A 144,179-nucleotide genomic window follows, 5' to 3' on the forward strand; every position below is an offset into this window, starting at 1 on the left:
TTCCACTATTGACTGCTAAAGCTCCTGGAAGAGTACTTTGGTATACTGTGATATGACCCTCCTGATGTTTTTAAAAGTGAGCTTGTAAGCTCTTATAGTTATTGTCTTGACTCATTAATTCTCTGTAAGAGTTACAGTTTTCAGGCTGCACATAAATGTGTGTTTTTCAACGTACACCTAGAGTGTTCTGCACTGAGCACCATATAGATTGGTAAAATGAATTCTGATACATTGCTCTAAGTAATCCTGAGCCCTCAGAAAATGAGTGTTTCACCAAAGAGAGGGTGAAAGGGCAGTGGATCAGACACCATACTTTGCATGAATGGCTGCAGCCTACAGTTTGATTTCAGTGATGCTTCACTGCCACTGTGTACCAGCCGCACACCTTATAGCTCATGCAGCAGTTGTTGAAAAGTCATGTAGCCTCTGGGTGAGAGATTTTAGGCCCTGATTTTTAGCCTTTTCACTGCAAATAAACAATGCATTCCTGACATTTCAAGTACACAAGCAGAATATCCTCAGCTCCATCAGGTTGCTGACAAGTTGTGCAGAGGAAATCTACTACAGCCTCAGGAACTGATGAGTTTCCTACTCATTCTCGACAAATTGACTGGTGCTAAATATATATATCCTGTATTTCAACACAATCTTGGTGAAGAAGGCAACCAGTTTACTCTTTTTTTTTTTTTTAAGGCGGAAAAAAACATAGGGTGAATGTAAAGCAGTAATTCATAAAGGAAAAACTAAATCACATTTGTCTTATGACTCCATGCTTCTATCTCAAAGTTCACTGAACACAACATCAGACTATGCTCAGCAATGCACAGAGAGGGAAAGCTCATTGACACCACGGGGGTGCCTGTGTAGTTAGCAATTTTACAAGGAAAAACTTCCTGGAGACTAAAGCGTGGAAATGTCACATAACTGCTAAAAATGCTGTTTACTTTGGTGTCTTTGTATGTTGCCTTGTGGCATCAACCTTTAAGAGATAGTCAGATATTCTGACAAAAGATGGCTAGACACAGTGAGCTCAGTCCTGCAGCTGGTGGGACTTATACATCCACAGTTCTCTGCAGACAAATAAATAAGTGTCCTGAATATGAGCCTGGGCAGAAAAGCCCCATCAGATTTGCAGCTTGGTATTTGGTGCACATGAGCACCAAATACCTGAGAGTGCTGCTACAGCTATGTCAATCCCTGCAAAGCATATAGATGAGGGATCTGGATACAGGGGTTGTACAAACCATATGTGATGCATACGGGTAAGAGACTTTCACAGGATCATAACACAGCATTTAACCTGTCTGGCTTCTTCCAAACCTTTCCAGTAAGACTGAAGAAACCAAATAGACAGCCTGTTAAAGCTGTCCTCTGGGAAATCCAGCTCCCTGCTTCAGCTTACACCTCACTATCTGTATCCTTTTCCAGCAAGCCACTGTCTCACTATAAGTCTTCTCCCATGAGAGGTATGATATGAGCTTGTAAACTTCTACAAATATTGTTGTAAGTCCTGGGGGCCCAGGAAATTTCAGAAAAAACTTACTTTACTCCCTTTTTAAAATATTCTACCTTAAAAGTTTCAGATTAGACTTTAGGTATTAACTATTCAGATAGGGTTTTTTCTTCCTTATTCTCTCACTTCACATACACACTGACATCTTAACATTTCAGTCCTCCCCACCATCTTTAGAGCAAGAATGTATAAATCTGGTCTAGCTTTTCTTAATTTTTGCTGGGGATAGATGGAGGTGCAAGCAAGCCTGTGATTGGCACTGTCAAAGCAGGAGCTAATCAGCCCCTGGGAACAAATGTTTACTGTTCTGATAGCAAAGCAGTAGGGAAAACTCAAGTTACAGCTGGATTTCTCTCAACTTAGCCCTCTGCAGACAAGGGCATGTTAAAATAAAACTCATTAGAGGAAGCATATGCTAACATTACCTGAGGTTGAAGTAGAAGAGGAAAGCAGACAGGTCTGCCCTCTGAGCCTGGAATCAGCAAAGCTGAACTGGCCATGGCTCCTGCTCTTGTGGTCAGATTGCTTAGTACCTAATAAGTCACAAACTCCATTTGAAGTCTTTTCCCAGAACTGGACTATATACAAAATAAAAAAATGGAAATCTAGTGGACTCAAATGGTTAGTTAACTAAAAAGTTACTGCAGGGGGCAGGAAGGGAGACAGGCAGACAGTGTGATTACATTAGAATGATTTTGTGCCCAGGATCTGCAAGAAACACCAGGGTGATGTTATGCAAAACGTTAAATGCCATACATATCATGCTACAACCATTGAATACTTTTTTTTTTTTCCTTCAGAGAGTCCAGGGAAAACTTGAGAGTTTTCTCTGAAGTTCACTGGATTTTTGCCCTCATGTAAACCTCCTCCCTATGAAGACCATAATCCTGCGAAAAGAACTATGTGAAACTGTCCTCCTTAAACCCAGGAGTATTGCACCTTTGATTTTAATCCAACCAATATTTTGCAAGTTGCTGTCTCTGCAAGATCTCACAAACTGTGCAAAGAAAAATCATCTTTTACTGGTCTCACAGTTTCTGAAGCCCATGGGACGGTATCGGTGGAAAAAAACCAAGGCCAATTAGACAACAATAACCCAGGCTTCTCCCTACAAAACAGCAGTCCCCTCCCAATGCAGCTAAAGGAAGCAACAAGGCAGATGAGGAAGGTAAACTTGGGATCTCAAAGGAAAGAGTCTCTGGTATTTATAAAAGTCAGAGGTTCACACGGAAACTTTGTAACAGCAGTGATCCTCTCCAATCTATTTCAGGACACACAGCCCCTTTTCCGCTATAGTATTTGACTCCTTAGTGCTGTAATATTTCTCCTCTTTCTTTTAACTCTTTAAGTGAAAAACCTTGTACTAATTTGAAACCATATCAGCAGCTAGAACACATGAAGTGAGAGCTGAGCACTAAAATTCATTTCATGAATAAAAACAGAAAAAAAACCAAACCACATCTTTAGCATGTGAACTGTAAGCAACAAAGCCATTTGACCCATCATGGTCTTCTGTGATGAACAAACCACATCATGGAAAAACAGAAAGGGAAATTGCCTGCAGCAGACGACGTGATGAAGCGCAAAGAATGCTGATGCATGCTGCGTTTCAAATGTTAATACCCTCTGAAAGAACAGCATGGACTGTGTTCAGTACCTTCATACAGGATCATGGGGTAATTCAGTTTGGAAGGGACTGCAGAAGGTCTTTGCTCCAGGCTCCTGCTGAAGCAGGGCCAGCTCTGAGATTAGATGAAAGTGCATTTTACCACCCTCTTTGAGTCACTGATGTTAAACACAAGAGTTTCCAAGACAGACACCTGTGGTACTCCACTTGTTACCAGCTTCTAGATGGAACGTGACCCATTAACCCTCATAGCCTGATTATCCAACCAGCTTTTCAGCTATCTAGTTATCCACCCATTCAGATTGCAAAGTCCTAACTAGGGATACAAGAACATTGTGAGCAGCAGCCTCAAAAGCCTCACTGAAAGTTCAAGGCAAATGTACTGCTCTCCCCTCACCTGCAAAGCCAGTTATTTTATCACAGAAGACAGTCAAGTTGATCAGGCATGACTTACCATTCGTAAGTCCGTGCTAACTGATACCATTCACCTTCATTCCCTTGTATGCCCAGAAATATCTTCCAGAAATACTTGTTTCAAAATTTTCCTGGGCATCAAAGTGAGACTGGTCTGCAGTGCCCTGGATTGAATTCCTTTTGGCCTTTTTTTACCGTGTGTGTAGCATTTGCTTTTCTCCAGTCATTAGAGAGAGGCCTCTCCCAACTTTCATAAGGGGGAGGGGAAAATTTGGTTTCAAAATGTTCCTTCAAAAAGGAAAAAAAAATCCTAATGAATATTGCTCTTGACTGTAGGAGTTTTCATATCACAGTTAGTCCAGGCCTCTCTAGTTGTCCAGACCTTTCCTGAGTCTTGTTAATATAAGCCTTTAGCTTTTCTCAACAAATTGGTTTGAACTTTCTAACCTCAAAGGTTAAGCCTGCTACTCAGTGAGTATCTCATATTATCTGCCTTTATAAACTGGAAGAAGGCCTGAGTCATCCCAGCTGTAGATGTTTGCTCCACTCCTGGCAGGATTTTAAAATTGCGGGTTACACCTGTTTATCATCTGGAATGAGAAAAGCAACATGACTCTCTCTGTAGCAGCCCCGTGTTTATCTGACAGCTCAAGCTCAGGATCATGAGATCCTCAGGAGACCACGTTTCAACTTGGTATCCTGATTTGTGGCCTCTAATTGTTTGTTTTGAAAACAGAACTGTCACCAGCATCCCTTGAAGACAGAGCTCTGGGATTTAACTGTGTTGTAGCAGTCACTTGATATTACTGCTAAAATGAGAGAGCATATTGATGTTAATTGAGGTCAGCATCTGACGTGTTTTAATGACTTCTGATTGCTGCCATTTCAACCATTATTACTACTGCTTACTTTACTATAACCTTCTTGCTCATCCATTAGGTAGTATATCAGTTAAACAGGTTTCTTCCAATCATAATGAATGGCAAATGAGGGATAATAAGAAAACTTCTGCTCCTTGAGATTAATGGAAGTGTTATTTCACCAGCATCAAGCTAATTATTATTAGCATCAAGCTAATAATGCTGAAAGACATAGCATTTCCCTTCTTAAAAAAAAAAAAAAAAAAAGAAAAAAAGGAAAAGGAAAAAGATATGATTATGCACATAAATCAGTCATAAAACTTAGAAGCCACAACTCCAAAAAGGAATAAGAGAGAGTGAGACACCTGTCAGCACCATCACCTTGAGTAATCATGGCTTCTGGTCTAATGATAAATACTTTTTTCTGCTTTGACTTTGGGAAGATATCTCAGTTTTTGGATGCCTGAAAATAATAACAGGGCACATAATTTACAAGTACATTCAGCTGTGGTTGTGTCACAGGGAATCTGATATATAAGTAGTGTGATGTGTTGGACAGAAATGCTGGGGAGTGTCATACCATTCTAGGCCACCTCAAACAAGATACTGAGATGGTGAAGGAATGAGCTAGCATGGGCTAACAGGAACCTTCAACAAAGACCTACAAAGAACCAAGATGTCCTGCATCCTGGTGCAGCAACTCCACTCAGCAGCATGGGCTGTGACCAGTTTTATGGAAACAGGGAGACCCGCTGGATGGGAAGTTGAACACAAGCCAGTAGTGAGGAGATGCTGAGGGAGATGGGTTTGTTTATCCAGTGGAAGCAAAGGCTGGGGAGATACAACTGCTCTCTTCAGCTACCTGTTGTAGCATACCTTCTTGGAGGTACAGTGTAAAAGGATAAGAGGAAAGGGTCACAGTTAAGAGCAAGAGGTATTTCAGATGGGTATAAAGAGAAGCTTTTCAGCATAAGCACTGGAGAAGGTTGCTCAGAGAAGCAACTGTGCAGATTTTGCAAATTTGGTGGAGAAAAGGCCCTGAATAATCTGATCTAAGCGAAGTTAGCCCTGGTTTGATCAGAACATGGGCCCGATGACCACCAGAACCCCCTCCAGTCCTAAGTTATTCTATGACTCAAAGTGTTAAGTTGTACTGGAAAAATATTTCAGCAGAAAGCTTTCCATGGAGTAACTCTGCTCTAGTAAAAGTGAAAATATTTCATATGTATTTTTACATGAAACTTGAAAAAAATCTCAGAAACACTTTTTAACAACTCAAAACTGACCTATGATGTATTATTTCAGTTGTTACATTATCTGTATACAATTTTTACTAATCCATACTGTAAATAGATACCTATATGTGTATTTTCTATTGTAACACTGAACTACTGTGAAAAGGAAAGAATTCTATATTATCAAATGACTGTGATAAGGTCTGGTTGATGTTTCCAAAATTATGCCTTTTGGAATACTTTCTGCAAAACTTTACATGCTTATAGTTATTTTCTGATAAAGAAAATTAGACTTTCCTGAAAAGGAGCAGATAGAAATTTTATCATCTATAAATCATATACTAACTATCAGAAGTGATAAAATGTATCACACCGAATACATCCTATTTGTGTGCTGATTCACACAGAAGCTGCCCATCTTCTTGTTCAAGAAAGAAAATTTGCTATGTTATCACTCATTGCTTTCAATTCTGATTTCTGTATCATCTGTGTGATAAAAGGTATGTATCACCAGACTGAGCCAGGGAAGAAGAAAATCATCATTCAGCTTTGCACATCTTTTGATTGAAGTTGTTTTAGGGATTACCTTTCAGAAGGAAAACAATTTTAGCATATAAACCCCTTTGGCCAATGTTTATCTAAGGCAAAGCATGAGGACACAACTTAGGTGTGTATAAACAGTTAATTTCATGGAGAATTAGTCTGTATTTCAGGGACCAACAGGCAGCAAGGTACAATGTGCTTCAAGCTGCCACTGAATCTCAGAGTGCCTATGACAAGAGTTTTAGCAGAATTTGTAATATTATTCAGAGTATTTATCTTTGTAATAATTTTTTCTGCTATGATATTAAGTTTTTACCTTCAACAACACTCAGCAACAGCTGAGGTAACAGTAAAGAATATTTATCCTACTTACTTATGACTTTTAAGGCTAAGATGCTTCTCTGGAGGCTCTGAAGTCAGTCTGTCATATCAGGGCCTATAGCAATATATTTTAAATAGAAATATATTGCACAAAACAAATATAAAAGAATCAAAACAAAGTATAAAATTTACCATATAAGTTTTGCGTTTCAGGCAAATTTAAAATAAAACTAGGAGCTGACTGGCTCTGCTTCTGTGTGATATGGCATCTAACATGAACAAAAAAGTCAACAAGAACATCAGGGTTGTTACTTCCAGGAAGTAATCTATTTTTAATATTATAAATGCTTTCCTGTTTTCTTTTATCCAAGATTTCTTCAGCGTGTATGAAATTCAAGGGTTTAAACATTGTTTTTCCCTTGGCCATGGTATGCAATCACAGAGATCAACATTTGTTATTTATTTTAAGAAAACCTCTGCACTATATCAACTGAGAAGGGTAACATTGATAGGCTTTATGGTTCACATGTGTCAACCTTGTCCTAGGTGAAAAGCTACTGCTGTTAGAAAGCTTGTGCACTGTGTGTGCATCTAGTGTACGTGGGATACATGTTCTGAGACTGAGAGCAGCCAGGATATCAACTGATCTGAAATTAGATTATCCATGTTAGTATTTTTAGTTCTTATTGAATTGGAAGCAAAATGAGCTCAAAAAGAAACCATCAAATGGCTCCAACTGAGATCAGTGATAAACAATGTTTTTTCGCACAGCAAAAAACAGAGTAAACACAGTCCAGGTTTGCTCTGGTGGCCATGCTTGTAATACAGCAAGAACATCCTTTTCAAATTCTTGTCCTGTCTGCTGCTACAAGCAGAGAGCAGTGGGTGTTAGAGAGACTTCTCCAGGCTTTATGCAATCTCTGTGGTGGCTGCAGCACAGTCTGGGGTTGCCAGGGGAGCAAAGAGAAGTATGCATATGCACGTCTGCATGTACAGCAGGTACTCATGTAAGTGGTTGGCCAACTCATGGGGTCCTACAGATTAGGAGGAAAATCCAGTGATGGAGCTGATTGCCTCTGTTGGATAGTGAATATCTATGAGAAAATCACATTCCTTGTTTTATTTTGACAAGAACTTCAGCCAGTAAAGCCAGTCAAGATGCTGGTGTTGGGATGCAGCTTGATAATCCCCTGATTTTACTTTGCAAGGTCCCTTTCTCAGTAATTGGATCATATAACAGTTCCTGAAAGCCATTAACTGGTTTTCCTAAAAATTGCTCAAACCTTGCACAAACCACTTTTATAAATAATCTTCATGTTTGGATTTGTCAGTGTGTTATACTACTTCTGTTCTTTATTGCAAATTCAGAAGCTGTAATGCTGTCCAAATGGGTTTTTGAGTTCACCTCTTCACTGAGTAATGAGATGTCTGGTTTTCAGCCTCAGTCAGAATCCCTCAGACTCCAGATGGTCTTATAAGTTTTGTCTTATGACTACACTGTTTATTATTCTTATGCAATGTGTACTCAGTAGTGAAAAGTCGTTATTTAAATTGTTATTTATGCATCCCGACTCAACCTTAAAGCTGATTTGCCTATACTCAATTGTTTCCCCTTTGCTCATGTCCACTTCAGAGAGTGATCTGTATTTGTGATGCTCCATCCTCTTCTTTATGACCATTTCTTTATTTCTGAAACAGAATTGTTGCCCATTGTAAAATGAGTTTAATTGTTTTCTTGTTCTTCATGCTTTGTCATGAGTCATACCAGAACTGCTGATTCTCAGCAAGACACAGAGCTGGAGTTACACGGCTCATAAAGATCTGCACCCATCTTCCTTGTTAGCACCTGCTTCCTTTTCTAACGCATTAGTACAATACAAAATGTAAGTAATATGGCAAATTCCAAAGCCATTCCCAGTCATCTGGCATCCATCCACTGACCTTGGTCCACAAACTGAAGACCAGGTGAAAGCCTGTGAGTTGGTTCATCGCCAGTTTATCCTGGAAATCCTTGGTAGCTTTCTTATCCACTACGAATACATGACTTCAGTGGTCCTCCATCCATTTCCCTCCCAACCCTAAGCCCCCATGCCTTTGTCTTCATTCTTAGCTGTTTCCCTGTGTTGGTCCTATTGCTGGCTGTCTCCAAGCCACGTTCTGATGGTCTGTACTCAATCCAGGTGGCTCAGACTGTTCTGCAACACTAGGAGGGAAGCACCATTCATGCAAGCGCGTTGATAGGCATTCCTGCTTAAACTTCCAAAGATAACAATGAATAAAGATTAGCAGATTTAACATCTTTGGGAATGGTCTAGATGATGGAACAGAGTGTACACTCAGCAAGTTTGCAGGCAGTACTAATCAGGAGGAGTGGCTGATACACCAGATTGTTGTGGTGCCATGCAGAGGGACCTGGACAGGTCAGAAGAATGAACTGGCAGGATCTTCACGAAGTTCAACAAGGGGACATGCAGAGTCCTGCACATGGGGAAGAGCAACCCCAGGCTGGGGACCGAAGGTCTGGAAATTGATTCTGCAGAGGTGGCCTTGAAAGTCCTGGTGGACACCAAGTTGAACATGAAACATTTCAGCAACTTCCTGGACTGCACCGAGAAGACTGTCTCCAGCAGGCTGAAGAGGGAATCTTTCCTCTCTATTCATTGTTGGTGAGACAGATCTGGAATGCTACGTCAAATTCTGGGCTCACCAGTTTAAAAAGCACATGGACATACTGGAGTGAGTCTGGTAAAGGTAATAAAGAAATAAATAAGGTAATAAAGGACTGGAGCATTTCTCATATACGGAAAGGCTGAGAGAGCTAAGACTATTCATTCAGCCTGGAGAAGTCTCAGTGGGATCTAAACTACATGTATACATACTTGATGGGAAGGAGTGAAGAACAGGGAGTCAGGCTTTTCTCAGCAGCACCCAGCGGGCAGAAAACACAAACTGAAACACAGGAAACTTTTGTATTGTGAGGGTGACTGAGCACTGGCACAGGTTGCCCAGAGAGGCTGTGGGATCTCCATCTTTGGAGACATTCAACACCTGATTGGGAGTGCCTGTGAGCAACATACCCTGAGCAGGGGAGTTAGACTGGGTGATCTCCAGAAGTCTCTCCTATCCTTGCCCCTTCTGTGATTCTGTGAAGTATATGAAGTTATCTTCATATAAGTGATCTTTGAAGTATATGAAGTGGGATGATTATGTCTCTCCCCCTTTCCAGGGTTAGAAACAGACTAAATCCCAGCCATAATAACAATAAAACTGATCTGAGCCTTTATTCTTATGGATGACTTCTACAATATCCTTAAAAACTTCTGGTTTCTTTTGGGAAATATTTGTGTTTATTTCCTAAATCCTTGTAGGAGGTCCTTTCTGCTAGCAAGAGCCAAGTTGGGCAGAGGTTTCCCAGTGCCTCTGTACTTTTAGTCCATGTCAGGCAGGCTGCTGTGCCTGCTTTTCCAAACCATGAGTGTTGCAACTGGGCTTTCCACTTTTCCTAGAGTTCATTGATTTTGTTCCTGATTTAAAAAAGTATCACAGGCAAAATACCTTTCATATGCTATTTTTGTGAAGGCTTAAAATTCTGTTTGAAACTCTGCTAAACAGGTTCTTCTTTAAATGCATAAATCATGGACAAATTTTAAGGTATGTGAGAATCTCTACTATTTGGTCATTCTTGGTTCAGGAGAACCACAAAGTTCTGTTACCTTTCCACAATAAACCAGCCATTTCTTGACACTAGCTCATACTAGCTGAAGCTCCAGGCTTCCCAGGAAGATAAAATCAGGGGATGGAGTCAAGTATCAGATATAATCTCATTTATCAGGTATCAGATATAATCTAATTCTCTCAGAGATACATTGTCCCTTTTCCCTGAATTTTCTGAGTTCAAATAGGAAAGAAATCAGATCTTTTACCTACAAGTCCTTTCTCAACTATATGACTCCACCAGACAACTTAACTGCTTCTGAGGGCAGTGAAATGAAACTTCAGTGTCTACTGTTCTTGTATCTCTATTAGTGGCACATCTCACCTTTCTGCTTCTTTTCTCCCAATATCAGTTCAGACAACCTTTGGCATTGCATGTTTGTCACTTCCTAGGGCAAACAAACACAGGAAGTGAACCACAGAAATAGGTGAATGCTCTGGTTAAAGCCTTCTGTGGACTCCTGTTTTGCTAGTGGCTGCTTTGTCCTGACTGACTAGAGGAGTTCAATGGCTTCTTTATATTTTTCTTCTGTAAAAATAGACAAAATTTAGGGAGATAATCCAACACATAGTAAGGTTTACTTCACTATCATGGACCTGGGTTTGGCAGACTCTGGACTTGGTAACATCCAGATGTCACAAGTAATGCTCTATTCCTCAGACGTCACCTACTTGTATAGTACCTGACAATTCCCATAGAGACTGCACTTTCAAACAAAAAATCACTCATGAATAGATATACAAAGCATTAATGATTAGCACAGATTAACTCCAAACAAAAATACACAGAAATTTCAGTTATTAAGCAATAATATGGACTTTTTTCTCATTTCACCACTCAGAAACTTAGACTGTAGAAGTAACCTAAGGCTCTACCTGATTTCAAACTACTGACCCTGTAACTGTGAAGATGTAGGCACTCACAAGAGCTATTTAATACAAAAAACTGCTCTGCACTGGCATTTGCAAATGAGTTTCCATGGCTGACATTCTCTGCTGTATGTATTAATTTATAATTCCTTCACTTTCATTATCTGCAAGTAGTGATTTTTCCGTTATATTTATAAGAGTACTGCCAAAAACAAAATAAAAAACATGAAACAACAAGTGGCCATTGGACAGGAAATGAATCATTCTGTCTTTGAGTATGCTAACTACAGATACTGCAAATATACAGAACCACTTTGAAAACTTTCCAAGGACAATGCTCTGCTAAAACTATAATGTGTATTCTGATGATCTGGATGTATTATTACACAACTCTTTGAAAACAAAAAAACGAAGCGTAAAAAAAAAATCTGTAGATGTGTTTGGATGAGAACTTTTGTTTCAAATGGGCTGACATCTACTACTCTCAAATAGCACTCTCGAGCCAGATCTCTGTTCTCCTTTCTAGCATGGACTCAGCAGAATGAGAGTAAAGTTAGTTCTTGCAAGAGAACTGTCTTTTTTTCCTGCACATCAGTATCATCCCCAATGGTTACTGCAGTAACATGTTTAAGCATTTTGTCAGAGAATGTGTGACTATTTTTTTCTAAAAGGAGAAGTAAGGGTTTTTTCCGTGCCCTGCTCTGACACTTGGCATTTTTCAGGAAATTTCTCTGGTCATTGGGCGTCATATTGACATTTTACATAATATTTCCAGCTTGATTTGCTTGACAGGATCCCATTTGCTGCAGAGGGCTGAAGATACAGAGTTACGATCAAAGGTTTCTCGGAACCTTTTCAATTTCCTCTACTCCTATGTTGTAATCAGAGCAGAATATTTAAAGAAAAGTAGCAAGCCATGGGCAAAATTCAATGCTAACTCATCCTCATTGATTCAATTTAAGTGATGGGAAACACCAGCAGTTTGGATACGATCCACTACTTCCCAACATTTTACACCATGTCATATGTAGATATTATGTTTATTTCATTATCTTTTCAGGCATGTGCAGAGAAGCATCTAAAAATCAATAATAGGTGACTCAACCAAGGGATAAAAAAACTAATCGAAGTAGAACATCTGTAGTTCATTTTGAAAACATCATAACAAATAATATAAAGTGTGAAAGTTCATGTAGTTTTATTTGTACAGCCAAACTCGGATCAAACTTGCTGTGTTTCTTTTCCCTCAAATTGCAGCATAGAATGAGGTTTGTCACAACCATTTGGCCTTCAGCTAGACCTGCAGCTGGATCAGCTCTCAAATGCAGAGTTGCTGGAGAGTTGTTATTTAAAAAAAAAAAAAAACAAAACACAAGAGAATAAAAAGACAGTAAGTAACAGCTGCTACATACTTGTAAGAAAATTTTAAATTGAGATATTTTGGCCATGTTTTAGATACAAGTATGGCAGCAAGAGTAAGGAGTATGCAGTCTTGGTTGCTATTTCAGACTACCGGAGAGGCTCCCCTCCCCATCCGGTTGCATGTTCCTCCATCACACAGAGTAAGGAGCCCTGTGTACTGTGCAGCCCGGGTGGAGATGGCCCACCCGCCATCACACACACCAGCTCAGGTTCCCAGTCAGATATGTCACCTGTATCCAGCTAGCACTCCTGGCTGCTGTGAAGGATGCAATTGATATGATGCCTCAAGGACCTGCCATGACTCCTTTGTAAACAGCCTGACTTTACTACTCAGCTAGACAGGGTCATTATTTCACTTTAATGATTTGATACATGTATGAGAATCTCAGGTTTCACTGAGGGGTATTTGCATGGAATCTGATACTCAGTACGTGGCCAGTGTGAGGACTGATACACCCATGCAGGTGGGATGTTATATGCCATCTGCCTCTGGGTGCTGCTGGCATGAACCCTCTCACCCACAACATCTTGACATGACCCAGACAAGCAAGGATCTGTCATGCAGCATGTTCACCTCCACTGTTGCTGCATGGCCAGTTCTTCTTCTGAGAGTGCTCCTGCCTCGGCAGTTCCCAGAAGGGTCCAGCATTCATCTGAAGTCAACAAGATGTGGGGAATTCATCTAATAATTGCCCTTGATCAAAGACTGTGATCATTTATATGGTGGCTTTGGCTTCCAGCTGCCAGCTCTTGCTGTGTCTCTGGACCTTAAATTTTTCTTCCTGTCAAAGTAAATTCAGCATAATCAAACCACCTTTCATTTCTCTATTCCTCTTTCACTGCAACCCTCTTCTGTACTTCCTCCTGCAACATCACTAATAAAATGTGAACACATTATCTGCATTGTCTCTGCTTTATACAGAGAAAAATGGTCCTCTGATGCTTCTGCCTTGCATATGCCTTCAGAGTTCGCATTAAATCTCTGTGGTTGCTACAGATCAAGTTTGGGGTTTTTTTGTACAGAATAATTCCTATGGTATTCAAGGGTACTGGACTACCTGACCTCAATGCAGTAAAGCCAGGTCTTTCCTTCATCTTATCTGTTGAGTTCAGTCCATGGAAAAAAGACACTAGCTTCAATCTGATGATGCTGGTTGGAAAATGGACTTGTGCAAAGATTTTAGATATAGGGATTGGGTCTTAAGCTAACTAAAACACTTCCAAAAAGGTAAAACTAAATATAATTTCTCGAAATATAGAAATCTTTCCTGACCCAGAAAGAAGTATTTAGTGCTGTACATAAGACTGTAATGTGATTCTAGGAGTAAAACAGTGGATACTTACTAAGTGATGTAGTCTTCGAGTAACAACAAAGTGGAGGTTATTACTTGAAATCTCATCTCCCAGCAAAGCTTGCCTTGTAGGTGTGCTGAGGTCTGGTGCTCTCAGCAGGGATTTCCCTACTGGTAATACAAAAGGAGAAGGAAGGTGGATAGAAGATGGCAAAGGTACACAAGCAGGTACTAAAGCAGAATTATCTGACACTGAGAGAGGAGACTAAACAAAGCTATATCTCTGCTGTGCTTAAGCCCATGTATACAGTGCTGAACACTCACATATGAATTTGAGTATGTATACTCAAATATACATATTCATATACAAGAAGGAGACTCTGAAGAAGTCATAACAGTCTCATACCATTGCACACATTGATCTCCTGTCTAGCCTTGTGCAAACTCCAGTGCCTTCTGCCCTCTCAGAAACCCCTTCTTCACACAGATTGCTCCGGGGTTTTTATTTCGCATTTCTTCACTCTGATACAAAACATCAAAACTCTTCTTAATTAAGTCATCACTAACAGATATTGCAGAATGCAACAGGTAGTAGGCATAAACCTAAGAGAAACTCTATCTGGATATGGTAACCATAAAGATTTTAAACTTCATAGTCTGAAGAAATGTTTCTTTCTCAACCAGATATCTAAGGAATGCAATGAAAAAACTTTGATTTGTAAATTATAATTAAAAAATAAAATCAGGTACTGCTCAAGGCTATAATTCATATTATTAGCAAACATTTGCATCAGGAACTTTAATGAGCTTCTAAAAAATAAGCTATTTATGCAAACCTGTGTAATTCCTCTTCATAACCTGGATGCGTAGAGATAACAGTAGACAAGCCCCTGAAAAAGAGGAAAATAGAGAATTTATACGATGCACCAAGAGACAGGAAGCCAGTGACAGCTTTCAGAGTGAGATGACAAAGGAAGAATAGCAGAAAAGAAAGATGACCTTCCCTAGCAACAGTGATTTGGATAGATTGATAAAGGTGTAGTTCCAAGAGATCAGTAAAAATACAGAAAGATACCTGAAAAGTGACAAAAATCTAAGGAAGTTTTTAGTAGCTTAATATAGCATGCTAAAATAAGAAGGGCGAACTCTGTGCCAAGTGAAACCAAATCCTTCCAAAACTAAATTACCTTCATGCTAATGCTTTTTCTGAGCACTGATACTTTATAACATAATCTAGAAAGTTCTGACTTCAGTGATCTTCTTCTACCTCTCTGATATAAGTAAAAAACTTACCAAAAAATGGAGTTGCATTGTTTCTTGTTTAAAAATTTTGTATCAAAGCCAGGTTACTAAAGTTTCCGAAACCCAAACTGCAGTCAGATCTTCCAGTGTTCTTGTACCACTCACTGCTTGCTCCTGTAAAACTGATCATGCATGATATTAAATTACTGATTCTTACTAAAATGTTTTGATCTGCTAGTACTGTATGGACTGTGCTATAAGATCCACATGGTCATAAAATCATAGAATGGTTTGGATTGGAAATTACCTTAAAAATCATCTGGTTCCAACCCCCCCCTGCTGTGGGCAGGGGCAGCTTCCACTAGACTAAACTGCCCTGCCCTTGAACACTTCCAGGAATGGGGCATCCACAGCTTCTCTGGGCAACCAGATCCTGATCTCCTACAGCAGGCAGTTCTTTATTCTTCCAATCCCTAATTTCACCTTATGCAGTTTGGGCAATGTGGCTGGTGAAGACTGACAAAAAAAGTCATTAGATGCCTCAGTCCTCTCCCTGTCCTGGTAACCAACTCTGCCATTTCCTTCTGGAGTGGGACCATGTTTTCCCTAGTCTTCCTTTTATTGCCAACATACCTGTAGAATCTTCTCTTGCTGCCCTCAATATCCCTGTATAGATTTAATTCTACCAGTGCTTTAGGTCTTCTAATCTGATTCCTGGGTCCTTGGACAATTTTTCTGTATTCCTCCCAGTCTACCTTCCTTGCTGCCACTCTGTGTAGGCTTCCTTTTTGTGTTTAAGTTTCTCTAGGAGCTGCTTGTTCACCCATGCTGGTCTCCTGGCTTTTTTGCCTGACTTCCACTTCATTGTGATGCATTGCTCCTGAGCTTGGAGGAGGTGGTCCTTGAATATTAACTAGCTTTCTTGGGCCACTCTTCCCTTCAGGGCTTTATCCCATGGTACTCTAGCAAGCAGCTCCCTGAAAAGGCCAAAGTCTGCTCTCCTGAAGTCCAGAGTAGTGAGCTTGCTGTATGTCCTTCTTACTGCCCTGAGGTTCTCAAGCTCCATCATTTCATGGTCACTGCAGCCCAGGCTGCCCTTGAGCTTCACCTTCCCCACCTTCCCCTTCTTGGTGAGAACAAGGTCCAGTATTGCACCTCTCTTCATCGGCTCCTCTGTCACTTAGAGGAGGAAGTTATCGTTAATATATTCCAGGAATCTTCTGGATTTCTTATTCCTTGCTGTGCTGTCTCTCCATCAGATATTGGGGTACTTGAAGTCCCCCGTGAGGACCAGGGCTTGTGAACATGAGAGACACTCCTGTCTGCCTGTAGAGGGCTTTATCCTCTAGGTTGTTGTGGTCAGGTGGTTTGTAGCAGACCCCCACCATAAAATTACCTGTCCCTGTCTTTCCTTTAACCCTCACCTATAGGCTCTCAGTAGGCTCCTCATCCATCCCCAGGCAGAGCTCCATGCACTCCAGCTGGTCATTGACATAAAGGGCAGCATTCCTTGCTTGTCTCCCCTACCTGTCTTTCCTAAAGAGCCTGCATCCCTCCGTTCCAACGGTCCAGTCATAGGAACCACTCCACCATGACTCCGTGATGCCAATAGGATCACAGCCCTGCAGGTGCACACACTTCTCTAACTCCTCTTGTTCATTCCCCGTGCTATACATGTTTTCCTAGAGGCTTTTAACTTGGGCCTCCAATGAAGCTGACTTTCTGTTTGGAGTGGCACTTAAATGCTGTTAAATCTAAGCAGGAGAAGTTGATCACCTGGGGAAAAAATTTAAATAAACAAGAATAAAATGAAAATTGACAATACTTAATGATCAAATTATCTATGGCATATTAAGTCAGTAGTTAAAGACTATTTTCTCATGTATTTTAACTAGTTTCTCATGTATTTTTACTAGTTCAAGTTTATATTGCAGATGAATACTTTTACATACTACATCAACAACATTTAATAAAATATTTAAAGGCTGTTACAAAGCACAAAGCATGTACAATCAAAATACATTTGCATAATTGAATTCCTTAATCTAGAAGAGAAGATCTGCAACTCCTATGTTGCTTCTCTCTATTAAAGGCAGCCTGGAAGCATTCTCACCACCGTTGTGTCCCTTTGCTGATTTTATTTCCCGAAGAAAAAGAAGTGTGTCTGTCAAGGCAAGCTTTCCTCGGGGTTGCAGAGCCATCTAGTGTCGGAAGGACAAGATTCTCCCATACATAATTTCTTTCAATTTACTCTTAATGCCCTAAATGTTTCGTCATTCCATACTTTAAAGACTTTATCACCATTTTTCAGGCTCCTTTTTTTTCCCCTCTGCATTACCTTCTTTTCCTTTTATTTTCAGTCTTTAGAAATTGCGTATGAAAGGACTACCTTATACCTGTACAGAAATGATGGTAGGTCCAACTTTCTGTGTTTGTTTCTTCCTTAGGATAAAAAGGCTGAAGGAACACAAAAGAAGGAAACATAGGGATGGAGCTGAGCCATTGAATCCTCTGCAATACCTCAGGGTCAATTATACCTAGGCTAGCCCTAGTAGATGTTGGTGTGGTCTATTCCCTAAAAACATGCAGAACATCCCTATTCGAAAGGTAGGAATTCCATATTCTCTCTGGCTAGCCTTTCCCCTGTGGTTGCTCATTTTCACTGGGGCAGTTTTCTCTCAAGTCTGGGTTCTTGCAAGTTTAGTCTTTGCCTTGGAAAAAAAAAAAAGATTTAAGTTTAAGACCAGAAAACAGGGTTAAACCACAGACTAGTATCTGTAAAACCCTAATGAAGAGCTGCTTGTAATTCCTGGAAAAGTATATGGGTTACTACAAGAATATAAGCAAAATCAATATGGTTTTTTGCTTCTTATTCTTACCTATTCTTGATGCTGTGACATACATGAGGTAAAGTGTAATTTATCAATATAAAATCTACATTTCTGCACATGGTGTGTAGCATACACACATGGAATCCCATTGCACCTTCTTCAGTTCTCTATTTATAATGTGACCATGTAATGCCATATGTGAGCATTCCCAACTTTCAAAACAGATTACAGAAGGTCTTGCTTCATCTTCCTTGGCACACCTGCTGGGCAAACCAGCGGTTGGGAGACCTCTGCAAGCCAGTAGCACTGCCAGCTCTTGGCTCACTGGTATCGCCCCCATGCTGGTGAAGCTGGAAGCTCTTGTGCTATCCAAACTAGAAGAAGTATTTGGATCAACATATGAAATGTCAGCAGTGGTCGGACAGTATGGGTTATGTTCACTGAATGCTCTGCCCAGCACAGGTGATGCAGGAACTGATGGCACAGCAGATGCCTTTGTAGACCCATTGTTGATCAGTTCCAAATCCGTCTCTACCTCCCATCTTAACAAAGCTCAATTCAGAGTTCTCGGTGGCACTGTCAGTGCCCTTCTCACACTGCTGGAATATGCAGCCACTAATTAAAGACCAATCTTTGATGAATCCTGCTAGTGACTGCCCTGTGGTCTTGTGCTTCCCCCCTCTCAGTAGCCTGTGTTTCATTCCCCTTAAACAACTTGTTCGTCGGGTCACAGTTCTGATACAGCTCCTCTCTTAATTGATGTTTTTGGTATGTCAGATACTTTACTGAAATCATAACAGAGCAAATCTGCTGGGAAAATCATCTGTCTTGTCAAAGGAAAATACTGCATTAGTGTGGCACTACCTGCCTTTCAATGAACCCACACTGCCTTTTCCCTGTTTGCAGCTTACCTTCATGTCTTAAATTACAGTTTTCTTCTACCAAGTGACAGCTCTTAGGAGAGTAAAAATCCTGTACTCAAACCAGGCCAGCATCAGTCATCGCCCCTCTTGTAATGAGTAAGGTTCTTGAGCTGGAACAAATTGTGATATTCCTAGTAATTACTAGCACTTTTGGTCATAAAAAAGAGAGAATTTATCAAGAAGAATCTCCACCAGTATCATAGCCTGATATGCGAGCATTGTTTTTCTATAAAATAGAGGCATGTAGACTAAGAAGTCTTACCGCCACTGCTGGCTGGACTAACCCATCAATTTATGTACAGCAAAGAGGTATGCGTAAACATTTTTCTTTCCAGCAACAGTGGTTAGATGAAGAGCTAAATGAAATTTATTCAGAAATGAATACTAGAGATATCCGTTGAAACATGCTCAGTACGTGGAACAAGACATTGAGATAGTGGTAATATAACCACTGTTCACACTACCCAGTACCACGTTCCTACCTCTGCAAAATGGCAGGTTTTTTGACCTGTTTGCTATCACTACCAGGCAGTAAGAGCCTGGTGTGACCATGGGGGTGTCAGAGTTTCCCGTGAAACACATTTGGTTTCAAGGGAAAACTGCTTGGTCCATTTGAGGTCCTTATTGAACCACCAGCAGCAGCGAGTCAGCTCTGAGGCACATTTCCATTCCAGTATCATACATCTCTGTGCAGAGACCAGAGCCAGTGTAGCCAGGATGGCAATTTGCTCCTCTGGATGTGTCCCAGAGGCAGGGATTGCTCCCTTTTCTCTGCTACTGAAGTTTGGGTCACAGCCATGTGATGCAAGGAAGTCTGATTAGGTCATGTGAGATGTTCAAATGTTGTTTGGCTGATGGAAAAGTCCTGTTTCCCATGAAAAGGAAACAATGAGTGGACTATACAGTCTTTAGTCTTGTGCCCTTGTTCTCTGTGGGGTGGTGTAAGGTTGATAGCAGATCATTGCATTTTTATTAAAAAGCCCAGCACATTGGAAACACCGTGTTTTGTCTTTCAAAAAATGTCTACAGCAATTCAGCAGCCTCAAGCAGTGGGTATTCCCTTCTCCCAATACACTGAAGTGATTGTTTTCTCAATAAGCATATGTAACCAGAACCCTGAGTCTCTCTGAACTAATAAAGAACTATTGACAGTGTGTTTCACTGCCATTCTTCTGTAGCTTTTCAGGTGCCACTCTGCAGCAATGTGATAAACACAAGCCCTTGGAGACTCTTTCAACTTTCCTACATGCTGTAGCATGTTTTGGAGATCTAAAACAGAACTGCCAAAACTGGCAGTGAGGCACTGCCACTGCTTCTTCTACATTGCAAGCTTTTGTTGTTTGTTGAGTTTTGTATTGCCCTTCAGTATTTTTTAAGCAAACAATTCTCAAGCATTTAAGAATGCTTGTAAGAATGTCAGTAAATACAACAGACTAGAAGCTTGGATTTTGAAATGCTTGGGTCAGTAATCAGGTTGTTGTTGTATACAATGGAGAAATAAGAGAGAGATGAGTTTTACCTGACTTTAGGTGCTTCAGAGGCACATCTACATTGTAGCTTGGCAGCTAAGCACCCTTTAGAGTCAGCAGAGTTAGTGAAGTACAGAAAGCAATTACTCTTGCCTAAAGTAGTCAACTAGGTTTGCCCAGATAGATGACGAGATCTCAGTTGACAAAATCTCTGGCAGGATGAGCACCTTGGCACCAAATTCAGGTGCGGGCAGCTGCTTCTGGGGTTGATGCCTAATGTTAGGCAAGATGAACATGGTCCAAATATCTAGTACCTCCTCAAGGTGACCAGGTACAACTATTACAAGAATAGTAAAGAAAATGCTATTAGAAATAATCAAAACAGTGCCAAAGGAAAAGGTTTTCAGAAAGAGACAATTTCTCCATTGCTCACTGATAGGATTAGGAATCAGAGATTGAGAACAACAACAAAACTCCCAGGGGGCTTAAACAGAGAAAGCTAGAAGACTGTCTGAACATTGGAATCCAATTATTTATAACCCACTGAGAAAATATGTCTCTCCAGCAATACTTGTGGCATGCCCTCACTTCAGAGTTTGTGCAGGGTGAGTGACAAATTAGGGCATCTCCCTAAAGCAAAGCCCACTCTGAATTGTAGTGCCATGCTGATGAGACCTATGTTGGTCTGGGACCACATTCCCCAGCTCCCTGGACTTCTGCTGGTCTGTTGCTCCAAGAGGAGGTGACCAGGAGCAGGGAAGGGAAGGGAAAAGCAGATGGCACTTGGGCGGCATCACCTGTGACCTGGGCACAGGGTTATAGATTCCGGGGTGGGATGAAGAAAGTGCTGACCACTAATCACACCAAAGCCCAAAGAGATTATCCAGTGATTGCCCAAAGCACCTGTGTGGCTCCCAGGAGCAGCTGTACTGATGTGCAGAATACTCAAGAACAGTAAAGAGGAATTACGTTTTTCTCTTCATACGGCTGTACATTTCTTAGTTGCTTACTAATTGAAGCTCACCCTTCCTTGCACCTTCCTTTCAAAAGGCTTTCAAACATAAGCAGGAATCTCTGCTGCCCTTTCTCAAGACTCCATTTCTTTTTCTTTCTGTCTCTGTTGATTATGTGACCTGCACAAGACCTGAATTAGAGATGCTCATGGTCACAGGCTAATAACAAAGCTGCTTCTTTGCATCTTTTTTTCTTAGACGTATGTCATTTGTGCTCTGCTTTAAAGAAAACAAACATACAAAACACCAACAAACCACAAGTTGCATATATTTATATGTGTGTGGGTATGTGTATGTGCATGTGTGTTTGTGTATTCTGAATCTGGAAACATTCTTCCTTCATTTCCTCTCCAGAATTTTTTACATGCTAGCAAGAAGTAAAACATTACTAAACTGTTCATGATCATGGAATTCCAATATAATTACTACTGACCTGTACAAAATACAGATCTTTACATACATAACTTCTTTTTGTATATGGCATAAAATGAAAAGTATATCTTAAGCATTATTCTGTTCTGGGCATATTCTGTTTTAAGAAACAAGTGGAATCAGACAGACAGTATTAGCATATTTAGGCTGTTGTTCTAAACAGTATCAAGAGATTTAATTAAGGAAAATCACCCTGGATTGTGAGCAACACTGGAGTATGGACAAACTTAGGCAATTCTTTGATGAATACTGTCTTGTAGGTTACTTATGTCAGATGTATAAATAATGCTACCTCGTGCTCCTTGAAGCCTTGTTTCTCAGCGAGAAACCTCCCTGAGGGAAATGCTAAAGAAAGCAGTTCAAAGATTTACATAGGTCAGAATGTAAATCTTGAGGGAAGTAACAGATTTCTCCAAGCAAAGAAACAAGAAAGGGAAAACAGTGGCTTTCCTTCTTCTGACAGGGAAAAACAGATTAAGAGTCCTGGTGGCTCCTGCCAAGTCCTTGCGCCTGCTGTGCTCTAGACAGTCCTGCCTTTCATGGGCCACAGAGTAGTGCCCATTCATTATTAGAAGAGAATTAACTTCTTTTCCTATTCATTTTTAGCTTTTGAAACTATAAAAACTGTCTTGTGGGACAAGCTAACACTTGGGGTTGCTGTATCCTGCCAATAATGGTCAACCAGCTGCATTTAAAAGCAGCAGCAGTAATACCTTGTCTTGACTGAGCCTTCTCTCACCCTCACAATAGTTATCAGTCTCTGTAGTTTGATAACTGAAGTCAGTGTTCTAGAGACAGAGTGCATTGCCAGCCCAGGAGCCATGGGTCATGGCAGCCAGATCTCCCAAGAAGCCCCTGAGGCCAGTGGGGAAGGAGTGTTGTGACACTGACAGAGTAAGATGTCATGTGTTTCCTGAGAAGCCCTTGCATCTTGATGTCTGGGCACTTTCCCACACAAGACACTTCAGTGGAAAGTTGATTCATATCTGTTTACAACCAAACTTATACCTGTAAGGCAGATGTATATTAAAAGCCAAAAAAGGTTTGGTTGGAGGGGAGGGTTTCTATTGCAATAGCAAAATGTTGACGCTTTGATGGTCTACTTGCTCTGAAATCTTCTGCTAGTGAAATGAGACACAGTGGGTGAAGAAAAGAAGCCCCATTCCTCCCCAGAGAACCAATGTTTTTTGTGATGTCAGGCTGCTGAAACCACTTTTTATCAGTTTCATATCCCCTAGAGATGATCAGGGTTGCTGCCAAAAAACAGACTGAAGTACTCAAAGTAAAGCTTGGTGGGACTTTAATTGCCAGAATGAAAATTATCCCCCAAACCGTGCTCCCCAGTCTGTGTGCAGTTGGATTTGGACTGCACTTCTAAGGCACCTCAGTTTCCCCCCACACACACTAAATGGGTTGGTCAAGGTCTGCAGAGTAAAGTTTGCTGCACGGGGGAGTCTCTGTTGCTTCATTTCTGGAGCAGGCTTGGCTGGTAGCCCTGCAGTGGTCTTGCTTCCCTCTCGTCACCTGTGCACAGACTAACCATTCCTCTGCTCTCCCACAGTCATGCAGAGCCTGAACTCTGTCTTCCAGCTTGTTCTCTCCTGTTTGCTTTCAATGCCATCTGTGTCTCCATCCCTCTCCATACTTGTGAAGTCTGAACCTACTGTGTCTTCATGGCAGACAAAAATGCACTCCATTCCTGAAAGTGTTCAAGGCCAGGGTGGATCAGCCATAAGGAAACTGGTCTAGTGGATGGTGTCCTGTCCTATGGCAGGGGGCCTAGTAACTAGGTGATGCTTAAGGTCCATTAGAGGGCAAGCCTTTCTATGATTTCTGTGATTTCTATGACAGTACAGGGCAGTCCTCTTCAGCTAATAACTGGGAGATGTGCAAACCTTCAGCTCCTCAAAGCACAACGAGCAGTTTCTTAGGTGCTTTCCAGTGTTTTGCTGTAACCTCATAAAAACTGTCCCAGGAGTGTGCTAATGCCCTTGCACATTTCACAGTCTGCAGGCAGGGGGATTTTGCAGAACCTCTTCCATGCAAGCTCTTGCCACAGAGAGGCAGTCTCTGCCAGTAAGACAGAAAGAGGGAGGGGAAAAAAAAAAAAGAAGTCAAGACAATGAATGGGAAAGAGGAGCTTGGCAGGAAGAGTCAGTGAATGGAAAATAGGGACCTTACAGTCGGGATGTGGGGCTGTGCCTGACCTGCTGCCGGTGTGCCCCTGCGCTTTCTGCTGTGGGTGGAGGCAGCAAGCACATAAGGGAGGTGTTTTACATACAGTAGCAAAGTTAAGTTTTCCTGACCTTTGAAGGCAAAAAGTTTTATCTGGCGTGAAATGACAGCGTTGTCTTCGCACCAGCTGGTTCTCAAGATCGTGACGGCAGTGGTACCTATCTTGATGCTTTCTGTGCCCTCTCTGAATGGCTCGGGGGATTCCTGAGCCCACCTTCTGCAACCAAGGGACCTTGCCGCTGAAGACCACCGTGTTCCAGCATAGTGGACAGTCAAATCAGAGCAGGAACAATAATTTACAGCAGATAGGAATTTACTAGAATGGTGAAAATCGTACATAAATATTGTCCATTATATTACAAGACAAAAGGATTTGCTCTTTTTTTCCTAACTAAATATAAGGACCTTTGTTTCTTTCTTTTTTTTTTTTTCTTACTGGGAACTCTGTGATATCAACATTCCTGAAGACTGAAGTCCTTAGCTTTCCACCTGCATGTCAAGGATGTTTTTTTATTAAATTCCTAATTGTATCAATAAGGTTTATTCATTGTTTCAAAGCTACTAGTAACAATTAGCATGCTGATGATCTCTGATTAAGAAAAGAAGGGGGTTTTTTTCCCCCTAAGGTAAATAAATCAACTTAAAAATTATCCCTTTCTGCAAACAACAGCTGCACAGGAAAAGGAAGACTGTTAGCCATCTTTCACTGATGCACTAGGCTGATCCAGTAGATGCGTTTCAAGTACTCTGCGGCTGCAAGTTAATATATCCTACACTCCACAGGAAAGAACCATGCAGGAAAACAAAAAAAAAGGCAGAACAATTGTGTGAACCAAGAGCCCCATCTTATTCTGAAAACATCTGTGCCTCTGAACGTTTCATTCATTCATTTGGTTTATTTGGTGCAAAAGCTGCCCGAGCATTAGCAGCCTGTCTCTGTAATAATAGAAAAAGCAAATGTTGATGTAGAAGTCCTTTGCCTTTTATTTGGTAGGACACAAACTCAGAAAACAGGAACTGCTCAGAAGCTGAGGCTATACACTATATGATGAGATTTGGTATGGGGGAGGATGGCTGGGCTAGCTTTATGGAACGGATAAAGAATGCCAGTAGTTTTGACAATACTGGTTTATGGAGAGCCTTTGTTCAGTACAAAGTACAGGAATGCTGGAGAAACAGACTGCAGGGGTGAAAGAAATAAATGGAGGATGAAATGCAGACTCACAAAGTATGGGATGATTTTGGCACAAAGCTTCCAAAAAGCCAGGATTTTACCAGTCTACATACCATAGTTTCCAATTTCTGACATGCTCAGCACAGGACTTCTGCTTCGGTGCTGAGGAGTATTCTGTAAAGGGTTAATGGTAAAGAGCAACTGCTTCATTTTATGTAGATAACACAACAAAGCCTGGAAATGCAAATGCGTTCAGAAAAAGCCTTTGAACAGGTTTTTTTTTCCTCTGAAAGTTGTTATGTTATGGAGATTTAAGAAAAGTCCTCACTGTTTATTACTCCAGACATCAGGAATGGCTGACAAGTTTATATAAAAAATTCCGGATCTTAACATTTTCCCAGTTGTTACTTTTCCTTTCCTGCTGCTTCATCTTTGCAGAAGAATCGGATTAAAGTGATGTATTTTGTCGCACTTTTTCCTGCAGTGAATTAACCCTTGGCCAACAAAGACATGGAAGACAGCGCAGCTCTATGGAAATTAACTTGACAGTCCATAAATATGAGAGCTTGTTTTTCACTGGATTTCATTTTAATAGGCATTAACAGGGGTTTTGGGTTAAGTAAGCAAATGGAACTAGCCCTAAAACTATAATTTTATTTCATAGCCCTTCTCACAGGGATTAGCAATCAGTTTGAAAGGCCTGTGAGGCTTCATCTAGCTTTTTAATTCAAAATGTACTGAATCCATCACAATTCCCTTTTGCTCCTAAAATGCTACAAACAAGTAAACAATATCCATTGTGGATGCTAATATATCTTGGTACGTGACAGATTTTTAATGAGAAATCTGAGGTTGGAATGGTGCAAATCTGCACTGTTCTACCAAGGGTAGAGGATGCTTTTTCCCAGAACTTAGAGAGAATCTATTCTGCAATGCTAATTTTACTTTAAAAAATGTCCAAAATACACACAAGAGTTTAAGGAACAGCTAAACCTGTTTCCCCTTCTCGCAAATTTTAGGCATAGTTTGTTCCTGGGCTGAACTTGAATTGGCTACAAGCTCTCCAAGTTGGGGCACCAAGCTTGTGTCACTCTGCAAGTTAATCAAAACCAAAGTGACATCTCACTACTGACCTTGATGCTATCATTCAACTCATCCTCCTGCTCATTTACCTTACCACCCCAGATGTAACACAACTAACAGCTGGGTATGAACATGAGCATTCCGTGCACGCTTTATCTGGGGGTCAAAGAGCACAGAGTAACCACGGTGCTGAAGAATCAACATAAGTGGTTTTAATAATCATTTCTGACTGAGACCAGCATATGGAAAATTAAAATAATACTTTTTATATGTGCTCTGACAGAAGTCTTCCAGACCAGAGTAAACATAGAGCTTCCTAATAGGACAGTCAGGACCTCCCTGCAGGAGTTCCCATTGGGCCCACAACTGGTGATGGTGGTACCATGCTGCACGACCCCAGCTCTGCACAGAGGCACCAAACATTGAACACTTTGATTCTGAGCAGCTTAATGGAGTTGTACCACACAGTGCCTAGCATACCAGAGAGCAACCCCTTACTTCAAGACAGCCCTGTTAGGGCGAGGTTCACACTGTAAGTGGCACAGTGACTGCATCCTCCCGTAACCAGGGAACAACTGAGACTGGCTGGTTATGGTCAGAAGTCAGTCAGTGCTAATACCTGGTGTAGGACTGTACTGGAGGTTGCTTATAGTGTGCTGCACAGATACTGCTGAATCAGGCTGAAGAATGGTGGTCAGAGCGTGCTGATACCAGAGCACGTGACAGGAGGATAAGCCATGTAGCACTACCATGTCCATTGATACACAGTCCTCAAAGTATTGAGTGGAAGCAATTGGGTAATTGACAGAAAATTGTTTTCCCAAGGATTTACAATTCCTTTTCATCTACCTTCATACAACTGTTTGTATAGAAATTTGTGAAGAGTCTTCTATTTATATGAGTAAGTATTATTAATAGACAAGTGAATGTATTGACACCAACAAACGGGTTCCCAGAAGCATAAGCATGCTCTCTCTGGAAGTGACTCTGTGCACCATATACATACCCATTTACTTGATAAGAATGTGATTAGAGAAGCAAGATGTAAACATACAGGCTGGCAAATGATTGTCATTTATGTGTCCTGGTCAGGAAGGAAACCAGCTATTTTTAAAACAGGAATTTATGAATAAAGCCAAATGTAAGGCACGCTCTAAAGAGGAGGAGGAGGAATCAAAGATACACAGTAGCTTTCCTGCAACACACAGCTTATTCACCACCCCGGTTATAGGCCCAGATCCAAGTAGAGCAGAGCCTTTCTAACATCCATTTAATGTGTCCTCTGCTCTTTTAGCTAATAGCATCAGCACATCAGAAAAAGTCTACAGGACAGGGCTTAGCATTTCTCTGTGGCTGTGTTGCAGATTTCTGACTCATGATCAGCAGAAGGGTGGAGAAAGGATTTATCTGTGTTTCTGTCTCACGCTTTCTTTGATAGATTTGATAGACTTTGATAGACTCCCCCTGTCTTGTGACACACATGAACCTGAGTGTAATTTTTCACATGTTGAGCCAAGATAGCAATTCTTCACTTTCTTTCTTCTTTTCAAGAATTCAAAAAGATCCAAAGGAGTTAAATTGTCCTAGCAAAATCCCAGTGCAAACACCTGTGCCTTATGGCTCATTCAACACTCTCAAGTCTCCATCTATACACACTTGGAGGATCCTGCCCTGCAATCCCTGTAAGAAGGATGTCCTCTGGGAATGTACATACACAGGATCCTTGGGTGGGCATGTTGTCTGAGAATCGGGAAGCAGAGAAGCTCAGTGTCTAGAAAAGTTTGTGCTTCTGTGCTAAAGAATAGGAATGTGAATTGTGTATTAAGCTGTTGTATTTAAGATCTGAGATCTCAGCAGAGGGGAGAAAGAGGAGGAGGAGGTTGTCATGAAGAAAACAATACTTACTACCTGAAGGTTTCTATTTCAAAGATTTTTCAAAAATGTTTTATGTGTTATTTGCAAAGTTGTATACTGTGTAAACATGAACTGAAATATTTATTAAGACACTGCATCTCCCTCTTGGCTTCCTCTCTCAATCTGCTTGGAACTGTTATATCAGCTTTGTGGGGTTTGTGTACAACAAACAGCCCAGAGGCGTAATTTTGTGCAGCACTTCTCAAAAAGCTATGACCACAAGCTGTGCTTCAGCAGACTGTGAGGTTGGAATGTAACAAGATATTGCTGGTTTCATGTTCCTATCACATGGGTATATAAAGCATGGGGGCTAAACAGTAGCTAGTTATTAAAAATCAATTTACTCCAGAATTTTACTGGATTCTAAAGTGCAAATATCTACCATCATAAGTAATATTAAAAATATTTAATTTTATTGTAAATCTCCTCATACATGGACTACCTTTTTTTAATTTATTTTTCCTTGGAGCTGCAGTTCCTGGAAAAAAAAGAAGACTTGGGAATATATTGTGGAACTATTAAAACATTTCTGGACTGATAAAAAGGACACAGATTTGTATTCTTAATTTCCTGCTTCGAAACCATTTTTATGATTTCACAGCTTTTATTAGTGAATTCACTTATTAGTGCATTTTTAGGTTTTCCATTTCCGCCTGCATTGACTACATGTCAAAATTACCAATTAACAGGATACTTATGTTTCAAGGTAATTTTTTTCCACTCTTCCAAAATTTGAAGTCTTGATTTTATTCTCTGAATTAGTTATAGCCAATAGTATAAGGTTTTACTGGGGCTTTTCAATGATTGTATTTTTAATATCTGTTTTCAGTAGCTTAAAAGACCATTGAATTTCAGTGAGTTTGGAGATGTTATTTTCCAGTGTGGAAACCACCTTCTCTGAACAAATTCTGAGACAGTCTGGGAGAAGAGAGGAAATATTTGCACGCCTTACTGAAAAGAGATGATGTCCCTGAAGAAAACCCATTGCCTTCATGCTTTGAAACAATGGCTTACTTTCACACATACAACCCTGCTATCTTTAAATGGCATTATTAAGATGGCAAACTCATGCAAGTGAAAGGTCAAAAATGCCAGAATTATATCAACATATGTTCTGGAAGGTATCTTTGTGTGTTTTGATGTTGACCCTATGAATAGGATCATGTGCTAGCTCTCTGTAGATGCTACATCTTATCTATCAAGTTGCTTTCACATGACTCAAATACATCTGATTTAGTGATAAATACCAAAATAGAGGAAGTAAATCTTCTCTCTTTTCTTCTGCAGTGCATTGGACATCCATTTTCATTATTCTTATAAATATCCAGTAGTGTTAGACCTTCATGTGTCTCCACTTATTGTGAAATCATCGTTGTCTATTTAACACCAATAGTGACATTTGGTATTATAAGAGCTGGATTATTCCAAGGTAAGTAAAATTTCTTTCAAAGCTATTCTAGTTTCACATTGGTGATAGTTCAGGGAGAGGTGAGCCTTGGCTATAGGCTCCTTCAAGGTATTTCTACAGCCTCAAAGGTCCTTTGACTCGTGCCCTCCACAATTGTCTCCTTTAGACAAGGAGCAGGCACCGCAGCCAGTGGTGAGATATTCTTCCCCTTCCTCTGCGCTCCCAACACATCACCAACCTAGCAGCTGAGCAAAAACTGCTGCTGCACAGGAGGGGTTCAATGGTCCTATGCCTGTTTTTTTCTCCAAAAGCAGTCTCAGTCTGATCACCAGTCTGAAAAGAAAACTCAAAGCATCTTAATGTAGAAATGGCAGGAACTTCATTCAGAGCCAGTCTGAAATGCAGTAAGCCCCCGCCTCCAGGTTGTGAGGACTATTCCTCTGTGTGTGCACACAGGTTTTAACTGTACTTCTTCACAGAGGACATTTTGCTTACCTTAGTTAAATGGAAAACAAATGCCAAACAAAAGATTCTTGCAGAACATATCAAAAAATTCTACTTTCCAAATGCCTTTTGATTAGGACAAGAAATAGCAGCAAAGGACACTGAGGTTAAACTTTATTCCTTACATTCTACCCATGCAATGAAGTGCTGCAGTACTAATGAGGGAGGCTGTGGAAACACCATCCTGAAGCCCTCAACCTCTGGCACTGCCTGGAGTTGTTGTGAGCCAAATGCAGGACCCAACACTTGGTCTTGTTGAATCTCATACCACTGGCCTTGGCTCATGGATCCAGCCTGTCCAGATCCCTCTGCAGAGTGTTCTTGCCCTCCAGCAGAGTCAATACTCCCACACAACACTTCCACCTCTCACTGGTTAGTTGTCTTCTTCATTGCCTGTGCATCTGTGACTATCATGTGGCACACTTCGAGCCAATTACACCGTGTTCTTTTGTGTTCAAGTGCATTCAGCATCCACTACTCTACACTGATGTGACTGAGTCATCACTATTGGAAACACAGTTTGGAAGAGCCAGAGAAGTCCATCTCACTTTGCTGAAAACCGGACTGATAATCTTCCATAAGAAGAAAAAACATAACTCCCTTTCAGGAACTGAATTTCAACCTTTCTTCCATCACACCCCATCATTCCCATGGCCACTGTGACACCTGGTAGTGTAAGGAGGCATAAAAGCCTTAGTTTAACTACTGCACTGTGCAAACAAAAGACACTAGTGAAAAAAGAATAGCTAACAGGTTTTCTAACTCTTTTAAGATCTCATTTTAAGATTTCACATCTCAACAGAAAAAACAGTGAGAATGTGGCTCACACCGTCTTGAGGGGACAAATGAGCTTAGACAACTTGGCAGCCAATGAGCAGAAGACAGGGAGTTACCGAGCAGGACAGCTTGATGCCAAGAGCAAGCGGGGAGCTGATGTGCCACCAGCTTCATCTGAATATTCAGGAAAGTAAGTTAAATGGTGACACCTTGTCCTGGCACATGTCCTATCCTCTCCTGTAAAACAAACCCTGGCACACAGCACATGTCGTGTCACTTGCCTTTTTCTCTTTTGGAGGAAGAGCAAAAAAATTCTGCACATTTGTGAGACATCTGCACTCAAAGCCACAATAGCAGGGTATGTAGATGACTCTACCCTTTGAAAAATAAATCCTGGGACATATTTTTATGGAGTGGTTTGTGCCCTGCCCTTGCTAGACCATGAAGACTTAAGACTAGAGTCTCAAGGATTAAGGAAGAAGCATTGCACAGACTGAAGGTATCTGCCAGACTAGGCAAAGATTTCTAAATTGAGTAAAATCCAATGGTGAGATTTCAGAGATTTAATAATGCTCCTAAAATTGCCTATGTGAATTTCAGGGCTGTTCATGCCCTGGAGGAAATGCTTTTGAGGACCAAGGTGGTGTGTATGAATCAGCATTTCACACCTACCAGAGAATTTGAGGGGGGAACCGTGTAAAAGTGGGATGCATTTGGGAAGTTGCGGAGCGAGGTGGGAGACATCAAGAACAGATGGAGGAGTGGCTGGGCAGCTCAGAGGAAGGCTAGCAGAGTAGCCTGGCTCCTTTTTGGAAATAACTCTGAGGTGTAGGTCTTGGTGGGGCAAAACAACTTCTTTGTTCGTGCAAAGTGAGGGCTGTGGGGAGGGTGGCAGCTTTAGAGGAGTTCACCTAGACCTAAGTCCCCTTTCCCCCAACCCACTACTTTCTCTTGCAGATCTGGAAAGCGCTTGGCAGTGCTGTGTTGCCTCTCATCCGGCTCACCTGGGAGAAGTCCAGTCAGCAGCCACTGAAACACCTCCTGTAAATCCTCCCTAACACCCTCTGTGCCCACGTACACCCATCAGTGCACCTCAGGCTGCCCAGTTGGCTTGTGTAGTGGCTTGACCCTGTCCAGGACAGGCAGTCACTGGAGCCTGCCAGCTGCACAGCAGCAGCTGCCAAGCCAGTGTGGCCACCATTAGCAAAGTAGACTGAACTCAAGAGCAAAGAGCATGTTTCCAAGGAGGTTATTTGGCACTTAGTAGTTTGCCTCTCATGTGACAGTGTTGGTCATGGTAGCAGACTATGCATTAGCCAACATAAAACACAATGTTCCACGTGCAAGTTACAGATGAAACCAGAACAGATGATCAGAAAGAAAGACTCCTCAAAACTCAAAGGTCATGTCTCTAGCTTGATGGAGAAGTAGGGTTTTCTCTAGTGGTCGGTAAATATTTTTCTGTGATGTATAGATTTTGTGAAACATCATGAAACACTGGGTTCAGGCTTCCCCTAGAAATTTATCCCTCTGGCTCTTTATCCAGGCCAAATCCAGGCTGAGGAAGTGCCCATGTTAATCCATTTAAGAGGGAGGATCACAGCAAACATCTCATGACAGCAGCTGACCTTACAAGAATGCCTCCCTCACTATGGCAGAGACTTGATATAGATCCTTGAACTTGCAAAACATTTGTCATTTTGAAATGCTGCACGGGGACAAGAGTTCACAGCATCCTTGGGATTCTCAAGCCTTGTTCTCTCATTGCTCTTCAACCTGAAATCCCATCTGTTCAGAAGAATTCAAGTGAATGTTTTGCAGTATTTATTTTCAAATATTTGAGCTGACTTGGAGAAAGCCGGATCTTTTCATTTCTATGGTAGACATTTCTCAATGGAAATAGAAGGGAGTTACTGTTAAGGTAAAGAAATAATTGTTTTCAGTGGGTTAATAATGAAAAGAAATTGCATTCAAGAGTTTGCATTACCAAATCCTTCAATTAAGTATATAGAGAGAAGTGTTATAGAGCATGGCTCCAGATTGGGACAGTGATATAGCATTATCCCTATTCCCTCTCTATTACAGCTTTTAAAATGATCTGCAGACTGCACCTCAAGACAGCTTAAGACAAAGGGTCTCACAGAGCCAGAGATAAGCACCATGTTTTATCACTGCAAATTCCTTCTGTCCCCTGCCTGACTCAACTAGATGTAATATAGACTGGAGGCCTAATGTTCGTGTACCTTCTGATATATTTCTGACTGTATAAAGGGACTGCAAATGGGGCATAAGTGTAATATATACATATTATAACCTCACTTTTCATTGCCCCAGTGGCGACTTGCTAACTTTGAAACTCGGGCCCAGAAAGTTCACATTAATTCATGCATTTGTTGTGTCTTGAAAGTGTAAAATGGCAATTGTACGGCTGAAAATACCAGTGGCAGCACTGTAGCTTCATAAGAAGAGACAAATAAAGAATTCAGTGTTCAGAAAATACCGCAAGGGCCAGTCTCGGTGAATCTGCTGATCACCATAGCGTCTGTCAAGCAAAGTCTTCTCAGAGGAAAAACATCTGTGTTTGAGACTTCTCATATATCTGACAGCTCAGGAGGTGACTCACACACTGGAGGGGCTGATGTAGAATTAAGCTGGCCAACTTTGGTCAAAACCAACTCTGAGAGCAGACACACAAGTGGGAAGAAAGAAAAATGGCCCCATTGTTACACTCGTGCCCAGGCTGGTGCCAAGGCAGCAGGAAGGCTTCTTCCACTTTCTTTACTTCCCCCAAGAAAACCTGGGTTCCATATGTTTTGATTTCCTTAATTGTGGACCAGCCAGTGCCATGGGGCTCCATGAACATCTGAGTCTGCACAGCCTAGGAATCAGTGGTGGGCAAAGGCAGATGGTAACCGCTTACACCCCACAACTGCTCTAGCAGTGATGTCCCAGGGACCATAGCACTTGGTGATTTGGCGTCAGTAGAGCTAGGGCGTGTTTGCATTTGCTGTACCCCAGCCTGTGTTACCTGAAGCAGAGAGGAGAAGGTCCGTGATGAAAGGATACCCAAGTGGTCAGCATAGAGGAGCCTTCTGAGGTCTGATACTGCTCCCCTTAGAGCATCCATCTCTCCCTCCTTAGTCCTCTGCACCAGAAATGTTCATAATTAAAAAGTGATTCTTAAAGGCATGCAGGCTAGTTCTGCTGTAGTAGCAACACATAGATAACTTCTATTTATCTTCTTAATCTTGCATTAATCCAGGAAAGTGTGTTTACATTTAGGATTTTTAAGTATCATGCTTCTCATGTGAGCCTGATTTTTAATTATATCCTGAATAATTCATTCTAAAAGCCTCTTTATTTTCTTCTCTCCAGTTTAATTAACCTCTTGGTGCAGTCAGTGGGATTTTACCATAAAAGCATAATGCATTTTACATTAGTGCATAACTTATGCTGGAAGAACACAAGTCCAGCCACCAAAGAGTTAATAGCAGGTTCTGACTTAATGTCATTTTATTATGGATGATTAATAATAACAGATCATTTTCTTTATATGCAAGAGCACTACCTCAGGTTACCAAGGAAAGAGTAGTCGTCCTGCCCAGCACCTTGGCACGTCTGCCATCTCATATTGAGGCAAGGGTGGTATCCTGCATTAGTTTTCGATGGAGTTCTCCCTACCCTCGCCAAAAGGCTGAAAAAGGCTCCCAAATTTATGCTGATCCTCTGCCAGAGCTTCAGGTGATAAATGTTGGGGGTGGTACAATTACAATGTCAGGAGGCTCTTGACTGATATATGTCTTTGGGTTCCCAGGTAGTGCTATTTTGAATTCCTACCTATGTACCTCATTGACCATCCCATCCAAAGACCTGGACTTTATCAACAGAAAAGATAATTTCTCCTTTGTGCTGTAAGTTGGCATTGATTATCAATAACTATGCGAGCTAAAGCTCTTTGTTCAAGGAACCAGACTGCTTTCTGCAATGAGAAATCTTTTTTACTTTGCAAATAGAAGTTGCTATAGCATGGTAGTGGACATGAATGCCCATGTATGAGATATCTTCTTATTTCCATCATGTCTTCTGTTCCAGGGTTTCTAACTGCCCTGTGTCTTCCTGCAAACTCATCTGCTTAATTTTTATTCTTTCTCTTGTAGAGGTTAAGAAATGTGATATAACAGTGAACAAGGAAGTTAATAAAATTGTCCCCAGTTCTGTCACCTGGCTGGGGACACCAAAGAGAATTGTTGCTTGCTCACCCCACCATGATACTTTAACTGCAAAGCCAGGTTTTCTGCAAAATGTCCTCTGTGCTCATATATGCTCTTAGCAGGTACAGGGGCAGCTCTTGTCTGCAGCTATTTCAGGGGGAGAAGACCCTCCTGATGCCATTTATCCCATCTCTGGGCAAGTTTTTGTATCTTTTTCTCGGTAGAGAATTATACTTGACCAAGTCATGCTTGGGTACCTTTAGCACAATATATTCAAAATGGACCAACCAAGCATCACTTTGGTCCTGTGGTGAGGGATGACGCAGGGGCACATCAGGCTGTGCTGGGCCAGGACCCAGAAGATGTGCAAAATGTCACAAAAGCAATGACCTCTGTTTTTACCTGGGCTTGTGAAAGATAGGCCATTGTTAGATAAAAGTCCATGCCCGCAGATTAGAGATTGAGCCTTTTAAATAGGCAAATGATTAAGTTCTTGCTGGTTTGGTCTGGATTAATTGAGGCTGAGTCTTTGTCTGCGGAAAGTGACATTTGATTTACACCAGCCGTACAGCGTTTCAGGAAACAGAGTCTCTCATGCTGCTTTATTTTTCCCCCAACTATGGTCCAGGTTCAGATTGTCAAAACACCCAGTGGCAGTTTTTTGCTGTTAATTATTTGATCCTTTCTTAAGATCCTCTTATGCAACTGCTTCATTATGCAACTGAACAGCAGCAGGTTGCCACACACCCGGGGGTGCGAGGAAGCCGGCCGCACCTTAGATAAGTGGTAGGGGTTGGTGCAGCAGTGGGGCCGGGGGCCAGGGGCGCTGGGCCTGGGTGAGGGGGGCAGTGCTTCCTATGCACAAGCCACACCAGTACTTCAGCTTCCTGAGCATCTGCAGCTCACGGGACAGGCAGGCCTCATGGCTTTCCCAGTAAGGGCCTTTTGCTTCCTTTCCACCCAGACGAAAAAATAATAAACCATCTGCATCTTGCAATGGGGCTAAACTGAAACCACCGGGGTCAAGGGGTTTCTCTTCTCCCTCTCTCCTTGTGTACATGCACACAAATACACTCAAAAGAGTACAGCGTAGCGATGATGTTCTCTGGTAGTATATAATTTTAAGAAGAGACAGTTCAGTTTCTACACTGTGTTTCTCAGTTTGAAATCTTTTGTAAGTCTCTTTACCAGATTTCTTAGACTTCTTTATTCAGTGCACAATGCAGCTCAAGCTGTAACCAGAGGGGCAACTGCTGCCTTTATGAGAGAAGCAATTACTCTAAATTATTTTGATCCCAATGGTTTCTGAAGACTTTTGATGGTTTTGCATCCTGGATTTTTCTGAGTGTGGATGAAAAGCCAATGCTTTTGGAGTCTTTGATATTGCAGATTGCAAAATGTCCCCCATACAACCACAGGGACTCAGAAAGGAACAGAAATTGCACTCTAGTGGCTCCATTCCCTGTGATTTAAGGGAGCTCAGAGAACGGATAGCAGAAGCCGAAGCTGAGTTGCCTTTTGCTGCTCAGGCTCTCAACATAGGGCTCTTTCACCTTGCCCTGGAAAGCAGCTGGCGGTGACACCTCAGCTAGAAATGGGGAAATCCTCACTGCTTGCTGTCAGGTGCGCTGTCCTGGCATGTAAAGCCTGGTTTGCAGCTTATTTAAGGAGAAGTTTGAGGGATAGATTTTATCTGTGAAACCTGATGTGGTCCCCAGGCACTAGCTCCTGCCTCGATGCCCATAGGAGACCGTGGCCAGCCTAAGCACTCCCGCAGGGAAGCAAGTGTTTTATGGGGAAGGAACCAGTAGATGGCGTCTTTAATAGTCCCTGGCACTTATCATGCTAATCTGCCCAAACCTGAATTTGCGCCTCTCAGCCCCCGGTCTCCTGTGGGGAGAAGAGAGCCTAGGGGACAGGGGCGATGTTTTTAGCCATGGGCATTTGTCCAAGTATGTAATGCCAGGGTTTAGTTTGCTAGATTACCTATATGCTTAAAAAGGCATTTTATTTTATATCTTTTAATACTTACCTAAATACTTACAGTTCCTAAGATTTCTCCAAAGACTAACTTAAAACTTTTTTGCATTGTATAGGAAGGTTATCATACAGTTCCACAGAAGGGAACATACTCATGAGGATGTTATGATAAGCTGTCTCTTGGTGTGCCTCAAATTATTTTTGGTAAGACCTTTTATACTGATGCACATTAGCTCAAAAAACTAGTGTCCTGTATCCGGAGCTTCAAGTTAAGAAAGTATTCAAAGACTATTTGCCTCTGAGAGTTTCAGTATGGTCCCAAGAAACAGTTCTCTGAGAAAATAAATCAGAAGTTTGTATTTCTAACATTTTAAGTAATTTTAAAATTTAAGGAAGTGCAAAATTTAAGGGACAAACTCATTGATTCAGACCCATTAAAAGCTGAACTGTGATACACACATATATAAAGAAATACATATTTCTTTAATTTTTTTTCCCTGTGTAATCAAGTAAACATTGTGCAGCCGTAATTCAGTCTGGTTGTGGTTTTGTGTTGTAATAAGGTGCTATTCTTTTCCACAACATCGTAGCGTTAGAAACATATACCAAAAGTATTGCTTAAATGCTAGCCAATCTAGATTGCTTGTTCTTGTTTGTTCCAAAGCTTCATTCTCAGCCGAGAAAGCTAGATTTCTGTGTCCCAGTAGATTATTATTATTATTTTTATTATTGTCAAACTTATTGGTGTTGAATGAGAAAATATAGGAAATGCAAATAGCTTGTGGGCTTTACAGATTGCTATGGAGGAAATTCAGTGTACAATCTGTCCAGCTGTAACTTGCTATGTGCTGATACCTTTATATGCTAAACATATGGTATATGGTTTAAGTCTCCTCATGCTATGGATAGCACATCTTTGAAGGTGTGACTTTAAAATGTTCCTTTACTTGGGAGATTTACCAGTGTGCAGCAGCACTTTTTGGGCTGATGGTCACTGCTGGTCTTTATCAGCAAACGGACTGGGGAGGGGGACAGGCTCAAGCCCTGCATTAGGGGTGGTTTACATGGTGCAGGGAAAAGCCTATAGCCTGCGGACTGTCTTATAGGAAACCTCAAAAGCTGAGCAGAGCTATTGTTTACATACCAAAAATGTGAATTTTCAAGGGAAAAAAAGACACTCAGAAAGTTTTTATTGCTGAAAGGCAAGTTTTCCTTACTGACGCATTTGTGCCAGCATAAACACTGCCGTGTTGTGTATTCAGAGGTTTTCCAGATCACCCCAACATGAACCTGCTTGCTGAATTTTCTAGCTGTGGATCAGCTTTTCAAACTCTCTAACTACTCCATGCATCTCTTTATGGGATAGTGTTGCAATGTTACAAGAAATGTCATCTAAAGAGAATAGTGTAATCCTCCACCATAAATTATGTTAGTCAGTATTCTGGAAAGCTGAATTGCCAAGGGCAAAACATCACCTCTCTGTATCTGTCAAACTGGAGTACTAATAATACTTACCTATATCACAAGGGTGCATTTAGGATTAATTACCCCTCCTCATGCCAAGGATGAATTTATCCCGTGGTGGTTGGTACTGCCACCCATTAGTGGTAATTTGTATAACTAATTATTGTGATGCCTGTCTGCCAATGTTTTCACACACACACGCACACACACACACACACACACACACACACACTCGAAAGCAACTTCCTTCTAGTAGACTTTTTGGCACTAGTAGAAGTTCTGAGCAGATCTTTTCCAGCTAGGTCTTGCTCATGTTTTCTTTATCTTTAAAGCAATCTTGACTGATGAGTTCCCAAGCAGTCTGGGCTGTTTGTCCATAAGGCACAAATATTTCCTGCTGACATTTTAGGACACACTTTCAACTATCTTTTAGAAAAGGAAGAACAGTAGGATCTAGAGAGATCAGAGAGACAAGGCTGTGAAATTTTCTTCTAGGTGGTGACATCAGGTTATAACATGCAGCTCAGTGAGAAGACTGTATTGCTTGGTTGTGTCAGGGCTGAGGTAACTCATTTCCCAAAATTAATTGGAATAATAATTTCCATTTCCAAAAGTCATTTACAAACTGACTGAAACGTTAATGTTTAAGGGATTCACCTCCCACAGCTTCAGCAGTATAAATGTCACCTTTGTAAACTTGAGTGATTCCTCCCATCACAGGGTAAGCATCCAAGGCAGGTGAAAGAGTCCCTCTGTTGACTGAAAAATAAACTGGGGCAGGAGCTTGGCTAGGATGCCTAACATTCAGACAGCTGAAATTAACTGAAATTAAGACACTTTTGAAGATGAGAATTAGTCTGTAAAGTCACTGCAGCCCAGAACATCAAAGGTCAGTGAGCACCTCACTTGGGCTCTTTTCCCAGCTCTGAAAATGTTTTCTCTGCATCACATGAAACTCTGGTCTCAGAGAAAAATGGTTGCCTGATTGTGTATCTGAACTTATGAATACTATGTCCTGTATATAGCACAGCACACTATACTGTTTGCATTAATTAAATCCTTTTCCACTGGAAAATTGGCTCTCTGGCTTCGGACATGCATGACACAGAGGAAGGATGTCTGTAATCACTTACACAAACGTCCATATCCTTCTGTTCTTCCTGCTCCTTCTTTGCTGTCTCTTATGCCCAACCAAACTGCATCTTAAACTGGGAAATGACAAGCCATGAAGTATTTTCAATCAGTTAGAATTACGTCTGGGTCTTGAGTATCATAAAAGCCAGAAAAACTGCATTTACTGAAACCTTTTTCTCTGAAAATGTATTAATAATGTATGATCATACTTTGTAGATAATGCAGTAATTGCTTGCTTGATTATGTAGCCAAAATACTCATTTTCAGAGATGCTTGATTTTTGCCTGGTGACTGCATTTTGTAACATTTTCAGGGCAACAGATGCTCAGCTATTTGTTCTGGTTCAAAAAACAGCCCTAAATTGAAAGTGAATTACTGTAAGCCTTCCACAGACATCTAATTTTACTTTAAAAATACATGCAGCCTAAATGGCTCTTATACTCAGGAGGGGAAAATCCACACACAAAGCCCATGTTCAAAGAACTCAGCACACTACAATTAGCATCACACCCTGCTAAAACAGGCGAATTACACACCCAGAGAGTACGTATTCACACACACACACACACATGCAACAACACGTACTGTCTTTCCAATCTGGTTTTTAAATGTTGATTCTTCTTCTGTGCTCCTACGTGACAGTATTTTATGTATGTTTTTTAAGTATGTGCCTATTTCATTAAATAAATAAAGGTAAATAAATAAATAGACACATAAATAAAAGTAAGTAAATAACTAAATAAAAGTTAACAAATAAAAGTTGTGATCTTGGATAGGCTGAAATGCATTTGGAAACCTGTTTGGGTAATGATTTGGAAAGTAACAGACTATGCAAAACCTGACCTCTAAAATGAAACCAATCCAAACATACATCTAGGGATAACAAAACAGTAAAAAAAGTTTTAAAAGCAAAAATAGAGAAGAAAAGGAAACTTTGAACTGACTGTTTCCACCGCTTGGGTTGAAAAAGACCTTTAAGAACATCCAGTCCAACCATAAACCTAACACTGCCAAGACCATCTCCAAAACATGACTCTGAGTGTCATATCAAGTCTGCTTTGCTCATGACAGTAGTTGTTAAGCAATCATCCTGTCTTTATCTCAATCGATAAGATTTTCCATCTTATTTTGTTGCCATTTGTCAGTACCAACATGACCAAGGCTTGGTGAAGGTCTCAGTTTACAACTTTGTCCAGACCAGCTTTCTTTCTAAGTGCGTAGATGTGTATTTGCTGCTCAAAGTCATCTCTGTAGATGGATCTTTCCCACCCTGGTCTGGTGCTGTGCAGCAAGAGCACCATGGAGAGCACACTGCTTGTGGGCAAAGCTCAAATAGAGAGGGCATCCACTGTCATGCTGAAGTGCAGCACAGCTGTATGTCACCCGGTGAAGCTGAGCCTCCCACTGCGGCATGGTTGCCCCAGGAAGAAGGAGGCTATTTGCAAATCTATTCACACTATGGGCTGTTGATTTTTTTACTGAATTCTGAAAACTTCTGCTCTTGGTTTTGCCAGCTACTTTTTATTAAACAACAAAGTGTTTTAATTTTTACATAGATACGGGTATATTGTTTTCTATTTATCTTCTCACTTGCTCAAGTGTATTTTCACCATGTCAGGCCTGCGGTAGGAGGCAATTTAGTGCTTGGGAAGAGAGTTGTGACCAGATGTAGCCAGCAGTGTAAATGGACTCCCTTCTACTCAATCCCACTTATCAGATCCTCATTCAGGGTGTTGCAATTAGATGAAGTAATGTCTGAGACTAAAAGAGGGAGAATGATCTTTTCTAAGCATAGTTTTGTAAATAAGACATATACATGAATACAAGGCAATGTTGCCCTGAAGAGGAAAATAGAAGAAAGAAGTGGCGAATCTGGTTAGTGAGAGACTACTTAAAATCAGTTTCTAAACAGGAACGTGGGGTGGAAAAGGGGAAGAAAACATCCCAAAGGTATTATTGGTCATGGCATGCAGACTAAAGATAAGCATCAAAAAGAGAATCTATGCTCAGCAGATGGAAGAGGTTGGTGTTCAGAAATTACCTCATACATTTCGGGTGGGAGGTAAGGAAGAGACATTCTCACCCCTGCTCCTACAGGCATCTGTCCCAGCCTGGTTGCATTGTGGTGCCTCCTTCTTGTGCTGTCCACTGCGGACATCAGAAAGATCTCAATAAAAATGCTAAATCCTGGGAGACAAAGTTAAATAAAATAAGAAAATGTAGAAGCAATCTACGTGTTTATCAACCACTCGATTTAAGGGGTAATTCTGTAGTCACTGTGTACCTGATTTCAAATGTTAGAATATAATTAATATGGTTAAAAAATATTCCTTGAATGATCTGCCTCCAATCACAGCCACAGGTCGCTGTTCCATGAACAACACGCAAATGTAGGTTAGGAAGCAAACCAGGAGACAAGAACTATGATACTTCTTGATTTCAGCTTGTTCTTCATACCATGCAGCACAAAATCCTACCTGCTCAAGGACCAGATGTTGGTTTGTGTGCTGTCTAAGCATGAACTGAAACCTTCTTTAAACAAAACATAACAGGAAGTACCTCTGTTTCAATAAGGCCCTTAATGGAATAGCGCAGACAGTGGTATTAGACCTGTTTTTATTTAATATATTTCATTATTCATGATCTAGAATTTTACAAAGTAGTCAATTAATTGTAGCTGCAGAACAAACAAAACTGGAAGGTACTTACTATGTTGCTGCCAGTAGTTAAACTGTTTCTCTGCCAGGAATATTTTTTTCCTTCCAGCCAAAATTAGCTATGCAGTTATCCCAAACTGCTCTGTCTCCTTGACCCCAGAGTAATTCCTTCAGGCAGTGGAGCTGGGTGCCATCCCCATGGAGTACCTCTCAAGGGAGCTGTATGTCTGCTGGTGGTGCCAGTGCCAGACTGTCTCAGGAGCTATGTGACTGTGCCTCTAGCTGTCTTGTTCAAACTGCACAGACAAAATAACACAGAATCCATGCCTTCCAAGCCCTTAGCACATCTAGCCTATCTACTTTTATCCGTTCTTTATACTTCCTCCCACATACTTCTGTGGTAGGGCATGGAGGAGAAGAGCAGATGTGCAAAGACTACAGGTGGATGCTGGAAAGCACTGGTAAGGACGAAAGGAAGAAGATGCTTTGGCAGTAGCTATCCTAGTAACAGTGAGCATCCTCAAAAGCAACCAGTTAGTTTAGCAAGTTGCATCTGTGGGCAGCTGGTAAAACAGTTTTCTTGATAGAATTCTCAAAAATAATCAGATCTTTTTTCATGACGAAAGGCCTCTTGACATTAAGACTAAAAATGCTTCACAAAGGATAGGTGAAAGAATAATGTGAATTCTAAAGTATTTTTTCATCTTGTAGAGTCTCCACAGTTAGTCTGTCATGCATAGTCATGTCATAATATGCATAATATGCATAAGTCATAATGCATAGATGTAGAGCTGGCTGCCACAGCAGCCCTGTAGAGCCCACCTTCTACACTTGGGTTAAAATGCTAAAATCTATTGCAAAAGAATTATATTAAGTCTGTCTGCTTGGAAGTGATAGACTTTCTGAAGCTATACTGATGTTCAGGAATGGTCTTTTCAAGTTCAGTATATAGATAGTCAGGAGAGAGGTTTTGGACATTACGAGATAACATGAACCATATTCATATGGTGTTTATAAAATACATTTGGTTGTTATTTCCCACTGCAGCAGATAGCACCCAAAATAAGAAATGACCTGGAACCTCGTTACCAACTGCATCAAGACTGTACAAAACTGCTCAGGGAAGTAGGAAAATATTTGACTAATTTTCTTTTGAAGAAGGCTTTGTTTACTTTTGGGCTCTTAAAGAGAAATATAGTGGAAGAGATTCACCACAAATATCCATCGTGATACTGGGGAGTGTGGAAAGTTAGAAGAAATATCCAACCTCATGGTGAAGGGTACCAAACATCAGTCCCTGCCTTGGGTTAAGAGGACACATGCCCGCCACGAGGCAGCTATTCCCAAGGTGCAGGTGATGAGTGACTTGTTTCCATCCTCCTCTGACGCAACTGGGGCTGTTGTCCAAGAATGCAATGGTGAATACTAGAATTCACTTTCCAGGGAAACAGCTGGAGTTTCAATAGATGATCAGCTTTGAGGCTGGATCTGCTCACGATTTGGGTCTTTGTTGGGTGTTTGACACCACAGATCCCACTGTCAGTATGGCCCTTACAAATCAGCTTTATTGCAGGGTTCCTTCACTCCTGCAAACTGTTACTGTGTTGGCTTTCCCCTTCATGTGAGTTTGCAAAAAAGTCTGTCCTGGCCTCCCCACTGAAGGAATGACCTCCAGCTACACCAGAATTCATGAGAGGTACAACTGCCCCACGAGAGGTTCAGCCCAGCCCAAGCCTGTCGGCTCTGACATAGTAAAGTTTGGCTTTCCTCCTTCCACTCCTTCCCACTTCTTGATTCATTGAGTAGTTCCATATTTTGGAATTTGAATCTAGACAAATGTGTGCCAGTTCACATCTAATCTTTCACCAGAAAAATTACTCTTTTTAATTTAAAATAACCATCTATTTGATGGTTGAGCTCTTTAGTAGTTTAGTAGTTTAGCTGGAAGAAGAACCATCCCAGAGAATAATAATAATGCTTCAGTGTAGGAAAGCTGATTTTAGCTTGTTTTCTAAAATTTCCACTGAGCCCCAGAGGCTGGTTTTTTGTCATGGTGGAGAAACAAAACAGTTTTTGTTCAAGTTCCTTGTGCAAAGGAGCAGATACATTTTCTTCTCCAGCTGATATGCTGTAGATCAGCTTTAACCATATTTGTAGGTATTGCTGTGGTTATGCTGGTATGTAACCACAGATTAGAGTTTGGGTGCCAAACAACCTAGATAGCTCATCATATGACTGTAGTGATCTCATGGCATAGTACACATGGGGTCCATGTGTCTCTGTGCCACTTTGTTTGCTCTAGAACTGCCTGCACACAAGTATAAAACTGCAACTTTTTCATATCTGTTCTTGCACTGGAAGGAGAAGGCTTGGGTGGGCAGGCAGGGTGCACTGATACTTGTCCATAGCTCTAATTTGGCTTATGTGTATATCGGGCTCTGCTTCAGAGAGGCTTTTGGTATCAGAAGAAGAAACCTTGAAAAGACGATGAGTCTGCATGGACTCTCTGGGGTGGCAACACGAGCCATATGTTGCTCTACAAGACTTGCAGGCATCAGGCCAGAAAACATCCTTGGTGATGTTATTTCTGAAAATATTTCTCTTGTCATATAAGTGATGCCTTGGACTGTCCAGATACTAGACGGTAAATAAAAGCATTGAAATTCTTACTTTCCAATTGGCTAACAGATATTCTTTTCATCATTTGTAACAGCCCTGCACTGTATAATGCAAAATACTTTGATGTTCAATCAAGACCCTCATTTTTCTCTAACTCTGAACTAAGGGCAAAGTATGAGGAAGCAGATGTGTTGTTTTCAGTCTGAATTATTTTCTGCCATGAAAAACATGACAAAACATGGCTCTCCTTCCAGCCTTCCCATTCCCTCCCCTCCTTCCCTTCAAGGGGAAGGAGAAATGCTCCTTGCTTTCAACAAATGACAAGAGTAGGTCCAAGTCACTGTCACATGGTCCTTCACACAGGCAGTGCTCAGGGCAGAGCTGACAGCACCACTCTGATCCCAAGGAGGTAGATCCATCTACTACTTGTGATTAGAAAAGTGCCGGGGTGGTGATCGGCACACATGACCATCATACGGCCTGGGGATCCTACGTAATTGCAACAATAGCTTACAAAGATGATTAAAAGGAGATTTGTTCCTAAAACCGTTTAAAGAAGAGGCCAGAGGGGCTTGGGATAAACTGCTCTGCCTGCCCTGGCAGCGCATTTGCCTGCAGGACAGTGCTTACTGCAGCTGTCCTACACCAACGCACACACACAAACACACATATTACAGAGAGGGAGCCAGAGCCTCCCTGCTGCTAGAGAGAGGCCTTAAGCAGTTTGCCCAAAACCAGAATCTTCACCAATGTTGTACTGCTTCATAGAAAAATCAAAAATATTGAACATGGTAAAAGCTGAGGCTGGCACGGCAACTTTATTAAGGAGCAATTAAAAAAAAAAATGAAGAGGGATTAACATATTTTTTCATCCCAGTTGGGACAGAGACTGTAAGGCAGGTAATATGCTTCCTGTTGAGATTAACCAGCAGAGTAACAGAGGCCATCTGAGAAGCAAATCCTCTGGATTAACTCCTATCACTCCAGGAGAAATTCCTGTCCCCTGTCAAGTGCTGGTGGCTTCTTTGCAAGGGGCCAATGTGATACAGTGCAGATGTTCTTCTGTACCCTAGAAGTGCCATATGTGGCCCCAAAGAGAAGCTGGTGGGTGAGTACTGCTGGGGATGCCCATCCCTGTGGTGGGACCCCAGCAGTCTTGCTGCCTGGGGTCCTACTGGTGCATCCCACAGGGGACCACACAGCAGAGTGCAGGCAATGCAATACTACCTGCAGTAACAGGAGGGATCTATTTTTATGGTTAAAAAGATTGTTTTGTTTTTCCACTTCAGTGCCCAAAATCAGCTTGGTTCTTTTTCCTGCAACCTTACATGTGAAACCTAAACAACTGCTGCCACTTGAAGGAGCCTGAGAAATTCTAGGAAATCTCTATGGAGATAACAGTTAATGGCCAGAAGTGATGCAGCAAAGCTTTGGTCAGCCATGTCCTCTGGGCTCCTGCTGGGGCTGCCTCCCTCCAACCCAGGGCTCTACTTGTGAAGAGCAACTCCCCACTACCAGATTCAGGTAATGCCCCAGGCCTCTGAATTCTCCAGCAGCTTAACCATGAACTTTTGAAAACTAATCATAAACCTTGGGGGTTTGACATTTCATGGAGGAGGGAGGGTTACCAGTACTGCTCATATTTTTATATATTTTTCCATGCCCCAAAATGCCAGAAGCTCTAAAAGAAAAGAATAAACCTTCAAAAATTAGATAACTAATTGTAGTGAAGTGATTTGATTTTATCCTACTTAATTAATTTCATCAATATAGTTCCAAGTATTCTGACAAACATGCTCTACAAACATTTGTTTTCATTGTTAAAAGAGGGGTAATTTGTACTACACACTGATGAGTACCGATCTATAAGGAAAGCTACATGCTGTGGCGACTTGATGGTTGGATAGTGTTAAACCCGCCACACAAACCCCTTATCTGATATTGTGACATTGCTTAGCAAGGAGTGCATCCTTAAAGCCCAGCAGGCTCTTTGGGGTCTGCTGGTTTCTACTGCCTGTCACAACCTAGCTAAAATGATTTCCAGAGCATGAACAGAAAAATTAAATGACTGGACCTATCACTACTAGTAAATAATCTCTGCTGCCTGGTTGGCAGCTGACAGATAATAATTCTTACCAAGAAGAATGACCAATAATCAATTTATGAAATATGGACAATCTTTCAGAAAACAGCCTCAGAGCAACTTTTGGACACAAAATTACTAGTTATAGCACAATCTTTTAAGAAATTAGTGCTCAGGAAACATAGCAATTGAAAGTCATCTGTAACCATTACTCACAGTTATGGAAGTTTCTGGAAACCACAACTGAACTGCAGAGTAGGTTATCACATTTTTATTACAACTTTAGCTCTAAACCAGAGGCTAAAGTCTATGCAACTGCTCCTTCTCCTGTGTTGAGACTTAGACATCCCCACAGGACAAGTAGGAAGTTTCCTAATCCATGTTCAGGAAGACGAAAACGTTTCACTCTCTTGGTTTCAGCCTACAATACAGTAGAATTAACAATGCTGTTGTCCAAATTCTCTGGTGATCACTATGAACATTTTTGTCCGGGGTGTGACTGGTCATTCCCTGGTGACTTAGCCCAGGAACATCATGTCTCCATTTACATCCCCAAAGGCCCATATGGCATACAGATGTGAAAAAGAACCAGAAACAAAGAAATCTGGTGGTGGTGATGCATATGATACTGGTCACTAATTCCACGTATACCCTAGTGTTTCCATGATCTTTTTTCTTTTCTCCCACAGAGTCTACAGGTATTTGCTTCTCTACTTAGTAAAGAGGACAAAAGACAAGTCACTCCCTAGTGTTCAGCATAAGGTGAGGATTTTCTTTTCTACTTCTGGCTAAAGTGCATGTTACAGTCAAGATTCTCCAAAGGGCCCTAGCTGATTGCAAAATCACTGAAGAGTTGATGTTGTAAGCCAGGTCATCTGGCCCAACTCCCCTGCTCAAGCAGGGACACCTACAGCCCATTGCCCAGGACTATTTCCACATGGTTTTTTAGTATCTCCAAGAATAGAGACTCCATAACCACTGGGACAATCTGTTCTAGTTCTTGGTCACCCTCACAATAAAAAAAAGGTGTTTACTGATGTTGAGAGGGAACCATTTGTGCCGACTGCCTCTGGTCCTGTCAACTGCGCACTGAAATCAGTGACAATGATTTCAGTGTCACTGAAAAAGAAAAGAGCCTGAATCAGTCTTCTTTGAACCTTCCCTTTGGATACTTGATCCATGATGGTCCATGCTAGTAACAAGGTGCTGGTTGCTTTTTATATCTGGGCACAATAATGCTTTGAAGGACAGATAAAATACATAGTAAATGTCCTGATGTGCTTTTCCATGTAAGCTATTGCTTAGAACTGGCACAATAAAATAATTTGGGGGAAATGGGCTGTGTGATCATGAGCAGGGATAGAGGCAGTAACCATTGTGAATATTGTAACAAGAAAATAGAGTAAGATTCTTTCAGAAAGCGGAGATGCCATATCCTAGGGTGTTTCAGAAGGGGAAACATTTCAGGAAAATAAAATTAATGATGCGCTAACCAAATAAATACATAAAATAGCTCCTCTGGCTATGCTAAATGAGAACTCACAGATTATTTGTACAATTCAGCTACTGGAATCCCTCAGTATGAACTAAACTCTGCTTGAATGGGGGGGTGGACAAGACAGGGAAAAAAATGAGTCCAAATCAGACACAATCTTGGTATCTTCTGAAGCATTGCTAGAAACAATGACAGTGCTAATTGGGACAAAACCTGCACCTCCTGGTTCCTGGCAAAATTAGGTTTTAATTTCCTTAACTAGTTTTAACAAAGAGAGTGAAGACCTAGGTGGAAGAAAAAAAAAGGGAAAAAAGGAAGCTGTTTAACAAAGGAAACTAAAGGAGGAGAGCTTTTCAAGGAGGTCTGCTGACAAAAATGTTTAAGGACCAAAACAGCTGAGGTCAGTCTCTCCTGTGAAATAGCAGGGGTTTTGGTATCTAGAAACTTATGCTTTTATGCTCTATATCTACTATTAAACCATGCACCAACCAGGCCTATGAAAACTCTTATGCAGCACATGAACAAGCGTGAGTAGGGCACTCACAGATTTCAAACCTGGAGTAACTAAAGCAGGGGGTCTCCCACTAAGACACAAGGTACCTGCTCAGCAAGGGAAGCATCCCATTTTCTCTTTATGACCTCCCCTCCAAAGGGGGGTCTGAAGCAGCACCAGTTATTTCCTGCTGCCTCCCCTGCAGTGCTGCACTTGGCCAGCCCAGTGTGAGCTTAGTGCCAGCATGCAGGAGGGGACAAGAGCATGTACATGTGTTTAAGGAAGGGGGAATATTCATTATCACTGCAGCCTTTGAGTGCCTCCAACTGTCTCTGCAACCAAACTCTTAATAACACTGAGATATCTTTGTTTTAAATACTGTTCATGACACATAGACTGCATCAACAGATGACAGGATCGATCTTCTAATTGCAATTCTTTCCAGAATAAAGCTGCATCCAAGTATTTGTCCCATATATTCACAGGTAAAGAACTTACATAACAAATACACAGTAAGGTTGTCTGGCATATATTTGCAAAAATGTTTCAGAATGCCAAACTTGACCTGTGTGTGGCCAGACACTGAGATTTTACTTCACCCCAAGAATTTATTAAGACTTACATGAAAATAGTCCATCTTAACATAGGTAAACATCAGTAGCATTTGAATATGTATTTACAGATTTATTTGAACTTTTCTGAACTGCAATTCTACAACTGAGCAACATATCCATAAGTGTTTCATAAACTTTCAAACACATTTTTATACATATAGTTTTTGCATATATATATATATATATAAAAATATTTTTGAGACTCAAGGACTGAGAATAGTCAAAAGGACATTATTGCTACATTTCCATATTTACAAAAACAATGCATAAACCCACTCAAAACACCAAGCCATTGCAAAATAAGTTTCAAAAACCCCAAAATTATAAAAATATAAATTTCAATAACGAAAAAAACCCAAACCTCTTTCAGCTAAGTGTCTGTAAAGTACCGAGACATCTATAACAACTACTTTGTCTACAATTGCTCTGAAAGCCAACATGTTACAAAAGAGCTTTTATAGCATTAAACTGAAAATGCTCAACAAGTATGCACAAGAGTGCATCCAAACAAATGGCTAACTTTGGAAAGGTGCAACAGCCTAAGTTCAGTGCAAATGGCTAATTTTTGACTAAACTCTTAAAGACAGATTTCTGTAACAATAAACCAAATGCACAGTCATAGGAGGAGCATGGTATTTAATGTAACCCAAAATATACCACCAGTGTGTGTATTTACAATTACCTTGTATTTGGGCAGTTAGTTATACTTTGAATTGCATGTAAACTCAACCAAAATCCTGGTAAAGTAAAAGTTACAGAGTGCTTAAGTGCATTGTAAATAAAGAGGTACTCAACTAGTACTCTGCCTCTGATGAATGCTTCTCTCAATGCCATTACATATTTCTAGGGGTCAGAAACAAAGGAAGAAAAGAACTAGCAGTGCTCCTGATGAGAATAAAAGGGGTTAGAAAATACTTGAGCCCAACCCTAGGCTCAACAGATGCTGATCCCAAAGCCTCCTGTGTGTCAAGGAAAACTGAAGGGATTCTTTCGTTTATCCCATTTATAAATTCAGCACTCCCCAGTTAGACTCTTCCTTATTACCCTCTCTGGACTACCACGGAAAGATCAAACAACTCAGGGTGGGGAAAATAGCCCTTTCCAGTTAGCACCATCCAAGACTGCCTGTGGGAAGAATTCACCTCAGTAGGACAAGATAAAGAAAGGGCCCCCAGGAGAGAAATTTTTGGCTCTGCTCTGACTTAGATAAGATGACTCGTTAAACGGCCTCTCCTCCAAACACACAGTTTATTGGAAGCAGCCCTCCTCCTCTATTTTGACCAATCTGGCAGGGCCACTAATCTTTGGTGAACATTTTAGACATTACTATTAGCAAAACAAACATCAAAGCCCTTGGGCTCTCAAGACAGGAGGGCACAGGAATGGTTCAGGCTCCATAGTGGAGTTTTATCCTGGGCAGCTTTATCCTGGCAGGGAATGCGCCAGTGGGAAGTAGTGCATATGTCCGTGGAAATCTTGCAACTAGTTTGCAAGGCTGACAGTGCAGGTGGGAAATAAAGATGAAGATCCACACTCTTTTTCCCTTCTCCTCTGGTTCAAACCCCAGAGCTCCCAGGAGGGTTTCCAGCTGTGCAGATAAGCTTTGGAAGGGTCTTGGTCCATTCACCCCTCTTTCCCAGGTACATACAGTGCCCTCACCGGCCTCCAACCTATGATACCTGCCAGGGAAAGCTTCTCGGGCTTGACTGGATGTGGAAAGGGGTTTGCAAAGCCATTAACTTCAAATTTGTTTATTTCTTAAATTCAGCAAAACAAGATTAACTAGAAAATGACTGTACGCATTCCAGGCACAGATCCAGAGAAGGATCACTGCAATTTTGGTTTGATCTACATCCATCTCATTCCATATCCTGGCTCAGGAATTCTTTTGTTGGTTGGTTTTTTCTTCACATCTGGCTCTCTACTGCAAATACACACAACACAGCAAAATATATACAGCTTCAGTTAACACTGTAATGATGCCTGTAACCGTGCTCAGCAGATTAAGTTTATGTGTAACAGTGCATGGTAAAGGACAGTATTACAACAATGTTTCAGCTACACAGTGGTAGTAGTGAGTAAAAGTAAGAGAAAATATTGAAGTCATTCCTCTCTCACCCCCTGCACAATACAAACAGCTCTGAGCTCCTCTTCTTTAGAGAAGCCACTCAAACTTCTTCGCGTACCAGGAGAGGCTGAGTAGATGAAGCACTGCTACCCACTGAGTTAATCCTCACTGAGTGATCTGGAGCATTTCCTTGACTGGAAGGTGGGGTTGAGAAGTTGGCATAAACCTGCAGAAGCCAAAGACTGGTGTCAGTACTCTGCAGACTGCTCCCTTCATGCATTCTTGGAGAGCTCTCCTTTCCTAGCCTTTTCACACTACACACCGTCATGGAAGGGTTCCAGCTCAGGCATTTCAAATTAAAATAGTTTCAAAAGGTCTTGGGCTTAACTGCTCCTTTAAAGAAACAAGAATCTTAATCTCGACAACACCACAGCTTCAAACTGCATGCCAAATTTCAACTGAGCTCGAAAACACACAGCTCGGGTTATTACTAAACTCCCCCAGAAACCTCACTAATACTTCCTTCACATTCTTGCTTTTGTTTTAGTAATGTCTGCACCTGCCAAAAATACGCTACAGGATGCAATTGAACACCAGCAGCTTTCAGTTTCCTCTTTTCTCAAATTGTCAGGAAGCCATGTCCTCTGTGCCTAAACAAGGCATCCAGAAGGTAAAGAGAAGCTTTATTTTTAAACCAGGTTTTAAAACATACTTTTTCAAACCCCAATAACACACAAAGTAATGGAGAGAGAAAATCCAAGTTTTTCATGTGCCTCCAATTTTTCTTTAGACTGTTTTGTCCAGTTAAGCCACTCAGAATAGGCTTTTACTCAGGAACGGTCAAAAGAGCAGCAAATAGTTTGTCATGACATACCTCCAAGGTCATATAAATAGAACTAAGGGAAGCAAGTGAGAAGATGCAGAGGCGCACCAAAAGCTCCACCCTTTCATCCAGAAAACATTTCTAATAAAGTTAAATATACTTCACTTCTGTTTCCCAGATTAATAGAATTTTTCATAGTTCGAGATAGTTACATAGTTGTAAATGTATGTACATACATACAACATGTATGTAGTTACATGTTGTAACATCAAAATTGTTGTGACAGGTCTATTTTGAGTGAGAAACATCAATCATGCAAAGAGTCTCCTTCAGCTGGTACATTTTTGGTGTGGGCTTAGACAACTACTGCCTAATGACACAGCTAAGCAGAAGTGAATAGCCCAGATATCATTCCTACAACTCAAACTGACACTGCAAAGCTATATAAATAACACTGGAAATAAGTGCCTGGGCTCTCTGCTCTAGTATAACATCTTGCTTGAAACTGCTTGATCCATAACTTACCCGGGGGGCATTATCTGAAAGCTGCTGCTCTATCATCTGTACAATTTGTTTAAATGTGGGTCTTTGTAAAGGATCAGCATCCCAGCAGCTCTTCATTATATCATACCTGTAAAGATACTGAAATTAAGTACTGCTCATGGGGAAGTCCTTAGAGCTTTTATCCTGCCTCCATTATTATTTTAAAGAAAAGTGTGACCCAGTCCCATCTTCTTTAAACAACTTCTAAGAACAGGAATGGTGTTGCTAACACCTGTGCTCGTGACAAGGGAAGACTAAGTACTAATAGGAGGCTCTGGACACAGTTTTCTTTGACACCTTGCTAAATGCCAATCCATTTACAAAACAGTGAATTAGGGGTAGCTAATAAAGAAGATCAGTAGCCAGTCCTCTTGCCTGTCCTTCTTGTCAGGAAGTACAGCACAAATGCAGATACTGTACAGTCTGGTGATACATCTCACTGACTTCTTTATCTGAAGTAAAAATGTTTAATTATGTACTGTGATCTGTCAGTACTTTATTGACACAGAGCAGATGCCATGAAAAAGTGATCAGATGGCACAAGGCATGAGTGTATTTCATTGCTTGTAACACATGCATGTATTCTGCTAGTTAGAGTACATTAATTACTTAAAACATGAAAAGAACTTAAAAAAAGATAATGGGGCAGTGCAATGAGCCTTAATGCAAGAATGCATCATTACTGATGTTTAGATGATTAGAGGTGCTGGTTGCTTGCTTACATTTCAGGTGGTGCACACTCAGGGCTAAACATCCTGTATCCCTCCTTGATCATTTTATAGAACTTGGAGTCCACAGGTATCCCTGGATAAGGGCTGCTTCCTGTTGAGAAAGCAGATGAGCAACATGATTTCTGCATCTCCAGTAAACCCCAAAATGAAATAGATATGAAGTACAGATCTTCAAGGACCTTACCTAAAGAAAAGAGCTCCCAAAGCAATATCCCATAAGACCACACGTCACTCTCAAAGGTGTAGACGCAATTGAAAATACTTTCGGGTGCCATCCACTTCACAGGAAGACGAGCCTTTCCAGGGAAAAGGGAATGAATTAAGACAATGGACATAAGGCAGACAGAATTAAAAAGATAAAATTAACCTTTTCTACTTTTTATGTGTTTTAAATGCTTGTAAAATAAAGAAGTAGAAATACTCAACAAAAATGAAAATCTTAACAATGTAGATTCTCCAAGTGCTGCATCACTACTGATCTACCTTTCTGTGGGTCTACCAAACAAATGTAGTTGCTTGCACTCTGATTTCTTGGACACTGTTGGATTCCCTCTGTCTAGTTAATAAAGGGTATCAGGAAGTCAGAGGAAAATAATATAAATGACTGTGACATGGTTCTTCAATCAAACATGCGAGTCTGCTTTCGTGGACTAGCTGCGATAGGCACATAGATGAGATTCACATAGTCGAGACACTTTGAGGCTTTAATCAACAATCAACAGATCTGCTTTAGCTCCTCAGTCTATGAGTAGACAAATTAGAATTCATATATATATTAACATGTATATTTGGGCCAGGAATGTTGATCAGCTGGAGAGCAGGAGGGCTCTGCAGAGGGATCTGGACAGGCTGGATTGATGGGCTTAGTCCAGCTGTATGAGGTTCAACAAGATCAAGTGTTGGGTCCTGTACTTGGGTCACCACAAGCCCAAGCAGTGCTACAGGGCTGGGGAAGAGTGACTGGAAAGCTGCCCAGCAAAAAAGGACCTGAGGGTGTTGGTCGACTGCCGTCTGAACATGAGCCAGCGGTGGGCCCAGGTGGTCAAGAAGGCCAATGGCACCATGGCCTGTATCCAAAATAGTGTGGACAGCAGGACCAGGGCAGTGATCATCCCCCTGTACTCAGTGCTGGTGAGGTCACATTCAGGTGCTGGAGTGTTTCCAGAGAAGGGTAATAAAGTTGGTGAAGGGTCTGGAAAATAAATCTTACAAGGATTTTAGTGCTCTCTGCAACTACCTGAAAGGAGGCCATAGCAAGGTGGGGAACAGTCTCTTCTACACTGTAACAAGTGACAGGGCCACAGAAAATGGCCTTAGCTTGAGCCAGGGGAGGTTTGGATTGCATATTAGGAAAAAAGTGCTTTACTAAAAGGATTGTCAAACATTGGAACAGGCTGCCTGTGGAAGTGGTGGAGTCACCATCCTTGGACATATTTCAAAGATGTGTAGATGTGCGGCTTAGAGACATAGTTTAGTGGTGGACTTGGCAGTGCTGGGTTAACGGTTGGACTCAATGACATTAAAGGTCTTTTACAACCTAAACAATTCTATGATTCTGTGATTTTTCCTAAGTTTGTGTGGGGATAGACACATCCCTCATGAATGCCAACTGGAGCAGAAGAAAGGACACAGAAAGCCTTTGCATTTGCTTTCACCTTCCTCTCCTTGCTTTGCTCTTTCCTTGTCTGACTGTAGAAGCCAGTCCTAAACTGTCCTAAACATTTCATCAATTCACAAAATCACAGAATATTCTGAGTTGGAAGGGACCCACAAGGATCATTGAGTCCAGCTGTTAAGTGAATGGCCCATACAGGGATCAAACCTCCAACCCTGGTGTTATTAACAACATGCTCTAACCAATTAAGCTAATCTCACTTGTTCTGCTTTAGAAGAAACCAGACCTCTTCATTTCAAATGGTCTTGCAACAATGTGTCCAAAGATACATTTCAACTATGCCACAGAGAATAGCCTTGATGTCTTGTAAGGAAAGGAGACCAAACAGGAAACGAGGAAAATGGAGAGGAAAGGAAGCAAAGTGGAGGAAAGGCACCATGTGCCAAGGGATGGCTCACCAGAGAGTGAACCAGAGCTGTTTATTTCCAGCTAAAACGTTTCTTTGCCAAGAACTCAGCTGCTGTCAGCAGCACTGCTCCCCAAGCAGTGCCCACAGCTAATGATGCCACAGCCCCAATCTGCTTTAAGATCATACCGATGCAACTAGATGCCTCCTGCAGCCACTGCTTCCTCCCTCCCCAGGCAGTTGCAGCATGTCCTCCTCTCACCCTTTCTGGCTATGTAAAATCCTGTTCTCAGGCAACTCTTTGATAAGTTTTGTCAAAGCAAACTGAGCCTTCTAATAAATATTTTGCATGACTCATCAGTTCTGGGATTCCCAGTGCAAGAATGACTGTGGCCATGGTAGAGCAAGTCCAGAGGAGGGCCATGAAAATGATCAGAGGGCTTGAAGACATCTCCTATGAAGAAAGTTTGAAAGAGCTGGTAGTGTTCAGTCTGGAGAAGAGAAGGCTCCAAGGAGACCTCACTGCAGCCTTTAATTATATAAAGGGGGCTTATAAGGAAGATGGAGAGGGACTTTTTACCAGGGCTTGTAGTAACAGGACAAGTTTTCAACTGAAAGAGCATTAATTTAGACTAGAAACAAGGAAAAAAAAATTACAATGGGGGTGGTGAGACACTGGAACACGTAGCCCAGAAATGTGGTGGATACCTCATCACTGCAAATGGTCAATGTCAAGTTGGATGCGACTTTAAGCAATCTGGTGTAGTGAAAGATGTCCCTGCCCATGGCAGGGGGGTTGGATGATCTTTGAAGGTCCTTCTATGATTCTGTAATTCTGTGAACTCAGGAAACTTAAAGGATAGCCTAGACAAAAAAAAATTAATTACCTATAGCACATTTCCCTCCTGAGCTGCTAGTCTGAACTTCCTACTACCAGAAGCCTTTGCTGAAGAAGCTCCTGACCTGACCCTTGAGTCTGAAAGCAGCTTTCTTACACTAAATGCTATCCAGTATTTCATCAGGGCAGCCATTCCTGAATTATTTCAGCTCCTATTGTTCCCTCATCCCAACTTCTAAGCAACTAGTGGCTGCTGCCAACATTGTTTTGAAGAAAACTAATAGACCCGTCTCTTCCATAGCTGAAAATAAGGGCCTGAGACATAAAGGCCTGCTGGGTGACAGCACAAGAGCAGATATCTCAAACACCTGAGGTGCCACGGACTGACTCAAGTGGAATGTGGCACACCCCTTCGGTGATAGATGCTCAGGTGTGGGATTTTCTCTCTTTATCAGCTTGCCCAAAGCCAGGCCACATAAGCTTCAGTTCCTTTGTTGTCACATCCCTAACTAATGACCAGCTGCTGAACACAGAGCCCTCAGCTGGGCTGAGGAGGAGAGTTGCCTTGCTGGATCTTCTCTCCTTTGAAAAACAGTGCAAGTGAAAGCATGTGTAGTCTGAAGGCAGTGGCTGGCTGCACCCATATGACACAGACGAAGAACAGTAATCCAAGCAGCATAAATCAGTTTGAGATGCAAAACACCTACACTTCACATGCACTTCTCCAGCTTAACCACAGAAAAGCTCAACTTTCTTTTGCAGTAGGGTTCTTTTTACTGCACTAGCACTTTAAAGAGGACTTCAAGTGCTGCCAAGGTAATCTGCATCACTTCAAAGTGTCTTTGTACCCCTCTAGAGGTTTTATCAGTACTCATGAGATTGGTACTCTTCTACATGGGAAGTTTTAAACTTTTCTCATCAAAATATAGTGTCTTGTTCCAATCCTGTTACAGAGATTGAACTATAGCTACAAGTTAAAGATGTATTTACACATATGAGGTTAAGATCTCTGTATGGAATCAGAGAAAAACCAAGGTCTTTTTGCCTCCCTAATTTATGCCCTAATTAATACATTCACACTTCAAAATTCACTTTCTATTGTCTGAGTGATCTCTAACAGAAAAGAATGGGCTGCAAACCCCTGATTATTTAGATATTTTTAAAATATACTCAGTAATGGACAAATAGAGCAATGCTCAGAGAAAAAGTTTTCAAATAATTACATTTAGGATTGGGCTACCAGAATATTCCTATGACAAAACTTGCAATTATTCACAGAGCTGTAACTTTTAGTCCATTCAAATACAATAGAAAGATTAGACATTATATTAGTGCAGCAAAAACATCTCTTCCACTACAACATATATTCAGATACCAGTACATGTTTGCCGGTATAATGACATTCATATACCCAGGGTTTTGTCAGCACATTATGTCAGAAATTGCCCCTCCTAACCTTCCTGACCAACACAGATATATGCCACAACTGGGAAATCCAGATTTCCATTTAACTAAGAAACACTTTTCTTTGTCTGTCAAGATAACAGGAACTCCTTTAACTTAAAACAAGTGGATAAAGTATAATATATACTTACATTTCCTTTGACCACATAATTTGAGTCATTCCTTATATCTCTTGCCAGGCCAAAATCACAGATTTTTGTAATTCGACCATGAGTTAGAAGAATATTTCTTGCGGCCAGATCCCTATGAATGCACTAAATAACAAACAGACAAACAAACAAAGCTATTTTATAATATCTTTAAATGGCTGTTCCTTGGTTACATGTTTATTTAGCTATATAAGTTACTGCATTATGCATTTTATGGCAAGCTGAAAGCCATGTGCTAATAAGCTTACTCAAATGATTAAACATTCTGGTGTACTATCTTTACGATCATGACATTGATCCATGTCGTTGAGGCTGTCTATGCATTTATTTTAGAAAAGACCACTTGCAGTCACTTTGAATTTTTCAGTGTTCCACATTTTCAGCTAAAATATAATGTATTTTCCCCTCTTTTTTATCAAAATCATCATTGGCTTACTTCCTAATAAAGGAGAAATAGGAGAAAAATGTGGTTTGTTCCCAAAATAATTCCAATAGTCTATTAAGTAACTATTGTGGTTGAGGGGAAAATCCTGCAAAGCTGAAAATAGGGAAAATTATGGTAACAACTTCAAAGCACGCAAACATTAAACTGAATTCCATTTCAGAAATACTTCTTTGGAAAACCTGAATTACTAAATACCTAGGAGAACTTTATAAGCAGACCTAAATATTTGAAAATATTGGAAATTTTCACATTCCAATGTCTTTCAGTGGACAGTCATGCATTCTGTGACCTAGCTAGCTTATATTCCAGCTTTCACTTGAGAAGTGGGCATGTGTTGATAACTCCAGCTACAGAAGACTGCCTGAGTTTCCCAGAAGCTGTATTTCTTTGTATGCAACTGGGGAGTCCCTGTGTGTTTGTTAGAGAATGGACATGGTTCTCTAACAAAATGATTTCTTTCTCCGTCTGGAAAGGAGAGTATTAAGCTTCTGCTTTACTAATGGCATATAGTACACAGATGACATCTATCTAAAAAACAATTGAAGATAGTTCAATTTTTCTTTTTTCCTTGAAATACAAAGCTTTCAGAATTCCCTACCAAAAATGACTTAAAATATCAAGAGTTACACAAATCAAGCTCAGAAAATAACTGCAGATTGCATAAGCAACCTGCAGTCACTTTAGCATGCTTACACAAGGAACTATTTTTAATGACAACTACTGTCTCAGAGGACTCTTGTTCAGCTCCTTATGCAACATATTCTGCACTTTGCATATGTAAGGCTGAGAACATAACTGCTCTGAAGCAGGATGGCGATGAAATGGCCAAGCACCAGTATGACTCTGCCTTGCTTCTCCAGAATCAGTGCAGTTTGCATTGAATAAAGACTTTGTCCAACAGAGGAAGCCCTGTCTTGTGATTAAGGCACCATGTGCTTAAGACAATTACCCTCCCAGAATAAGCTCCTACACCGACTCCTGCATAGCCTTGATAGGCAAGCAAATTGCAGAAGTGCAGCTGGGTACTCTGCACTGCTGGTCTGCTTGGACCCTCCTTTCTCGAGGACTTGAGGCGATCTGAGGCACCTTGTCCATCAGCCCATGCTACTCTGCATTACCTAGCTGGAGCCAAATGCATGTACATACACAACGACTGAAGAGGACCAAGCAGACTAACATGTTAGCACGCTGCAACTTAATTCTTGATATCATTGTTACTTCTGCACTGCCAAAGTGATACTGCACATTATTTCCCAATCTCAAGGTGAAGTGAGGTGATGTTACATTCATTATTGCCTTTGCTACTCAACACCACCGTGTCTGTTTGTGAAAATAGAAAGACTATAAAGAAAAAGTCTTCTGGGAATGATATATAGTGAATCCTGGGGCTACTTTATAGGAAAAAAGAAGAAATACAGAATATGTGTGCTCAGCACCGGATGTTCTGAATAGTGAAGGATGCAGGAGCATGGTGAACACCATTAAAATCTGTAACATAATACGTTTGCATGTCAGTTCTGTTTTGAACCTGTTGATAGATGAAAAATAAACTAAAGAGAAGTTTATGGTTTGGTTTGGAAGAAGGAACAGTGGGAGAAAAAAAACAAGTGCAAAAGCAAGTTTTACTGTGCACTTTCCTTGCAGCAGAATTTGAGATGCGTTTCCCAGTAGTAACACAGGACTCCAGGATTACCTTTCTTTCCTTGAATTGCCTAAATTTGGTTTTGTATTTTATCCAAGGTGCACCTGTAGTATCCTGCGCCTACATTAGTTACAGTGTTTACATGTTAAATGGCATTTTTCCAATACGATGTGAGAATAACCATTGGAAAATCCTAATTATGCTGTACTTAAGACTTCTATTCTTTATAAATCCCTTTCTGTTATGCAATACCTCTCCTAAGAAACCCAGAGAAATGTCTATTATGCTCAGTGTAGCCAAAAAAAATTAAAAAGATTCTTTCCAGAAAATTAAACATCAAGACGTCTCCTGTGAATTAAGCCATACTTACAAAAAAAGCACATAATGTGATAGCTCCCCTGTTTATGGCAGTATTCTACATGAGAGAAGTAGCAGGTGCAGCATTGTTTAAAACTCATGCAAATAGATAGTTTTGCACTGCTTCTACTAGCCTGAACTGTGGATATACAATAGCACTGCTTCACACTGACAACTGTGCACCCTATATTCTGTTTTATGGGATATGAAACATCACTTTTGGCCAATAAGCACAGTATGGAACTCCACCCTTAGGCAAGCTTCAGGTATGAGAGGGAGTGTACCAGTTTGCAGTGTTTGTTGAAAAGAACATAGAAATATTCGGCATTTAAACACATGGATCACATTAGAACACTGAAAGTGACGCTAAAAAAAATAAAAAAATATGTTGGTTCTGTCCAGCCCTGAAAAATTCTTAACTTACATTTTTGGAGGCAAGGAAGCTCATGCCCTTTGCCACCTGGTAAGAAAAGCTTAGCAGATCTTCAACATCCAGAGCAAGTTCATCATCTTCTGGCATAGAAAGGGTAACATCCTGATCAGTGTAGGATCCTACGGAATATAAACAAAAACAGCTTCTGAGTTGAGCAAGTGCAATCATGTAGAAACATGAGTTGTGTTAACGTTAAACACAACAGTTATTTGAGTAAGTACCAGTCTAGAGTCACATAAATAGCCCATCACCAAAATGCAAAAAACAATCCTGATACTCCATTTAAGTGTGGAGAAATACAACATACTGTAATTTAGCATATTGTTCTTTTTCAAACCTTCTCATACCAATTACTGAGTTTTAATTGTCCCCATTCATGAGACACAAGTATGATAAACCTGAAAAAATCTCTGAAGCCCCTCTTTCTGCACTCCCATCAGCAAACAGAATTCTTTGTCACTGAACTCACCGGACTTCACAGGTCGTTTTTTATCAGCCTTTGGTGGGACTGCATATGACACTCCTGGTTTCATGTCCATGTACTCATTGGCAGCATCACTGTAGAGGCAGCAGATCAAATGAAACATAGTTTAATAAAAAAGGTCTCAACAGCCATCCAAACAAAAAGCCAAGGTCACGCCAACCTTCTGAATATACTGCTTTACAAATCATCAGTAGATTGGAAACTAATGGATGGATGGGTGAAAAAGATGAGGAAATGCCTGTACAGAAAGAGAGGTTTGACAATACAGTTTATGATACATCTCAAAGTTTGGAGTTTGGCTCAGGTGAGCAAACAAAACCTTTCACATGAATACTGTTTATACAGATTTCACTCTCTATAAAGTAACATCCAGATGTTTCACAGGATCTGCTAATGCTTCCTTCTTCTGCTTAGGCCAAGTTCTACCGAACATTTCAGCAGCTCAATTGGCAATTGAAATGCGGAATAAAAACAGTAAAAAATGTTAAATGCAAAAATTCCCAAGTTCCATAGGGGATTCATATGTATTTCAAAAAATCAGTTGAGGCTTGGGATAGCCATCTACTACATTCTTTTAAGTCTAAATTTTCTTACTGCCCTGTATAATTCGAATGTACAGATTTTCATACTATATGATTTATAAATAAGTAGTTAGGCACCTTTAGAAATGATGGATGTACTTTGGCATTTTTCACTTCATTGTCATTAGAACTCATATACTTCCTTAGCCTGACATATGTGTTTAGTTTATGTCCAATAAATGCAGCCAGAGAGCTAACATGGAAAGGAGCAATGAGATCACCAACAGTTTTAGTTACCATCAGAAACATCTATGATACACTATTCAGCAGGTACAACTTTACAGTAAATACAAATATGAGAATTTGGTAAATAATCTGCTGTTAATAACTCAATTTATAAAATGTGCTCAAACAGCAAGATTCCTTCACTGAAGAGGGCACACCTCCAATGGCAAATCACAGTTTTGTGTTCATCACCTCTGGGGACTCAACCCCTATGGGGCATCCCCTGCTATCCATCTATTGCCATGGCACAAACAGTACTACGTTACTGGGAAAAAGGACTTTACCGTGTCCTATAGCTCTGCCTGGTTCTTTTGTGTCTGCCAACAAAGTAATGGGCCCACTGTGGCAATAAATAGACTAAGAATGGGCAGCTACTGTAACAGACCCTAGGTTTTGGTAAGTTATTTCTCCCTCACTTTGCAAAGGGAAGGAAGTCTGCTTGGAAACGCACTTGGAACAACCCTGGGATGCTGCATCTAAACTGCAGCAGTTAAAAATATACAGATGAAGTAACTGGAAAAAAAAAAAGTACAAGAGCAATCTCAGAATTGTGACAACGGGTTGTTTCATCTCAAAATGTAGTAAGCTGTCAGTAGTAGCCCGCCTCAGACACTGTAAGGCACTGGTTTGATTTTGTAAAAGCAATTTCTGAAGGCAGAAACTTGGTAGTGCTCAGAGTACTAATATCCCAACACTGGAGGAATTGTAATTCATGCTGCTAAATGAGCACTGGCAGTGTTAAATGGGAACAGCAAACACAAATATATACGAAGGTTGGAACCAAGGAAGTGCATAAAATAACCGCAGAAAATTTGATAAAGAAGTAAAACATAGAGTGTATACAATCCATTGCACTCTGTTAGAATAAACCACCCGCTGTACAAATTATCTCTTAATTGAATTGCTTCCTTGTGCAGCAAAGAATATTCAAAGCCTGTTTCATGAAAGGTTTCTCCACACCTCTTATCTCTAACAAACTTTGATATCTCCTCCTTCCCAATCTTCTAAAAACACAAGTACATTTCAGCAGGTCGTACTTACGCTGCAGGCTCTGCCTGATGCAAAAGGTTCTCATAAACTGCTGTATCTGCATGTTCTTCATGTTTTGGGCAAATAAATGAATCTCGCTTCCGTCTAAGAAAATTTAAAAGATCACCATAGCAGCAATATTCTGTAATGACCAGAGTGGGACCTGTAGATGCATGTAAGGTTTATAAAGCTGGTGAATATTGTTTTCAAAGCAGTAAACCCTACATAAAGATAGCATTCACTGAAGCACACAGGCTGGACTATTAAAAAGAAATCACACTGCCTAGCACTGTCTAGACTTGAAAAGTTATAGAAATGTAACCCAGCATCTTCCCTTTCACAAATGAACAACTATGGTCCAGCTAAAGCTGTGTCCCAATTAATTTTCTGCCCCTCAATAGCATTACACTGTACAAAAATTAAACAAATAAGTCTTTTTCTGTTTCTTTGTGTGATAATGTTTCTGGCCAGACACATCTGTTTGATTTTGCTCACTTCCTGAAGGAAGTTATTTGTTCCAAATGTTAAGAGTAATTCAAGCTTCAAACATTAATCCTTTTGATTCACTTGTGTTTACAGTAGAGCTTCACACTCCTTCAGTAATGTTTTGGAAATGATGTAGAGTGTTATATTCTGCAGTATAATAGGAAAAATCATTCAAACAGAACAGCCCGCTGCGACAGAGAACTACATTGCACAAGGTCTTAGAATATTAAAATGAAATCAGAAAAGAGAATCAAGTCGTCTTCAGCACGGATGTTTATAGATCAAATATGTGTCTTCTGAGATCCAGCTATGGATCTTGAATATGTAATTGCACTGTGTGTTATTTCATCTCTAAGTTTATTCTGTGCCATTGTTTCCTAACCTCACTAGTTTATTTCCATTCTTTTGCAGTTAAAAACTATAGCTTTCACAATAGCAAAAACAGTGTTACTGGCAGGATGTTCTTACAGACACCACATTTTTTCAGCTGAGACACATGCACTTAGGCCAGTGAGTCTACTTTGTTGACTGCTTGAACAAAATTGTTTCATTCTATTTTTAAATCATTAAATGTGAGAAATGTTTTGCCTTTGTCTAAAACTATGAATTTTTACAAGCTCCTTTTCTTTGAAAAATTAAGCAGAAACTTAAAGAACATATATTTGAATAAGAAGCAACACCACCTTTCATATTAAAATGCACAGCTATTAAAAGTACAGGTCTCTATCATTCTGTATTAACACTTCAGATGTTTTGTAGCTTTTATTATGTATGAAAACAAACTTATGAAGTTAATATTAAATGTGAAACATTGTTGTGCAATATTTTATTCGGAAAATTATTTTTCTCAACTTTCTGCTGCTTAGAATTTGTAACTTTAGTGGTGCCTTAGCAGACACATTTGCAGATTAAACAGAAGACTGGAAGACTATACAAGAGAGGCCTGTTGACTTCAGCTTGGATACCAACAAGACACCAGTTCTCACTAATGAGAAAGAGCATGTGAGATTAAAAATTTATACCGTACACTTTGTCATATCTCAAGAAGAAAGCACACAATGGTTCATATGAAAGAGAATAAAAGCAACCTTCTTGTTTAGCTGCAACTACAGCGCTCTTACTACTGGCTTTAGGATGAAGCTAAAATCTGGATTCACTAAATCACAGGTGATAGTCATGATGATCTGCAACCTGTCTAAGCATGGAATGTATTTAAGATTTCTATACTTATAGCAGCACCTTGGATTCTTCTTCACAAGGTTCATCCTCCAGGCAATAAAAAAGGAAGAGAAATAATCAATACTGTGTTGATAACCCCACCTCCAATAGTGCAAGCTCCAAGTAGATTCACAATATTAATGTGGTTTCCAAGGTAACTCAGCACTTTAAGCTCTGACATCAAGGCTTCTCTTTCTGTTAAATGGGCACTTGCTGCAAGGCAAAGCACAATGTTCAGTACGTAACACACCGACCAGAAAGAAGAGAGAAAAAATTGGTGAGTATACTACAGTAACTTACTTTTCAACATCTTTACTGCTACTGTCATAGCAGCATCAGATTTAAATAAACCATAAGCAGTGGCTTCAACAACTTTTCCAAAAGCTCCAGCACCAAGGGTTTTACCTAATAAAGCAAACAAAATACTCTGTAATGACTTGGAGTACTTCCTCCTGAAGGGCTCGACATTTTATTTTTTGATATAAAGAAGCTATTGCAGGCGCGCCTGCTTGCTTTTTGTCCCAAGGTAAGAATGAGCAATTATCACTATCTGCATTATTGCACAACATCTTTTTGACAAAACCCTGCTGTGTTTGACCAAAGTCTCCTATGAGACCTGAAGGTTTCACCTTGCAGATGAAGTTAAATAAACCTAAACTAACCAAAACTCAAACGGTTTCTTGGAAATTCCCACTTGTGATCGTAAGGAAGTTGTGTTGGGTCTATGTAAACATAGTTGTTTCCATTTATTTCCTCAACAACTTTCCACTGAACTTCGTACTTGGGTTTCTGGAAAAGAAAGAGATTGGTTGTCACTACAGAAGTCTCCACAGGCAGCTCACACACTTTTCTAACTCAGGCAGAAGGGCTTCAGAATTTACCTGCAAATATACATACACCAGGATCATGACTATGATACACATCAGTCCTGCAGCGACTCCAAATGCAGTTAGTAAAGGGGTAAAAAGGGTATGGGTACGGATTTTCTCTGGAAAGAAACACAAAATTCTGCTTAAATACTGAACAAGAAAAACTATATTAAAAAGATGCAGGTGAAAACCTTTCCTTAGTTCTTTTTTGTGAAACACACTTTAGGGTTTTGACTTTCCCAGATGTGCTTCAGGTATATCAGAATGTCTTTTCTGAATGAGCTGTGGGAGACGGAGTTGGCACAGAAACCATCCAGTCTGATGCCTTGGGAGTCTCAGCTTCATCAATTCGGGAGGTGTGACACCAAGATCACTTAATGCAAGGGGTCTGCATGATCTCAGTCAAATTAAGTTAAAGAGAGAAGCTTTTTTTCTGAAGTCCTAATTTCTTCTCTTCCCCTGCACCCTCCCCCGCAAGTATAATTTCTACAGCACAGTCTTTACAAGTAGAGGTTGTGCCGAGTAGCGAAGGAATATCATTCCAGTACAACCCATCTGCCCCAAATCTGGCGTTTTTGTTTGTATGTTGTATCTGGGTGTAAGAGAGTAAAAACGAAGCAGAACATTTGGTTTCACAAAGAAGAGTACAGTTTTACACACACATTTCAAATCATCTAGGTTCAAGTGCTTTCCCCCACAAACCCACAAATACTGCTAAAAAAACTCATAAGCCTTTTTGCAGTATGTTGTTGTTACTTCTTTACAACAGCAGGACCCTTGAGCTCCAGGCAAGTTTGGGACTGCATTTTCCCGAGACATTGCAAAAACCTAAAATAAAATGCAATCTTTCCTTGAAAAAAAAAAAAAGTGATGGCCTAAATAGTCAAAACAGACAATGACAAGAAAGGGGAGAGAGAGAAGGAAAGACAGGGTAATGCTGTATGTGGTTTGCCCCTGTGCTGCATAGACAGAATAAAACCAGCTACCTACTGCACTGCAGATCTGGAGCCATAATAGGATGGTACCACAATACTAATTGAAAAATTAAAGCAATGCTTTGACAGCCAGAGCATGTAACATAGTGTGTTATCATACACTCAGCCGCAGTACCGTCAGCTTTCTTATGGTAAAGGTAAACCACTTAAAATCCTTTTACAGAAAGAGCTGCAGGACACCCTTGTTTTATGGTCTCATTCACTCCAGCCATTACCTTTAATAGCAAAGTTGAAGAAAGCAGAGCTCCTGTCCCCATTGCTGGAGGCCTCGCAGCACACAGTGCCGGTGCTCCTGAACATGCTGGTGTTAATTGTGCTTTCAACCCGGATTCGTTCAAATGATGGCACTGATGAATTTGTGTAACCACTTTTGATAAGCATGGGAGATATTGTCGGTGAATCAAAACACCTGGGAGAAACAATACTGACAGTTACCTGCCATGGATTGCTATCTGGAATGCCAGACCAACAGGTAACTAAACAACACTGCTCTACAAAGGGATTCATCTGAAGCTCTTATCCTCCAAACAGCCTACTCATGATGTCACATTGTCTTTAATGCAGTGGGAGAAACTTATACATAAACCCAGCCTGACCCAGCTGGAGACCATGATGTCTTTGCATTTGCTTTTGGTTAGAAATACCTATAGGTCTGAAACTTCACTATGGGTTTTATACTATTCAACCTGCACCTCCAACTTCAGCTTCAAGCAGTTATGGTCTATTACCTACTCCTGAAAACTTTCCCCAAGCATCATCTTATTACAGAAAAAAAAAAAAGTCCATGATGTACATAAAACACCATCAAGCTTATATGCAGTCAAAAATTAGCCAGCTCTTTTCTTTTAAGATGCTGCTTCTCCTTCATATATCATGTATTGATAAATGAAGCACACATTGATATATGAGCACACATTTAAGATTTTTAAAAAGGTACTGTTTAAAACAATTAATGAAATAACAATTATTTCAGACATAAAACAAATTACACAGGTAGGAGGGAGACCCATGACTTGCTAGTACGAGACCTACAGCTATGGTGGAAGTAAACCAGAACCTTAAAATTTGCTTCACAAATGCTCACTTCACAGTGAAACTCTACAATCTTTTTAAAAATGCGATGACTAAACATTAGATTTTATTCATAACAACTCTGGACGTGTATACTTGTCATATGTTTCATGTGAATGGAAATCTAATTACATTATGTCTTGAAAAATTACTCCATTACACGATAAAACAAATTATAACAACCTTATTCACAAGTGATTCCATGACTGGCATTCAGTGAAATTGCAAAGAGAACATGTGTCATTTGAGGCCAAACTGATACAAACCATAGCTAGCTTGCAGCAGAAAGTGTTGGTTATTCTCCTTTCAAGGACAGAATGCAAAGGAGGAAAATGAAATGTATCCCTGCCTTCTCACAAACCATTGCAAACAATGTGATACAAAGAATGATGAAAACAGTGATGCAACGTTTGAACATAACTATTACCAAGTCATTTTATGTTCCTAATTTTTAATTAGAAATTGAGTGTGTTGCACCTTTGGAGACTCCTGTTTACTTAACTCACCTCTGCTCAGTTCCTGGGCTAAAATACCAGTATATGGTAGGGGCTGGGAATCCAGCTGCTACGCACTGAAGAACACCATTGCCAAGTATATCCAGAGTGAGAATTTCCGGTTTTGCTGCAATAAACAAAAACAAGAGTCATCCATTAGGAGAACACAGAATTTGCACTACCATTTGCTCTTCACCCCAGCAACCTGTGTGCATCATCATCCATGGAATCGCCCAGGTGAGTAAGAGCTCCTCATGCTCAAGGATGTCCAGGCCTGAACTGGTGTCCTACAAAAACTGAACATTTGTGAAAATATTAGCTCTTACACTGAATGTTTTGGCTGGATGCCAGAAGAATACTTTATCTCCCCTGAGTATTTGGTTTGATGAAAGATCCTAAACCAGCAAAGCTCAGAGATTAAACAACCCAAAGAATTGTGTGCTTGGAACAACAGTGCAGTTCCCGTTTCTGCATGGCATGACTTTACCCGCCTGTAAAAAAGGACAGTTTCTCCACCGTTATAATTGTACTAAATCTGTCAAACCACATCCCTCTTACATCTGCCCTGTGTATTAAATATCACCACCGCAGCCAGAAAAGGAACTACAGAGCATGGCAACCAGTGCAGACCCCATCCCACAGAGGACAGACATCCTCTAAGATATTGCTAATGAAATGCCCAACTGCCTGATTCTCTGAAACACTGCATGTAGAGGAAACTAGTATTTGGCAGAATGTATCAGCTTTCCAAATGAGAATTTGTGATTGCTCTGGCAGTTCAGAAAGCAATCCATTCAGCCGATGCCTTCTGCCACATCCTGAACAGGACTTATTCCTGCAGTTGGTTCAGGAGCTGCTGTTTCAAGTATGGGAGGAAACCAGAGCAGTCAGGTGGACTTCAGAGTCATTAATCCAATGTCACAGGCTTCAGCCAAGGGCACCATCAATAGAGCAAGATGTTTTTCCTGGTGAAACTCGAATTAGAGGTTTTATTTCCCATAACTACCTTAGCTTCCTTGCAAAATCACCCAAACAGAAGCTAATGAAAAAAACTATAAGCAATGATGCTGCTAACCTGATAGGTACAAGTTAAGAGTCCATTATCAGCTAATACAGCTTTATAGAAATGTAAGATGAACTTCTAATTCTAGAAAGTAGTGAAACTGTATAGACTGCAGTGGGAAAACACATATTTATTTCAGGAAAAATCCATGTACAAAGACTGTATGGTGTTCATTTTTAATGAATATTCTACTCACTGATTAAATTAAAAGCAATAAAGCACACGTATATTCTCAATCACATACCATCTCCTTGTTACAGGAACCAAATGTTCTTTCATTTCTAAATCCACATGTGTTTTATGCAAACCACCAAGAACAAAACATTGTTGTAAAATGTTGAGATTGATTTTCAGCATTATTCATTTGGTGAGGAATTTTCTGAGAGCACAGAGCATCTCATCCAGCCTCAGTGGTCACAGAATACATGTAATTCACATTTCTGAAACTCCAATCAAAATGGCTGGATTGTGAAATTGTAATTAGCTAAACTATTACCCGTGTGCTATTTGTTTACGCATATGCTATGTTTTAGGCAACATTATAGCACAACATAACTCAAGAAATGAGAGACATGACAAGTCAAATATAAGAGGAGTGTGAGCATTAAGCCCTGGTAAAAATATTGTGCAAGAGTTGGTCTGCATCTAACATCTTCTGACTTTGAGTGAGGGAAACAAAAATGCCCTTATTACTCAGGCTCTTTCCACTGTAAAAACCTAGTGCAATAAAAGCCTGTCCACATGGCCACAATCTCATGTGGACTTATCCTGCAGCAATGGAGGGAAACAAGAGGCTGCGCAGAGTTAACGCCTCCAGAAGCCCAGGCAGAGTGGTCCAGCCTTGGTGGTATGGGAAGCTGAGCTGCAGCAGCCTCCAAGAACAGTTGACCTAAGAGCAGTTCTACCTGTCACGCACCTGGTGAAGCACTTTGGTGTGGCAATTAGCATGATCAGCCTCTCTCCACCAGCACTGAGGGCTCCCAAGCTTCCCTGGCTCAAAGAAATTAAGGGATGCATTTCATTTGAGGCAGCAAAGAGCCCCCTAATCCAGTACCCAAGAGGACTGAGACGGTTGCTACTGCTGTCCTCCAGGCTGTGCCTTTGCCGGCTCAGGCCACATATGTGTCTCAGCACCTGCACCCCGTTCTAGCAGCCAGAGCATCTTCCTCAACCACCAATGTAGGTGCTCCAGGGGATGCTGGAGCAAAGATCGACTAGCTTTTGCAAACAGATGCCAAGCTGTCACCAAGCATCTTCTTTTTAAAAGGGATTTTACTTTGCTAGATTTTATGACTTTCACTGCCTTATTACCCCTGCTGTCAGACAGACTCTTAATGACTAGACTTTGGTTATTGTTTTGGCTTTAACCCTTTAAATATTTAACCCTTCATTACATCGCTCAGCATATATGCTTATTGCCTTCTGTAATTGGTCATTAAAAGTCTTAAACTTCTAATTTCACTAGGTTTATTAACTGCTTTTCAGCTTTTATTGATTGTATTGATTAAATGACCCTAAATGTAATGAAGATGACTTATAAGAGGTCACTCATATTTTAATTCAATGTACTGTATCATGAATTTTGCATTTAATTTCTTTTTATTGTCAATTTCCCTTTCTTCATTCTTAACAAAGTGAATGTCTAAAAAGCAACACTTAATAGGTAATGTCAGTCAGCCCAGACAAAGAGAGAGTGCTTTCCTCCTGGATCTACAATTTCTGGATTGGAACAAATCTTTTTCCAATATCATGGAGACTCCTCATTTTTTCACTGCTTAGTTCAACAAGAGGAAAACAGCTGAACTTGGCTTCATGTGATCTATAATACCATGACCAGTTTTCTCTTTGCAGCATGAGCCCCAACTGCGTAGATAATATTTTGTTGACTATAATTAAGCTCAGATATTATTTTGCACTAAACTCAGTTACTACTTGGAAGGTTCCTCTGCTAATTGCTAGATGCACCATACCTTGCCACTCTGGAGATTTCTACAATATCTTAATTGTAACTGAGTACAGTATGCTGCATATCAAGCTGTAATTTTCTTTTTGATTCCTAATTTCAGAGCTCCTTACTTACTTACTTTATGTCACATTTACTATGAATTACTATACTACTTCTTAAAGCAATTTAGTATTATTTCAGACTAGCATATGCAATTGCTAAATACGTTTAAATCCAAGAAAAGTATTTCTGCACTGGGTTTTTCATGTCTTTCAGCAAATGCTTTGGCATCAACTTTTGTTTATGCGAAGACATTCTCTGCTGATTATGTATCCTGTTTTACCTGTTTGATTACTTTCTGCTGATTACTTGCCCAAGCCAGACGTGTAAACATCACGATCTACATCCAAGCAATTTATGCAAAATCCCTGACAACGATGCCAGGTCAGGACGCACCATAAGATCAGGATACAACCAACCCACACATAACTTACCTTTGGCAATTACTCTGCTATGTCAAAGAATAGAGTATGTTGTCATGCAGTTTGTGTCTCATACCTAAATGATGAGCATTTTACAAGCCAGTGAAAACAGGTTATTTTTGTTAAAAACAAACCCCTAGAAAGACCAATCTATTTATCTCTTCAAGATGAAAAAAATGTTTGCAGAAGCTTAGTCAAAATGCCATAAGAAACTCTTTTTTAGTCAAGTGCCTCAAATCCATCTGTTTCAGCAATGGCTGCAGTCCGCCCAGGGCCACAGCACATGGTAACGTGCTCCATGGGACTGCTTAAATGTCCTCAGGGCATCCCAAGACTGATCTTCCTACTTACAAGACCAGTAGTTGAAGCAAGAAGGAAACAGACTTGCTGGTTGTACGGACAAGCCATTCAGAAGAACTAAACTGTCTATGTTTCCTCTTGCCTTGTCCATCTTGCTTCACCATCTTCTTCCTAGTCTGGTTTTCTAACCATGATCTACAGGGATTTTCAGCACATACCTCAGAAGCAGCAACATGGAGATCTGCATTGAGAACTGACACCTGATGATGACAAAACTGGTTTTTTTAGGTTATTTTTGGCTAGGTTTTTTTGAGTTCTTGTGCCCAGACTATGTCCAAGCAGCCTGCAGAGCCTGGGAGAGCTGGGAGAACCATGAACAGCCTCTTGCTCCAAGTACATGTATGACATTGTGAGTTGGAAAACACTATCCAACTTCATGTGAACTAACAGTTCCACAGGTAATCTGGAATTTCTCCCATTCCTTCAAAGAAATTAAACTTCTGGCTCAACAATTTGCTCCATTAATCTGTTAAATACTAGAATTATCCCTCATGACTGTAATCCACACTCATGCACTGAGACAAAAGACATCTGAGGTCACCAGTGCCCTCATCTCAGAAATCACAGCTAGGAAACAGAAAAGGTACAATAGAAATGACAACATTCAGAAAGGAAAGAAGAAATACCACGTTCTGAAAGGAGCTCAAGTGACATTTCTGACCCGAACTATGTCACTGCATAGAGATGCTACAAATGTTGATCTTCAGTGATAAATGAGAAGAATTCAGAAATTAATATATAGGACTTGATGCATTTGTGGAAGTCTTGATAGTCTTCTTCATAAAGCTATGCCTGGAAAAGGACACACTGCTGCTAAAGCATAGCAGCAACACAAAACTGCATTTACAGCACATTCATTTACTTTCTATACAGTTTCTCCTGCTGGGCTCAAAGGCATCATTGCCTACCTCGCCCTAGTTTCTCCAGTTTGCCTGCAGTCTCCTCTTGGTTTAATTTTCCTTAAGCCTAGCCTTTAGCAGCTGCCAATATCTGTCTGCTGAGAGCATGAAATGCTCTAAGTGGATGCTTCTGCTAAGGACAGGGCTTTCTGAAGGTTTCATTGATTTACTTTTGAAGTTTAGCCTTTGTCTTGAAGAATGCTATTTGGAACTGAAGCCAATGCTCTTTCTTAATAAGCACATCCCAAAGATGACAGCACACATATTTGTAAAGCTATGCAGATTTCTCTAAAGCAATGGTGATTTATATTATTATACAGAAGTATTTAGATGCCAAAAGGCATTTAAATGTTAGTAATTCCCCTGACAAGCATTCAAATTCAAGTCAAACAAATTAAGAACAATTAATATCTTTACTTGGTTGACAAAAACGCAAATTATAATGCCTGTATATCCTGCTCCACCTCAAATTATAAAAGGTTTATCTTACATACTTATTTTTGAGATCATGTTTCCAGGTGCTACTGTTCTTTTTTTTCTGTATAAACTACCTAGCTGCTCTCTGGTAATCTCTGGAATATGTTTGCTAGAATGTAAGGTCATGCTGGATACTACCTGGATTTGTGTAAATACTCTGCACTTTTATATCTTGACATTTAGTTTTCCAGCATGTGCTTCACTTCAGAAAGCCTCTCATATACTGAACCACACTGTGACATCTTGTGCATATATTATGCTGTATAAAATACAATGATTGTGATAATGAAATATTTCAGACTGTTCACTTTACTTACTTTTCACATAGACATTAAATGTTACAGAGGAGCTGGCATCAGAATTGGACACAAAAAATGTGTAAATGCCTCCTTCTGTTCCTTTTAATCGTGTAAGGTGAAGTTCACTTGTATAACTGTAAAGAAAAAAATTAAGCATTACTAAGGCACACAGCTTGCTGCACAGAAGCTGAGGAGGGAATTAATAGCGTGTCATTTTCTGCAGACACAGTCCATGCAAACACTCTTATTGTGCATTACAACAGCCCTTGCACTTCTAATACCCACAAGTTTTGTGACTTCCAACATCCAGATGTGTGCCTGGTGACAGCTCAGCACCAGGCTCAGACCTCAAGCAGGAACCACCACCTATTCCTCTTCTCACTGAGGAGGGAACCCAGATTTACAATCTAGACCACATGTGCTAGGTGCTTCACTGGATTTTTGGAGGACCAGTGATCAGGGAAGAACAGTGCACAGCAGAAATAAAAGTATAAGCTTTTATCTAGAGCACTGGGGTCTGCTGAAGCAGCAGAGGGAGTTTCTGCACACAAACAACTCTAAATTCTCACTGTTGCTCATTGGACAGGAATGTAGGTGAGTCGTGAGCATACAGCATGTTGGTCCTCAGATGGTGTGGTTAGTTCAATGCTATTCCACATCCAGGTTAGCAGTCTTTGCACCAGTTACTGTGGCAAGCCACATGTACTAAAAGATCTTCTATAGTAACAATTTTCTCACCATCTCCACTTTCCTCTTTCCAGAACAGACTCTAGTTTGCTGTTCCAAAGCGAAATCAATAGCACTTACAGTCATGCATATTACCTGTTATTACCCACGCTCCTGAACTTGACATTATGGTCTGAGGAATTCTGTAATGTTTCATTCATGAACATCCAGACTTCTTCCTTCGGTTTGGGATATGCATCATATTCAACTGTTAAGTTTCCATTTTGTCCTGCATTTATATCTACTGTGGTATTCATTGTTGCAAACAAACGGACAAATCCTTTAGCTGATGGTCATAAGAGGAGAAGAAAAACAATTTCAAGGCCATTTAGAAGATTGACAGAACTCTAACCACGCTTAGAGTACTTCAAGATCAGTCATCAAATATCCAACTGTGAAACAGAAAACCTTATCTGCAAAGCAGAACTTGAACCCTCACCTGCCAAAACCAAGGCCAATAGCTATATATGTAGCAGTGAGACACAGGACTTAAAGCAGCCTTAGTGCCTTAACATCCATAATTCCATCTTCTGCTGACAAATATCCTCTATTTGCTTTTGGAAAAATGCCAGGACATGTTTGATTCTACTCAAGTATTTATATTTTTCCAAAAATCAGAGTTGCTAACTGTCTGGTAAAAAAGAACTAAGAAAAAAGCAAGATAAAATCATTTATGACAATATACTAAAGTATCTAATGTTTCTTTGTCAAGTGTAATTAAGAACAACATTACAAATGAAGCTATTAAAAGCTGTAATTAGAGAAAAATGTGCTAAGTCCATAGGCCTGGATACCAATCGTCTTAAACTAAGGCATTTCTGTACATCTGCTGCTGGGTCTTAATCTTTTATTTGGCAGATACCATGTACCATTGTGCAGTTCCGTTCCAAAATATCATGTCTAACAACATCCTTGCTGTAGCAGTTTTAACTTCATTAATAAAGTCATCAGCTTCAGGATTTACTTTGAAAAGACAAATTTTTCTGTCCTATTACACAAATTCATAAGGGAATTATCAGTTTGATGGGCAGATTGCAATTAAAAGGAAACACATTTACTGAGAGCTTGAATTTAGACCTAAAATCAATCTCAGATCCCTGCTTCTTCCCACTCTTTAGTAATCAAAATGCTGGGGCCAGCTGGGCACCCGAGCTCAGGAAAACCAGAGCCAGTGGGGCTTGGTGAAAGCATATGGAGCTGCCAGAGCACTTGACAGGTGCTTTGGAGAAGAAAGGATGAAGTAAATTCACAGCAGGCAGGTATGCTCTAAAATGCTCTCCTTCACTAAAAAAGAGAAAAAGGTTTCAAATCTGGAAACTGAAGATTTGTAGTTCCTTTACAGAGCTTTTTTCTGTTATCTGTATAAACACAGGATCCTCTATGCAACCTACATTCAAAATCAGACACAAGAGCTTTCACATAAAACTTTATTATGATGCTACTGGTCCCTGGAATGCAGTTCTAGTAACTGTCTACAGTTAGATAAATTAACTGCTAGAAGAAGTAATTAGGAAATTTACCAAAAAATACACATTATTTCTTGTAAATCTTTTGGTTAATGTTAAAGCCACAGTGATTTAGGATTTGATGCAATCCCAGGATCTCTCCAGTACACACCATATACCACTTCCCAGGACCCTGGGACCTTCACAGCTCAGGTAAATATAATCAGTCTGAATGAATGGTGAAAGGTATCCAGAAGTTGGAGCTTAAAAATTTTAAGTCAAATTTGAGAGTGTGGGGGGAGAAAAGTATCTCAAAAAGAAAAGATTCCACCTTTTCTCTGGCATTTTGTTATTAAGTACAAAGTTACTAAATAAAAACTTGCTACTTTATTTTCTACTTTTTATAATACCATCCTTTATTTTAAACCCCAGACTTTTCAAAGTCAATCCTTTTTAAAGCCACATTTGCATACGTAGTAGTACTAAGAATTTCTGCAGTCAAGAACTTCCCTCTTCTTATAATAGAAGCTTTCACATTGATTCCCTTGGGGAAAAGATTTTCTTTCATACTTCACACTGTTTCACTCTTTTACATATGAATGTAGTCTCTTCTGTAAAAAAATGAGGAAAACATCCCTGTAGTTCTGAGCCCTACCCCCTCCAACGGCAGAGCAAGGTAAAGGGCACTTAAAACCTCTGCGGCTTTGCTGAAGATCTGACCCACATAAGTCAAACACTTCTGTTTTCTTTATGTTACCAGGGAAAGCAAAACAAGCATTGTTGCAGGAGTGTGTGTCTGTGAAACAGAAAAACGGATTTGAAAGAAAAACAGGATCCAAGGCTACACTTCCCTCAGTTACTACACCTTTGAATGGTACGGAACTGAAACAGTTGTAGCCAATTACACAGACCAGAATGATACTATTAACATACCAAGATGTCCTTAATTGTACTTAATTTATCAAATGAGCAGCTTTAAAATTCAAAAGGCACTGTGTGTCATCCAAGTTAATATATAGCAGACTCCAAATGCACCTGTTATTAAACAAGAGGAGGAAGGGAGTTTTCTCACTGTTTAAGGTCATGATCCAAAACATGTAGATGTGATGGATAGTGGGTTTAATAGGGGGGTGACCTCTGGAACAATTTCATGCCGTCTATGCACATCACAATGTTCCTCAAAGCATCATTTTAAACAGAGGTACAAATATAGCTTTTACGTAAAAACATTGACACACTGTCAGTGAAACTTCCCATTCTTGGAAGGCAGGTATTAAAGACGCGTCTTGTGCTTGTGCTGCCAAATTACTTAGGCACAGGGACAGCACTAGGTAAAAGTAAATCACTTGTTTTGTCAAAACTGGATTAAATTTTAAATTAAACCAGGAAGGATGAGACAAACCAGAGAGATGGAAACACTGTTGAGTGGTTGTTCTAACATCACTTTCCTAACATGCAAACATCTAACATGCAAAGGGTTACAGAAATCAAAGTAGTCATACACACCACAACACTTCCTGAGCCATCCCATATGGTACCAGTCAGCAATAACCTTTTAAGAAAAGCAACTTTACTCACTGAGGTTTGGGGAAAAGGAGAAAGAAGGGAGGGAAGACTCCCTATTGTTCCCACTCTTCATCTCCTGCTCTTAGAAACGTTAAGATTTCTACAAGAAGCATTTACCTAGTGCTTTCAAGGTTACTGTGGCATTGGTTTTTCCGAAAGGGTTTTCTGCTTGGCATATGAATTCTCCAGAATCATTAACTCCCACTGAACGGATGTTCAATGTTAATTTCCTTTCGTATCCATAATCACCCAAATTTCTGCTTTTGCTTGTAACAATCTGTCGGTAAAAAACAATTAACAACTAAAACACTGTGTATGCATCATCTTTCCTAGATAAATTAAAAATAGAAGTAATTATAACTTTGCTATATTAATATTCATAACTTTAAACTGGAATAATAAGCCAGCATGACAAACCTGTCACTAGAATCTCTCCATGCAAAACAAGTGTGTGATCAGCTGCCTTTGGGAGATAATGTTCTCTCTCCTAAGTCCTATCCCCTCCTCCTATTGTTCTTTTTTTTTTTCTCCTCAAGCTCCTCTGTAAGGCCAGAATGTGGGGTGGGGTGAGTGTGGGGCTGTGCTCACCTGCCTCAAGAAAGCCAAAGGCGGGGAGACCAGCCCAAGCCAAGAAACTAAAACTCTAACTTCTTCAAATGTTTCCATTACATGATGACAAGGGTGTTGTGCCCAAGGTCAGGCCCAGCTTATTCTGGATATATTTCTGATATTGATGAAGGCGAGGAACCGACAGAAGGTTTTATTTACACTAACAGTGCTTCTAGCTGTAGGGCTTAATGTAACATGACCACCAGGTGCTGATTTTTCTAATGCTCAGAAAGTGCAGTTCTTATATGAAGTTATTGCAACTCTGAAGTGTGGTTCACCACTTAAGTGGTGCCTGAAGTTCACTGACTGCTCAAATGGTTGCAATGATTATGTAATTTTGTGAATTACATAAGAGAATTTAAGGTCCTGGGGCTTCATTTTAAACCGTGTTGTTCTATGTCCCAAGGCCACAGCATCTTCTGATTGCAGGCATGCTGCAGAGCCCTGCTGGCAGCAGGCTTTACACAGCATCCTTCCTCTGGTACCCACTCTGACACTTGGTCCTTAGCAATATATACTTACTACTCTTAAACGCAATTGGAAACTTCATTCTCTTAAGTACAACATGACCCTATGAATACGCATAGAAAAAATTAATACTTTGATGTGTTGACTTTAGTTTCTGTGAGAATGTTTGGTATGGTTGGAAAGACCGATAAAATTTACACTGATTAATCCAAATGCAGACCTGGACTTATTATGGTTTTCCAATTGAATTATTTCAATTCTTGGAGGCTCCAAGAGCTCCTAGACAAATTAAAGCTTCTCAATGCAATTTTGATTCCTCATGAGCTATAATAATCACAAGAGACGTTTATTTAGTATGGATGTGCTTGCTTATAACAATTCTACTAATTTTCAAAAGTGGCAATAACTTCAGTCATACACAGAAAAAGCGTTTTTTTCCTCTCATCTATTCAGGACAAAATGTAATTCTGAATCTACTTAAATATGAAATTTATGTGTACTCTCTCAATACAAAATTAATTTGATAGTCAGTATTTAAAAGACAGCATCTCCTGCTATTTACTAGAAAAGGCAGAAAGGTCAAACTTATTTGGTCAAAAATACTTTTCTTGTAGCTTTCACTCATAAAGCGAAAAATGATAAAGCAGAAAAACTGAAGGGAAGGCCTCAATTTCATCACATATAACAAAGCAAAGGGAAGGGAATGAGAGAAGAAATGAAGCTCTCAGATGAAAGGCTTGCAGCTGACCTTGGCACAGGACCAAAAATGGATCTGCATGTCCCATGCCGCCTTCATGTCACTTAGACCTTCTCAACCTTCAGAGCTGTGAGATGGGATTTCTGGACCAGAGAGCACTTAGCAAGAACAGCTTTGCCAAAGCTGGTGGATTAGCTAAGCATGGCATTCCCAGCCCCTGGGAATGGGACTCCTGTTCATTATGTGCCCAAGGCGATGGGATTTATCCAAATATCACATAAGTCTTTTCTTCCATACACATGGACTGAGAATTACGTATTCTGCTCACTACCATTAGCAGTAAACGACCAGCCAATTAGCATGGTGGGAGTTACTGAAAGGTCTTCACAAGGGCTTTTAATTTATTTAAATTTCAGAGTATACCCAGAAGACCTAGAAGCATTCTCAAAAACACCCCAGTGCCTGCTGGTCATTTCAAAGACAGAGCTGGCAGCATGCTGGCTTATCCCAGAAGGGGATCTCTCTGCTCCTCTTCCGCAGAATTGTGCTGCTGGTAACTAACTCTCCTGGAGCACCTAGACTGTCAATAATTTGGTGATGACAGTCAGTAACCTCATCTATCTCTGGCAGACAGAAGCCCATTCACTGGTTCATTTTTCAGAACTTTTCCAGTTAGTGAGGCACACCATGTAATTCAAATGAATTAATCATTCCTGTGAATGCTTACTACTATTCCTGTCACACACAACCCCATGCTAATTAGCAGGTATTTTACTGTTAATGATAACAACTAGAATATGTAATTTGCAGTCCATGTGCTGATATTTGCAGCTCCCATTGATTGCAATGTGATGTGTAGGCACTCCATGCTTCCATATTTAGGAGGCCCCATAGAGGTCACCTAAAATTCACATTGAAGAGCCTAATTTTAATTTCTGTTTGGGAAGAGAAGCCTGTGCAGATGCTTTTCCTCCCAGCTGTCCTCGTGGGCATAGGACTGTTGTTGCTCCCTCATCAGTCTGTGGGATGCTGGATCTTTGTAAATGCAACAAATCCAAACTGACATAGCATCAAGTAGCCAAGACAAATGTGAATGTCTACTTAGAGGGTCTGTGAACTGTGCTGAAGTATACATGATAGAATTAAAGGAACTTACCCCACTTTTGTGAGAAATCCAACTAGCTTGTACACTGCTATCCACATCCGTGATTATGCATGTAACTTCAAATTCTTCCCCTTCTTTGAGAAGCTCATAGCTTTTTGATAAGGTGATGACAGGAAGAGTTTTGTGAACTGGAAAACAATTTAGAAGCATATTATTTTTCATTAGTTCCAGTGCTTCCAAGGGGGGATAAAAATCAACAGTCATTAACTTTCCAATAAAATCAAGGCTCTGATATGTATTCAAATTTTTCTAACATATTACACAATTGTTCCTTTACAACAAGCACATTTCTGCTTCAACCTCCCTTCAAACTACACTTAAAAGTTAGATAGTATTTGTTAGAGCATAGTAACTTGCATGAAGAAACTTGAACGATATTGAACCATCAATGAGATGATTCACTCCATGACAGTGATTAAAAGGTAGCACTATGGAACCGAAAACATGGTGAGGATCAGTCACTGAATAATAGCGGCCTAGCACTAACTGCAAATTTTAATTACAAAACATTACAGCCAACAGAAAGTACTGTCTGACAGGTCCCTGAAAAGCTCCTGATGGACAGCCCAGGAAGGACAGGTAAAGCTCAAGGACTTCTGCACACCTGCCTCTGAAAGCACTACAACCTCTGCTTATGGTGATGGTTCAGAGTTTGTCACCCAAGGAGTAGGTGGTTACAAGTAGCTGTGGACTAGCTGTACCCCTGTTCTGCTACTGGGTGTCTTTTGTCAACAGTGAAGTATATCTGAGGACTGTGTGTTTCTTGTCTCCACAAAGCTCTTCAGCTCTTCCCCTGTTCCCTTCATGCTTTGTTTTTCTGTTTTCTTCATACTTTCTTCAAATTTTCTTATTTTATTAGACTCCAGTGAACTTCCCACTAGGGCTTTTACACAGGATGACTCACTTTCAAACTGTGAATGCAACATATATCAGATATGGTCATCCAGACTCTTTTCCTGCCTCTGACACAGGTTTTGTAGTTGTCTTAGGTAAATTGTACGAAACTTAGGAAAACACCAGGCTTTTCAGGTATTAGTACTTTAATGTTTTCCTCATGTTGCTGTAAGTGGCTACAGAAGAGAAGAAACATGTTGCTCTCTTCAGATATAAAGGCTCACACAAAAATGCACACCAGCATTCAGCAGTACCCAAGAGACAGGAGGAAGCTGGTGCAGAAGGCATTCTGTGTTCTCGTCTGTCAGAAACATCTATGGACATCCAAAAAAACAAGCCCTAAGTCCATAAAGCCCCTCATTGTTTTGAGAAGGGCTGGACATAAACTCTACCTGTGCTGTTGTAGTTGGTGTGAGTCTGAGTGCACCTGCACAGCTCCCTGTTTCATGGATGCCTGTCTTTCTGCACCAGAAACTCAGATCTGGAGGTCTGAGTGCCACAGTTGTAGCTACAAAAACATTACCCAACAAAGGGTCTCCAATGCATTTAAATGTTGAGAGAAGGAGAAAGTGGGAGTTTTACCTTTTTTACCTTTTAACTCAATAAGGACTGAACACTACCACACGGTAATTACAAGACAGTAATAATGCTGTTGATGGATTTCAGCAGATGTTTCCACTTACTGCAGGCTTCCTCCCTGACAGAAAACGTGGGCAGAGTGCCGAAGTGCCCCCAGCCACCTACGGCTGCCCACCATCAATAGGCTGCTGGCAATGGTGCCAGCTCAGCACTCTTCCATGTGAAGTCACCACTGTATTGAGCAAGTACAAGCTTTTATCCATTAAAAAAATGAAAAAGTCCAATACTACAACTTGCACCCTCCTTTGTCAGAGAAACATCAGTTATGTCAAACAGCTGGTTTCTTTCTTTGGACACCACTGAAGAAACAGATGAAAAAAACACTTGTTACAGAACAAACAGCAGAGACAGCAAGAATGGACTTGATTTTCGTTTGTCGAAGGCAAATGCCAGAGATGCCTGCACTGACTCAACTTTTGTTATCTTCTCATTAATTGAAATTTTATAACTCCTTAAAATTCACTACATCAGAATTTCCAAATTACCAAGAAAAAAAGACTTTCTAAATTTGCCACAGCAAACTCCACACTTGAGAAGGTCCCCACTGCTCAAGTCCTTGCCCCACCACCAAGGAGCATGTCACTGGGCAGGTCACAGAGCCCCAGGCAGGTCACAGAGCCCCCGCCACGAAGCAAACAACAACATGTGCCCTCATTACACCATGGGGCAGCCCTCTTTCTCCAGAACTCCATGCTGCTGATGGCCTGGCCTCAGCTCCCAACACCCGGCACAGTGCAGGCAACAAGGGAGATGCACACCAGCTCGCTGGCCCAGCCCTCCTTTGGCAGCAGCCTTGGCAGCACCACTGGGATAGCATCGCTGACAGATGGATGCTATAGGAAGCACAAAGCCAACCAGCATAGCCCCCATGTGCTGCTCTCCTTTCAATAACAAAAACCCAACCAGACACCTGAGCAGAAATGCCCTTGCAGCCAAGGCAATCTCCTAGTGCACAGCCTACGAGTGTGCCCAGACAGGGGATGCCCTCTCCCCAGACCCCACTGCAGCCCCCACATCACACACATGCCTTAGCAGAGACACGCTCTCAGCTGTGGTGAGGAGTGGCTTCATTCCAAGGGCCCAGAGCTACACAGACAACAAACTCATTTACTTGCCCCTTAGGAAACACTGAGCCAGCCTGGCTTGATGAACTGCTCCCTCCACTTTCCTCCTGGAGGTATTTAGACAGCCAGATAATGACACACAGGGTAAGTGCATGCTCCAAACTACCCAGACAAAACCAGCCTGTAAATTACTGCAGACAGGCATTGGGCTTCTCCTCCTTCCCAAACCCACCAAAGCACCCAACCCTAGGGCACAAGAGTGTGTGAAGGTCAAGTGTAGGCTATCACCAACAGGTTTGCCAAGCTCACTGGTGCATGTAGCAACTCAGCCACAACACATTCCTCATCATGATCTGAGCACACAAATGCTGTTCTGATCATCTTCACTCCCAGATATGGAAACAAGGACCTTCTCCTTCCCCAAATTCTGCTTCTCCACCAAATCCCTCTTCTTCAGTGCCATCAATCAGTTCCTCCTCCTGTCACTTGTGGGCGACAGACATGTGAGTCAGGCACTGAAATCTCCATCTTGCTTGCACAAACCTGTCCAAACCTCAAGGCACAGTTTTGTCCTCAGAGTTCAACAGCACAACCCACATTTCTCATAATGATGAAAAAACCTCCTGGAAATCACCAGGAACAGAAAACAAAACTGATCATGGCCAAACCTTCTCAGCACATCTGCAAGCTAAATGTCACGAGATCAATCTGTGCCCCAACACAATTTGCCCAGAACAAGCTTTCTAAGCTCATCACTTTCCTTTGAACAGTGGTGAGGTTTCACAGCCCCTTCCATCAGCTTCTGGAAGGTGAAGAGTAAAACCAGGTGCTCTACACAAAGGCAAAAATCCCACATTACCTGGTCTCACATTCAGGTAAATGTTCTCCGATATCTTCTCAACTCCATTGTGCTTGGCCAAGCACTGGTAGCAGCCTTTAAATGACCTCTGGACGTTCTTTATAATGATGCCTTTCTGGGGATTGGGAATGAATGTCATGTTTTTTGGGAGACGTTTGCTGTCACACTTTTTCAGTGTGAAATTCGTAATATTTGGATCTGTTAGCGGGCACACTAGCAGGATGTCACTGTCTTCTTTTCCATAGATCAGAGAATCAACGAGGAAGAGCACATTTGGATCTGTGAAGAAACACAAAGATCTGTCAGAGAAGCTGGCATTGCACAGGGAACTTCTGATGACCCTAGAACTCTGCAATTGGGCACTTATATCAAAGAAAGTTTTACTTTCAGACAGTAAAACTGAGTATTGCCCAATTCATGTTTACCAAGAGACATTAAATTTAGTCCTAAAAGAGCAGCATGAGAGGAGATATGCAGTGGCATTCAATACTAGACACACTAAAGAATCATGTGCACTAAAAATAATCTTACTGGTTTTATATTTGGAGATGGAGGGGTTTTTTGCCTTGTTTAGCTCCAAAATATCCCCACAACAGTAAACAGATTTTCACAGACCATTAAAAGTAATTTGCTTTTAGCTAGTGGTAGGGCTGTAAGGTTTCATGCCCACAGGAGGATTTGGAAGACATTTATGAGCAAATGGAAGTTGAAAAGCACCTAGATTATGGTTTTCACTTCTGTAAAATATATAATCTAAATGAACACACACTGCTACCAGAGGAAGCATCAAACAACTTCTCTCTTTCTCTCCCCTCCTTGAAAGCAGGGATTATTTTTAGCCTCCTTAGAAGAAAAACTGGGCATACAAACAGCATATCTGACTGAAAAATCATCATGCAATCTTTCACAAGGTAACTTTTCTAAAGCATTTCATCTTAGCCAACCACAGCACACAAACATATAGTACTTTAAAAACTTTTACAACCAAAGTTGGAGCCTGTGATAGGTCATGACCTTGAAATGCAAAGAACTTGGCAAACACAAAAATAAAAGAATGTGTGATGACAAACTCTCTGTAAAAGCTTATTTCAGATTCCATCTGCCCTCCCTACAGAGTAGAATGAATTAGAAACACAAAAACAGAGGGAAAAGTTTTCTTTCTTTTTTGCAAACATGCTTACAACTTGAATGATTAGAGATCAACAAACCATGACTTAACAAGGAAGACTAAGAGAATTTGGTTTTAAGATTTTGGACAAGAAGTAGCAGGCTGAAAATGAAGCATGGGATTTCACGTAAGCAACCTGCTAAGCCGAATGCTGCTCTTCACCGAACAGAGAAGTTACTGGCTGGTTTCTAGCTTAGAGTGAGGGTGTAGCTTCAACCTCATTTTATGCTACCACCCAAGATGCCCCCACAAACTACAAGTTTTGAAGCATCAGTCAAGAACTAAAGTAAAGCATGTCTGAACAGAAAATGTGACCTTTTGCACACAGAGATACTTAGATAAATGCTATGACTAGATGTCACTCCTGAGCTGGAACAGGATGGATTAGAAAAGCTCATCTAAATGTCCCTGCTAACAGAGACTTAACTGGTCGGTTTCCACTCAGTCCACTTTTTCTCCAATATGGACAGAGCCAAGATATCTTCATTATGCAGAAAGTACGGCTCCCCAGGAGAAAGAAAAATGACATTTTTTGAAAACAGAAGAAAGAAACAAAGACCTGTTTCGCTAACAGCTGAAATTGTGGGGAAGGCCTTGACTGGGGCAAGCAGAATTGTTGAGGTTCTCCTCTTGCATCTTCAATCCCCCTCTAGAAGGGACATATCACAGTGAAAAGACATGAAAAGATTTCCTTTATGGAATCCATGCACAAACAAAGCTGCTCATGGTCACGTTCCTCCTTTCACGGATTTCCACCCCATGTACATCTTGGGTTTTACTTGCTTTCTGTGCATACCACAAGTTTCCAACACAAGATATGGTGGAGCTAATCATTGCTTGCATCTGAAAATACCTGAGATCAAAATTAAAAGATTTTTCTCTCTTATGTAGGTGTCTGAACTAACTTCATCTTCACTAGACTTGCTTGGATCAGAACATAAACTGCTTCTATAGACACAACACAGGCCCTTTCAGCCAAAACAGAAAGGTGAAACAGGTAAGCACCCATGGTTTGTCAACACTGTGTCACTCTTGGTCACAGAAACATAGGAAATTTAGGTTTAGTAGATCCAGAAGAATGTGAGGTATAAACAGATGCCATCATTTCATGTGTCACTTGGGACTGTGCAGGATCAAGGTTCTTGGTCCTGTTCTTTCTTCACTTTCAGCTTTACAAGCAGAAGGTGTATGGGGTGCTTGTGGCAATGCCACAAGCAGCAGAGCACATGGCAGCATCTTACAGGTTATGTAAGATGTCATTAAGCCAGAACCTATTGCAAAATGATAGCCAACCTCACAAACATACTTATTTCACTGTCAGAAACTTGTCAAAGTGAAGCTTGCACAGTTTTCAAACAAGGGACACAAAAAAATTAACAATGTATTGCATGAAGGCCACACAACTTCCCTGATGCTTTGGTGGACGACTGCCTGGTGTCCTGAGATGAAGGAGTCACTCTTGTAACGGCAGGCAAAAACTTCTCTATGATCACAGCTGTCTGAGATAATTACCATGACCTTCAGGAAAACAATCATGGTAGATAAAGTCAACATTGTTTGTCACATATAGGTAAAATACATGTCAGATTTCTTTTAGTCGTAGTCTCAGAGAAACATGCATGGCTATTTGGACAACTCACGAGTGGTTAAAAGAGCATTCGTTGTTAAAAGAGCATTTGTGTGGCCACTATGCCAGATATTTTCCCTTGGGAAAATATGCTTTGCTGTGTTGCCATCTCCCTGTCTTGGAGAACAACCTTGCAGTAATTTACAAAGGACTGGCAGGGTTCAGAAGAGGCTCTTCGAGACACCCCCATTGGACACAGAATGCTGTCTCCAAGAAAGTGGATGCTGTAGGACTTTTTTCCATCAACAGCGAAGGAAGACCACTAGAGCTATGTGAAGAAGAAGCGAAATAACCACTTTCCTTGGAAAGTAAAAGGGAATGCCAGGCATAATAAACTGTCAGCTTGAGGGCAGTTGATGAAGCCACAAATTAGGAGCCAAAACCAGAAGAAATATGAAGAAAACACTGCAAAAAGAAGAGTAATAAAAGACTGAAAAAATGTGTCAGAGCAGAAGCACTTTTTTTTCCTGTCTGAGACGTTTCTGATCAGTCACAAGGTATATCAGAAGCTGGAGGCAGAGGAATCATTTCTGTTTGCTGGCTGAGGCCCGAAGCACGGCCTCAAAAAAAACTAAATCCTTTAGGCTAACTGCCTCACTAAATCAAAAGCTTGGGACCAAACCTTATATGACTCTATACTGATGGATGGCGTGTAATTAAAAAGACATTTCTACATATTGCTTGCTTCCTCACAGTACAACTGACTCATATAACAGACTCAGGTCACCTGGCTAGAGTCTAGAAAGAAAGCTTTGGTATACTTCACAACAAAATAACGGGGATGTACAGAGGCACTCATCCAGAACTTTGCTCTGGTGCAAGCAAAGCCAAGAGTGAGGTTTATTCCTACTGGACAGGGAAGAAGACTTCTTCTATCACAGTGCGTTCTCCCTCTGTACTTCAAATTCATTCCCTCCTCCAACATTTACTGTCCTATTATTTTAGGAATGGGAAAGGGAGTGGGGAGGAAGCAAAAATAATGCCTTCATTGATATTTACCTTTAACAAAAACATAAAAAGAAGTGACAATACTCCCTTTGCTTCTGCATATGTATCTGCCTATGTCTCTGACTGTTGCATTTTTGGTGTACCACTCTTTCTCATTAGAACTCCTTGCTTTTGCCGATGGGTCTGAGTTCTGGAAATTCCAAGTCACGGGTCCCTCCTCATTGCACCTCAGCCTTAATTCCTCCCCTTTATTCACAACCACTGAAGACTCTTCATGGGGCAGTGAACCACCTGGGAAAAAAAAAAAAAAGCACAAAACAATGCCTGTCAATACAACAGTCTATAACACTCCATTTTTTCTGCAGCAAAGTTATCATATATATAGTCGCATATATGCAGTTAATATTTTAGGAGTTATTTCTTAAAAAATACTAAGCTGCAATGGCACTGTGCAAATCTACAAACACCTTTTGGTTAGTAAGACCTTTGGTACACAGAGAAAATAACCACTGCAGGTGGAAACCAGCCTCTAAAACACCTTTTGAAACTAAAGTTTCAGATGCACCACTTTCTGCAATGTTTTGGCTTCTGAATGACAACAGACCCAAGCTATTTAAAAATTATATTCAAGAACATATGAGCCTGATTCTACATGGCAGCACTTTTAATCATTCTTTGTCATTTACTCAGTATGTTGCCAAGAACTATAGTCTCCTTACTCAACAGTGATCTTTTTATAACTGCTTTCTCACGTATTCAGAAGCTCCACTCACACTTAGGTTAGCAGTATCCAGTTTAATGAAGGCATCAGTACACGCTTTCCATACTTGCTTATTTCTTTACCTGAAGTTCCAATTCATCATTTCTTACGTTAAAAAAAAAAAAAAAATTCATGCAAAATATTTAAGCTTCCATCCCAATGCTACAAAATTAGTTTCACTGCAGCATCAATCTCCCAGTCACAAAAGCTGCTCTAAATGACCGTTTAGCTTCTTTTTCACTGAACATGCCATAACACAAAGTTTTAAAAGTTCTCACGAAATAAAGCTCTGTAAAATTAGTAGCTCTAATTCACCATTCCCAACCACTTCCCAACTGACCACAGGGAGAAAGGAGGACATTCAGGGTTCTCTCACTCCACTGTCAAGACAAACCAAGAGGGGGTTGCTGAGTTAGCACACCCGTGATGTGAAAATATTAGTGAACCTTCAAAATGGAGTTCACACCAAAAAAACAGATAAATTCTTACTTTTATGGACCTACTTGTACACCAGAAGAACATATGTAAATGTAGAGGTGATCTTGCAGGAACAAATCCTTCCCCTTTCAGAGTAGCTCTTTAGTCCTACAAGTAATCCTTAGCCTGCAGTACCTATGCTGCTAACTCATGTCACCCAGTTGTACAAGACTGTACAACATGTGTGTAGTAGTAGTCATGCCAATGAAAATACTACTTGCATGCAAAAACACACTCTGCAGCTCCATTCAGAGGTTGAATTTCCCTACCCACACAGATAACAACAGACGTTCAAGAAAAACAATCGGATAATTAGTTGGGATGAGGTTATACTCTCCAGACTTAATTCACTCATCTCACAGCTTTACTGGTTCTTAAGGTATATACTGGATTAAGATCAGGTCAGGTAACTGCTCCTCATTCTGACAAATCCATGACAGAGTAGGAAGTAAAGGATGGTAGACCACCTGTGGAGTCTAATAACTTTGTTTGTGGTCTGGAAGGAGCCTTCATTTTCTACCCATCTCCTTCAAATTAGAATTTATTTATCAGTGCTAAACTCAACTGGCAGTCATTTTTCCAGTGTCACCAGAAATTTTCCACATGAGTTTCACTAACCCTGCATATATGCTTCAATGACTGAATACATAAACAACCACCCTAGAAATAAAAATTGCCAGAAAAAAACAAGTTTTAATTTCAAATCTTGTCCCTCAAAGTGGAGGTGTGAGCCTGAGCTGTAATACAGCAGCTCAAATGAGAAGAGTGAAAGTCCAAAGTCTCAGAAGCACAGGTCCCAGCCAACAGTGGCTGGGCAGGAACAAAAGCTGGAAAAAATCCTTTGCTCTGGACGAAGAGGTGCCTGACAGCAGGGTAGAGGCAAGAAGACCTCTGATATGCAAACCCCTCAGATCAGAGCCAGGAACTTTGGCACCTGAGAAGGCAGAGGGCAAAGACCTCTAAGAAGGTCTTATATATGACCATGCAGGCTCTTCACGGGGATGTCTATGGAAAACTTCTCTGCTGCTTCCCACAGACCATAGAGCACTTCCAAGAGAAAAATCACATGAGCTACATAAAACAGAAGTGCAATATGGTGTATATCTAATCTGGCAGTAGCTTCACAGACAAGTCAGGGAAGGTTGAGAAAGGAGAAGATCTGGATAACCTTCAAGGGCACCACTCCACGCCTGCAGCCAGCAAGGCCTCAGCCTGGGGCCTGCCAGGGAGGTGCACATGTGGCTGGACTGGGTTGGCCCCACTGCCCACCCCCTCGAGGAGCACAGTCCTGAGAAGGTCATACAGCCCCCACCATGCAGCAAACACCAAAGTAGCCCCTCATCACACCATGGGGCAGCCCTCCTTCACCAGAACTAGGGGCCATGCTGCTGATGGCCTGGCCTCAGCTCCCAACACCTGGTATGACGCAGACAGATGTTCTCAGCTGTGGTGAGGAGTGGCTTCATTCCAAGGGCCCAGAGCTACACAGACAACAAACTCATTTACTTGACCCTTAGGAAATACCGAGCCAGCCTGGCTTGATGAACTGCTCCCTCCACTTTCCTCCTGGAGGTATTTAGACAGCCAGATAATGACACACAGGGTAAGTGTACACTCCAAACTACCCAGACAAAACCAGCCTGTAAATTACTGCAGACAGGCACTGGACTTCTCCTCCTTCCCAAACCCACCGAAGCACCCAACCCTAGGGCACAAGAGTGTGTGAAGGTCAAGTGTAGGCTATCACCAACAGGTTTGCAGAGTAAAAGGGACCCACTGGAGGTTGCAGTGCAAAGATTAATACAACTGACCTACTACATGAGGATGGATCTGTCCAACCATACACATCACTGTGTTGTGTGTAAATGCTGACAGGTTCTGCAGCCACAATCTCTTCCCCCCATGAATGTTGGCTCAATAGTCCTATAAATACAGATCGCTTCATGTCCCTCTGATGCACAGCACAGTATTGCACAGCTGGACTGGACATGTAATAGCCATGCTTGAGCTGGGGGGGAATATTTTTCAAAAACCAACACCACTTGCATGCAAAAACACTCTGGAGCTCCATTCAGAAGTTGAATTTCCCTACCCACACAGATAACAACAGACGTTCAAGAAAAACAATCGGATAATTAGTTGGGATGAGGTTATACTCTCCAGACTTAATTCACTCATCTCACAGCTTTAGTTGTTCTTAAGGTATATACTGGATTAAGAGCAGGTCAGGTAACTGCTCCTCTTCCTGTCAAATCCACCACAAAGTAGGAAGCAAAGGATGGTAGACCACCTGTGGAGTCTAATAACTTTGTTTGTGGTCTGGGTTTTGAAGGGAGCCCTTGGTTCTCTCCCCATCTCCCTCAGATGAAGATTTATCAATGCTAAATCCAATAGACCAATCCAATCCACCAGCGCCTGTTTTTCCAGCACGATCAGAGATTTTCCACATGTGGTCCACTAATCCTCTGCACAAACTCACATGACTGAACATACAAACAAGCAATACAATACAAACAAAAAATAACTGCCAGAAGGATTAGAAAAACAGAATTTCACATTTTTGTGGAACGTTTATGACTCTTACCTACTCTTTCCCCTAGCTCTCATCCTACCCATTCAGGTTAGGAGTTCAAAATTTTGCAACACTTATTATAAGGACTATCTAGCAAGTTGTTGGAAAGTTTTTAAAGGTGGTAAACAATGCAGCAGGGCATGACTTCCTCCAGAAGCACAAGAAATATGTTATGTACCGGAGCTGGGGAAAAAATGGAGAAGAGGGAACAAGCACACTGTGGTGAACTATCACTCATCTTTCAACATGACTGTGCTACGGTTCCTTGTACACAGCCTATGAATTCTCAGGAGAATAATTTACAAATGGAATTAATGCCTTCTGCAAAGAATTGCCACAATGTAAAGGGCTTTTTTTCCTCTTGCCTTCTACACTGCCAAGAAAACTATGGTAGTGTAAGGACAACAGGTTGTAAATGCAATGACTACTATATTTGCTTTGTATTATGCACCTAAATAGCAGTCTGTCTTCAAAAAAAGAATTAAAATGGTGTTTACAAAGATGAGAATGACTTTGTACCTTCTTTTTGGAGGAATAATTAAGCGACAGAAATCTGAGAGTTTAAGCAACAACTCGTAATCCAGTGCACTAATCCCCACAGCATGTGTCCATCTGCTCTCTCTTCATCTTTTCTCAGACTCACATCTGACACTGCTCCATTTGTACGGCTCTTCCAGGCCCACTGTTGCTCTTGGGCACTCCAGTGACATCAACCATGTAATCATAACCATGACACTAACACTAGTAATTCGGGAATCGGTTGTGTTGGCAGGCTACATGCCTGGGATAGTAAGAGATCTCAAAGTGCCAAACCCCATGGGATACAGTGTCTGCTGTCTCCTACCAGGGCTCTATGTTCAGCCCAGGCAGGACCATGACTTTACCAGTCACTAGTGGGACTGTAAACTTTCTGAGCAATGGGATGGAGGAACACACTGCTATGTCTCCCCTGAAGTTTTCCAGGTGTGGATGTGAATCCTTACTCTGTTACCTGACCCATACATGGGCATGCCTCCACCACCTCTCTATCTCCTTACAACTTGGAAAAGGAGGTGGACTGCTACTTCAATATTCATCTGAGTGTCCCCATCTCAGTGAGGGGGACACCTGACCACAGGAACAACTCAGGACGAGGAGAAGAGAGGAAACCCATCTTCTGCCCACATGGTTTCTGTGGACTCAAGTGGGTTCTGTGATCCCACTGTCAATCACAGACTGTGGATCCCACTGCAAAACATCCAACATTCCCCATACACTGCATAGCCAGAGTACCACACTGGGGCTCTAGAGGACCCACTAGAGTTGTCCTCAAGGGCAACTTGCAGGTGTAGTTATTATATGCTAACAAAAATAAGCTGAAAAAGGAAAATATTTCATAATTAACAATTAAAAAAAAAAATCACACAAATTGCCAAGCTCAGAGTTGGACAGCCCAAGATCCATTTTGGATGTATTAATTTTGTGTCCTACTGCTGAAAAGATTCACTTCCACCACTCTAGCTTCTCCCTGTAACATAACAAATTTGAGTTAAAAACTACAATGCTGGGATCACTTGTGAACAAGGCTGTGTAATCAAAAAAAAGAATATATGAATATATTACAAGCAGCTCCCTGAGCCCTAAAAATGAAGGGAAAGGGAGGAAAGAGAGGGATTACAGCAGTTGTAACTTCTGCATGCAGAAGGAACATCTGGAAAACCAGACTCAAGGAATTAGAAAATCAAACAGCTCTATATAATACTGATAGGAAATGCAGGTCAAATTGCAGGGATATGATTAAGGACAGCAGAATGTTCCTGTAACAATTAAGGGATGTGCAAACAAAAAAAGCTCTGACTAAGGAGTGCACCATCCTGGGGAAAAAATATGGTTTATGCTGGAGCTTTTCAGCCTCAGCACAACACTGCCGTAGCACGGAAAAGCACATCAAGTGCAAGTCCACATCACACTCACAAGCAACTAGAAACCATCTCCAGCTGCCAAGCAAACAAAGGATGTGGGACTGCCATGGAATAAGATGAAGAGTCGAGCACTGTGGATTTTATTCCCAGCTCTGCCACAGATTTCCTGCACAACCTTAAGCCAATAGGTTAGTCCCTCTGTGGCAGCTTCCTCTTTCAACTCTTATCTAAACATTAAAAGGAACAAGAAGTTTGTGGTAGCTCTACAACACAAGCTTCCAGAGAAAAATAAAACAAAACAAAAACCCCTGTGCCTTATCCCACCCCCATCCACATTAAACTCATCTCAAATATCTCCCAAGACAGAGGCACAGCACAGCTTCACAGTACAGCCACAAACTGCTCACATCCTGTACCAGCCTCTCTGCCAAGCCTATGGGACTGGCAGCGCCCTGACAACAGGTTCATTGCTGCTCAGCGAGAGCAAATCCTTTGCCCTGCCTCCCCCAGGGCTGGGACACATTGTGAGGGCACGGCAGTCTCTTCTGAGCTTCTGCCTTTTCTCCTTGCAGTTTCCATAACCCCCATAGTCATCATCATGTAAGCTGTACAAACACCGCACAAGGAAAGCTATGACCTGGCTGTGACCTGATCCTGACCATGATTTCTAAAGCAGTTAATGTTTTTCTATGATAAACGCACAGAGGAGCTAAACTTCAAGTGACAAAATGTCCGCAACTTTTGTGTAAGATTGTGGGGATTAGATACAATTGGAGAGTGCCTATGCATTCTGAGCACTGGGTTCATTTCAAAGGCTATCACACAGACCTCCCTCACCGCGGTTTCTCATCTACAACAACATAAGAGAGCAGAAACAAGAGATATGCATTATCAGTTAAAGTAGTAGCACTGTTGTAGATGCAAGGGTCCGGGGATATCAGCAAGACATGGCTTGCAGGGAGGTAATATTCCCTTTCAGCATACCCAAACCTCTTAAAAAAAATGAACATATTTTCAGACACACAAGTCCCCTGCAGGTCTGAAAGAAGAGGAGAAGCAAAAACATCTCTTTTACACAAGTGCAGAGGTTCTAGCCAGAAGCCTGCTCATTCTTCTCTATAGTATTTATATACGAGTCTAATTGAAGACTATCGCCCTTCCAACTCTGCCTCTTATTTGTTAAAGCCACTAAGACACTCGACATATGCTATGATGGACATGAATGTAAAACCCTTTCAATTATATTTTCTTCGTCCTGTCATTTCATGCCCCAAGGAAAAAAATAAAGCGTCAACTTGCATGTTAATTGCACTGAAACAACTTGAATTTAGTCTGATGTATAAAATCTCCCAGATTTTTCAAAGCAGAGATGCTATCATATGCTTACTTGTTTTGTTCCACTTCACTAAACAGACACTCTCCCTTATGCTAGATGAAAAGTTTAGCAATGGCAAATGTCAATTTTAAATGATTTGATCTGAAAGCTACATCAGAACCCATTTCAGCCAGGCTGCGGGGGAAAAGGTAGATAGCAGTACAGGCTCTTACTTCATAAAAGAAACCATCCATGCCAACGCCCATGTTAGTGTCTTCCTCAAAGACATAGTCCAAAAAAAACCAAAGACATGATTGTCCCTACAAGCGTCACAGACTCTCAGAATATATGAATGACACAAATCCTTGCTGACAAAATGCTGACCATCTCCTCTGCCCCAGCTTCATTTCAGAGACCAAAAAATAACTGTCACCAGACACATATTTAAGGGTCTAAGCTGATTAGGCTTCCCTGCAGAACCGAGCAGTTTGTTTCTAACCCATCTAACAGGGCCAGTGCTATCTGCTTACCAACAGACTCTTCAATGTTGTCTTTCCCAAGCAGAAACACCAAGCTCATGAGCTTGTGCTTGCTCTGAGGTTTTGTATTCTCGGTGCTTATATGTTACTAAGCAGAAAACCAGGGGAGAGGATTAATGGGGGCTTTGATTTTTAACCAGCTGCATGAGGGCAACCCCTGTCTTCTCATCCAGCCTCGCCTGCCCCCTCACTCTGAAAGGAAAGGGGGCAGAGGAAAGGCACTGTAGAGGGCAGAAGGCAGGAGCTCACCAGCCCAGCACTCAAAGGCACAGCCAATCTCACTCTATCTGCAAGCAGCATCAAGGCAAAACAGGGATCTCCCAACATAAAGAGCAAGTGTGGAACCAGCCAGCTGATTCCAATCCACGGCAAACCTGAGAGAGGAAGTGGCAGGAGGCTAGAACAATAGTTGTCTTTATCATCTGTGGAGGCATGAGCATGGAGAACCGGAGGCAGCCAGACCATGGCTGTGGCTGTGAGACGCCCCCCTTTGCAGTGATGCCCCACAGTAAGCTTTCAGCTCCCTAGTCTGGGATTGCTCCTACAGGGACCTCCCACAAGAAACAATTATGCCCTGGGAGGGCACTCCACAGACCAAGTAAAAGGCACTTGGTGCTTACCCCTTGCAGAGAAAACAGCTCAGGTGACTGAGCAGACACCCAGCTACACCTGAATAGAAGTTATGCAGCCCTCTGAATGAGATATGGTGAATCAGAAAGAGCCAGCATCAGAGACAGGTGGCACGAAGACAAATCCAGCCAGCTCTCCAGCCCCCGCACATCTCACTCTCCAAGAGAGACATTCACAGGATCTTCAGGCAGGATAAGCATGGGCACTTGGGCTGATCCTTTGCTTGTGGGTAGAAGCCAGCACATCCTCCTGCAGGGCATCTTGCCACAGCAATTAGTGATGTAGCTAGGAGTACTTTGCTTCTGTACTTTGGAAGCAGGCTTAGCAGAGCAGATTCTGCACATGACTTCCAAAACCACGTGAGAGCTGCCCTGTCCATGTAAGTGCAACACCACCAAGGCAGGGGCTGGGGAAAAGCAACTGCACCTTCCAGAGACAGAGATGTACCTTCCTTTTCCCCACTCGTTTTGTTTTCCCTTGCTGGCATGAGGAAACTCCAGCCATGGAAACAGGCTACTGTTCGTGCCTGCCGAGCAGGTTGCCCTTTCTGACAGGCATTCCTCACTCTGCTAATAGAGGAATTCGTAAAAGGCAGACACAGAATACAATATAATTCGAGTTTAGCACAATACTGAATGGCCACAGCAGGAACAAACACCATCCTCCTTTCCAAGGCTGAGTATGATACTTTCCTGAATCCTCTTTTTCTGAGAAGTCGTGGCTTTGGGGCTTTTTCTGTTGTTTTGAGGCTTGTTTTTTGAAGGAGCACCATATGCACCACAGCAGTTCAGTCTCTTATCTTGAAGTCATGAGCTACAACCTATTCTATATGATTAATTTTGTTATACCCCATTGATGCACTATGGTCTCTCATACCTAAACTTCCCACCACTGAAGGAATCTACAGGCAATGTACTAATGAACAAAACCGAATCCAAAGCATGACTGACCCATGTTTTTTTTTAACTTGAATGGCCTATGCTTAAAACAACTACCTGATAATTCTTATTCAAAGAGAAATACGGGACAGCTAAATATACAGAAGTAGGATTTGCAAAAAAAAAAGAGCAATTGTTTTCCACAACACTTGTCAATATTGAGATTTATACATTTAGACTGATCTCTACTTCTACTGAATTATTGCCTTCCTTTAATTTCCAAAATTACTTATTAACCAGCTGTTCCCACAGTTAGTTTTGTCAGCTGCTAGACACATAAATAAACGAATTATAAAATAAGTGTGGAGAAGGACTAGAAGGAACGAAGAAGCACGCTAATGCACAGCGTATTCATATTCAGCTGTCGTGCGCCCCATCTATTCCTTGAACGGCTCTTTCTTCTCACTTCTCTTTGCTGACATTTTCATTAAAAGGTGCAGTATCTTTCAACCTCCATTTTGAACGAATGTTCCTTGTAATGAGCAACAGGGGCTCAAAAGCATGTTTTCTGAAAAGCAGTGAAAGGTAGTTTTAATGAAGAGAAATGAGAAAACTGGAGAACAGTGAATCGTTTTGCAATCTGAATTAATGCCTATTTGGAAAAGGCTCAACTGAGGAAGGAGATGTAAGACTTCTGGCAAGGCAAATTCTAATTATTTCAAGTCTTGGCAGCATTTTTATTGAATTGTAGCAATTTCATTAAAAGGTGCACTGCTAATCATCTACATAAGGCCTCCAGAGGGGAAAATATACCAATAATTGCATAATTATATTATCATTGCTTGTATGATGGACCACATTAAATACCACACAGAGGAGCACTGCTTTTTACTTTCTCTAGATATTTAGTTCTGTACATTTTCCTAGAAGATTACAGAATAAAAATGAATGCCAGATTAACAAACACGTTCACCAAATTTTGTAGAAAAGACACAGCTACCTTATAGTCATAATACTTTGTATTCTCTTTTCACTGAAAAAGAATGACAAATTAATGGAAAAAAATATTGGGTTTAGTAATAAGATGCAGTATTTATATAGTTCCATTACTGAAATACAAGTCATTGCATCACATGTCATACAGCCACATGTGACTATTTAGGAAGCAGGTTTTAGAATATTTCCATATTTTCCCATATAAATTAAGTGTATCTATCCAGAGATTTCCAATAAGCCTGCAATAAGTTAGATTTCCTTTGTCTGACTAATGCACAAACTTTCCCACTAACTAAGGTGTTGGTAAAAAATTCTTGTAAAAGTGTTGTTTTACAGACAACACATACCAAAATAAACAAACATTTTTTTAATGAGGTACCCAGTATTAGAGAAGCATCTTTGTACGTGCCTTCTGAAACTGTGACTAGGACATCTTCTGGAGGAATCTTTGGCATGTTCTTCAAAACCTCCTCGGGTGAAAAATCTCACCTCAGACACCACACTAACACCCAGAAACATCTGTCACTGATTTTGTCTTAGAAATGTCTTAAATACCGAGACTTGGGTATATTTCTGACAATCCATTTCATTTCCCCAGTCTTCTGGCAAGGAGATGTAGAACTCAGCTGTTGAACTTCATCTCCAACGTCAGCAGAATTCCAACTTGTATTTTTTGCTTTTAAATTGTATTTTAAATTGTATTTAGTTTCTATTATTTCTTTTTTATAAGCCCTATCACAAACTGCATATACATGGCATATATATAGCTAGCTGCTTATTGAAAAGTGGTCCTCCCTCCTATTCCAGGAGAGACACGCAGAGGACGTTGCACTGGGTGCAGCCTGAGTACCTGCCTAAGCAGGGAATCCCATTTCAGCATCACTTCTGAATGTATCTAGATTATGGAAGGAGACCAGAAATACCGGGTTTACTTCTGCTCCTTCCATTTGTCCTCTTTTATTGTGCTGCATACCTCAAATCCCAGGGATGATAATATTAGCACTACTGCAAAGTCAGCAATTTTATGTATAATACCTGGAAGTTAGACATACTATGGAATAGGAAACTTCAACAGCTTGTGTTATAATGAACACTATTGGGACAAAGCTTTTATTTTGTAGAAGATAACATAATTTCTTTTCAAAGTTAAAAAGTTATGCTCATCCAGGCATAAAAATCACTTCCATGTCATACAAAATAGCAAACAAAGAGGCAGCAAAAATAGAGAATCCATCAGTCACTGAGCAGCAGAAAATAAATGCCTCAGTATCAGGTCCTAGCGCAGAATTGCATACAAATCCTACAAACAGAACCACTTTGGGTAAAAACACACTATTAAACCACATATTTAATTTAATATTACATTAAAAGTAAAAATACAGCATTTTTTATAATGCACATTTTCCTTTTAAAAGGGAAAAATATTCAACAGTGATTCTGAAAATACAATTACATAAATTTAAACTTACAGCTCCTCTTATCATTTAAAAAAATAAAAGAGAAAATTATTCAAGTTATACTTGCTGCCAACATTTTAAAGATAATCAAACTACTGGATTCATGGAATTCAGTCACTGAGCACCTATAGGGAGTGATAAACCAGCCTTTGGCATCTGGAGTTTCCTATCAGGTGCAGAGAAAATATTTTCTTTATTTCAGTTCATTCAGTACCACTTAATTAAGCAACTAGACCACTTAAAGGGGAGCTACTGATCAGGAGTTAAGAAAACCTCATGAATGTTTCCTTCCACTACCATTCTAAGAATAAAAAGAGGATGAGATGGACTATTTCTAAAATTTTTGTAGCATAGTGATTCAAAACCACCAGTTTTGACTACAGATAGGCCTTTCAGATGTTAATTCTTTATTTCAAAACATTTCTCAATGAGTTTTTTCTTCTGAATTGGCTGGCTTCTGTGTGGTACTATTTATCTAACGGAAGAACATTTCAGAATTCTTGTTTCCTTCATTGTAATCGATGCATATCATCAGTAAAAATCAATTATCTAATACAAGAAATGTCAATACTTTCTATTTTCATACTAAAACATACACATGAAGAATGAGTGTATATATAACAAGCTACATAATTGCTTAAATACAGGCACATTGATTAATCAAAGCGTAACTAACTGCAAAGGCTATATTTAATTAAAACTATCTCAATGGTAATAAAGGAGGTTAAAGCTTTCTTTACAAAATGATTAAGTACAAATGCAAAACAGTTAAAACGAGGCTTACTGTTGGCTGATTTAAATCATGATTAAAATCAGATTTACAATGCTTTGAATCAAATTGGAGCATGTAGTACGGGGGAGGTAACTTTTATTGAAGTGGTAACTATATTTCTCATGTGCAGTCAGATATCAATTTTACACATTGTATCTGGAGGAAATGAAAACCAGTCGGAGAGGGCTAACAAGAAGAGGACGAGGAGTTACTAAAGATACACTAAAAGAAAAGGCTAGAAAAGGTTTATCACAGAAAAGTGAAGTCAACACTGTTACATAGTCAATGTGTAAAATATTATTATAAATAGCACAGTGATCAGAAGCTCATTCTATCCAATAGACAGGGGGGGAAAAAAAGGATGCACTTAAGCAACCAGCAAGGGAGATAAGGTTAGGTATTGGAAGAAGCTTTTGACCTTTAACAACTATGTGCTGGAAAAAACACGTGGTAGACTCTGCACCACAAGTCTGCCTTACAGCAGGTTAGACATAGTCTACATGTTCTGTTTTACTACAGGGAAGAGCAGGGGATAGACCAGATTTCTGCAGGTATCCTCCAGCATTACTCCTACAGTTCTGTGGGAGCTTCCCAAGACTTGCCGTGTCTCATAGAAACCTGGTTGCAGGAGGCAGGTGAATGCATGATAAAGCCAGATTTCATTCAGAAAAGAGTGAGGTTTCCAGTCCTGAGGGCTGTGGACAAAACCTTCGACATGTGACATAACTGCTGCCATTAAGCCCTGAACAAAAAACAGATTAAGAGAGCCAAGAGCAAGTTTTAAATCTCGTGATACCCTTCAGCAGAAATCTAGTCGGTTCTGAACAGTCTAGGTATGTGAACATCCAAAATATTTCTATTACCCAGCTCACTGAGATGTTTCCTCCCCCTTCAAAGCATGCAAGCTCTGAATGACAGGTTACAACCAAAAAGCTTGATTTCTTTCTCCTGTGTGACTTTTGCACAAAGCCTTTCTGTAAAAGAAGTCCACTCCATGTCATAGAATCATAGATTGGTTTGGGTTAGAAGGGACCTTAAAGATCATCTAGTTCCAACCCCTTGCTGTGGGGGCAGGAACACCTTCCATTAGACTGCATTACCCAAAGATCCATCCAACCTGGCCTTGAACACTTCCAGTGATGGGGCATCCACAACTTCTCTGGGTATCCTGGTCCCGCATCTCACCACACTCACAGTAAAGAATTTCTTCATAACACCTAATCTAAACCTCCCCCCTTTCAGTTTAAAGCCATTACCCCCTGTCGTACCACTATGTGCCTTTGTAAAAAGTCCCCCTCCAGCTTTCTTGTAGGGGCCCCTTTTGGTAGTGGAAGCCGTCTCTTCTCCAGGCTGAACAACCCCAACTCCCTCAGCCTGTCTTCATAGGAGAGGTGCTTCAGTTCTCTGATCCCTCATGAGGAATATGTTCACCCAGCATAAGCAGAGGAACACTGCTTAGCTTAAAACAATTACTGATGGGAAAAGAAAGGAGATGCAAGACTAACCTGGTATTTGCCAGGTTCCCAAAGAACATGTAAGAGATGCATCTCTCTGATTTTCACATTTCCCTGCCAGTTTTCATCTCTTATTAACTTAAATCAGACTGTGCATCCTCTTTATCACTTAGATTTTCAACCGTCAGTGCCTAGTTGACCAGAGAATTCTTTTCCGTATCAAATATTTAATGATCATGTTATGTGATCACAGATTCAACTGTCAAGATGGCATTTAAAATTATAGACATTTAATGTGGTCAGCACACCCCCCACGCTCCCCACCCCCAGTGACACAAAAACCTGTAGCTCATGTTATCAGTGATGCTTCATTCTAGTTTAATTTCCAGGATCCACATGGAGCATCCCAGGAGTTGCATAGCATAATAGCAACATTAGAAACTTTTCTGTTATTTACATGCCTGTTTGCTGTTAAAGCCAAGAGCTGTGCTGTTAAAAAAAAAAATAAATAAAAATTCTTTGGACATGAAAAATTGTCATGGGTTTACTCTGGCTCAATTTTTCAAACCCCCACAAAACTATCATTAAAAATCCATTAAATCTGAAAACTTATGTTTTCAGAATAAATCAATATAACCCCCTAGAGTAAATCCACTGGGAGAATAACATTTACTGTGCTTTCTAATTGGTATACCCTAGAAAAGAGGAGTCACATTCTCCCTTCAAACACAGATATTTACACTCTCCTTACGCTTTTATCACTAACGGCAGCAATCTTGGCCAGTGGACAAACAATACACTTCAGTTGTCATTAGGTTTGGCAACCAGCCAAGGAGACTGCTAACACACATAAAATTACGTTCATTTATGACTGTTTGTAGGATTCATTGTCAAAGAGGGTCCTGTTGGAAAAAACCTTTCTGGTTTCCTAAGAGTCACTGAAAAAGCCAAGCACAATGCTTCTGCAGTAAAATAATATAGAAGAATAGTAGTAATTTTAAAATTCCTTTCATTTCAAGGTCTAGTAATTTCTATGTGCATTCTCTTCAGATTTTTTTAATAAATGTGCAAAATATGTAACACACTGAAATCTAGTGTGAAATCCACCACTTTTACTAGATGTCTTTACCATCAGCTCTTCTCTCCTGCCAAAGGTTACAATGAACACCTTAAGCCCTGTTATGGCTGAGAAGTCTGAACCAGGGAAGATAAGTTTCTAAAGGACACAAACGTCAGCAAGGGGAGTGGGGAGTAGTCAGAAAGACATTCAGAAATTTTTAAAACCCAAAGTTTTATACTTAAAGTGAGAGGGTGTTTACAGTAAATATAATGCATTAGGATATCAGACCTCATTTCCTCTAGCCATTCTCTGAACAGCTGAAAGAGACTTAAGGAAATGAGTCAAAATCCTGGAAGATGTTTGTACTAGTTGAAAAAGAAAACAACATCTGTAAAATCATGTGTCACAACCATACAGCAAGACAATGTGCAACACTTGATCTCTGCAAAGGCATTCATCTTTGTGGACAGAGAAAAAAAGTTGAGAAGTGGCTTAACCTTGAGCAATTACTGCCTCTCTTCTACAAAACTGATGAGATTATATCAGTCGTTGTGTATTGTAGATAAACATGTATGTTGTTGAAACTCTTTGATGCTGTGTCATTCTCTTTTTATCCAGAATTTGTAATTCCTTACCTTCAGAATACACCAGGGTGTTTACTGTTCGGTCTAGAAAGCAGCTTTCCTTCAAACTACAAATGTCTAGTATTTGGTATTTAGTTTGACATCTCCAGATATGCCTTAAAAATCTTTCTGATAGCTCACACAATCCAAATTATAGTTCAGACTGAAATCAAAAGACTATAAACGTATCATTAGAGTCTCTCAGAACGGACCAGAGAATGAAAAGGACAAATTACACTACAAAGACCTCCTACTGACTTGAATATGACTCAGATGTTCCTCCCAAGACCTGTCCTAGCTTGTGTTTACATGTGCTAAAGACATATCCCTTCCAATTCCACCTGTGCCCTGGTGCAGCATATCCCTTCTAGAGGTGACACAGGATCCTGTGATTAATTCAGGCACCTGCAAAGAAGCATTACTGTTTGGACAATCAGTGATAGATTTCTGGGAGAGCTGAAGCAGGATGGAAAACCCACAGAGAGCCAGTAAAACTTAACAGTACTACAGCTGCTGTCATCTGTTGACAAGAGGCTCTCTCTGGCAAAATAAGCACATGGAAATGCCTCCAGTCTCTATGAATGGTATTTAAACAGGATGCAAATGGGAGTCTCACTTCTTGCCAAATTTGTCACATTCTTTATTATAAAGCCTGAACAAAAATCACTTACGCACTTGCTGGCAGAGGGTTCCCGGTTGTAACGCAGGAAAAAGAGTTGAATATTGAGCAATCTTCGACATTCCCATTCCTCTCCTGGCAGTGGCCTTGGGCCACATTTCTGTACAGGAGAATCTGCACTTCCATGAGGGAGGGTGGAAAAGGAGAAGAGGAGAGCAGAAATGGAAACAAGGGAGTAGGGAGGGCAGGATACTCAGATGGCTTGAGGGGGGTCAAGGCAATGACTGAGTGAAAGCAATCAGAATCCTCATCAGATTCAATCTTCCTCCTTCAAGCCTCCTCTCTCGTGGCTGACAGGTAGCAGGAAGCATCATGAAAACATTCTTCCCTCTGGGCACAGGGAGAGTCTCCTATTACTCTGTAGCTGACTGAAAAAAAAAAGGTTGCACTGATGGATGCTGAAAGGAACCAGGCCCGGTCTTCCATGACCAAAGGATGGAAATGCCAGAGACTCTGTTAAGAGTACTGGGCAGTGGGGGACAGGGCAAACCCTGAGAGAGGACAGAAGAGGCAGACAAAAGATCATTCCAGAATATTGGATCAAAATGAGGATTAGGCAATTCCCAAATGGAAGGAAGTGTGGAAGCATATGTTAGGATGCAAGAAAAACAAAAAGTAGAAAGGGGCTATGGACAGAAGAGATGAATGGTTTACCCTTTGAGAAGCTATGTTAAGCTCTGTTTTCTACATCCTTCTTCCCTGTTTGCAACCAAAGGAAGAAGCTCTTGACCAACAGCCAAAGAAAAATACTTAATATAAATGTGTATACTGATAAACAGGATAGGTCTCAATAGGGAATGTGGGAGATTATCCTGGCCAAGTGTCTGCACTGAGGCAAACCCAAAAGTAACCCAGGATCATGCCAGCTCCAGAGCAATCCAGAACAGCAAATTAGCTCTGTCCTGCCTGTCACTTCTGATGTTCCCTAGGCAGTTGCAAGGACAGGAGCCATCACTCTGATACCTCCTCCAACACCACAAAACTAGCCCGGAATACTCATACACTCACACATCTGTGTGATACGCAGATGAGACGCATACATACCCAAAGACAGTTGTCTTTTGCAGCAGCAAGTAATTTCTGCCTACAACACGGTGTGTTTTTGTTTACACAAGTTTGTCTGATGTACCCCTGAGGTGAAGTCTCCCACAGGTTAAGTGTATGAATCCAGAACAACAGGAAGGATCATGACAAAGGCTCCCTCCTTACCTCTCCAGTACTCTGGAACTTGCATCTCTGTCTTCTGGGAGATGCTGCCAGTGTGACCTGTTCCCCAAGCTCTCTTTAAGGACAGTCTAACCATACGATGAAGGATAACCTTCAAGTGCAGGTAAGAAATAAATGAAGTAAAGAAAGTTGGCAGGTATTGATCATTTCAATATTTTTTAAATTTCTTTCTAGGAATAGCTCATTGGTAGGTGACTTTCCCATCCCTGTGGCCACAGCATTTTGCAGCCCTATGTGGATATTTCTTAATAGGAAAGTCCAAATTTTCAGATACCACACTCTCATTCAGATTATCAATGAACAAAAGGGAGCAAACACAAAAAGTTACCTTAACAAAACTACAAACAAAAATATTCATAAATTAGTGAGTGACTCCCTCACATCCCTAAGTAAACTGCTTACAAAAGGAAATATAAATTGTCACCACAGTTAGTTACCGATGTTTTAGTTGTATTTGCTCCCAGCAGCATGGGCAGAGGCTGGCGGAGCCCTCCCAGACTGTCTCACACAGGGTGCTCTGCAAGGCTCCTCTCTGCTGGTGGCAGCAGACGTTAAACACCTAACGCCGTGAATCGCTTCCCTAGATCCTCAGTTTGCTCTGAGGTAAGTAGTAAAATAACCTTTCACGTTATCTGCTTTCAGACTTATATGCCCAGGGCCAAATTCCTCCACGGGTCTAGCACCGACCTCCTTACAGCACCTTGCTCTGGACACTGCCAAACTCCTCGTAAGCCTAGAAACCAGGCAAGGAGTTGCACGGCGACTCCGAAAGCCATGTGCAAAGTTGCCCAGCGCTACAGCTAGATGCAGTATTTAAAAATCACTAGCCCTGTGCGCCAGGGCTGTCAGGTCAGGCAGGTAAACCCCCTTTTTAGCAAGGAGTGGAAGGGAACCTCCGACACACCAAAGTTTTACCACCGGCTGACATCCCGAAGGCCTGAGCGGCACCGCTCACCCTCCCCTTCACCGCGACAGTCCGTCAGTGCCAGAGCATACCGGATCCGATGCCCCGTCCCGCGGCGAGCGCCACACCTCGGGGAACGGCGCCCATCAGCCCGCCGGGGAGGCTTCACCCCGCCGGGGCGCGCTGGACACCTGACGGAGGACGCTCGTTCCTGCCCATTGTTCAACGAGCACTGAACCGCGGGGACATTTTGTACCGATCACCAGATAGTTTATTGTCAAAACAGCCCGGCGGAGGAGATGGGGCGGGGGAAGGGGGTGGAGGGGTCCCTGCCTGCGCCTCTCCTAGCCCCAGATACCCGCGCACAGCAAACAAAGGACTTTATTTTCCCCCGGCGGGGCGTCCAGCAAGGGCAGCGCGGGGCGATGCTGGACACACCGTGGGCTGCCGCTCGACCTCCGCTGGAAGGGGCCGCCAGAGCTGAAGTTTTCCCCGCCGCCGCCCGCGCCGGCCCCGGCCCCGCCGGGCTCCGCGCCCCCCGCGCCCGCGGCTCCCACCTGCGGGGAAGAGGCTCAGCAGCAGCAACGCGGCGTGCGCCAGCTCCCGGACGAGGTTCGCGCCCTCCATGCCGCCGCCTCCACCTCCACCACCACCCCCCGCTCCCGGTGCGGCTGCCGCTCGCACCGCCCGGCGCGCAGAGATGCCCGAGCCCCCGCGGGAGGGTGCCGAGTACAGCCGGCCCCGCCCCGCTGCCCGCCCCGCGCCCCCGCCCGCACCGCGGGGATGGGCGCAGGTGAGCGGCTACCCCCGCCCCCCGGTGTAAGGGGAGCGCCCCGGTTTGCTTCGTTTGGGCACGACATAGAGATACCTGAACAAAATGATTTAAGAAAGGAAGACCCCAGTGGCCACCACACAGTGCTGTGGTGAGGGAGAGCTTGCCCTCCTCGTGGGGCAGCATTCTGCACCGCCGAGCAACCCCGAGGGATCGGGGCCGTGGGGCTGGGGAAACCCAGGTGGTAGTGTGGTCCGGAGGAAAGTGGCAGGAAGCGGCCAAGCTGGGGCCTGGAAGCGGAGGGAGCACCCCTTAAAGGGCAGGTACAAAGCCATTTGCCTAGCTCTAAAATCCTCACTGAGAGTTCCTGGAGATGTTAACAGCAGATTCCGTGGGCACCGAAGCTATCGCTTCCAACGTGGCTCGCACTGCTGAGATCAGCTGAGCCCGCTCTGGGCTGCCGCCTATTAAGGGTCAAAGCACCTAGAGTGAGACTTAAAAGTATATGCTGTGACACAAAGGGAAGATTTGAAAGAACTGACTGATTTGGTATGGAAAAGAGAAAGCTGACAGGGAACTTAAACATGGAAAAGGTTCTTACAAAAAAGATTGTGAGCAATTGTTTTTCATGTCCCTCAAGGGCAAGATAAAAAGTAATCCAGTTAGTTCTCAGAAAAAAAATCACTTAAGTGTAAGGAAGGCACTTGCAAAGAGAAAAGAGAATTTAGTCTACAAATGCATTGCGGAGAAGAGGTTGTGGAATCCCACAGAGGGAGTTTTTCAAGCACCAATGAGACGACTGACAAGGAGGATCTGGGAGCACTCGCTTCTGTAGCTGCAGAATTGGAGTGGAGCTGCTCTTCAGGCAGAAATAACACAAACTACAGAAACGTCTGGCTTTAACACTGCTTTTTCAGTCAGTGTCACACACTGCTGAGGTGAAAGAAAGGTATGTGGGTGACCCAGGCAAAGAAGTAGTCCATGCATTGGCCAGCTATGCTCTGCCCAGGTATCCACAGACAGCACTTGAGCAGGCAAGTGGGCGAAGGACACACGGACTGTCAAAAAACCCGTATCAACACTTCTGGATGTACAGAAATACGTAGGGAACACATGGCAAAACCTTCACCCACGGAAAAGCATAAATGTAGACTTCTTGAAACATGTCAGTACAGATCAGAAAAGTTATTGAAGGTAAATTATTCCTTTTTTTTCTTCATCTTTTTTCCTTTTTCACTCTTGTCAGTTTTTTTCCCAAGGTTAACAGCACTGTCCCACATGGTCCAGCATGAGATGAAAGTCTTGTCTTATATGTTTAAAATGGCTCTCTCCATTTCTTTACTCTCTTTCATCTCTGACAGCCAGTCTCCTTTGATGGTGAATCCTTCCTCTGCTGCAAAATGGAATACTTTTTTGTTAGCGCACCAACAGCTGAAAACTCAAATAGTGTTCTAAAATCATATTTCTTACTGGGTGCTAGTCTCATCAAATTAATTCTAGGGAGGAGAAAAATAATACTGAAATACTTAATTTTTTAGTGAACTACAGATTTTCCAGTTGTCTTTGGTTTCTGCTTCTGTAGGAAAAAAAATAAGCTAGAAATTTTTTATATATATACTTGGAAGATTTACAGTTTAATTTCTTAAAGATGCAAAGGCAACACAGAGTATGCTATGAGAGGTTTTCACTGAAGCATTATCAAGGAACATGTGATGTTGTTATTGTGACAGGTTTCTCCCTGTTCTCCTTGATTAGTGCTCTTTCAGTTGGTGGCCTGCCTTTAGGTCCTGCACATCCCTGATCACATGAAGCCAAACTCCGCGTGGCCCTGCATCATGTGCCTTATTTTCACAAGCATTAGCTAAATGTTAGATCTCAAAATCAAAGTGGCAACAATATTCCATGTGCTTTGCCTGGCTATAAATAGCTGCAGTAAGTGGGAAACAAAGGTGAATTGGTTTGAACCTTGCCACTTCATTTACTTTTAATAATCATAGTGATAAATGGAGTTGCCCTTTCAAATGTATTACATTGAATGCTTTAAGTTCTTTTGTCTATATTCTGTTTGGATTATAGAAGAAAAAGAAAATTTCTTAAGCAGCAGAGTTTTCTCTTAGGTCTTTTTTCTATCTTTGTCCAAAAAGTGTAAGTTTAAACCAGAAAGGTTCTTCTCTGGCTTTGCAGCCAGCCCACATGTTCCTCTCTTTGGTTCTCACTGTGGTACTGTTGGCAGTATGTTAGGACAGGTAATGCTGTCTCCCCTCATCGTCTGCTGGAGCCAACTTGCACTAGGCTGATATTTGGGGAGGTGTGGAACAAAAGGAGAGAGAGATCTACAGACTTTGGAGACAATGCATATAGATTTGGAGATAAGAATGATAAGCTTGGAGAAATATGTGAAAATATATTTGAAAAGTTCACTTCATCTTGAAATCCTGAAAGTGATTTAACATTTATGGACCAGCTCCTTTGAACAGTCAATTCGAAAGATTGCTTTTAAACATCCATGGGACTGCTTACTGAAGTAAGCATTGAATAGATCAATAATATTGGTAAGATTCAGCTAATGTCATCGAACAACTGGTGCCCTAATGAAGGACTTGTTATTTGTGTATCTGAATGGAAATGCATTTGGAAATTGGCTAGTTTAGTGGTTTCAAACAATTTATTTCTCAGAGCTATGAAAACCTTTTTTATTCTAAATCTTTACAGCATAAATAATCCGTAGAATCTATTCTATATAAGACACAACATTTCTAATGAGAAGAGAGAAAAATACACTTCTGATACAGCGAGTCAATGCCAGCTAAAATCCCTCTTGATAACCCTGTGATAACAATGAGGTTGTACCTTCCTTTTTTTAAATTGCAGATTAATAGATCCTAGGCTGGAGCACAGCTCTTTCATATAAACTGGCAGCCCCAGCAAGCCAGACAGCTCCAGAATTAACTCCTCTGTGATTCCTGAAGGCTTTGAGAAATTATGAGAGTTTGAAACATATATCGATTTACCAGTGTTGCTGTAAAACCTATCTAATCATTGGCAAAAAAGTTCGTTAAGCTTTTTAAATGTGAAAAGTAGTTAAATTTCTGCTTTGTGCAATCATCTAAAACAGCAATTCTGAAGAGTGGCTGTTAGGAATGTTGTATGACCACTGTGCAGAACTACATAGTCAGCATCTGCTGTATCTTGATTTTAATCGAGAAAACAGTAGCTGTGAATTTTCTGAGCCTCTTGTTTTATTAATTAAAAAAAAAAAAGTGAAATCTACTGGTCTAAACTATTGGTACAGTTGAACCTATTTTCTAGAAAGCTTGACATTTTGGGACATCCCATTGCGTTTATTTTATTAATCTACAGTTTTCTACATCCTCACACTGACATTTTAGGGTGGGTAAGCGGAGAAAACTGGTAGTATTTGATAGGCATATGTCTTAAGACTTCATCTGTAGATGGCAGGATTATGATGTCTTACATGCAATTTAAGTGAAGAAACTTCTGCTATTTTTAGCAGGGATGACACTAAAATAAATGCAAATAAAGTGGACACCTTTATCTCAGTCCACCTGGAATATGAAATCTTCAAACTGAATCTACTCAGTCTTACTAAAGTGATAGGTATCTCTTATTCCCTTTTAATCCAATTGTGCAGAATATTCACTAAATCCCATTGTGCCAGTGATCTTAAATCGGCATTGCCATCCTAGTTAATTAAAGATTTCCAGCATTGAATGTCAAGAGCCTAGATAGAGTTGTCATTGAAGCTTGAAATATATGCTGGTTTTAAAGACATCTTGTATTATCACATGTATAGCACACTATTGTAAAAACTGTTTTATCAGTATAAGCTTAAGTGGAAAATAAAGGCTCTAATCTTCTTGATAGCATTTTTTTTGTTAGTTTATAGCCTGCAATCTTACTAAGAAAAGAGATTTGTCTTTATGAACTGCCAAGTATGGTTCTTGCCTTTATCACTTGCAGCTTTGTTTGCACAGGCCACTGTTGAAAATTTACTCCATGCAGTAACTTAGATATTTTCAAGTGTTGTTTTGTCTTCATTTTGTTGCTGGTTTTTTGTTGGTTTTTTCTGCCTTTTTGTTTGTTTTAAAGGAGTTCAACATATGAAAATAATTGTGGAGAAACAGCTGATGTGGCTTCCTCAAATGCATTCTCTCTTTCCAACTTGCTGTCCTACCCATTCTTTCCTGGCTTTTGCACGCATGGCAGCTTTGGTCTGCAGACCCAGAGAGCCTTGTCCTTGCCCTCTCTGCCTGCTTCCAGCAGGATATTAATGCCTTAGTTGCTGAAAGCATATCCAGGCTCTTCATCTTGTGACAAGAACTAACTTTGCTTTGCAGTTCATAAAGAGTCCTTCTGTGTTTTCTCACAGTGCTTCTCCATATCTGAAATCTAAATAAATGGCTAGAGAGGAGCTTGTCAGGCATTTTTCTTCTGAGGTGATTAAAGCCACATGAGTTCCAGTTGACTCCTCTGGCATTTTCTGTTAACTGTGCTATTTTGGGTATAAATTTAGGGATCAAATAAGAAGAAAACTAAAACAAAAGCAAAGGAACTCCCTTGATTGAGATGATTTATGTCAAAAGTGTTATTTGGAGAACAGTGTGTTTCTCTTGCCTCTGTTTTCTGAGTAGATAAACTGAAAAGCTTGGGTTTTTTATCAGGTCCTGTTTGTCACAATGCCTCTCAAAGTATTTTTCTTTAGCTTATTTTAATTTAGCATTCTTTAGGTGTATCATAAATTGCATGGCTGCCTTTTTGCTTTGCAAGGTATCTTCAAAGTTCTTTAGGTACCGTTTTGTTTCTATCTTTGTGCAGTTTGCAGAAATCTGTTGGTTCCCCCTTTTCATCTTTATGACTTGTTACTAACCTGGGTTGTATTTTATGGACAAGTGGTCTTTTTTGACTCATTCTGGCACCGCTTCTCTCACATGCCTGTCCTGGAGCCCTCAGCCTTTGTCAGGGGAGCATCATATGAGCCTCTCACTCTCTCATAGAGTCCCATCTGCAGTGCCTGCTCTGCATGTCTCCTTGTACAAAGCAAGGTGGATTTGTCACAACCTTGCCACCTTGTCTGGAACAAGGATATCAGTGTTTGGCCTTAAAAGCGGATGTTATTTATTTCAGAGAAGACAGTTCTTAAAATAGTAAACAGGCTGCACATGTGACCCATTTACTATTTTTCATAGAAAACCCCAGAAGTCTGGTCTTCCTAATTGCTTCTCCACAAAGCTTGTCTCAGTTTCTGCTCAGTTTAGTTTAATTCCCAGGATGGCCATGGGCAGCTGAACTTACTAGAGAGCCAGACACCTTTCAGTGTCTGTGAACGGGTAACTTCCATAATTGGCAAAATCAGGCTTGCAGTTTGCTGCAAATGGCTGAAATAACCACAGAGGTAACAGCTTCTCCATTGCCTCTCACTTCTGCCCCTGCAACCTTTTCAAGTAACCGCTACTAAATTAAAATGTAGATGCTGTTGCCCCTCTCTATAGGGTAGGTAACCCTTACCAAGGCAATGTTGCAGTGTCTTAGGGGACCGCACAGCAGGTATGTATGTATTTAGGCTTTCATTACTATCTGACTTCACAGTTCTTGGTAACCAAAAGTCTCTAAGAGATTATTTTCCTGGCAGCTATCTTGTACTGCCAGAGGCTTGGGGGCTTTTTTTTTTCAGCTCTGTATATTTGCAAATGCAGTGTATGTTATAATCCCCAAGCCCACAGTGCTGGTAGACATACATACCACTGGAAGAGTCAAGGGTCATCAAAGGTGCCTCCCCTTTAGGAAGGTCGTGCCCATCACATTTATTATCCAAACCTCAATTTTTTTTCACCTGTAGAAGTTTCTTTTTCAGTCTTTTTGTTAAGAGTTTTCAGACTGAGATGGTGCGATGAGATGGAAATTTCAGTGTGTAGCATGTTACGTAGCGTAAATGAACTTTTCCTCTGTGATAAATGCTCGCTGCCTGGCCCCCTGGGAAGGCCTGGGATTGCACCTTGATAAATTTGCATTTTGATGACTTAGTTTGTCCAGGCTGGATAACCAGTAAGAAAAAAACAGTTAGTGAAGATGCCCAGTAGTAAAAACGATAATATTCCCTATGAGACAATATTATAAAGCCTGCTGATATTAATGAAATCATCTAGATTTAGAAGGCTTGTGAATTTGGACCTTAAGAGGTGATGTTATATTAAATAAGATGGATACTCCTCTATTTTTCTCCTCCTATTCTAAGTTTAAGCATATTTAGTAGGGCCATATCAGTTCAGTATGCCCAAATTCAGACAAATTATTTTCAGGATAGGTTTTCTGAGATCCTTTTCCTATTTTATCCTCATTCTTTTAGGGAACTGATGTTGAAATTATGCTTACTCAGGTATGCAATTTATCTAGGTGTTTCTGAACATTCTTCTCTATATATCTGTCTGATATGCAATATAAACTCCTTCGGTGTAAAAAAAAAAATTCCAAAGACCATATCTCTTTTTGTCCTCTTGTGTTAAGGTTCCTCTTGTGTGTTGTTTCTGCTCTCAAATTCAAGAGCACTGCTGGAAAACCCCTAGTCCTAGCTGTGGACCATGCCAGGCTCTAGCTTGTGTACAAGTTCCCAAGCTCAGATGACCCTGCTATTAGGAGGTGGCCTCCAGCGGCTGCACCAAGTTGCATTTCAGAGCTCACCAGCACTTTGCACCTGCAGTGGAAAAGCCCTGATATAAATCTTACACACATTTATATCTCAAAGTAAGGGTCCTTAATTAACAGCATATGGAGCCATCCCCTGCTGTGAAAGGCAGCTGCCTTGGAGGAGAGAGCTGTTGTCACTGGCAGCACACAGGACTCATTTAGAACCCAAAAGTGACCAACTAAAATAGAGATTTTGGATTCTTTGGGGTTCAGATAGAAATTACAGAGCATCTCTTTGCCATCTGCTCCGTGTTGGAAATAATGCAAATGTAAATGTCAACTTTGCGTCCTATGAGCTCATTACCCCTCTAGGCCTACAGCCTGTCTTGCTGAGGGGAGGTGCATCCACTGGGACACGGCTTTCACAGCTGATAGCATGGTTTCTGTCTGCCTTCATCCTGAACTACTGCTGTGTTATTCAGGCCTGCGTTTGTCACATGGGTTTGTGAGACACTGGCTGTGAAATAGGCTTAGGAAGTTCCTGACTCTTCTCTCCCTGATTCTGTCCCCTTCTGAGGCACTTTAACTTGCTAGCTCTTTGTTTTGCTGCCACAGATATTTTGAGCAACCACGGAAAAGGCTAATTTTCACCCCTAATCTAGTTTGTGATCTGTTTTATTGTGTGACTTTGCAAACAGATCTACTGCCAAACTGAGGGAGGAAAAGCAATGAGAACGAGCAGTGAGAAGGAACTTACACTGGCTTGCTGCTAAAGCCAGCATCTCTCACAAGTAGACAATTATATTTTACAGGAGCCAAAATATAAAGTAAATGCTATGATGCCTCTATCTGAAGCCAGGTGTGAAGGTACTTACAGGTGATTTCCCCATTGTAGATGGACTCTGTAAACAGCCAAGGTGGTTAAAACAATGGAAGGTAGCAGCCAGCTCCTCCTATAAGTGGATATCTTAGATTATCTTGGAGCTGTTTCCCCTACCTCAGGTCATCTGGCTGATAGTTCTGTGCCCAGTTTGGGCTGCTCTTGCTCTGCCTTTATTTATCCTTATATTAAATGTAATACAAGATGTTGGTTATAGGTACAATCTGTTAAATGCATGATCTCGGATGTGTTACCAGCTCTCTCTGTACAGTCCACATATGGCCCATTGTTAACACAGATGTCAGCCCAGGAACAGCTTGCTTATCTTGCTACACCTCAGAGAGCGGGCAGCTCTTCCCTCCCAGATTTTGCTTGCGTTCCTGCGTCAGAAGTCGATCCTTTGTTTTGGGACTTTGGGGATGAAATTAGTATAGCAATTAGGATGTGGCTGTGGCAAATGTCCACTCAATAGTCTATTGCAATATGCACGTGATTTATGACAGTGACAAGAAACCAAAATAACACAGCAGAGTAGCTCTTTTCAAAAGCAAATTTAAGAGATGCTGTTTGCTGAATCTGAGTCAGTCTCAACCTGGGGTTAAATCTTAGGACATTTTTATCCATAGAACTTTGATGCCATGTTAATAATCCTCACTGCACAGCCACTGTACAGCTGATAAGCAGAAACATGAACAAAATTTTGTAAATAATACTTAGAATTTTTCTTTCATCTACTTTCACGGGTGACTTTTCAGTTTCTCTAACACAATCATATGATCAAGCATATGTCATTTTGACCCTTGAAAGCCTGGAAGAACATGAGCATGTCAAGTTTCTTTCCAAACACTTCAGAAATCCTGCAAACAAACACCAGAGATGTCCAGAACTAGCAACACATCACAGTCCTTGGGTTAGTTTGGCTGATACTATCAGCCACTGATAAAACAGAAAACTGCAGCCTATGTTCAAAGCAATAGCAGGGTCCTGGATCAGCACATCAAATGTCCATTCATTCTGTATTCATGTCGTACTGCTGTGTGATCAACTACAATGGATGAAATGTTATTGACTGACAGCCCATTGAGTTTGGCATCTCTTAGTTCTTTGATGAAGACAGGATCTCTATTGAAATGAGCCAGCTGAGGTTAAAATTCACTTGGTTCTAAGCTAGACAACTAGCTGCTTTCTATATCCAGTACAGAAACACAGGCACCTCTGGAGTGACAGTCACCCGGTTGCAGATGGGATGAACTGTCTTCTGGAGATGTCTGCCTCCTCCTCAGAGGGAATCTAGAAAACTCATTTAGACAGATATCTCACTTTTTTGTGGCTGAAGTTACATGAAAGTTGCATATGCTGTTTAGTCTCAAAGATTAACAGGCATTTCCTGTTAACAACAATAAGGTGGACAAATAAAATCAATGAGTTTCCTCTGTAAATAAATTCAAAGCAAAAGTAACAAAATATTTGAACATGCAGACTCAGTACAAACACACATCTGTCTAGATCTTTATCACTACCAGCTATGTTTCATATCCCTTTGCTGTTTTCAGCTGTGACTGGCACAGTCTTAAACAGGTCTGCAAGTTTCCTTGCTCAATGGAAAAAAAAGGAACCTGCAAGTGCTGTATGGCACTGGCATTTAGAAGCCCCCATTGCACTACCCACTGAAGAAATTTGGTGAAGTTTCTCTGTGCCACAGTGTCTCCAGGTATGAAGTGCACTGCCTTTCTTTGTGTTCTGTGGCTAGCAAGGGCAATGTAAGAGCTAGGTATTAGCCTTCCAAAACAGTCACTGAGCATTTCCAGTGTGTGCTAAATTCATTTCCAGTATGTCTTGTGGCATTTCAAGTGGGTCTTGTCAGCTGAATGATACAGACTCCTCCCTGAAGCTCCCCTCCTTTCTTTGCATCAAAACCAACATAGCACAAAGGCTGCGGGTTGTAGATGCCCTCTCACTGAGCTTCCCACTGAAACCTCCCACTGTGCCTTGCCTGAACAGTCATCCTTCCATTAACAATGATGTGGAGTGAAGACTATGTCCTGATGGAGGCAGCAAGCCCAGCAACTGTATTTGTAAGTGAATTCCTCCCCTAATACACACTGCCACACTTAATTCTCTAGGAGTGATTGTAACCCAGTGAGACAGGGTGTAGCTGGGTGTTGGTAAGCTTGATCAGCAGCAGCAGTAGGCACCAGTCTGAGGCCTTCCACATCCCTCCATTTCTGTCATGCCCCACCACTACCTATTCTCAAAGCGGTTGTGCTGCCCTGTCTTTAACTCATGCTTGGCTCTCTCCCCTCCATTGTGCTAGGCACAGGTGTGTGTGGACTCACTGTGGGGCCAGGCCAGGAACTAGCCAGGCTGAAGTATTACTGTAATACAAAAAAGGAAGGTGGAGAACAGGGTTGCTTAAATTTTTACCACTGTCAGTGAGGAGCATTGTGGACTGCAGGCTCTGCAGTTGTTTTCTAGGCCTTTGTTGTCTCTTAGAGCTGACAACTTCTGGCCACTGCTTCTGTTTTCAGTTCCTTCAGCTAGGTTGTGGTTTCACATAAATTTTTTAATTTCCTTCTACCAAAGATGTTTGAGATAACTTGCATCTCCTTTTTCACAGACATACTAAAGGAGACCCAGGGAATATTCTTGTCAGTTCATCTGCACTGAATCTACACTGAATGTCGGCAGGTGCTGAACATTGTCAAGCAGTCTGCACTTTGGGGCAGGACAAGGTGATGAAGATGGCTCCCCAAGCAGTCAAAGATAGTATGAAATTACCTTTCCTACAGCTGCAGCAAGGGTCTGACCTCAGGAAGCTCTGCACCATTAGGCATTTCAAAAAGGGATTTCCTCCTGGAACTGGCTCTTGAGTGCTCTCCAACTTACATCCAAAGCTCTCACATCTGTGTCAGCTCACTGGTGGGCTGGGAGCAGAGCCTTAGGGCTACTTATGCATTGTCTGTGTGATCCCCTTTGCAGGCAGTACTAATGAAAAAGCTGTTACCCCTGCTTTGCAACATAAATGTTACATCACTGATGTCACTACATTAAACATCATCATAGTAAATGTACATGTCTTGAAAGGACCATGGAAACAAACTATTTGTGCACAAATTGGTGGTAGACGAGTACATTCTCACGTATAATGTTTCTGAAAATGTTCAATTTACACGTTAAACTTCCCACAGACAACTTTAATTCATATTCATTCATAGCCTTCTTGAGCTATTTGATTGACTGCAGCTGGTTAAAAAGGAAAATGTTTGCTAACTCCTTTTTAGACAAGTATACAACAGTATCTCAGTTTTAACAGCAACATATCTTTAGAGGGCATCTTGTTGTTAAGCAAATTATTATAGATTTTGCCCGATCTGTAAAAGAGTACTTTCAGTGTTCTTCTGATTCTCTTTTAAATTTATGATAATCTGAACATTTATAAGACAAGACATTGTTTAGATGTTCAAAATAAAATAGTATTTTTGGACCATGACATCAGTTTTTATGCCATTTCACTCTATTTTGAGCTACAATTAAAAGTTCTTTTTTAAACAAACTGTATCTAATTTCTGTGCTAAATCAAGCCAAGCAGTAAGGAATGTTTTTACTTTTAACTAGAATGTCATTAGAGTCAAAACATGCAAATACAATGCCGGATTGTAAGATGTTGCTGCAAAAAAAAAAAAAAAAAATCAACTGCAAAGTCTTTGTCTACACTAGAAGAGGTTTTTTACTGTAAAGAAATTTTGATAAACCCTCACGAAGAATCACGGCTTGCATGATTTCCCACTAGAGCTTGTTCCAGTTTTTGAACAGAAGCAGCAATACCAAGAACAATTTTGCCAGCCCAGCAGCAATTGCAAGCACAACTGTTTCTGAGAGTTGTGTTATCGACTCCTCTTTCACATTGTTATTTCAACAAAAACTTTGGACCTAGCTAATGCTGTGATTAGGTGCATAAACCAACAGAACAAGCTCAGAAGTGACATTCAGTTTTACATATGGAAATAGTATGCAGAAAATATGCAACAAATATTTTTTTCTTGTAGAATATTAAGTTTGTAAACAGACCAATGCTCCAATTACATGCTAGACCTAAATTCCTTTGCAGTATGCCTTTTAAGAGCCACACATTGCGTATATATAGAGAGAGACCTTTGCCATTTCTTCAAATATATTGTTCTCTGATAATAAAGCCCATGGCAAAATATGAAGTTTTGAAAAGCAAGTTTCTTCTTATATTTTCTGGACAAAAAAATAGTATATGACCAATGTCTCTTCCTGTAACCAGTGCTTCAGTTTTCACACTCAGCTAGGACAGAAAAGTTGAACTGTGTTTAGCTAAAATTCTCAAAAAATTGTGGAGATTTCTCAGCCACAGATGGCTCAGGACAGAAGTTCAGCCCCTGTGGAAGTATTGTCTTCAACATGATGATTAGTCCTCAGGGTCCAAAAAAGGTAAGTGATAAATTTCTCTCCCAGATAGTATTAAAGACCTGGAGCACTACCTGTGACCCAGGGGAAATCTCTGTGTCTAGGACTTTGATGTCAGTGTTGATTAAAGACTAGCTTTGAGCTAAATGAGAGGCACATAACTGTGCTTGGTTAGCTGTAGAAAGCGTCAAATATTCAAAGCCTAAAATTGCAGTCTTAGATCTCTACCTTTAATACTACCCATGACTCATGGGGAGACTCACAAGGTCATTCAGCTCTCTTACATTACACTGGGTCTCTACAGCTCCTGCTGCAGGAAGATGTCTCTTCCCACGTCTGTCTCGGAGACCCATGCTCTGCTCTGTGGTGGACCATGACCTGACCTCAGACTTCTGAGTCACTAATGGCTAGGACCTACCCATTCCTTTCCTCCACTCGCTGCCTCATTTTATTGTGATTTTTTTTGTTGTTTCCAGCCTCTCCTTTCTCATTCCTAGCCTCCCATCCACCTCTCCAGCCCCTTCTCCTATCATACTGCCTCACTGACAATACTGATTTTCGAAAGCTACAAGTGGTGAGGACTTTTCACAGATTATTTCAGCTCTTTATAATTATGAACGACTCTGCAGGCATTCAAGATGGGATCCTACACTGAGCTGAACATGAGAGACTGCTCCCATCCTGACTTGGAGTGTACATCCAAGTAAGAGAAAGTATATCCCACTATTCCTAATATGCCTAGGAGATCTGCACCTCTGCTAATCCTAGGAAATCTCTCCCAGACACGCATGAATTGCCTTCTTTGTTTTACCTGTTTCATATCTATTAAGCAGAGGGGACTTCCCCCAGTTTCTTTTTCATCTCTTTCATCTTTTCTTTTCTGTTTTTTTTTTCTTTGACTTCTTTATTCCATTATAAGTAAAAATTTCCTAATTATTTCTGATCTAACCCTTTAAAAGTTTCATGTGATGATGACAGAGTAAGGAAATGAAAGAAGAAAGATATATTTGTGAATTGGTCTGGTCACCCTCAGGCTTTGAAGTGGGAAACATTTAGGTCTAGGCAATCCATTTCTGATGTAAATGTTTCAGTCATACATCTGGAGCCTCCATTAGCAAAGGGGCAATCTGTCATAGGCTCTCCCTATATGAGGTGCTTTGTGTCCTTGTTCTGTGAAGAAAGAAAGAGTTGTAAACTCAGGAGGTGACTATTAAATTGGGTAACTGAGAACACCATTAATAATGTTCATTAACAGGAAGAGAATTACTTTCTTCTTTTTTTTTTTTAACCTAGAAGAGAAACAGAGAGATTTGGTTTTATTGATATCTGCAAGATAAAAAAACAAACACCCAAAGAAGTGCAAAAACATGGCTATTAAGTCTCCAGATAAACATATTTCCCCGCAACATTATATGTGTAATTCCATGGAAACAAATACACAGACATAAACTGAAAATGCCTAGGGGCATCTTTAACTTATCAGCATAGGAAAAAGGGAAAGTATAAATGTCACAGAAGCTATAATCAAGCTTAAGAGAGCATGCATTATGTTTAAATCTTGTGGATAATGTGCTAGGATTAAGTTGCATACTAATAACACACAGCACACATTAAAGTGGTAACACGCAAACTGGATGTAAAGAACAAAAAACAATTTAGTAACATAATATAAATTACAATTATACTAATATAGATCTGTATCTGGTGCAATTTTTAGTCACATTTTCAAGAGGCTGTTAATTAAGAAACTATTACATTAGTCCCACTTTTCTAAATTGCAAACAAAACCCAAGGGCTCAGTTTGATGTGAGAAGGGTTTAACCTCTGTAAAATCCTACTGGGCACATTAGACAAAGTTTACTAAAACTGATGTCAGATTATAGAAGCAGTATAGAAGCTGTAATTCTAGCAGCTGATATTCTTGCTGATGCACTTCAGCAGCTTTTTGTCATTGTTACTATCATAGGACTGAGTTGTGGGAACTTCCCCATGATAATCCTCCTGCAACCCTGAATATTGGCATAAACAGCTGAGTTTTTGCCAGGCTTAGTTACCCTGCAAAAGAACTGCTGCAAGCTCATTCAAGCTTGGGAAGCAGTGCTGTCCTGTGAATGACTTACTAATCATTTGTCCTGGCCTTTGATGCCACTGGTGCAAGGCTGAAGTAAAGGAAGCTAACAATTACATCTATTCCTTCAGATGTGATGGTGGAGACTGTAGGCAGGTGTATTGCTTGGATCTCGTTTGCTCGGATTGATGTAAATTTTATGGTGTCTTTTTAATGAGACAGACTGGTGGCTGCTGCCTGTAACAGAGATGCATACATGGAAAGGTGGCTGTAATTACTTTGTATGTGTAAACCATAAAGTGTCTTTCTTCATTTTTGTAATAACTTCTGCACCAAAAAGGCCATGTTTTGAAAGAATTTCATAATTTCTAGGTAGAAACTAGTGAGGAGAAACTCTTTCCTAAAGCTGTTCTCTGAGCTTCAGCATTGGTGGACACATATGATGCTGTTCAAGGTTGGCCTCTGGCCGTCTGGGTCTTGTCAGTAAGGCAAAAAGCCCCAACTCTAACATTTGTTCTAACAGAAGACCTGACAAAAGCCTGGTTAGCTTCCAGATTCCTACATTTTCCTGCCAATTAAGCTGTCATACATCTGTGGCAACTTGATTCTTCAGCATCTAATTCCTGCAGAAATTTTCCTTAAGAAACTTGAAGTTGCCTTTCTCTTCCACGTGTCTGAAAAAGGCACTGAACTCTGAGTCAAATGTGTCCAGCATCATAATGTGCTGGGGAATATCCTCCTGGCATTCATTGCTTCTTCAGGCACTATCTGTTGTATTTGGATTTAGATATGCTCTAATTTATCAACTTACCCCTGTGTATGCTCTGTGTCTCCAGCAGGCCTAGTTTTGGAGGGAAACTTTATAACATGGTTTCACAGAATGCTTTTTGTAGGTATCTCTAAAATATCAAGAGTTTCAATCAAAGAGGAGAGGTTATCAAGGAAAAGGTGAGAGGAAAGTGAAATTGCTGAAAAGTTCAAAATGTTTCCTGCAATTACTAGTAGTTTTCCAGTGTATCTAAGAGTTGCAGTATGAATTATGTCTTCAAGCAGTTCTTGAGCCTTCACAATAGAGATTTTCATATATTTTTGTTTGTGATTGAGACTTACTGCATAATGCAAATAATGTAGCAAATACAACAAGCATGAAGCATGACATAAAAAATATGATTAATGTCAAACTCACAGATCTAGTCTCTGTGTGATATGTCTTCAAAGTGCCCTTCGCCTCTGAGTTAGACATTTAAAATCAGGAAGACATAGCCTAATTTTCATTATCATTGAATGCTCAGGAGTGTTTAATAAGAATGAGACTTATGCATGCATTTTCCCATAAGATCAAATCTTGCTTGAGGAACTTGATAGCTTTTCTTTTGTTGACTCAATTCTTTTGGTAAATCATCAACTGAAAAAAAACCATGGTAGTGATAATTTGAATTAAAACCAGCAACAACATTTGATACAGTGCCTTACAGAGTCTTGCTCTCAAAGTTAATTTATAATAGCTTGGGCATAAAAATTGTTATGCACATTGAAAATTGCAAGCCTTAAGCATAACCAAACTGGACATCTATAATGTTTTCACAACCAAAAAGCCTTTCCTCCTCCATGGGAAAAACTTTCCAAAACATAGTAATTCTTTGTTTGTAAAGCTGTGGTCCAGACATGAGAACTCAAGTCTTCTTAGAAAATTTAATAGACTCTGTAACTTTTCAAGACATGGAATTGCAGTATGGTTTCCTATGTAATGAAATTCAGCCAGATCAATATTGCCTAACCCCTTGGGAGTTCTGGGTTTGCCAGGATTCTGTTATTTGGAACACCTTCAAGTCTCTGACAGACACACAGCTTTTTTCTCATTCATTTCTCTTGCTGCTTCAAAATCACTTACATCCCTTGATCCTATGTTAATTGAATAGAATTATTTTTTTTATACCATTTATGGTTAGTATAAATAAAGAACTATATTTTATGCACAGGTTGCCAAGTGTTTTAGACATGTTCCTCTCTATTGTGGCATGCATGCTGGAAGAGGATCCCTAATTTTCAAAGAGCCTTCACAGCAACACCCTTGGAGTATATTGAAGATACTTTAGAACTGCTGGTGTTATTAATAACTATTATGTCACTGGACTGCTGAGCATTTTCTCCATCTCCAGAGCCTGTGGCAGATGTTCTTCCAGTAGCAAGTATACCTTCAGACATATATATCTTTGTAGTTAAATGCACTTTGCTATGGACATGTATCAAATTAGATATGTATTTTAAGGTGTCATTGTTTTGGACAGTGATATGTTGCAGCACAGTAGTCATGACTTAAGCAAATAAAAGAGATATTCCTCATCTTTGAAATGTTTTTGGAATTGTTTACTCCCTTCTGTAATGTAAATAAGCAGGGCAAGAAGTTATATGGATAGTCAACACTCCAACTTGGTACAGGGTGTAACAGGACAGACCTTCCCAATGCCAAGTAAAGGGAAGGTGACTTCTAGCAGCTTTACAGTGATTGATGTTAACTGCTTCCAATTAAAGAGGCTTTACTAGAAAAAAAGGCTAACTGCTTGGTTTAGATAGGTGAGAAAACAAACACTGTGTTCTTAAACAAGTGTCCTCCCAGAAAAAAAAAGAGAAGCTCTCAAGTGGACAGTACTTTTTTCCTTGGATTATAAGGCCCAGAGACCAAAGGGGTCAGCTCTTTCTGAGACTGAGAACTGACTTTTTGAACTCCAGAAGCAGCTCAGTTTTTTAAGTTCATTCGAGAGCCCATCATTAAGGACCAGTTTGGTGGGTCTGGACATGAAGCTGCATCCACCCCTTCTGCCCATCTGGAGACCTCAATGTGAGGCGACTCAGACTGCTTAGATTAGGGATGGTGCTGAGGAACATCTCAGGAAATAAACATGTCTCAGGAAACGACAGTTTGCTGTGATTAATGGATTTTTTAATATGGACAGATATTTATTAGTATCCCTGTCTGAAGTTTGTTCAGCAGTGAGATCTCATGTGAATAAGACAACTGTGAGAAAAGTTACCAATATGGTTATGCCTGTTTCTATGAAGTCTGACAGTAATCAAGATCCCACAAACGTGTAGCCTTAGGTGCTTCCTATTCTGAATATCTTTGATACATGGGTTGAAGGAGCTTTGCAGATGGACTTTTCCATGGCGCTGGCATTTATCAGAAGGGACTCATTAAACAGATGCCTGTGGGCTTACCAGCTTGGTGTGGGCAGTCACGTGGGCAGCTGTGTCTGTACCCAGGGCTGGCAGCACAGAACCAAACTCAGCTACAGAGGTCATTCAGCCGTCTTCTAGGCTCTCAAATGGTCTAATTTGCTCTGGTGAAGCCCTGGCTGTGCTTCTGGGCTGCAGCCACCTCCATGGCTACATGTGAGCAGCTCATGGGCTGAAACAGCATGCATGACAGGAGCCTGGCTGGAGGAGAAGCTTCCTTCAATGAGACTTGGCAAGGCAAAATCCTAAGACACTTCTCATCTCCGTTCCCACAGCATCTTTGGTGATGTTAATTTGTGGGTCTTTCCATGAACACCTTCAATCACACTCCACTGATTCTTATTGATGGTCTTCAGCTACATGGTATATAGCCCCTTTTATATGATATGTGATTGAATGACTTGCAAATATGGACAAGCAATGCACTACTGCTTTGTTGCAGGTAGGAAACATTACGTGACATGGCAAGTTTCTCTAGAAAGTATAGGGACAACAACTTATTCATGGGAAATGCTCGATATACTCTCACCAGAACTCAGTTGTCAGACCCACAAATTTACCCCCTGCTGATCAGCAACATCTAAAGCCAGTTCTGTGCTGAAAAACTTTCCATCTCATAATTTAACTGCCATTTTCAAGCATTGAATGAGCACTTGGCTGCACTGGCTCTGCCTGAGCATATTTCACTGCCTGAAATACCCTTAAGGATATCACCTGAAAGACACTCATCCCTCCCATCCCAGCCAACACTCCAAGTGAGACTCTCCCTCTGCCCCAGAATATGTATCCTCACCCTAAGCTATCTTCTTACCACAAGTGTTTCCATGAAAATTTTCCATGTTTATGAACCCACATTTTCTCATGAGAAACTGTTTCATCAAAGCATTCCCTGTCAGCTGCAGTTTTCTTTCACTTCAAAGGCAAACACTATGTCAAAGACCTGCATGCTGAGAAATTTCTATGTCAGATGTCTTGTCTAGAATGTTAAAAGAAGTCATTTTTGGTGTTTGTACACAATACATTATGCCCAGCGTTAAGTATTTGAGGAAAACCACATTAATCTAGAAAAGCATTAACACTATGTAAGATTTAGCACTGTCTGAACTGTGCCCCAGAGCCATCTTTTTTTTTTTGCCATCATAAACTGTGGTGTCATGAAAGTGTTGACTGCCTAGAGTACTGTTTAAACTCATATACTAACTAAACTCCCCGTATATGCTTGCAAATATGACAGTGTATGTGTGTTGTGGAGCGTGGGTGTTAGCTGTTGATATGCTGGATTGTTAGTGTGTTTGTCTGAGTAGGGGCTGTACAGAAGGTGTCTGGATCTGTCTAGAACCTGCACAGGGTTCTTGTTCTGGACATGTGCTGACTCCCATGTTATGTTGCAAAGAGAGGTGTGGCCACTGGAGAGGCAAATATAGCCATGTGTAAGGTTCTACTATGTCTTGGAGGAAAATATATCCTGTGTCATGGTTTAGGAATGGTACTCCCCAATTTAGTGTTCCCATTGAGACACTCCAAACCATGTGCCACTCACTCACTCCCTCCTCCCCCTCCCCCTGCAGCAGGATGGAAGGGAAAATTGGAGGCAGAAAAGGTAAAGATCACGGGTTGCGATAAGAACAAATCACTGGAAATAACAGTGAGATAAGAAAAACACTAGAAGCAACAATACTAAAAAAAGAGTGTACAAGAAACAAATGATCCGCACGTGAGTTCTCAACCCCAACAGTAACTGCCAGGCCCCCTGCTCCCTCTGCCAGGCTACCCGACCTGGAAGGGACCTCTTTCCCCATCCCAAACAAATGACGTGAGGTGGTATTGAAAAACCTCCGTGTCTTAACTGTGCCCTCTCCTGTCTACTGGAAAAGTCAGCCCTGTTCGGGCCAGAACCAGGACAACTTGCCAAGGCAAGCAGGAAGAGAAGGTGGAAACACACCACCGTCAGAAATGGTTTATGACAGTGAGGTACCCTCTCCAAATGAAGACATTTGAAATTGTTCAGCAATATCTGCTCAAAGTCACTGCTTTGCTGGTAGGTGGCTGGAGACTATGCCAGAGGAGACAGAGCTTTTTTCAGGTACACTGGGGACATAACTCTTATATGGCTTATCTTCATGGAAAGTATTGCCAGGATAGTTATTAATAATACTGTGAAAAAAAGTCAAGTGGGCTTTCCTCTTCAGAGCAAGTTCAGTATATGTGCTGAGGTAAGGATTAGTGTCCCTCTCCATCACAGTTAACATCCTGGGATAGCATAAAATACCTCTGTCTTCTCCAAGTAGTTGTCCAAGGCTCCCTTCAGCTTCAGGCACAGAACCATTTCATGTTCACAGGATTTTCTTTCAGTTCTCACAGTAAAAGGGTTACTTATTTAGAAAAATGATAGACCAGCTACATTTGAAGATGTATGTATATGCTGTAGATCACTGTACCAGCCCAGTCTAAGCTCTCAGAAATAGCACTAAGCCTTTCTTCTCAAATCTGGGCTGCCTGTGGTAAAGCCTTTTGGTCCAGTGTGTGTGCAAATTTGTGCTACTTTAAATCTGATTATGTCACAGCTCCCTCTGTAGACTGTCATTCCAAGCATGGATCTAGATGATGTTAAACAGCAGCTACAAAGATTAAATATTTAAAATCAGCAGGTCTGGATAACCTGCACCTGTGATTTTTAAGACAGCTAACTGAAGAGAACCAAGGAACAAAAATGGTGATTTTCAGCATACTGGAAAACTCCCAACAGTTCCCAGAAGACTGGAAGAAAATCAATGACATGTCAGTATTTTAAAAACCTGTAGCAGGAAGCTTGGATATAACAGGCGTATTAGAACTATTTGGAAGCAAAACAACATGTTGAATTGTGAGTATAGGACTTTATTTTAAGGATAGAAATAAAACTGTTTCAAATCAAAATTGGTTTATGGAAAACAAATCTTGTCAAACTATAATATCTTTTTGTAATGAGACTGGCCATTGTTAGAGAGAAGTTATTAAAGGGAGAAGACACAGTACTACTATTTTTGCAGAAACTCTACAGCATAAGAATTTTCATGTTTAGATTGAGATTGTAAAATATAAACAAATATTTAAATTTCTTAGAAACTTATAGAAATGGCTCTTAGGTTCCAAAAAGACCAGACACTTCTGACAAAACCTTCTCACCTTTGCAATTAATTTTGAAAGATAGGAAAAGGTAAGATCCATATTGCTCACCGCTGTAAATGGATATTTGCATAAATGAGGCAAAACTCAATGATAGCAGGATAGTTATGGCTTTAATTGCTGCTGAGCAGCTCAAGTTATGCAAATATACAAATACTGTTTCAACAAATGAGTAAAGGGCAATGGCAGGTAAGTTCACCAATAAGCCTTTTTTGGGGATCTTCTTTCTCATATATTCCCGCTTAAATAGTCAATCTGTGGCATTACACTCCAAAATTAATACAAGTTAGTTGTCTGCTGCACATTAGCAGTAATGCACCAGATGTTTGAAAGCTGTGAATACATTTAAAATGCCATTTTACTGTGTCTGATTATTAAACAGGATGAAAATTTGGGGGTCCATGCAGGAAGCTGCAATGACTGTCTTATCTGTGAAGGATTCATTTAATTTGTGGCAGAACAGCTGCATTTCTGCACTGCCAGAGACAGCGGAGCAAATTAGTATGGACACGCTCTTATTGAAGAGGATGGGAGCAAGCCTGTGTGCATACATTTGTAGAGATGTTGGGTTTACTCTGCTCTGAACTCACCAGACCTGTAAACTGAAAAAAGTGAATAAATCCTAGTTAGAACTCTGTGTAGACATTCCCATGTGGAATGAGATTGGTCTTACTGCATTTTTATTTAATTCACTGGTGGGTGTAGCAATCATCCCTCAGTCTCAGCTGAGAGTTTTTACTAGCTAATACCTTTGTTTCCTGTTGGGAATGACCCCATGAAGTACAACTACAGTCAAAGGGACACAAGAGAACTAGTAATCACAGTCTAAAAAGGTGCTGCTCCTTGGCTAAGAGTTGCCACCATGAAGATGGGAGACATGGAGTTTATTTTACTTTTCATTGGTCTGAAAAGCACAGGTTCTCTAATCACTGCCTGCCACCACCTAATGCCTGCCAAAGGGTGCATGTCTGACATCTACAAAGTTAATTGTATCAGCTTCCCTTGGGTGTCCCTGGAGATTGGAGGTGGAGCCAAACCACTGTTTGCTGAGGATCTTTCCGTCATAAGAGAGTGGTCATTAACTGAACTGTACAGCCAGGACAAGCGTATTAATGAACTCTAGTGATAGAGTTACAGCTTAATTGACGGAATTAAAGGAAGAAAAAAAACCTTTTTTCCAAGATCGCTTAAATTAGTAAAATGACCCAGCCACCAGACTCCTCTGGTGGTCCCAGTAGTTTTGAGGTATACCCCAAGGCAGCTCAGGGTGCACCTGCACTAATGTTTCTGTTTGGATCAGGAGGGTGCTGTTCAACCACACCTCCCAGTTTAGCATGCTTTGTGAAGCACTCTTGGAAAGCACAAACTGGGTTCTTCTGGGATCAACCTAAACCAGACACTGCAGATCAGGAGCACTGTTCCATCCACAAAAGGAGGAACAGACCAGACTAGAGCTAGTCTGAAGTAAAAACTCCAAAAACTTGTATGTCACAAACATCAGGTCCTCTGCACCAGAAATAGTTTGCTTTGCAGTTCACTCTTAGTGTGCTGTATGACTGCTGCTGTAGATACCGTCCATGGCCAAACACCAGCCTGGGGTGTTCATCATGTAGACATGTCTCTGTGCAAAACAAAATGGCATTTTCTGTCTTCCAGCTGTAACTGTAAGAGCTGCATACCCACACAAACTACTCTGTACCAAAAAAAAAAAAGAAAAAAAAATCTGTTTGGCACTAAAAAGTCTTCTTAAATAAATCTTGAAATAAAATGAGGGAGGTATAGAGTACAGATACAGAAGACAGTGACAGAACACCACAAAATATTCTTTACAGAAAAGTCTCAAGCCCCAGCCCATGGAATGTATTCTGCAATGGGCTTGCTAATTCCTCTCCCAAACCCTCAATATTTCTCTCTAAAGGAAATAATTTTCTAATGTGCCTGAAGAGCTGAGTAAGCAGGTGAAAGCATAACTTCCAAGTCTTTTTCAACAGGAAAATAGAGTTTTACATAGATTTTTTTTTTCCCCAAAAGTGGCTGCTTCAAAAAATGCCAGTGTTTTTTTGGAAGGCTGTAAGTTGGATAAAACTCATGAGATTTTAATTTTTCATAAGTTTTCAGGCTATGAATAGTTTAGTGCTTAAAATCTGGGGGAAATTTTAACCAAAAAACCTAGCATGATTTTCTTTTTAGCCTGTGCATAAATCTTACTGGGAACATGTTAAAAGAAAACACAGAATGTCTTCTTCAAAGTGCTACAGTTTACTACAAGTACCACAAAATAAATTTATAGATTCTTTTTTTTAAGAGTAAAAGAAGAACTTGTGAATTAAGATCCAGAGGAGAAACATAAGTGGAGGAATAGGTTGGCAATTTTTATTTCACTTGTAAAGTAAAAAAAAGAGTATTTTTTAATGTACCTAGGTTTTTTTAGGTTTGATGGAAACCAGAGAGAAATGATGATGTACTTCCAGTGTGATAGTGGTAACTAGAGCCTAGATGCATAAATGCATAAATAGAAGTAGAAATACTATACTATTTAGGAAAAGTGAATTGGTGGAAACCCTCGAAAATATTCATATGACAATTGCATTCAACTACATGTTGTTAGTTAATAGATATGCAATAAAAATTCAGATAAGAAGATGGCACTGAAAATCCAAAGCTGCTGTTTACTGACACTGCTGTCTACCTTTTAGCAGCCAGGATTTCACACATGGACTGTTCCCTTGGCAGACAAAGAAATACTTTTTGTTATATTTTCTCTCTCGCCTGCTTGCTGCTTCTTGTCTGCATGGGATGACTAGATGTCATTTCAATGCACAGCGTTGAGATGTCTGACAACAGCCACTACACCATCCCAATCTAAGTTACTTTCACTGCCAGAACCACGACAACCTTGAAGATGAAAACATCCGACCTGCAGCCTAACATGGGAAAATGTTAGCACAGATGCTGTAGGGGTGGGAAAGCACTGTGCTTGGTCAGGAAAGGAGCAGGTGTCTGGCTGCCAGATGAGGTTGTTCATGAAGCTGTGCCAATGGCATCAAACACATAGCTGCTGAGGTCTCCCCAGCTGTAAAGTGGAGTGAAAATTCAGAGAGGGTTTGGCGCCGCACATGCTGCCTCAGAAGACTGTGATGGTCCAGTGCAGAAAGCGAGGTTTCTCTTATCTTTCAGGTCATAAATAATGCCTTCCACTAGATTCCTTGTCCGGTGTCCGTGAAAGTTAGTGGCAAAGTGCCAGAGTGCCCACCACAGTGGGAAGCAGGGCAGTGGCATTGCAAGTCTAGAGGGGGGCCAGTGGGCATGAACCTGGGCTTGGGCATGTGGGAGGTGGACATAGAGTGCATAGGTGCTGTAGAAGGAGTGGGTTGTCCCCAGGAAGGGAAAAGGTGCTGGGAGGGTGTTGTAAAAATTCATACAACCACCTCCTTTCCTTCCATGCCGTGCTGCCTGATTACAGCAATGCTGCTGCTTGCTGTAGCCATCAGAGGTGCCACCTCAGCAAAATATATTTGGTTGCAGGTGATGTCATGTCCATTTTGACACTAACTTGTAGTGGAACCTCAGGAAAGTTCAAGGATGGAGCTTGTCTCCCACTGGACACCAGGGCTTGGAAAAAAACCCAAAGGGTCATTTATACTACCCTGCTGCACTAGGACACTTTTAGCTTTCCCTAAAAAATTTACCAGAGAAGTGTGTCCAGGTACATTTCTAGGGATCCCTTACCTCCTTCAGCAATGTCTTCCAATGCTTCATCACTGAAAACACTTTTCCTATTACCTAACACAAATCACTCTTATTTCCATTTAAGCCCCTAAACCTCTAGCCCTGTCCACCTGGCAGGAGAGAAAGAGTTTGCTCTATCCTCTTTCCAGTTACCTCTCACATATCTGAAGACTGTTATTACATCTCCCTTCCATCTTCACTTATTGAGGCAACCATGACAGTAGCAATGTTCTTTAAGAATTGTAATCAGTAGACACTGGAAGGAAAATCAATCAGATTGACGTCTTGAGGGAAGTGAGTTCTTTGGCCTACTTCGTAGCAGTGAGATTTCCTGGCTGGCCATAGTATTGCTCTGCGTGCAGGGGACGGGGAGGAGGGAATAACTCTGTCTGTGGAAATTGGGAGGGCAAGTGAGAATTGGCATGAAAATACCTATTTACCTGTGGGGCATTTTTTATAGTACTTTTCTATGGCAACTGAGAAAACAATTTTCAGAAGTACTTAGCCAGTAAATGTAAAAAGAAAGACAAACCCAGCCTCAGAAAGGATTTAAAAGTGCTCCATCATCTTCAAAAGTCTTTCTCTCTGCATGCTTTTATCAGAGACTGTAGCATAGAGCCACAAGTCCTGCTCATGCAGGATAGTGCATGAAGAAAAGATACGGCAAAGGTCCGTTTCAAAACATGAAATTCCCTGAATGAAGCCATGAAAGTAAACTTTGTGTCACCCAGGCCAAGCTTCTGGTGGAGTGGAGGTCCTCTGCATTTCATCACAGCACAGGCTCTGATACAGCTACCCCAAAGTCTCAGATGCAATTTTTCAATGTGAAAAAAGGATAAGCAGCACAAAGTAATTATTACATAGGTTTAGTTCACATGCTCATCATTTGATGCTTTAAAAAAAAGCTTAAGTGGAAGAGGGTCAGACTTCAACAAAAGCCAGACTGACAAGCGTCATGAAGGACTACAGTATAATTAGTGTTATGTTGCATTTGATTCAATAGCTTTATTGTAAGATCATTGATCAATAAAATGCTCAGATATTTTTTATGAATTAAAGCTTCAAAGTCTCACTTCAGTATTGGTTTTATTTTTAAAGCCAATCATTGATGAATATGGCATATTCTGACATGTTAATCAATTCATTATTCCTTGCAAATACCAGCAAATAAATTAAAATATGATGGATTGAATTATGTTAATACTACCCCAGATGCATACACTTCTATTAACTTGAAACAGGATATGATCAAGTATTTAGCAAATAGCCTCAGGATATTGAGAAATTTTTAAAAAACACAAAGAGACAGTAAAATTTTGGGGACTGAGTGACAACTGTATAGCTCACAAGTGCAGCAGATGCATTAACAAAACAACCTGCTTTTCAACTTACTGTTGTCTACAACCAGTGTGTTTCTCAACTGTAATGCAAGATAAGAAGGTGACAGTTATTAATTTCAATGACTCACTAAATAATAGAGAACAAGTACATATAGCTTTAGCTCATCTCTATAACCACATAATCAATGTTCCCACAGCACTCTGTTGTCATTGACTGGCAAAATAAGCAACAGCTGAGAACTGGCTAGGTTTCTGATTAAAATAATCTGGCAAACAGAAGCAAATTAACCCCATAGTGAAAATTATGCAGTCTCTTTGCTGGGTAAAATTTGTTTGCTATGTGCGGTGCTGTGGTCAGTGCTGAGAAAATATTCTGCAATGCAAGGAGAATAGTTACAGTCTGTCACTTTCCTGATGCTTTGAGGAATTGCAGGGCATGTGATTTTGTTTGCTTTTGCACACATACATATACTTGCACAAATAATCTGAGAAATACTCACTGAATATATTTCAAAATTGCTTTCTCTGGGTGCTATAACATTGGTTTTATTGGTTTCACTGAGCAATACAAGTATGCCACAGCACAGCAAATTCTATTTGTGAAGCTTATGGCCCGCTGAAGCAATATGTTAGTATGATTTGTCACAACAGTAGCCTAATTTGCCTGTTTTAGGAAGGAAAACATAATCCTCTGGCAACATGCAATATATTTTATTATCCCTATGGCAGTTAAGGCTGTATAATGAAGAAGAAAAGTATTCCTATAACTAGGGCTCTAAAAACAGCCGTGTCAGATTTTTACTCAGTGTCCCCTTTGACAAGTTTTTCCTTAATCTTGCTGTATCTGTAAATTTGTGGTAATGCTACTTTCTACCACTCTTTGTCTCATATTTGGACTGTAGCTCTGTAAGACAAGAGCCATTTCTTTTTGTGTGCAGTACTGCCAACTTAAGATGTTTTTCACGTCTCATGATATTTGATGCTTTCCACGACTCTTGTCATTATGTGAGAAACTCAGTATTCATTAAAACATAAAAGTTCTGATCCTAATGGCTGTAGATAAAAGCTCAAAAATGGGCTGTGCGTACACAGTAAGCCTCAAAGAGCAGAAAAGAAGAGGATAAAAAATAACAGGAGCCCTGATTTTATAGCTACTGGTAGATCAGTGTTTGCTTGTCTTTTTTAGCTGATTATTTGTGAACCCTCAGTTTTGAGGTTGATTCCTCAGCACATACAGAACAGAAAACAATGCCATTCTCACCTTCTGGGGGTGATGGAACAGTTGGAGAAATCCCCATGGTGGGACCTCAGTCCTGCCTAGGGACATCCAGTATGAACCCCTCCTTCTGGGACTAAGGCTGCTGGAGTCAGTTTGGTCCTGATGTCTCCATAGCACGTGTTTGTCCTGTGTAATCTAACACATCATTAGTAAAAGCTTTATTGGTACAGGGAACTCAAAGACAATATCCTCTCAACAACACTTTTTTTTCTCTATAGTAACAATTTTTCTCTCAGTGTGAGAATTATTTTTTTTGTGGTAAGATTTGGCACCATACTCCATATTGACAACCATCTACTTCTGCTGCTGGTCCGCTCCTGACAACTAAGTGGTGTTCAGCTGAAAGGAGAGCTGTTTGCTCACCACCTGAAGCAAGTTATGTCAAGATTCTTGTAATTTTTTTCTTACAAGAGCAGCATCTCCTTGCTAATCAATGGCCTGGCTTTCAGGTGGTGCCATCCCACCTGTAGAAATAAAGGCACTTCTCTTCCTACACTTAGAGTTTCAAAGGATACTTCTCCAATAGCACTGTGTTTTGAAGAACTATATTCTGAAATGTGGCAGAAATCCAGGGGGAAAGGAAAACGAGGGGGGGGGAAGAAAACAACATGCTCAAAGACAAGTGTCTTTCACTAGCTGCTCTGTCAGTAAAAAATGAGAAGAAAAAATACCATTTTGTTTTCTCTTTGGTTTATTCACAATATAGCAGCTTCCTTTACCCTGTGCCAAAAGTATGTATGTGTATGTACCATTTGAACCCTTGTTCAGCTATAGTCATTATTTTTCAGTATGGACTTCTCTTGTGGTGAGTTGCCATTGCCGTTACAACTTAGTGGCATTGCTTTTGGCAGGAGATGTGTATTCTTTTTCCTTAGCTACTTAGTGGAGAGAGGCACTACAAATCCCAAGCAGTTGCAGTACCTGCGATACCTACGTTTTTGGACTTCAGTGTAACAGCTGATGTGGTCTGCTGAAGAGCATAACTATTTCTGTGATTTCTTCTGTGGGAAGGTAGCTTGATCTTTCCCTGCAAATTTTACAATGGATTCTCACTGATATCACAACCCAGGAATATGCTTATGTGACTCCAGTGCAGCACTTCTTCTCCGTGCAGTACTCAACCTGATATACTATGGAAATCACATCTTTAACCTCAGTTTCCTTAAATTAAATTATACTTAATATGCTGTTTTAAAAAAGGTTGAGATGCTTTGAAAGAATGCACATGATGTCTTAAATGCAAAATACTGTTTTGATTTTAAGCAGCATAAACTCCTTTTTGCCTTTCCCATATTGTCCGTTCTTTTGCCCCAGTGCCAAATTTGCAATACTGTCTGAATGAATGATAGGAAAGTGTGTTGGATAGAATGCACTAATAAATTAGGTCATGGTACCTGATAACTTGTAGGTCATCAGTCCTTTTGCAGGAGAAGCAGAAACAGTGCAAAGAGCTTGCACAGGTCCTACGGTCATACTATTCACTCAGTAGATGGTGCAGGACATTTAGAACAGCAATAACCATTCTAGGTTTCCTGAATTGTTGATGAGCTGCAGGCACCAGTGTAAGCTCATCTCATATATCTTTATATCTACAATACAGATGTGTTCCTTCTGTCTCCCAGTTTAGGAACCCCTAAGAGTCAATAGGGAAAACCAGGGATTTTTAGGGAGTAATTAATCAGAAGTATTGTATACATCTGCTTGAGGATTAAAAAAAAATCATGTACCCAAAGGGATTCTTTTCTTGCAACAAATATATTTAACAACCAGTTTGGACATTTACATCTGAACCCATGAACTCCACACTCGTGGAGTCATTCCTAATCTGGAAGGTACTTCAGACCCCAAAAATCGGCTTTTCCATCCATAAGCTCCTTTCAAAATGGCCTTCCCATCAAGTTCATTATCTTCCGTAAAACTCATGCTTCACATTGCTTCAGATGGAGGGCATTATAATTTCTGTTTTGTCATTATTGTTCATATAATGACTGGATAAATAAAAGATACTATAAAAAACAGATAGCAGTTATTGCTTTGAGATTTGTCCTTTAGACTGTGGCTGCAGCCTGCTTAGGTTATCATTTACTGTGATTTATGTGGAAGAAACTCAAGCTTATCTTCTTCATCAATCTTTTGCAACCTTCACCATGTGTACTGTTAACTACAAGTTACCAACTTGTTTTTGCATTGGTATGTCAGCTAGATCTGACTTTCCCGTGACTTAACCCAAGGTTGGACTGGATTCCTGAGTTTTGCTCTAAATAACATTTGTAAAAGCAATGCTGGGCATTTTCCAAAGTTTAATAACAGTTTCCTTAATATTTTTAAGATCTGAAACTTCTTGTGTTTTCAAAACATGGTAGCAAAACAGCAGGAGCAAGGGAGGATGATAACAGGAAATCTTCTCAAACATATTTGAGCTACCAAGAATCTATCACTTGCAGTTCAGGAGCATTGCCATAGGATTTTAACAGGAAAAGCATGCAGCCTCTGCATGCATGGTTTTTTTAAACACTGGCAAAATAAATGAGGCACTTGGTCAGTCTTTATGAACAGGCAGAAAGACTTAGAGATACCCATACAAACAACCTCCTCATTGCTAGGGTCTTACAGTCAATTCCTATTTCTTAGTCTAGTGACAGATTTCATCTCCAAAGTCCAGCACAAAGACTTTGACAAAGGCAGATTGAGTGACAGCACAACTTCTAAAAAGACCACCAGGGCCTGATTCTACAATATATTGAGTGGTCTTGCATTGGTTCCTGTCTAGATACATGTGACTTGATAGAGCATTCCATGTAAAAGGATTCTGATTCTTCTCATGAAGAAGAATGGGATTTTGCAATTTTTCCCTTGTGAAAGTTAAATGAAGCCTGGCTGACCTCTGCAGTTTCCCATAACAGATCTTCTTCAGTCATAATAACAAACTTCTCTTGGAGTTACATTAAGACTCAAGGCCACAAACACAAGTTAGGGATGAGACTACTCAGAGCTAGATGGACAGGAGGTTTTCACCAGGGAAGGATGTGTGCAAGTGCAGGAGATGGATATTATTCTGATGGAGCTACACATCTAGCATTGTAGGAACCAAAATAATCAAGGAACACTTGCAAAGAAGCCCCCACGGGCAACACTTGCTGTGCAACCACAAGAAAAGCATCGGGAGAGACCGCTGCACTGTCTGGAAGAAGGACTGGAGTGGCCATCACAGAAACTTTCTTTTGTTATGTATGGCTCCAGGTCAAACTGTGTTTGACCCTCATGAGAGGTGAAGTCACACCAAGGAAATATCATATTCAATGGTGAGCTTTTCCTGAGGCTGGATTCAACCATCAAGACTCAGATTACTAGCAGATGACATATATGAAAGGATATGCACTCAATGGTTGCACACTGTGTGCTTATACATCACTTCATACCTGTTTAAGTGGCAGGGCATGGAAAACCAAAACTTTCAGGGTAAAGAAACTGATGAAAATAACATCCTGGGTATTTAGGCAATTGCAGGCTGAAATCAATCCATTGGTGTGATGCAGCCAGGAAAATAAAGTTGTAATTGTGAAGTGCATCAGCTCAGGGTTTTTTTGTAGTTGGAGGCGTGTCCATGCCATCTTACAGGTGACTGTTAGAATCCCATCTACACCGCTCTGTACAAGCTCATACTGAAAAATGTGAATTCCAGGTTGGAGAAGGGCAAAGAAGGGTTATTAGAAGGAAAAGTGGAGCACTCATTCTACAAGAACAGAATAAAAGAGCGTGGGTGGTTTAGACTAGAATACGGAGTTACAATCATTCTGTATATATCTGTGAAATGGCTTATCACCAAGTAGTCATTAAAGAATTAAGAATCCTTTAAGTAAGATGACAATACTGGCAAAAGGCCAAATGAGAAGAAAGTAGCAATGAATAATTTGGAGTGGGAATTAGAAAGCAAGCTCTCATCCTCCAATGTCCTAGAACATATTTTCAGTTGCATCAAGAAAGCAAGATTCTAAGGTTTTAAGATGAGCTTGTTGTGACTAATTGACAGTAGACAGCTTCCCAGTGTATCCTGCATTTGCCTTTTAAAAGAATACAGGCAGAAAGGAAAGCCCAATATTTTGTCGACAGGAAGGTCTTTGTCAATGATGGAAAAACTAACCCAAAAGAGCACCCTTGCGTATTTAGACCCTCAAGGCAGGGACACCCTTCTTCACCTAGGCCCAAAATTCTGGACAGTTTTTTGGCTCAAAGACCATTGAAGAAAAATTTGAAGCCAGACAGTTCTTTTCTGTCTTCTCATAGACAATATATGTCATTTGCAAAATTTGCAGAAACCAATACAAATCAATTAGTTGATGGCAGAAACACCCAGATTACATGAAGGGTTGTGCTGTGTTCGGTGATCTTACTCTCTGGATGAAATTCTGTCTTCAGTTAAGTCAAGATGAGTACCATGCTTGATTTCAAGCATTTTCTTCAGTGTTGGGGCGTTCGTGCATTCATGCCTGCTGTTAGTCACCACACCTGAGAGAAAGAGGCAGGACCTGGAAGGATGGTCAAGAGGTATAATGCTTTAAAAAAATTAAAACATGCCAAAACAAAAACGGTGGCATTAGAATGGAGCTCAAGGATTATTTTTTTTTGCCTCTCAAAATATTCTCCATCTATCCATGACACTGCAAATGTAATTTCCCTGTGACAAACTAAAAGGCTCTGTGAGCAATGCTTTTTCTCAGAGGTGTTTTTTCACTTTGTAGTTCTTCAATCTTCATTTATGCCACTTCTCCTTCAAATGTTCCGCTTTGGTTTTGTTTATGTCTTTTACCTTCCCCTGTCCTCCATTTCTTTCACCCAGCTGGAGTTAGGTGACCCTGGAAAGGTGAAATATAAAGAAAAGCACCTGGAAATTCAGATGAGTTTCAGTAGTTTAATATCCTTCCTCGTTTTAAATTCTTTAGGGTTTAGCCTCCTTCTTAAAAGACATTTCTGATTCACTTACCTGAGATTATGCAAATCACTGCTGAACTCAGAGCAGCGAGGTTATTTCCCTGCATAAAATTAGCAGACACTTAGTAATAAGACACATTTACATTTGTACAGCACATTTTATCTCACTGGATCCCAAAGCACTGCTGAAATGTAGTAGGATGTTGAAACTGAGAAACATTCTTGAGGCGTTAATTCTCCCATTCTCACTAACGTATCCTGATGACATTCATGCAGTAATTCTTACTTCATACCAATGGAAATTCTCCAACTGCCTTCCTCCATATACTCATAAAAACTTAGGAATAAAAAGTATCCAAAACAGGCTTTTTTCAAAGACACATTCATTTTGCATAGAGCCAGCAGAACATAACTGCACACTCTGGACTTCGTTTTCAGCTCTCCTAAAGCATGCTCTTCAAAAGTCTTTGTTTCCTACCTTAAGATTTTGAATGTGTCCGCCTAGAAGTTTTTATCTTTTCTCTTTATCTTTAAACAATAGATGGGACCCTTATAATCTAACTCCTTGTTTGGTGGTTAGGCTTTTAGTGGTCTTGGTGTGTTTAAAATTATTAACAAGTACTACTTTTTTTCTCTTTGAGTTCAGCCTGTTTTGTCCCTCTCCATTTATTCTGCACTTTCATGAGCACAGGCTCATCTGAAACTGTCCTCATCTTATCCTGATAGTTGATATCACTGGGGCGCGTTTTTTCACACTTCAAATTGAGTTATAGACTTATGACAAACACACACACCCCTACACACACATCCCCTACATTAACTAGTTACGTTTGATCCGATCTTATATGTACTTTATGTACATATGTGTGCGATTGTGATACAGTAAACTTTTAATATAATTCAAAACCACACTCAAAAAATAAAGGCTACAGAAATATGAGAGGCTGCTGGGAACTTCCCAGTGGAGACAAATACTTCCACCAAACTGAGAAGAAAACGTGGCATCCTGAGTATCTATCATGATTTCTTGGTAAGATCTTGCTTTTGTTTTTGAACACATTGCCTCAGAGCAAGTGACAACACACCAATTTCTCAAGTATTTATCATTTCTTAAGTGCAACAACATTATCCTCTAGCCTGAAAATAAGTAATAATAATGCTGTCATGATGTCTAGAAAATTAGCCAGATTTTAAATCTGTTTTTCAGAGATTTCAGAGAAAAGGCTAAAATCTGTTGTGTCAGATATTCAAATAAAAAGACTGAAGCTGGATTATGGGTGTACCTCTCTGGTTCTAGCATGCTTCTTGCAGTTCTCCCTGCTTTTGCCTGAATTTGTGCATTAGGCTCAAAAAAACTGGCAGACAACAAAGCCTTCTGATAAAGATGTAGATCTTGAGCCCCAGCCAAATGTCAGCAGGGGCCTTTTTATGGACTCCAGAAGGAATTGGCTCATGCCTCTCTGGCATGAAAATCTAAATGTATTACCCAGCAAACATGGAGCTTGGCTATTAGAAGCCTTGAACAACAACAACAAAAAAACCCAAACAGGCTTTGTTCTGTGCATCAAATTATAGTTCTGAATGTGTGGCCTTTGTTGTTAGTATGTTCACAAGAGACACCTAATTGGATTAGGAGCGCTTTGAATCAGACAGAAGTAACCAGCTGGGGGAGCCCGGTGCAGAGCAGCCGGCAGTGAGGAAAGTCACTGTCCTCTGCAGTTACCAAGATGACAGGGAGCTGTAGCAGCTGGAACAGAAGAAATTAAACCCAAAGTGTAAAGTTTAGTACTGAGGTGGGAGTTGGTGCCTTGGAGTGTCATCTTGGGCAAAGGAGCCTGAATTCAGGCATTTGGAGATGCTTTCCTTTGGTACACATGGTGAGGCCATCCTGGTGGCACTGGGGCCGTGTGGGTGGGTGGAGGACACAGAGCAGAAGAAGCCCATGGGCCTGGCGTAACTGGATGGAGAGTGAGAAGAAAGGAGAGCATGTCAGAATAGTTTAAAGCACTGTTCATCATAAACAAACTTCATGTTCAGTCATGAAATTATGCAGTAGCTATGAGACAAGAAACTAAAATTGCTAATACCATTTGTACAGCATGAGAAAAAAAAATATGCTGCTATTTGACTGCACCTAACATCAACTCACACACATCCAATTAATTAACATGGCAGTTAATTAACGGGACAGTTTTGATCTGCTGTAGCAAAGCTTTAATATGTAGTGACTCGCTCAGTAATTTATTTCAGTCAAAATTAAAACCAAATACTTTTTATTGGCCCATTTGCAGATCTCCATATTACCCTAATGGCATTAGTGTGACATCTGAATCCAGCCAGAATTAATCTGAGATGACAAAAGATAAATAGAAGTTTGTGTAGGTCAAGGAGCACAAAAACGGCCATGAAATGCCACCAGATAGTCTGGGTCCCTGGTAAAGTACAACTGGCCTCTCACAGCCTCTTCTTAGCTGCTTTTGGTTATTTCCTTCTCTGAAATCAGAGCAGGACTGAGCAAAGGAGTGACTAGGCCAAGAAGACTTTCAAAGCTGTTCCTCCCTTAGGAATACATTAAATAACGCTGGATCCCCTATTTTGAAGGAGACACTGCTAGTGTAGCAGAAATCCTTTGCTGGCCCAAGTTTCCACAATCCTGTGTGCTAGAGTGGCTAGACAAGTATGGGAAGGACTCTTCCTGCAAATTACAACCCCAGGACAAGTGTTTACAGCAGCTTTTGAAGTGCTCATTCAGTTGTGAAGACCTGGTTGCCCACAGACCTGGGGAATGGCACTCACTGGCACCCAGAGCAGAGGGGGATATGCACATCACCATGTGATCTGATTTAGAGATTCCAAGGCAGATCACAAAAGAAAAAAAAGTGGTCTAAAAATACCTCTGCCCTTTCAAGGGTTTTGTGTTGCACCCACCAGAAGCAGAGAACGGAAGCTCACCTTACATTTTAATCAGTCTTTCTCTCACTTAATTTTAATCTGACCCTGAGTAATACCCCCTAAGAAGATTCATTTAGAAGCAGATTACAGCATCTAATTTGCTAATGATAAGACATCATCCTCAGAATCACAATCTTCTGTCATGACTTAGTAGATGCATCAGGAAATAAGATAAAAAATGTCCTGAGTCCTCAGCATTGTCTTACAGCTGGAGCGTTTGTCCTCAACACTCCCCAGCCCTGGATTCAGTCCTGCCTCAGGGTTCTGCCTTGCCATACTGGACTGAACTGCAGTAAATAAGCAGGAAAAGCCTAGGTAAGAGTATGTTTGCATTGGAGACTTGAGGGGAGGAACAAGGTGGTTCCTGTAGGTCAGTGCTCCAAAACCAAGGGACTCAGGTCAGCAGGCAAGTATGGATTGCAGTTGGCCCAAGCAGCTGGGAAATGTATTATGAAGAGACATGATTTCCTACATACAGAGAGAGTAACTCTTCCAGAGGGATCAAACTCTTCCAGTTTACAGCCAGGGGAAAAGAATTGCTGTTTTCTCTCCAGTTTTTTTGGTCAGGTGTGTGGGCAGGACTTTCTGAGAAAAGCAAAGAAGAATCACAGGTCACCCCTGGGGAGTGAAACACAAGGGAGCATGGACCACTTGCAATGGAGCAAGCAAGGGAGGGAAGGGACTCTGGGTATTTTGCTCGAGAAAGGTGCTTAGATAATAGAGAAGCTGTCAGAAAAATAAAGTATTCTCTGTATTCTCTGGTTATGAAATGGTTTGTGATTATGACCTGATTCTCCTTAAATTCAGTTGAAGACTTAAAAGTTTTTCAATTTCTAAAGTGTACTTTTGTATAATGAAATGAATTCTAACACCTGAAGAAATAGAAGTCATGAATGGAAAGAAATGCATTAAAGCCAAAGGTGCCATAGTATCTTCAACTTTTATCCCAGGCAGAAACAGAAAATCTATCAGGAAGGGCTCCAGACTAAGCAAACAGAGTCAGCATCTCAGAAGTCATATTAAGAGTAGCAGAGAGCTCAGAAGTATTGCAAAAGCATTTGGTCAGCAAAGAAATCTGTGTTCAGTAAAAGGAATATTGCCAAAAGTCAAGCTGAGTCAGACTTGTGAAGGATATTAAAAGACACAGCAAAATATCTTCCAGCATGAAGAAAAGAGGAACAGGTATGGAAGAAAACTCTAATAGTAAAAATCAAGAACTAGCTTCCTAAAGTTGCTAGAACACACTCTGTGCACTCACCCCACATACAAATACAGAAGAGACTTGAGAACTGAGAGTGGCCTTCTCATCCACTTTTCATGACAGACTCAGCCCACAGGCCACACGACCTACTCTGGCTCCCTGCTGGTTCCCTGCCACGACATGCAAGCATAGCTTTAATCAAAGGCTGAAAATCAGAATTGATGAACTTCTACAGTCAAATGTGAATGCTCAAACAGAAAAACAGCATTTCCTGGGCACTGCTGTAGTCCATAGCTCCTAAGGTCAGGGAGAGGATTTGGGAGGGCAACGTTGGCTATAAACTGAGAAACAGGGGAAGAGCTGCCTCTTGCACCTCTTCTCCAGTCATTTGCTGGTCTGTCACCAAGCAGGCAGGAGCTGCTGTCAGCTCTGCAGGAACAGGTTCATTTTCTGCCTCAGTTTTCCCTGGCCTTCCTCCTCCCCTTCTCCTCTCTCCTTCCACTCCAGCAGTGCTCCCTCCAGGATGAGTTCCCAGATGTACCTGTGTCATGCCTGCTGCAGTATGGTCAATGGGCACAGATGAGTAGAAGAGTTTTTGCAGCCTGCTCTTTATCATAGAGGAGATAGACAAACCCAGTGGTCCTGCCCTTGTATGATGCCCTTGCCAGCATATGTCCCAGTGTATCCCCAGGTGGTCAAGGACAGAGTTTTCTGTATGATTACTGGGAAAACCTGTATCTTGTGAAGAGTTGAGGGAAAGCACAACTGTGAAGAGGGCAGTGCTCCAGGAACTAATATGTTCTTTCTACATCATGGATGACAAAACTGTCTTCTGCAATCTCTTCTGCATTGCAGGGAATTGAGGGTGGGATGTGTTCAGGCTTGTCCAAGGAAGGAGGGAAAGGGGATATCTGGGTCTACATGGAGAGGACAGAGAGATGCCTCCATGGCAATATTGATCCTTTTTTTTTGGAGTCTGCACTGATAAAGAAGTCAAGAATCTCCTGTAGCTTCAAGTGCTGCAGGGCAGTGGATGGATGCTCTGAGCAGAGCAGAGACATTCCACTAGTATTTGCTGTACGTCTCAGCCACAATTGTTGCTGACCATCTAGCCTGAGGGCTGGGAATTGTAGCAACAGCTCACTGTACAAAACAGGCTGCCTCTCCAGCCTGCCCCATTACTGGACAACCAACTTGAATTTGTTGATTTAAAATGTGCCTATGTGCCATTTTACCCCACACAGCAACAGGGCACGGTGCAGACCAGGTATTCTTTTAGGTGCAATGTTTGCTTGGTGATAGAGAGAGACCAATTTCAATAAAGAGTTGATGTCTGGCAGTCAGCAGCAAGTAAACTGTCACAGGGACTCACAAGGACTTA

At 40.9% G+C, this 144,179-nt stretch overlaps 1 protein-coding gene across 4 annotated transcripts; it reads right to left on the minus strand.

The window, feature by feature from the left end:
• Positions 1–49,542: 49,542 nt before the first annotated feature.
• On the minus strand, positions 49,543–106,818 carry KIT (KIT proto-oncogene receptor tyrosine kinase). Of its 4 annotated transcripts, XM_017806039.1 has the most exons (22): positions 90,338–90,575; positions 87,984–88,223; positions 84,190–84,468; positions 80,725–80,861; positions 77,912–78,071; positions 74,880–75,069; positions 74,076–74,191; positions 68,545–68,659; positions 67,183–67,376; positions 65,985–66,091; positions 65,766–65,892; positions 65,404–65,508; positions 65,206–65,316; positions 63,412–63,562; positions 61,550–61,638; positions 61,072–61,199; positions 58,186–58,308; positions 53,916–54,027; positions 53,723–53,822; positions 52,983–53,088; positions 51,753–51,860; positions 49,543–51,490 (listed from the first exon to the last, which is right to left on the minus strand). In XM_017806039.1, exons 1-22 carry the CDS (start codon positions 90,468–90,470, stop codon positions 51,488–51,490), a joined length of 2,934 nt encoding a protein of 977 aa, XP_017661528.1. In that variant the 5' UTR covers positions 90,471–90,575; the 3' UTR covers positions 49,543–51,487. The 4 variants fall into 4 exon arrangements, with proteins under 4 accessions (XP_017661528.1, XP_017661535.1, XP_017661541.1 ...); XM_017806046.1 differs by lacking the exon at positions 90,338–90,575 and adding an exon at positions 106,734–106,818 and having other exon boundaries at positions 49,543–51,860; XM_017806052.1 differs by having other exon boundaries at positions 49,543–51,860; positions 90,517–90,606.
• Positions 106,819–144,179: the final 37,361 nt, after the last annotated feature.

The sequence above is a fragment of the Lepidothrix coronata genome, unplaced genomic scaffold, assembly GCF_001604755.1.
Source record: "Lepidothrix coronata isolate B3197 unplaced genomic scaffold, Lepidothrix_coronata-1.0 Scaffold0, whole genome shotgun sequence".
In the NCBI taxonomy this organism is placed as follows: domain Eukaryota; kingdom Metazoa; phylum Chordata; class Aves; order Passeriformes; family Pipridae; genus Lepidothrix; species Lepidothrix coronata.

What these genes read in the sequence shown, in the direction of transcription:
- KIT (XM_017806032.1), bottom strand. Translation starts at nt 90,470, where the DNA reads ATGACCTTCTCAGGACTGTGCTCCTCGAGGGGGTGGGCAGTGGGGCCA. An exon ending in GGATTTCTCACAAAAGTGGG is followed by an intron (nt 78,072 to 80,724) that starts GTAAGTTCCTTT and finishes TTTTACCGACAG; the next exon opens with ATTGTTACAAGCAAAAGCAG. An exon ending in CATCAGGCAGAGCCTGCAGC is followed by an intron (nt 61,639 to 63,411) that starts GTAAGTACGACC and finishes CTGCCTCTACAG; the next exon opens with TGATGCTGCCAATGAGTACA.